The sequence below is a fragment of the Corapipo altera genome, unplaced genomic scaffold (genome assembly GCF_003945725.1).
Source record: "Corapipo altera isolate COAL_440 unplaced genomic scaffold, ASM394572v1 2b, whole genome shotgun sequence".
Lineage (NCBI taxonomy): Eukaryota > Metazoa > Chordata > Aves > Passeriformes > Pipridae > Corapipo > Corapipo altera.
This window is the reverse complement of record NW_020884874.1, coordinates 20,594,571-20,738,749: the sequence shown is the minus strand read 5'-3', so window position 1 is coordinate 20,738,749 and position 144,179 is coordinate 20,594,571. Positions and strand designations below refer to the sequence as shown.

At 36.7% G+C, this 144,179-nt stretch overlaps 1 protein-coding gene across 14 annotated transcripts; it reads left to right on the top strand.

Annotated features, from left to right (window-relative positions):
* Positions 1–40,481: 40,481 nt before the first annotated feature.
* On the top strand, positions 40,482–135,964 carry AHI1 (Abelson helper integration site 1). 14 transcript variants are annotated; one of them, XM_027633825.1, is made up of 27 exons: positions 40,837–41,324; positions 41,965–42,034; positions 43,759–43,801; positions 44,946–45,017; positions 45,399–45,520; positions 52,737–53,347; positions 53,926–54,083; positions 55,098–55,311; positions 55,947–56,139; positions 57,609–57,704; positions 59,285–59,470; positions 61,545–61,685; positions 63,807–63,939; positions 64,941–65,064; positions 67,259–67,488; positions 68,431–68,534; positions 69,133–69,251; positions 72,296–72,426; positions 76,794–76,934; positions 78,854–79,056; positions 90,373–90,490; positions 111,701–111,759; positions 117,207–117,272; positions 119,571–119,733; positions 121,145–121,245; positions 131,071–131,150; positions 134,830–135,964. In XM_027633825.1, exons 4-27 carry the CDS (start codon positions 45,008–45,010, stop codon positions 135,059–135,061), a joined length of 3,735 nt encoding a protein of 1,244 aa, XP_027489626.1. In that variant the 5' UTR covers positions 40,837–41,324; positions 41,965–42,034; positions 43,759–43,801; positions 44,946–45,007; the 3' UTR covers positions 135,062–135,964. The 14 variants fall into 14 exon arrangements, 13 of the variants coding, with proteins under 13 accessions (XP_027489634.1, XP_027489623.1, XP_027489635.1 ...); XM_027633824.1 differs by having other exon boundaries at positions 41,754–42,034; XM_027633827.1 differs by lacking the exon at positions 40,837–41,324 and adding an exon at positions 41,855–41,870.
* The last annotated feature ends 8,215 nt before the right edge of the window (positions 135,965–144,179 follow it).

The following is a 144,179-nucleotide window of genomic DNA, read 5'->3' as shown; positions in this document are numbered from 1 at the left end:
GTCATACTACATACTTGGCCCCTTTTTCTAGTCTTTATGGCTACATCTAAACTGCAGTACAAGTGAAGGTCTGGGTCCATGATCAGTTACAGGCCCTCCTGGCACATTTTTTTAGCATGAACAGCTGAGAAAACTGAGGGTTATTTCAGAGATCACCCCAAAAGTGGAAAGATCAGATTTATGCCACCCTGGCTTACAATCTGTGGATTGGGCAGGTGTGGATTGGGCAGACTTGCCATGCCAAGCCATGCCCTGCTGCCTCTCTGCATTTCGGCTGGGACACGGAGATATCATGTTGTTGTAGGGTCCCTTCTACAAGGCCTATAAGGTTTTCTATTGTGAGGGGCAAAAAGAACCCCTGGGTATCCGAAAGCAAGGCTGCTTCTGGGGTTGCACATGTCCCTGTAGCTGAACAAGGGTCAGTATAGCACACATGCTTGTTGACCACTGTAATAGCAGTGTGGGTATGGTTTATATCAGCATAGACGGTAGACAAGATATCAAGTAGATGTGACAAGAGCATAAGCAGGGAAAGTGGGAATATGGGAAAATGTTTTACTTCTCCATCATTATTGCCCAGCAACAGAAACCAGGCCTCCTACATTTCTGCCCCATGCTAGGCCTATCCCCTGCTTCTCTCTCTCTTATATTTTTTGTCTTGTTGAGGGTGGATTTGTTGATTTAGAAATATCTTCAGCCTTACTGTAGATAAGCTGAGGCTCACAGAGTACACCGAAGTATTTTGCTTGAACTCTAGACCTCACTGGGGTACATCTTCCTTTTATTGTATTACTGTCTCCTCTCTTACCATAAAAAGAATGAAAATGTACACTAACCATTTTAATTGGTTTACAGGGTTCATGATGACTTTGACAACTGATGTATGTTTGATAACTACATGGCAGTCATTTATTAATGTTTTGGTCAACATTTCTCCACATTTCATTCCAGGAAATCCTTCTATTCAATCCCAGTCTCCAGAGGTGGATGAGCTGGGTGTGGGTACAGCTTGCTGATTTTATACGGTTTTGCTTATGCTGCAAACTGATGATCTGGGAGAAAACTCTTCTAAGAATATTAAAAATATCACTCATGTTGGACTTTTTAGCTTCTTGATGTTCTTGCTTCTCTTTCTTTTTTTGGTATTTTTCTCTAAATTTCATTAAATGCAATGAAAAATATTTTCCTTTACTTTCCTCTAGTCTCTGATTAGGATTTTATTACAGGTTGTGAAAGTAGTCAATATAAAAACCTTTAAGCAGATAAAATCACTGACCAAAACCTTGTACTTCCTGTAAAAGTGCTCTAAGCAGTAACCTATAGTATGAAAGATGGGTACTACCAGTTGGGCCTCTGGCCACGTATTAAAATAAACATGAGCCCTACCCAGATGTTTTTTAAAGCAAGACTTTAGAGATCTGCTCTGAGATTTGCACCTCCACAGAATAAAGAAATCCTTTTGAAAGCCCAGAGCAGATTATGTCTGGGCTCCAGAAAGGGGAAACATTCAAGAAGGGTGTCTACTTCTAGCAGTTCCTTTTGTAGCATTTCTACCACTTTGTTGGTCTTAGTGATTGCCTGTTGATTTCAGGCAATCACATTCTCAAAGTATTGCAAGTTTTGAATTTTGTTTTGATGCACTCCATTCCCAGAAACACTGCAGAAGGAGACATGATGCTAATTCAGTGTTCTGAATCACCAAGAGAAAGGAACCAAAAAAAGATCAGGTTGCAGACAGGTGTAACCTGGGCCAGTGCAGATTCTGTATTCACCAGAGAAGGAGCTTAAAGCATGGGTGGGCCCACCTCCAGATGGTGAAGTACCTTCCTCTTCTCTAGATTCACTAATCATTTCCTGTGATTACTGCACTGAAGTATCTTCAAGACAAAGAAGTTTAACCACTGTGGCAACTAGGAGTAGCTTTCCTCAGTACGGAAAACTTTTGCCATCTGACAACTGAATTGTGATTAAGAATGATCTGTTTCACCCAAATTTGAAAATCCCAGTAACAATTGTAAATGGAAAAGGTTTTTTCCAATCTTGTAAAACTAGTGAAAAACAAAATTAAAAATTTGAGGACATGTATATATGACTTACGCTTTCTTTAAGAAAAGATCTCGAGTGGAGTTTCTAAAGTGTCTCAAATTAGCGGCAGCAGTACAATTTTGCTTCTGTTACTGATTTATTCACAGGAAATGACTTTACAGCCTAGCAACACACCACAGATAGGATAATTAGGTACTGTGTTTTGGGCTCTCACAGTAGGTTTCCCTCTAATATACTAAAAGAGGAATATTTTAAACAAAACATTTCAGAAGCCTTCAACATCTCTTAACATCCGGAATAATAAACCGTCTTGCTACCTTTGCACAATCTGTAAATCCCCAGTATCTGCAGGAAATCCACAAGAAAAACCTCACTTACGCACATATTCACCACAGCAAAATCACATGGTCAGCAAGGTGAAAATAATAACTGAAGCCTGATGCAGCTGAAATAAATATGAAATATAAAAAGACAAGACAGCCTACTCCTCAGCATTATTTTTCCTAAAGAAAGTTATATTATATTATGAATATAATCTACACACACAAACGTCATTACAATAAACAAATTTTACAATTATTTTAATGTGAATTTTAGAAATTGTTGTAATGTAAAATGTGTATGGATTGGAAGGACACAAGTGCACATTTAGTCACTCTGTGATACTATAGTCCTTTATGTCAATAGAAATCTTCTGTGCTGGTTCAAACTTGTCTACTCTGAAATTGACGCTTGACCTTTTATGTTTAAAATCAACACATAAATCAATTTATATTCAGAACTGCATATTTTACAAAGAAATGACTAGATCTCTATCAAGAAAATCAGACACCTTATTTTAATTTAATGTATACCTCACTAAGTAATATGTTTGGACAAATATTTTTAGCCAAAAAAGGAAGTTCAGTTTGTTGAGTGCCACTGTACAATACTTCTTTCTTTACAATGTAAAATACTTATATCAGAGCTTTTTAGCCAACATATGTACAAACAGCATGTAGTTAACCTCAGAAACATTAACTCCAGGCACATTAGTCCTTAATTCTGAACAAAAATATGTCACAAAACTAGGGAGGGGTGAACCACTGCTGTCCAAACAAAAGCCAAATAGGAACATTTTTGGGGCTTTGCAAAGGTTACTAAATTTGCTTGTTTGTTTTCTTTCAGTTTTATGCACTGTAGCACTTCCTAGGTTCAGGCTCAAATATCATACAATGCTAAGAGAAAAGCTCTTCCTCTGCTACTGTATTTCTGGTCTGATGAGAAACAGGAAATACCAGCAGTCTCATGAGAGTGCCTGTTCTCTGCAGCTCCCCAGCTCAAACGGGGATCATTACACAAGCCCATCTGAGTCCGAAAACTTTTGAAATTGGCCTATTTCTAAGTAGGACACAAAATATCCTGGCAGAATTCAGTAGTTTCATCCTTTGAAAACATATAAATATGAAGTGAAACAATACTGTTTATCTGACATGGCTACAACAACAATTAAGTCTTAATAAACATTGAATGGAAATATTTCCAACTCTATATACAGATATTCAAAACATGCTTTAACAAACAAATAAAGACAAGCCTTTTAAAACAGGGGTTCATGTCTTTACTTTGCAATACCTTTAAGAGACTAGGTTTTCACAGGCTGTATAGTCACCTTTTCTGATAAGCAGAATCCTTCAAATTTTACCATTAAGGATACAAAAGCCCCTCAGCCCCTCCAAACGACAGTTTTCAAATCCTTGATTAAAAGTTGCAAAACGCAAAAGGTATTGAATTCCAGTTAACAACAAGAAAATTAATGAGCAGAGTGGCTACACAGTGGTGATAAAAGTAGTGCTGACAACAGCCAACAGCAGTTCCTTGGAGTATAAAAAAGACAAACACAGTGATCTTTTCTCTAGAAAGGATTTTGGCAATCTAGTAAGGGACCTTCTGAGACAGAAGGTGTATTTGGGGCATTATGTTTACTGGCAATATAAATCTTAAATTTCATTTTGAAAACAATCATATTTTTGGCCTTAAGATCTTGGGGCTATGAGTCCAACAACTTAACTATGCATTGTGTGAAAGAGAGCTTCCTTTGTTTTCTTGTTAGAGTTCCTGTGTTACAAAGTACATAATGATTCCTTATATGCCTTCTCCATTATTTTATTATGCTTTTTCCTCTCAATTCACCTCTTGTCTTTTTCCACACCAGAGTATTTCTCCTAATCTATTAACTCCCTGTGTTCTATACTCCTTACCAGCATTTTGTACTTGGTTATCCTAATATTTACTTTTTGGAATGAGGTAACTGGGACTGCAGATAATGTTCAAGATGTGAGCATATCCTGGATTTATTTAGTGGTGTAATGACTCTGTTTATTTTACTCTCTGTTCCTTTCCTCATTCTTTTCTTGGATTTGGCTGTAATATCCAAACTGATGTTTCAGAGGCCTGCCCAAAGAGTCCATGACAATTTTCCTTCAAAGGATGCTCATTCAAAATTGATTGCTTTGCAGACATAATTAAGGATTCCCTTCAACCTGGTACATTATCGATACTAAGACTCATGCATCATCTTTTTACCCACTGCTAAGGATCACAAAGTCCTTTGGCAACTAGCCCTAGTTTTGGCCATCCTGAACAATTTTTGATTATTGGAAAATTTCTTCATATCCTTTTCCTACTGCTTTTTTTAGTCTCTTTATGAATAGCTGAACACTTTTCCTAGTACATACTCTTGTGAGACTCCAGTGGAAATCCTGCAACACCATGAGAACTTACTCATATTTTGACCACTAATTTTTCCTTGAAAGAATATATTTTCCTTTTCTCCTGCAGCAGTTTGGCCTCTTCAAAAACCATTGTAAAGAGTTGATGAAACCTTTTTTTGTAAATACAAGTATGCTTAACTCATCACCATGCTGTTGACTCTTTCTAAGAAGCATAATACATGAGCAAGAGTAGCTTCTCTCTACAAAAGCCATCTGGGGTTTGGTATTGTTTATTAGCATTGAGTATTCATTATATTCATTATTAAAATTTATAAAGATTTGGCTGGTAATAAAGCCAGACAGAGCCTGTAAGTTGCCAGAGTACTCACAGTCTTCTAAAGTTTGCTATCACATTTTCCTCGTTAATGTCCTCAGATACAGTAACTGCTACAAATAGCAGTTACACACATTTCTTATTTAACTATTTTAGTAGCTGAGCACTTTTAAAACTCCAGAGTGGCTCCAGTAAGCTCATTATTCTCATCCATCATTTTACAAAACATTTTAATTTCTTTTAAATACAGTGACAGATTGGCAAAAAATTGAAGGAATATACCCTACAGGTTTCCTATCTAATCCTATAGATATCTGTAGTATTCTCGTACAGAGCTGCATCTTCCCATGGTTTCTTGATGGCACCCACACTAGGGACTAGATTTGGTATGGATTGCTTAGTAAAACTGTTTTCTATGACTGCCAAACATGAGGATGAAAACTCTCACAAAAGCAGCTAGCCAAGGTCTTAAGAGAACTATGTATCTTTAAGAAAAAGACCAAGCTGCTCTTGAATGACTGGCAAAAGAAGCATGGGCCATGGAAAGCTGCAGTGAAGCACCAAGTACAGACAAAAGCTTCTATCCTGTCCACATCCTACTGAAAGTGGAAGAATCACTAAAGGTAGACAGCAGTACCAGATAAATACAGTTATAAAGGCAGCTCCTTACAATTCTTAAGAGCTTGGTAATTGCAGCTGATGTTCAAATAATTTGATGCAATTTTTTCAGCCCAAAAGAGGTTTTGCAGGAAGAAATTAGAACATACAAAGCACCTCACAAGGTAGGAAAGGGGATCAGACTAGAAGCTGTGATTACTATCCTTCTTGCAGTAGTGCTCAGCTGATCTGTTGCAGATTCAGAGTAAAAGATTATAGTGAAGTGTGAAAATTTCACCTCTTCTTACTTTTCTAAATCTCATCTAACTTTGTTTTTTTTCATATTGTCAGTTTATACTGTCTTGAATCCTCATTAATTCTAGACTATTCTGCCTCGTGGAAATCCATTCTATACAGTAAATTTTACTTCTGTGATTATTTTTTATCTATTTTAAATATACTATTTTAAAATGCCATTAGTATACCATGAGAGAAGATATACAAATATATAACTATCTCACTTACTGATTGAATCTAAAATGTCTTAAATCTATTAAGTTTACATGTTAAATTTCAGTCAATAATTATATATTTCATATAATTTTAATTTCACTCCAGGTTTTTTTTCAGCTCTGGTCAGAACAAGACATATCAATACAGCATGTTCTACAGCAATTTGTATTCCCCAGAAATACTAATGAATATGGATAAGTATAGATTACAAAAAAGCCTCTGAACATTTCTACCTCAGGGTTTTATAGGGTCCACTGTTTCAATATTTTTGATGAGATTTAGAAAAAAATGGAATCTGGATGATTACTTTCAAATTAGACCTTCGAAATGTTCACCTCTGTTTCTATGCACCACCTTTCCCTACTCTCTACTCTCTTACTGGTCCATTTCTTTCATTTTTCTCCTATTCATGTTCATGTTTGACATTGTTTCCACTCCACAAACACGCATTTAGCTTTTCACAGTGTAGTTTTTTCTGTCACTTTATACAACTCTTGCACAAAAATGCAACTCTAAAGACCTTTTTAAAACACTACTACAGACTGCCATTTTAACAGCATCATCTGTCATCCTAATAATGTCCCTGGTGAAAGACGGCAGACGGTAGCAGCACATATCCCACCCTGTAACAAATCCTGTCAGGCAGTCCTGATAACGTCCTTTCAGCTGCAGGCTATTCAGACTGTATTAGAAACAGTCACATTAGGCCTGCATTCTGTCAATATTCCCCTGACCCCTGTAGGCTGTAAAACTGCAGGCAGGCTTCCCCTGCCTGCTCTAGAATATTTCCTGTACATAGTTTTTCTATATGTCCCCCAGGCTAGACTTCCTAGACCTTCCAGGCAAGGGCTGACAGTACACACATCCTCCCTTCAGCCTCTGGGGACTCTGGTGTTACAATTCATCCTTCAAGAACATGTGAGATCGAACCATTATCTGCATATGCCTCCTTGTTGTATATGATTTTTAAATTAATTTTGGGCATTCTTTCAGGTGAGATCATAGGACTCTCAGGAGACAAGAATCCAGTCCAAACCCATCCTGAATACTGCCAAGAGTTTCTCCTCCATATCATGGGATATGCCTTCCATGCAGCACACTCTCCTCTTTCCTGGTTGGCTCCACAATGAGTGCCTATTATAATAAAAATATTATCTCAGTTTTTTCTGCCTTTCCTAAGCTTCCTGCCTGAACGCTTCAGTGCATAAGTCAACACAGGGTGTGACAGGCTTCTGCAATTATGGTTCTAAAATGGCACCCTCTGCAGCCCATCCAGCTACTTACACAGCTGCTTGAAGGTGGTGTCTTGGTTGGTCCAGTTCATACAGAGAGGTAGCTAACGTCCTGCTGTACCTCCGCTGCCTGGAGTATTGTATTTGAAGGTCTGCTGTCCTTAATGACCAAACATGCTGGGCTGAGGGCAACTGTCAAAAGACAGTGTAGATAAAACTTTTTAGCTGCCCCTCCACCCATCCACTGGAGCTTGCCAGCAGTTTGGTTTTTAAGCTTCTGCATTAGATTGTCATTTCTTTGTCCTCCTTTCTGGGAGATTTCCACATTCAAACCACCATCCCCAGCAGAGCTCTTGGAGAAGACTGACTTCATGAAAGATGTCACTATCTCATTGTTGTAAGTCTAGACAATTCTAGCTTCTTCATCGCTGTAGGCAAAACTAAATATAGAGGAGGCAGAGCAACTGCCCTAGGCTCCATATCCCACACCATCACCACTCTGCTAGTCCAGTGGCAACACAATCTCTCCTTACAGTTGCAAGGAGTGGAGACGAGGACTATGCAGAACAGAAATGAGCATGCATGTTACAGGGCTACCAGCACCCATTAATGTGGATTTTGCTTCAGCTGTTCAGTAAGAACCTTGTCGACGAGAACTGTTCTGCTGCTATCACCACTTTGAAGTAACAGTATTTCAAAACTGAACTACAACTCCAGACTATGAAGAGGAGAACTCCTCTCATTCATTTATTTAAGGATATGATTTGGCCACTCCTCTTAGTCTGTCTCTGCAGACACCAACTCTAGTTTGACCGTGCGTATACCCAGCCAGAGTTTCAGTGTCCTTCCATTTGCATCTGAGGGACTGGAGCTTGATAGTTCTATGCTGTCTACATCTGACATAGGAACCTGACAGCATCTGGTTGAGTCCATGTACATGAAAAAGTTCTGTTACATAATGATTTATGAGCAGTAGTTCTTCAAATTACAACAGCACTTCTTACAACAGATAAAATGTAAAATCCACTGCTAAAAGCAACAACACGGTGAGGATAATATTATTATTTTATTCAGTACATAGATGGTACTATGCTGTGTATTACTAATACTGCAATGAACTGAGCAGTAGGCAGAACATATGCTTAGGTAGAAAAGAGTAGATTTTTGAATTTAAATACATAACCTGTAAATCTGAATTTTAATCCCTGGAACCCTTTCCCAAAGCTGAACAGAGCTAATCACACCGGTTTCAAGTTTTGGTTTCTTGTAGTTTTGTTTATTGGGGATCTTTTCTGATAGTAAAACCATGAAAATTGGATGGCAGAGAAAAAATATCGGTCTCTGTCTACAGACCTTATCAACACTCCATGTTTGCCTCTAAAGATACCTATTTATCATCATCATATGTATTACATTGAGATCAAGGGATGATAATGACAGAAGACTAGAAAAATGCAGGCAATATTATCTGTAATTTATTTGGTGGATAAAAGATCATAAGAAAAAAGACATGAGGAGTTGCTGTTTCCTTATCTTTTGCATATCAACCCACTTTCTGTCAGAAGGTTAAATTTTATGAGAAGTGCATTAAAAGCAACTTTGCAAAAACAGCTAGCATTTCTTAACTAACACTGGGGACTCTTCAGTAAATTATAATACCCAGTAGAGGACATCTTTCTGTTAATAGATATAAAAAATCTATTTTTCCTAGCATGTGTGTGCCAGATATGGAAGCAATTTCCTGTTACAGCACTATCTTTTACATCGTATTTATTATCCCTTTAATAGGAACAGATCTGTAGCATGATGAGACATACATGGTCACACAGGCATTTCCCTATCAGGTGACAAACACTGTTTTTCACTGCAACTTATATGAAATAGACAGCATTTCATTCTTCAAAAGAATTTTTGGTAATGAATGTTAGCTATTTAATATATGTTTAATCTTTAAGTTTTGTAAATATTTGCCAATTATTCTCATTGGCAAACAAAGGCTAATCAATTAAACTGATATAATTTAAAACTAGAGTGTCAGTCAGAAATGGATTGCAGAGTTCTGTTTTATCTCATATTGTCATGACTTTCAATACTGTCAACCTTTACGATCAGTTTGTGTCTACTGTTTCATTTGTGACATACTCTTTAAAAGAACCCAAAAGCTGAAGATAAATAAAATAAAGTAACTTTAGAGTATTACACTTTCAGACAAAAATGCGTAGAAGAAAAAAAGCACAGCTTTCCAGGAGGGAATTTATTTAGTACAAGTCACAAGACAGTCAAAAATAATGTTATAAACATATTTAATAATGATTTATTTATACAAAATAAGGTACTTGAACAACCTTATAACAACACACAGCAGAATAAACAGTAACTATTCTGGGAAAAGTGAGGAGGTGGATAGTCCTGATCATGTCCCTCTGCACTTCTGCTGGCTTGGCTGCATCTGTCAGGTGAGGGGGTTGCAATGCTACTGGTGCACAGCACGGTTGCAGATGCAGTTACACAGACAAACCTGTACTTAGGCTGGAAGATCGTACTTACCTGAATGAAGGAGGAAAGCAGGACAAGTTGCCTCATGGAACAAAGCACTTCTACTCAAAGTGCTACTACTGTGTGAGTAGCACTCACACAGTACTACCAACACAGTACGTGGCTGCAGTAAATACACTGGCAAAGGATGACCCTGTAAATCCGAATGAGATGATGCTTGCGTTTATGAAGTAAACAGTAACAATAAAGTACTACCTATATCCTTAGAAGAAGGATACAGTTTGGAAAGAAGGAAACTGAGAGAGATATTTCTAACTGTAAAGAATATGATTTTATGCATTTAATCACTTAATAGCAAAGAGATTAAGAAAAATCTACAGGACTTCAATAAAGCACTAAGGTCTCTTCTGTGAGTATTCTTATGGATTATTAAATGGTATATTTCCTATTTTAGGAAAGCAGGTCATTGGAGTACTTCTAAAAATCAACAAACACTCTAAGTCCAGAACCCACAGTTTATCTATAAATTATTACTAGCAGGTTGCATCACATTCTTTCTCATAAACTTGCACATTACAGAGCCAATTTTAGGTTAATTGTGAAGTTTGAGGCAAATGCAAAAGCATTTCAGTTACTGAGAAATGTTTCCCTTCACTAAACAAAAAACCCAAACAACAACAACAAAAACCAAAACCAAACCAAACCAAACCAAAAAACAACAACAACCAAAAAAAAAAAAAAAAAGAAATAAAAAAGAAGGGAAGAGAAAAAAGAAGCATCTCCGGAGGTTCACTGCTAGCTAGTTTCTGGTTTGTGTCAACTTGTTTATATCAGCTGCTGATTTGCGTCACTGGCTTGGCTTTGTGGTTTTATCTGGGGCCTGATGGACACCCTGGTGCATTAAGAAATTCACCACAACAGTACAGCATGTTAAGATCAGATAGCACAACCTAATGTTATTTTTTTAAGCACATACACCACACACAACCCTACTAAGAAATTACTGCAGGCAGCTAAGACAGGCAGACTGTAGGTCTGATGCAAAACAGTCTTAAATTCAGATAGTGAGTAAAATGTCCATGTAGTACTCAAAAATTGCATACTACATATTTTTAAGGGTACCAAAAGTTGTACATATATTTTCCAAAGGGTTTGTGTTTCTAGGAATCAAAATACCTTCCATGTCTTCACTTCTAAATTTTTAGTAGAAGCATCTTGAGCCACTCACCGCATATTTACTGTGCTGGGAAATTTTTTACTTTGAGACGTAAAACATTATTTGATTTATGGCTTGAATTAGCTCATTGGAAATTAACAATTATAAATGCTGAATATTTTAGCTTGAACATCTGACCATGCAGAATATTGGTCACAACATAACTTAGATGTTCTGCCTCAAACATACATACTTTATAATGCATTTACAATATATAGGTTGCCCATACAGAAGTCAAAATTATACTTGAAGCTTCATGCCCATGTTTGGATGACACACATTCACTCATACAGAACTGTCTAATGAAAATGCCTATCTAACTGACCACTGCAGAAATGAGTAAAAGGTAGTGCATGATGCCTTCCTGTTATTCCAGATGTATATAGCTGGAAATTTTAAGTAGGGACTTCTGAGATTCTGAGGGTAGATTTCAAGAAGGCTAATAATCTTTTACTTCAGCTGACCTTCTGCTTCACATTTTCTGCTTTCCAGCAGAAAGCCTTACCATTCTTTCTAGTTTTGTGATAGGTCATAGAAGGTCTAGTGAATAAACAAATAGAATACACCTTAACAGACATATTTCATTAGACAAAATAAAATGCTTTCAAACCCATGTTTGCTTTATGCAAACTTCTTATAAAGAAACACTGAAAGTAACTCCAGAAGCCTCAAAATATTCCATGAGCATGTTCCTGAAATAAAACATGTTTTTCTGTTTAAAAATTACAAATTTTATCAAATTTGTGTTAAAATATTAAAATTACTTCCAGTATAAACATTACAGTTGAAATCTTTTGATCCGTCTGTTTTACTTCTCTTTTTCTTTCTGAGAATTTCAAAATATTTGGCTGTTGCCCAATTGGAAATGAAGTCAGATTTTGAAATCTCAAGTTCTTGAGTAAAGTAGAATGATTATCCCCTAGACTGTTCTGATAACATATCATATGTTAGATTGAGGAGTTGCAGTTCTAGAAACTACACGATGAGTCCAGGAAGTTCAGCAGTTTGCATGGCAGTTCTAGCAGACAAGGTGAACAGGAAGACCTCCTCTCCAACCTCAATGGGAGGAGCCAATAGAGGCAGATAAACAGACTCAGTATCTGGTGGAAAAGAGCACAAAAATATCCTTTCAGTCCCAGTTTTATTAGTACAGTAGTGTACTAAGCTCCTTAAGTGTTGACACACTATAGAGTTCATTCCTCTGTAACTGCTGGAGCCATGTCAAAGGCCTCCAGCCAGCCAGACCTGCTGATGGCAGACACAGCTCTCCAGGTCACAGGTTGCCAGTAGCACCTGATGCCTCCCCGTGAGGCTGGAGCTGTCAAATGGTTCTTTTGCAGAAGAGGTACTGTGGTTGAAGAGCTGTGTCATCAGGTGAGAGAGCTACAGAAGGAAGTGAACAGGCTCCATAGTATTGGAGTGAACGACCTGTTATTTTCAGAGATGCTACAGTTTAAAGACTCTTGGGAGTCCTGAACCTCCACTGTAGTGGAGAAGTAGGTGGATTCGTAACCCTCAGTCAAGGGACTGTTAATCAAGGGTCTGTTAAAGATGAAGGCTGGAAGCAGATCACTGCACATACCAGGAGGAAGGTTCCTCCTCCTTCTGAAAATTTAACAAGTTGAGAGCCTCTGGGTAAGAATCAAGGGGCAGATAAACAATGTGGATGTCATCATAGGAGTCTACTATAGACTTCCTAACCAGGACGATGATGCCGACAAATTATTCTTTGAGGAACTAAGGGACACTTCCGAGTCAACTGCTCTTGTCCTTATGGGGTACTTCAACTTGCCAGAAATTAACTGGGAGCATCACACAGCTGGTACAACCTGGGTCAGCAGATTCCTTTAAAAACCTGGATGACAACTTTATGGAACAAGTCTAAAGGGACCCAACTTGGAAAGATGCCCTCTTTGATCTGTGGCTTGTCAGCATAGAGAATCTCATGAGCAAAGTGGAGATTGGCGGCTGTCTTGGCCACAGCATACACAAAGTGATTGTGTTTAAAATCTCTGTCAACAGGAGGAAAAGTGCAAACAAAACCTCAGCTCTAGACATGAGGAAAACAGACTTCAGGCTCCTCAGGGAATTAGTAAGCAAGGCACCCCGGGAAAATGTTTTTGCAGGTGCTGGGGTCCATCAATGCTGGTCACTTTTCAAATATCACCTCCTGAGAGCACAGGAGCAGCAATTCCCAAATGCTAGAAGTAAAGCAGGAGAGGCAGAAGGCTGGCTTGGCTGAACATGGATCTTCTTTTGGAAATAAGATGGAAAAGAAAGGTGTATGACCAGTGAAAACAAGGTCAGGTGACATGGGAAGAATACAGAGTGCTGCTTGCTCCTGCAGGGAGAAAATTCATGTGGCCAAGGCTCAACTGAAGTCGAAGCAGGCCAGAAATGCAGGCCAGAGTTTTTTCAAATGTAATAATGGCAAAAAGTAGCATAGAAATAGCATTGGCCAGTTACAGGTTTAGGATGGTCACCCCACAAACAGGGACATAGACAAGGAAGAGGTGTTTAATGCAATCTTTGCCTCTGTCTTCAACATAGATAGTGAACTAAGCAAGGGGTTTTGAGTGGTCTTTGGAATATGGAGAGGTCCCAATGGGCTGAAAGCAGGCAAATGTCCTGATTTTCAAGAAGGGCAAGAAGAAGGACCCTGGAATCTACAGGCCTATCAGTCTCACTTCAGTGCCAGTAAAATCATGGAAAAGATTATTCTGGGAAGTATTGAAAAACACCTGGAGGACAATGCAATCATTGATCACAGCCAGCAAGGTTTCATGAGGGGGAAGTACTGCTTGTTGAATCTGATTTCCTTCTGCAACAGGGTAGTTGATCTGGAAGAGCCAGTAGATGTACACTTTTTGGGCTTCAGCAAAGCCAGTCCAGTATCCTTCTGGACAACATGTACACCCTAAAACTGAATAACTGTGTTACATGATGGGTGAGCGTCTGGCTCACAGGTCAGGCACAGAGAGTTATAGTGAATGGGGTAACACCAGGTTAGCAGGGTTCTGCAGGGCTCCATCTTCAGCCCAGTTCTCTTCAACATCTTCATTAACAACCTGGATGCAGGACTTGAAGGAATACTAAGTTTGCTAATGACACTAATTTGGGAGGAGCTGTCAACTCCCTCAAGGGCAGAGAGGCCCTACAGAAAGACCTCAACAAATTAGAGGGCTGGGCAATCACCAACCATATGAAGTTTAACAAAGGCGAGTACTGGATTCTGTAGCTGGGGTAGGGAAACCCTGTTTGTGTGTATAGACTGGGGAACGAGAACCTGGAGAGCAGCGCTTTGGAAAGGGGACCTAGAGGTCCTGGTTGATGGCAAGTTGAATATGAGTCAGCAGTGTCGTGGCAGACAAGGAGGGCCAACCATGTCCTGGGGGGAATAAGGCAAAGCATTGCCAGCCAGTTAAAGGAAGTGATTGACCCAATATACTCCACAGTGGTGCTGCCTCACCTTGAGTCCTATGTGAAGTTTTGGGCACCACAATATAAAAAAGACATAAAGCTATTAGAGAGCATCCAAAGGAGGGACACGAGGATGGTGAAGGGTCTGGATGAGAAGCTGTATGAGGAGCAGCTGAGGTCACTTGGTCTGTTCAGCCTGGAGAAGAGGAGACTGAGGGGAGAGCTCATTGCAGTCTACAACTTCCTCATGAGAGGAAGCGGAGGGGTAGGTACTGATCTCCTCACTCTTGTAACTAGTGACAGAATTCAAAGAAATAGCATGAAGCTGAGTCAGGGAAGGTTTAGGTTAGATATCAGGAAAAGGCTTTTCACCCCAGAGCATGGCTGAACAGTGGAAAAAGCTGTCCAGGGAAGTGGTCACAGCACCAAACCTATCTGAGTTCAAGTGTTTGAACAATGTTCTCAGGCACATGGTGTGATTCTTGGGGTGTCCTGCACAGGTCCAGGAGATGGACTCGATGATTCTGATGGGTCCCTTCCAACTCAGCATATTCTGTGAGTCTGTGAAGGCCCACCAAGCAAAAAAAACTTACAGAGAACAATAATCTAATTTTTAAGCAATGGGTCCAGGAATAATCCAGGGAAAAGCACATCCTAGTCTGTATAATCTCAAGATGGTTTTCAGAAGTATATGGTTCATTACAGCAGAATGTGGTAACAGTTTACCTGCATTTTTTTTTCTTGTCTTGGTTCTTCTCACAAGGAGAAACAGAAATGGTGCTGTTGACTGCACAGAAAATAGAAGTGAATATCACAAGAGATGCTACAGCAGCTTTACATTTCTCAAAAGATTCCACAATGCAGGAGTAACTCCTCTAGTAGTGAGTATAATTTCATGGAGAGGTGTGCAGTATTGCCCCTTCAAAGTAAAAAAGCTGACCTCCCTATCTGTCCAAACACACCTCATTTAGAGGAACTTTCCTTTTTTCTCCCTCTCCTATGTGTTATCACGAAGCACTATATTTCACCCTGATTGACAAGGTATTAATGTACAGTCATCACTTCTGATGGATACTGGGAGCTTCAAGAGGAGCTGGAACATATGGTGTCAAAGAGAAATGTATCACTTGGCAGTTTGATTTGCTGTGTTTGACCTGCATTTTGAAGTAAATAGCAGATTCTGTACAGAGTTGTTATGATTTACTCTTTCAGAAGTATAATAAAGAAGCAAATGCTAGAGACAGTTTTCATTGGGTCTTCATTAGTATCCCTGTTAAAGCACAGTTGACAAGCAAAATTTTGATTTCATTCAACAGCTTTTGTAAACATTTCCACATCTCTTGTCTATATCAGCACTCCTTAGCTCTGGAACTGGGGACTTCCAGAAACATTGTGAAGTGTTAACAGAGCTGGTGTAATCTGCCACACCAGCTGCAAGAGGCACACTGAGGATCTGGTAAGTAGGAATGAACCAGAAATTTAGCTGGAATAGCTCTGTGGTTTCAGGGCCACGGTACAGACTTTGGGCTTTAAGGCATTCTGGGATCCTTCTGGTTCCAACATAAGAGGGGTAAACCAGCTACAAAGAAACAATAAGGAGCAGAGCTTGGTGCATGAAGGCTGTGCTGAGGATACCAGCACTCCCTGGATGCCCAACGCAAATACAGCGTGGATGGGAAGAACACAGAAAGGATGAGCAGTGGTCTCTGGTGGCAATCTCACTGGATTTGTGCACCAAAGAGCACCACCACCTCGTCCACATGGGAGCTACTTCCTTTGGGGGCCCCTCTGCTCTCCACCACTACAATAATTCAGAAGTTTTACCTTCCCCGTGTTCTCAGGTCTCTTTTATTCCTCATTCAGCCATCCCAGAGAGTTCTCATGGTTCCCAGATTCTGAGGCCTCCTTAAAAATAGCAGAAGGGCCCCGAAGAATGACACTATGACAGTCAGAGAAATCTGGACAGGAGAGTTTGTAAAAATATTTACTATGTGAACACCCTTCTGCTGGTCTTCATAGGAACTGGACCAAGGGGGAAATTTGAAACCAAAGCTTCTAACTGAACCCATAATTAAATAGAAAATCAACATGCTCTGTAATGACAACTGAAAAGCCCGGTCAAAGGCAGAAGCCTTCACTGTCTTCATAGCTTTACAATTTGTTTAAGTATGCACTAATTGGATAAAAAACACAGAAAGATGCCTCTGGTGCTCTGCTGACAGCTTAAACTACCTCTGTTTAGTTCAGAGGTCTGACTAGCTACTTATTGCCAATTCTGGCTGTTAGTCACTTACTTTGATGTAGTAAAGTTGGAAAATAAGAAGTCAGTCCTTTAGTCCAACAATCCTCTCTAGTTGAGATCATAAGAATATGAAAATTTGGCTGTAATACATTTTATTTCTTCAGTCATTTCAGCATTAGGAGATAATGACTTTATTGTAGGGAAAAGATGCACGTGATTTATTTTTCTAATAGATGGGTAATCACTTTTGAAATAAACAAGTGTGAATTGAAAAGAGTAAGTTTGATTCTTTTGACTTAGTTTTTCACACTCCTTTCTAATTTTAGATAACTGACATGGTAAGAATGATATTATGGGTGAGGCAGAGTTAGTACAGTTAGATAAAGTGATAGACAAGCTACTGTGGAGCTTTACTAATCTGTGACAGAGTCTCAGCAGCGTGGGAGAAACCCAAGAAAGTCACTGCTTGGCACCAGTGAAAGTTGCTTGGATGATATGTGAAAGCCCACTTTAGTGGTTGCAGGTACATGGAATATCCATAAAAGGAACATCCAAAATTGTTCAGAAGAGACTCCCGAGGCTATCAGATGACTTCAAAGAGAACTAACAAAGTTTTCACTGAAAACAATGAATGTCACAGATTTAAGTGGTCAGATTTAAAATGTGGAGGAGAGCAAAAAATACGGAGTATTTCCTCCTTCATTCCAAAGAGTGGAAAGTGAGGAATGCAAACAAAAAATTCTCTCATGGGAAATATTTACCCACATGTACAGGGACATGTGAATGTAGATGAGAGAGCGAGATTATGAAAGAAAATGCAGTTTTTCTAACCAGCCCATCAAAGGATATTGTCCCAAAATTTCATGGTTTTAAGCCGTTGCAAATCAGAGAGAATACAGTTTTTGAGAAATATGTAAACAGGCCAGTATGACACTCATCATATGTGAATGGATAGAGTCAAAAGCGGTAACGCAGTTATTGCTCAACTTACATGTTTAATGGTGCCAGTATCACTGAATGAAAACACAGTTTAATATATTACAATATCCAACTACTGGCTTAGTGACCACTTCAGGTCAAAGATTCAATCTGCTTTCTCCTTACAATTTAATAGAACAGAGGTTTGAAGCTCAGAAAAGAAGAATTCTTTTCCTCAGCCTGCCAAGTGACCTTCAACAAATCACTTGGGTGTGCCACAATTTTCCTACAAATTAAACAGAGCACAATACATGCAATTCTTAGCAAAGTGCTTTCAAAGCAACTGACCAAATTTCTAAAAACTGTTCAAGTGCCATTAGTTATGTATGCTTATTTGTATGCAACAGTTGGTATGATAATATTATTAAGACCATTATTCCTGTGTAAACCCATACATGTTTCATGTTCTCAGTTTAATGAGTACATTCATGTAAGTTACCAGAGTTGTCTTTCTGGTACATTTCTGAAACTCATGAATGATGCAGAGTACACTGCTGTCCCTGTCACTATTTTCCAAGCAATCTCTATTTCTCAATTTAATGTTCATTTAAACTAGTTTCCTGCACACAAAGGGAAGGAGCCTAACAGAGAAATACTGATGTAGCTACAACAGGCTATTTAAGATGCTAGCCCTTTCACCTATCCCTCTCACATTTCTGCTGGAAGCCTAGCAGACTTGGTAAATTGGAAGATGCATGCACTTTTCAACTATTGCTGTGCACAGTCCATCAACTCAGAACAAATTCTCCCTCGCTTCTGTTAAAGTCAAGCCTCCAGGCTGAATCTGAACAGCTAATACTTTCTTTTTCTGTGAACTCTACAAGATGCAAAGGGAAAACTAAGGCACAACATGTAAATACTCTGGTGTTCATCAGTGAGTTTACTGGCTCATTATTTTTTATATTCATTGGATCATAGGATATTCATAATATGACAAGATATCTCAGGCTGGAATGGACCTCAGGAGATTTCTACTCCAACCTCCTGCTCAAAGCAGGATCAGCAGGATCAGACAAGATTTCTCAGAGCTTTATCTTTTCAGGCTATGGAGAAGACACAGCCCCACCAGGCAAATTGTTGCGAAGTCTTTGATTTTCCTCATGGTAAAAAACTTTTTCCTTACATCCATTCTGAACCTCTCTTGCTTCATCTTATATATTTGTGCTCCTCCATGCAGCACTGTGAAAGAGTCTGTCTCTGTTTTCTTTATAACTTGGCCATGACAAAGGCAAGGCTGCTGTTAGGTCTCCCCAAAGCTTTCTCTCTTGCAGGCTGAACAAGCCCAGTTCCATTTCTTCAGCCACTCTTTGCAAGGCAAGTATCCCAGCTTCTTGACCATCTGGGTTGCCCTCTGCTGAGCTTGCTCAAGTTTATTCATGTCTTTCGTGAAATGGAGGGGCTTTAAACTGGAAACAGCCTTCCAGATTTCATCTCCTGAGTAGAGATCTCATGAGTACTGACCAAAGGGGGCTAGTTACTTCTCTTGATTCTGTTAGCATAGCTCGAGAAGCTGTTGGTTTTCTTTATTGCCAGGGCATGCTTCTGGCTCACGTCCAGCTTGCTGTCTGACAATAATCCTTTTCTGTAGAGCCCTTTTGCCATCTCTGTCTAGCAGTTCCTACTGTCCAAAATGAGTCATGCTCATAAAAGCCAAAGTCCTATCAATGATGTCAACTGTACAACCAGACATTGACCCATGAAACCTGTCTGCTCCTCTCCAAACCTTTCCTCTGCACTGGCAGGACTCAATATAACACCACCTGGGTCTCCATACCCCATTCCCATAGCTGTCCTGTCACTCCTGATATGTTCAAGGTTCCTGCTCCAGATGTATCAGTGCTGCCAATATAATTAAGTAGCAAGAGAAACAGTGCACGTCAGACAAGCCCTGGCAGTTTCTTTGTAGCATGCTGTATCTGAGTTCCCAGCAAGTACCAGACTTCCTAGACAGAAAGTTGGGTCAGCATATTGGGCCTTCTGTACCTGTAGAAGTGAGTCCTATGCTACTGTCAGTCATGGCTTCCCCTTGGTGCTAATGCATGGCTCACCGGGAGGCTGGGTTGTTTCTCCAGGGATGGCTTTCTCTACCTTGCCTGCTACCAGCACACTGAGACAGTTTTGCAACAGATCTGCCATCCTCCCCTGCCTTTATACCAAGAGGAGTCACAAGATACCTGTGTTTCCCAGACTGGGATTCTCCATTTCTCCATTTAACCCCCACAACTGACTGCTGTCTCTGGCTGCTCTCCCTCTGTGCAGTTACAGATTCAGGTTTTAGTATCTGCAGGATCTCTATGAAGATGCCATCAAGATCTTTCTTATGCTCCTTGATGCTGCGCAGTTTGTCCCCTTGCTTCTACAGCTTCTTGGCAAAATATTTCCCTATTTAGCGCACACCTTGTGTGGGCAAGGACACGGTTTTCTCCTGCTCCAGGCTTTGGGAGACACACCAGCTATGCTCTGCAGTCTGAGATCTGGAGAGTTTTATGCTCCCACCGGAGCTGTGACTTGAATAGAGGCCTCTGCTGTACCACGGGTAGTTGCTCTATTTGGTGCTGGGAACTGTGTCCTGTGGTGTAACATGGCTGATGATGAGTCCCACATGGCCTTCTGCAGATTTCTGGCCCTCTTCCATGTGCCTTTCTGAGCAAACTGCTTCTTCTGAAAGCTGTGCCCTGGGACCTGTGTTTATGACAGATTTATATTTTCTACTTTCCAATAGCAGCTGGTTTTAAAGAGATTATACGGTATTGTTAGCAGGTGTTTCATTCTTAATTGCCTAAGACCTTTTGAGTGGAAAGTGAGTATAAGGGTCTAGATATTGATAATTTTTAATAATTATTATGTTATTTAAATAAAAAGTAGACAGAAAGTTCCTTAAAACATCACTTTCCCTTTCTCTAGACTTAAAAAATATCTCAGCTACCCAAACAAGAAACTGTTATAAAAGCAGGTAGGTTTTATATATATAAGGTCATGCCGAGTCCTTCAGTATGCACATACTGCTCCCACTTCAATGAAAATGTTGCATGCACTCTGATGGGTTAAAAGACTGATACCCCATTTAGACTAAAACAGATATCATCAAAAGTGATAGGGTAAAAATGTGACCAAATATTTTTTTTTTGTCTTTTTACAGTGTTCATGTAATTCTCTGGGTAAATGGGTAAAAAAAAACATAAAACTCAATGTTTCAAAGCTCTGCTAATAAAATAAAATAAATGCCAAAACTCCTAAATTGTAACAAACTACTATGAGATGGAGAAAATACTGTAAGAAAATATTTCTAATCCAGAATTCCAAATAGACTCTCATAGATGACAAGGAGGAAAAAAGATTTTAAACACAAGAATCTTCTTTAAGATAAAGTATAATAAAATGAAAAAATAATAACAAAGCAAGTAAGGTCTAAGATTAACTAAACTATGCCACGTGAAAGGTTATGAAAAGACTGTGAAAGAGGAACAGAGTTTGACAGGGACATGTGCAGTTCTCATTGCTACTGATAGAATTTGTACATATATCAGAGGCAATGTGGTTCATTGTATATAGCAGAATTCATAAATAGTGAGGAACACTCCAGAAAAATGAAGAGCAATGATTTACCATTACCACATCTTCAGCCCTCTGACTTCACTGGTAGGCATTGCCTTCTCCAGTTTACATGGGACTGAATATCTGTGTGATGGGACTGAGCTCATATTCTTTGTATACCATCAAGAGGCACGTCTGGAGTCATGAATTGCCCACGACAGATAAAACCACTGCCACAGCATTCTCTCAGGTTTCAGAATTAATGGAAGCTTCAATTTGCACTCAATTTCATTTGATTTCAGCTTGCATGAAAACTACTTTCTCTAAAACAGGGGGAGTTGCCCCAGACAATAGAAGCAGTGAGTATCTGCTATATACTTCTTGCAACTAAAGGATTAAAAACTTGAATTTAAACATCCAACAGTTTTGAATTTACAATTCTGACATATTGTGTCCAAAGCAAAGTATTTGAGGATTTTGGTGGGAGTTTAGTTCTTCACATCTGAGCACCATCTTGACATTTTGTCCCAACATGCGATGAAAAATATTTCCAAATCTTGAAATTTTTCATGGAACTGAAATCAGATTTGCCAGCTTGCACTAGTTAGCACAAAAGCCATTTCAAAAGAAAATGCAACTATTTGATATAAGTAGTGACAAGAACACATATTTTAGAACACAAAGGACTAAAGTAAACTTCAGTTGTTGATTTTAACAACAAACAAATATTTCTGTAGTCACAGGGAGTGAGCCCAAGAGGCCTGGACACTGTTTGCACGTACTGAGCTCAGAAGTGCATTGGGATGCAGTGCTTGGAATTGCTCTTGCTTGTTCAGTACACAGGGGAAGGAAGAAAAGAAGAAAGAAGGTCTGTGAAGGCCAATGATATCTTACATCTCCAAAATCACCATCATATAAAGTGAAAACCTTTGCTCCACAGCTTATAAGAAGTTTCTCAAATTCCAAGTGTGTAAAAGATACTTTTCTATGGAAGCTGAGCTGTTTGTTGAATTTAAGTAGATTCTTGGCACAATGCTGCACACAACTGAACTGTTGGAAACACTTCTACTTCACAACCACATTGGCTGTTAGCCTGTCAGCACCACAGCAGTTATATATTTTCTGCCTTCTGCAGCACACCTTGATTCAGCTAGCTCACACACTAACACAGAGCTTTAAGCTCAGAAGAATGAGGTGATGCCTTTGCCAGGACCCTAAATATTCTAATAGGGCTTAATGGCCTTGATCAACCTCACCTGAGGATTTCACACATCTCCTCTGCCCATTGGCTCAGGAGCCCCATCTAAGTTCAGGCTGTGCCAGGTGACCTGGGCTGGCTCTGGCTGATTGATTCCTTTTTCTCTTCCCTCCCTGAAGTTGTCAGGGTAAGTGTTTTTAACCTCATGGTCCCCTTGTATTCTGCATATACCTGAAGGGATTCACTGTAAAACGTGAAAATGGAAGTCTTGTAATATGTCACACTCTCAGCCTTTTAGGGTGATTTTTGTCAAAAAGCATGTTATGTGTGTAATGACGTATTTGTGGTGATAAAGGTCAGTATGTTAAGAGCAACATTAATTGAGTAACACAGCACCATGAGGTTTTGTTGCAATTCATGACGTTTTCTTAGCTTGTGAGCTGTGAAGTTGCTTAGTAAGTCAGAGAATTAATATTATTACTATAAGTGGTCATTTGATATTGCTATGGTGTCTGGTTAAGGTACATTATAAAATATTAATGACCAGCTTTTTCATTCATCTAGTGAAATTTATTGCATGCAGCACTACTTAAATGATGAAGAAAACTTTTTTTTTTAAAACAACCTTAGTAAATGGTTTTAAGGTTACTCTTTCTGTCTGAGATCCTGAGAATGGAGCAAAACAGCTTACCTGCAGAAGAAAAAATATGAAGCAAAATACATGATCCTTTCAATTTCCTCCCCAAAATCACTGAAAATAAGTAGTAATAATTAAAAATCACAAAGTATTATTGTACCTGTTTCTTTTTCAGTTTCTAGGTTGCAATCGTATAATTACTATGGACAGAAAGAAATTACTTATCTTGTGGTTTTTAAACTCTATTTGCAAGTACGAGTGGGTATAAAAAGATGACCTTCTACTTTTCTTCCACATCAGTTATTTTCCCCATTAGCAACTCAGAGTAAGCTATATAGCTTCAAGCTATAAAATCTAGTTCTTGGTGTACACAGCTAAAATTTAGCACCCACTTGCCAAATTTGAGAATGAAATTTTGCAGATAAGCAACTTGGTAACGTACGACAATAAAACATGGGGTAAGCATTAACAGCATGTACCCTCTGCTGTTTCTGTTTATTTTAAATGGGCAACACTAGAGTTCAGTTAACACAAATGTGCTCCAGATAACCTATGGTGGTAGGAAATAATTCTGTTTTACTAGCAGTATTTGTGAGAGCTCTATTGCATTATGGAAATGTGAAGAGTTAGTCTAACTTTGCTTACCAAAATCAGTACACAGTTCCTCGAGAACAAAGAATCCCAAACACTACATGAAATTTTCTCTAAAAATCAGATTTAGGATATAGCTGGAGACATTCTTCCCAGTGAAGCACAGGACTGAAAAGTTAAGCTTGCTGCTAGAGCCTAGAAGACCAGGAAAGCTGGGCAAGAGGCTGGAGCTGTTAAGTGGGCTTTGGCTCACAGTTCATCTGGCATGGTGTATGGGTTGCTGGCCTGCACTTAAGGCTGGGGTTCAGGTTTGATTGTGTCAAGTTTTGAATTGATGACAGTAGGGACTGAAGACCTATGTTTATCCTGGAAATTGCAAGGAATCTGGTGCTGGTGCAGGAGCAGCAATGAAAGATTCATGGCAGATTATTGGGTATCTGGTGGTCACTAGGCTGTAGATAGCTACGAGTGTTATGCTTAGGATTTAAGGCAGCAGAACTCTTTTTGCTTGCTTTGTTGCACTATGTGAGGTTTAAATCTCTGTAGCAGTTTTCCAATTTCCTTTTAATAAAATATTTGTGATTTGGACTTTCATCTTTCACTTATAGGAATGCAAAGTAGTCCAAATATGAAGACCAAATATGGGAGCAAATACATCACTAATGCATCTTCGGAGACAGCTAAGGAGAAATCTTCATAAACTTGTTTATGAAGATTTTGTAAAATCAAACAATGGATGAACTTGCACCTGTAATCTCTTTCTGATATGAAAAATTTAACAAGTAACAACAGTGGCAAGATAGCATTGAATTGATTCACCACTGTCTCCAGTATCAATGAAGACCTAGTCTCACCTCATGCTCAAAGTGGGCAGAAGAAAAGTAATTATGACTATTTTTAAGCTGAAAATATTTGATCTGTGTATTAACTCTACAATGCTTTCCCTCCTCATGGTGCTAGTTTGCCTTGGGCTGCCCCAGGACAAGAAAGGAGGGGGAAAGAAATCAACTCAATCCCAACCTAAAACACAGGAAAATCAGCCAATTTTAATCACTTTGTAGACTCTCTGCAAGCTACTCTCTATAGCATACTGTAGAAGTCTAGAAAAGAACAAAGTTCCACTTAAACTTTTATTCAGCTTTTCTATTTGGTGCATTTTGAAAGTAGTAAGTGGAAATTATTATGATAATCATGATAAAATGGGACACAAATGGGAACTCACTAAAGTGATCAACACACTTTTGTTCAGAAAATAATAATGTAGCACTTGAGGAGAAGGGTTGGCACTTAAACAAAAGCCGATGCATATGTTTTAAATTTGTAAAAAGGTGGTAATCCTTTGCTTGATTGCCACACACAGAAGTTGGAAATGAATTGCCTTTATAAACAAAAAGGTATTGTATTTTTTAATTATTGCTGATACAAAACTCTAAGTACACAAGAGAAGCAATGTTATTTTCTTAACTTAGACTACTACCTACTTCTTCTGAATAGGATCATTACTTTTATGATTTTTAGCTTCCATTCAGATTATAACATTTCAATAAAATCTATTTGCTTTTATTTCAATACATTAAAAAGATTACATTACAAAGAATACATTACTACATTTGGAGAAAAACTCAAAGGGAAATGTCAAAAATAGTGTCCTTTGGATGCTCTGTTTAGAGCATCTGATTAGTTGGCAGAACCAAGATTTGAAACCAATGGAAAATTTCTTCCATGATAGTAATTGTAACCCAGTTGTTGAAAAAGCTGCACTCCCAGGCACAGCCTTCCTAAGTAAGAACTACTAACTGGAGTAGGAGTAAGAAAACCCACCTCAGTGTAAATATATCCTTGTATATTTCCTGTAATCTTTAATCTTGGCAGTTATTTTAATAGAGATGAATTTCAACTTCTCTGCTAATGTAATGCACTTTGTTGTCTAAAAGGCAGCTGGATAGTTCTAGACAGATTTAATACTTCATTTATCAACAAACACATGCTTACACTGGCTTTTCTGTGTAAATGAGCATGACAGGTAAGTTTTTAGAACTTTTGCACACAAGCTCATTTCACCACATAATTTTTCTGTATTATATACATTTAAGGACTAGTTATTGTATAATAATTCCATGGTAATTAAGAATGCACTTTTCTATTGGCTCTTTGTAACAATTACATGTGATCATGAATGAGAAAATGATGGAGGTAAGGGTATGCTTGTGTTAAGTGCATCTGAATCACAGCTAGTCTTATTCCAAGCATGACGCCTTAGCAAAAAAGAAAATTTTACCTTCTGCTAAAAGAGTTTGTGATTCTGTACATGTCAAATATACGGGCCTCAAACCAAACCTGGCCCCAGGTTCATTCTGCTCTTCTCTGTCTCACCTTGACTTTTGCTAAGCTATCATGTAGAGCATTTCCATTTTCTACACCACAAAGAAAAAGAAAGATGAAGAAAATCATTCTATCAGTCACAGGTTAAGGAAAAAAAGCAAAATTCCCTCAGGCAGCTGGATTCTTTTACTTTTCCCTTTCTGGCTTTGAGACCAATCCAGGCTCCTGAAGTGGTAAGGAGAGAGTATGGCCTGTCTTTCAAGGCAGCACTGTCACCACAAAGATGTCCAGCAGAAGCCTGGCCTGGGGCTAAGGATGCTCTTTCAAGCAGCTTGGAGGAGACACTGAACAGGCACCACAGTTCATCTGAAAGCCATCAATTCATTGAAACATTGTGACAGTCAGCAGTGCAGATCCTCATCCTCATGGCTAGGCTTCGTGAACAAAGATTTGGGAAGGCACTATCCACATTTGCTACAGGCACGCTGGTGGCTTATGAGGCAAATACGTGACAGACATATCCGATTGCAAAAGGCACAGCAGAAAGACTCCTTAGATGGTGTATTCTGCAAGGTACGGTTCTTTCTGCGTTGCCTTTTTTCCTCGAGAGTGATCCTGTGTGTGTTCTCGAAGGAGACAGCTGCGTTATAGATGGTGTGTCTCCAGGCCTCCCGATTGGAGGCCAGAGTAGACCAGTTATGTTGACCAATATGGCCAAGGCTGAGATGTTGTTTCAGGGAGTCCTTGTATCTTTTCTTCGGGGCTCCTCTCATGCGGCAGCCAGTGGCAAGTTCACCACAGAGCAGGATCTTAGGGAGGCGGTGGTCCTTCATCCTTGAGACGTGCCCGGCCCATCGCAGCTGCATTCTCAGTAACATGGCCTCAATACTTGTGACAGCAGCTTGTTCTAGTACAGATGTATTGGTCACATAATCTGACCAGCGGATGTTAAGGATTGTACGGAGGCAGCGTTGATGGAAGCGTTCTAGGAGACGCAGGTGGTGGCGGTAGATGACCCATGATTCGGAACCGTATAAGAGAGTAGACAACACTATGGCTTTGTAAACACTGATCTTGGTGTTTTTCTTCAAGTGTTTATTATGCCATACTCTTTTGTGGAGTTTTCCAAAAGCACTATATGCCTTAGCTAACCTGTTGTCTATCTCTCTGTCGATCTTACCATCTGAGGAGATGAGGTTACCAAGGTAATTAAACTGTTGGACTGATTTGAGCTCTGATTGGCCAATGGTGATGTGGGGATGATGGGGGACTTCCTGAGGTGCAGGTTGATGGAGGACCTCTGTCTTCTTTAAGCTGACTTCCAGCCCAAAGAGCTCAGCAGCATCTGCAAAGCAGGATGTTAAACGCTGCAGGGCTGCTTCTGTGTGGGCAACAAGGGCGGCGTCATCAGCATAAAGCAGCTCCCGGACAAGGTAGTTTAATGTCTTGGTGTGGGCCTTCAGTCGCCTTAGATTGAATAGACTTCCATCAGTACGGTATCAAATGTAGATACCGTCCTGATCATCGAGGTCTGCTGTGGCCCTGTGGAGCATCATGCTAAAGAAGACGGTGAATAGGGTAGGAGCGAGAACGCAGCCTTGTTTCACACCATTCTGAGCAGTGCAGATAACAGCAGGTTAAACTGTTATCCCTTATTGGTCTTGGACCAGCATGAGGCTTGTATGATTGAGCACAAAACCTATGAGATGTCTGACAAAGTGTGAGAATATTACCAGCTAAACCAGTTTGACACAAGGGCTCAAGACATCAATGTCTCTGTCTTCCAAGTTGCCTTGTCTTAGCTGAGTAAAACAGGTGGGGAAAAAAATAAGAAAAATAGAAATTCTTTCAAGTCCTTTAACTGAAAAGAGATAATTATGTAAAGATACAACTAAAGTAGTTTAAGGGAACAGGGTGTTTTTCAGTGAACAACCCCTCCCCCCCCTTTATTTCTAATACATTTTTATATCTCTGTGTTACCGAAAAAATAATAAGCAGCGCATTTATTGGAAAAGTCTGACCTTTTTCACAGAGAGAAACTTAAGTTTGAAGCAAGCAAACGCTGTCAGCTGCAAACCACTTAATAATCATTTAAGTTCCACAGCATGTCTGGGTCGCCGGAACAATGGTATGTACTAGGGGATAATTTAGTCCTCCTTTAGATCTAAGAAACATGGTGATATTTCGTCCCAGTCTTTTTTTTTTTTTTTTTTTTTTTTTTTTAAGAGCAAAGAGGACTGTGAAATTGAATTATCTTATCTTCAGCCATTTGGGGTCTACAGCTAATTCACTAAAAAGATAAAAAATTCAACACATTTTTCCATTTTTACATAAGTTATCTGACAAATTTTCCTTTCAAGGTGCCTCCAAAAGAGATGAAGCCAACTCTCTTCTGCCACAAAGAAGGCCTTGTGTAGCTGCAGTGCAGTGGTTACAAGAAGGCAAAGTATGCTTTTGGAGTTCTTTTTCCAGCAATTATTAGACAATCAAACAGTAGAAATTAGAATAATATTCAACTCCTTCAAAAATATCTCAGCATTCAGACTTGGTGTAAGAGAAATAGTGTAGTTTAATATTACAATTAACTTAAGTCTATAATTGTGATTCAGCTATATGTAAAAATTGATACTTTTTAAGAAGGTAACATGTAAAAGACTAATTCTGTAAAACAAGAAAGAAAGTCAGTTTACTTGAACCAGCAGAATTTGACCCAAATTATTATTTGCTTCTAACGTGGATCTTGTGTTGTGAAGTGTATGAAAAGAATTTCCAAATCAGCAACCCACAACTATAATTTGCCAGTATGTGGCTTCATATCAGAGGCTGCAATGAAGTGTTTGTTTTTATTCTGTGAAATACGGATGTCTCCCACAAAACACAGAACTGCACATGAATATAAACTTGGAGTAAAATAATCACTTGTTAGTGCCAGAAAATTAAGCAAAATAGAAAATCAGAAGAAATTTTCTTAGATTATTCTTAAACTTCATAACATTTAAGAGTTCAAAGGACCATTAAATCATCTAATCTGATCTTACCTATAGAGGTAAGGGGCCTTTAGATTTTACCCAGGTATCTGTACATATCTCTGTACATAAAACATTTCCATTCTCAGGTGATTAAGCTGTCCCAAGCAAAGACAAGGGGTTGACTCTCAGTAGTGAAAGATGCTAGCTAAGCCAAGATGAATGGTATCAGCAGGCAAACCATACCAGTAGCTGCTAAAGGAAGCAAAAGTTCTTGTCAACCCAAGTGAGAGACAAAACTCTTTCCCATTTCCAAAGGTAAGTATTAGTATGAGCCTAGTAAACACCTCAGCCTTGAAAGTAGTTTAGCACACATACCTCATCAAAACTTTCTTTCTAATAAACAGAATTAGTTCTCCTTGTAACTCTTCTGCAGTTCTGTTTTTGTGATCCTTCTCTGAACTGTCTCTAGGAACTTCCAATGCTGGGCAAGGACAAATATAAAAGCTTAGGGGAAAGATTAAAAGCGTTGTTTGGAAATTACCTAATCATCAGTTTAGCAGGAGCTCCCATTAAAAAAAAATAAAAATCATGGAATGAGAAATCAAACTACATGTCAGCATGACTGACGTAACACTCATCATAGTTGTGTTGAAAACAAATTGGATTAGATCATAGTTTCTGTGAAAGAGTAACATGCTTTGAAAGGATAACACTTTTGTGCATAAGGAAGAGACAACAGATATCATACACTCACCTTTTGTAGAGTTTTTAATACTTTTTCACATCTCTGCTTATGCAAGTATTGCCTACTCCAGAGAAAATATGCACATTGAAGGTATAAAACTGGTGGAAAACCTATTTAGAAGTAGCTATTGTTAATTCACTATCATTTATCAATAAGAAAGGCTGTATCAATGTGACTTTAGCAGGAGTCTGTCCTGGAGCTGATACTATTTGATGCATTAGTTCTTGAACTGGGTTGTAAAGCAAAGAGGAAGCTTTTTAAACTGGCAGTTACACCACTCTGTGAGGAACTGCAAGTGTTTTGGGCAGAAGGGCTATAATTCAAAGAGATCTTGACAAACAGGAAATAAATCTGAAAAAGGAGGCTGCAATTCAGTAAGGATGAGTGCAAGATGTAGATGCATAGCAATAAGAATGCATACAAGTTGGGAAATGTTTAGCTCACAGCTGTGCTGAAAAGGATCTGAAACTACAGGGTTGACAAGCTGTATGTGAGTCAACAGTATCAATGCCATTGGTAAAAAGCACGCATGAATATCATGCAGAAGACTGGTAAGGCTATTATTTTACCTTTTTCAATTTTAAGCCCTTACTTGAAATACTGTGTTTAATTCAGGTACATTTTAAAAGAGATTTGGACCAACTCTGGAGTCTAACAAGGAGCAACAGGCATGGCTGAAAATCTCTAACACACCATCTATGTATGAGGAAAGACCAAAAGCACTGAGATTGTTCAGGCTGGAGAAAAGATTCAGGGAAAAAATTGTTTTACTGTTCAAATGCTGAAGAATGTTCCTCTTGACTGATGCAAAGAGGAAGGCAATAATCTACTCTCTTTGCAGAGAATAGGGGTAATATGGATGGAAGCAATAGAGGCCTTATTAGCAGAGATAGACATGTGAATGTCCCACTCTACTCAGTGCTTGCCAGGCTGCACCTGCAGTACAGTTCTGGTCCCCACAATTCAAAAAAGATGTGGACAGCCTAGAGAGATTCCAAAAGGGGCCACAAAGATGATCAAAGACTGAAGGAGTTAGATCTTTTTCCCTGGAGAAGAGACGGCTCAGAAGGAACTCATCACTGTATTCCAGTACTTAAAGGGTGGCTACACAGAGGCCAGAGGTTCTCTCTTCACAAGAAGCCACATGGAGAAGAGAAAGGGCAATGGGCACAGGTTGTACTGGGAGAGGTTTAATCTCTGTGTAAGACAGAAATCATGAAAGCAGTCAATCACTGGAACAGCCTCCCCAGAGACATAGTAGAAGCTCCATCAGTGGGGATTTTCAAGATGTAACTGGACAGCGTGGTAGACATGCCCATCTAAGTAGACTCCCTTTCACATGAAAAGTTGGACCAGATTATCTTTTGAGATATTTTCTGACATTTTTTCTTCTTTGAACTTTTTCAGACCACAGGTAACAACATAGCAGGACACAGTGAGTGAAGTAGCTGTGGAAACTCCAGCTTTGGAAGATTTTTATTAACAGTCTATAATGATATATGTTATGGTTTGCCTTATATTAAAAAGGCAAAAGAGACTGCAGGTCACTTCAGAGTCCTGTGTTCTATGAACTGGGGCAAGCACACCAAAATAGACTTTTCTTTCCACAGCTCATTTGATTAGTGCAAGTTGCTGCAACTACTAAAAGTGATAAGCAGAATTAATTCAATGAGTTAGCTTAAAAAAGGCAAGTTCTATCATCTTACTAAAAAAAAAAGTTTGGGCACTGTAAACAAAAGATGAGAGCTATGAAACATCAGAATTACACAGTAATGCAAAGTACGCTAGGAAAAGTACACTAAAAAGAATAGTGAGAAATTAATTTCATAACCATTCACTAGTAACTGGACTTATATATGCATGCACTCCAGCTTTATCTAATAATGAAGAGAAGTGAGCTGCAACAGGAAAATGAAAAACAAAAACCATTTAGATTGGAGATGATTCAATAAACACTATATGAAAGCTTCAGAGAGTTAGGGTAATACAAAAGTAATCTTCTAATCATGTAAGGATCTACAGGTCCAAGTAAGAGAAATAATCAAGAGACCAGAGACATGTAAAAGTAGAATAATTGAACTAAGAGCTGAAATGCTAAAAGGGACAATAATAGAAAACCACTGTATCTGATAAGCAGAAACAGACTATGATCTTAGGAAAAGCCTGCTAGTAACATAATGACCATAGGCACGAAACAGTTTGCAAAATCGTAAAACACCTTGCAAGAAACCTTGCCTATCAAAATACCAAAGAGATGAGATAAGTAAAAGTATCTAGTAAATATTTCAGGAGTAAATCAAGTAACCCTGATCCTGTTATTTTCCAATACATTGGTATTATGAAATAGATTTTCCATTTGACTGATGGATTTATTTACCTGCATCTGAGATCTTTGTCCCTGATGTGGTCAGGTTGCTGTGTCCTTGCTTTAAAAGGCCTTTTTACAGTCACAAGAAGCCAGTAGCAAAACACGTAGGTTTTAAGTTCTGCATCCTGAAGCAAAAAACTTATCTCTATTCTCTTGCAGCAACAAGAAAGAGTTGCTGGCTTCAGATTACCTAGCTTAGCAGCAAGAGGATACAGAAAGACCATAAGAAGCAGCTGAACCAAGAAAGAAAAAAAAATATTACAAACACAGAAAAAGGAGGTAATACTATATTAAGTACAAATTCTGTGTTCTTATAGTAGACAGAGAAAGCCTGACAGAAAAACAGAGTGCAGAAGGAAAAGAAGAAGGATCAAGCACAATTCCTAGACTTCTGGTTTCAGAAACAAAAGAACTTAGTATAATGAAATGAGAAACAAGGAAAAAAAAAAAACCTTTTGCCAAAAATTTATTTCTAAATGATGTCATGCCTGTACCTCAGGCAGGTAACAGAATCAAGACAGGTATGTAAGTAGGAGTTAGAAAATGTAGACTTGATAAAAAGGACAGAGAAACAATGGCTAAAATAGATGCTCATTATGCATCATGACAGGAAAAAGATATATAAAAAAGACCTGTCAAGACAGGATTCTTAAAGATCCCTAGAGACGGCAATAAAAGGTTATAGAGCTAGTCAACACTGAAAACTGAATGGTAGAAAAGTATCTTCAGTCTATTCCTGCTTTCTTTCTCAACAGAAAAGGCAGAATGGAGACTTAGATCTTGTCCTTATTGAATATTTGAATTGCAGGTTTTTTTTTAAACTACAAGTAATTTGTAATTACTGTGCACAGTAAGGAGGAACGTTTTATGAAAAATAGTGTTCTGTTCATTTTTCTCTCAAACATCAAACCATTTAGATGCTTAATTAGTAATCTTCTTCACTAAGTTTAATTTTGAGTTTGTTTTATACAGAAATTAATCTGAACATCAACTAACACTGACTTCTAAAGCATCTTTATAAACCTCATATATGACTTTGACAGAATGGTGCATTTAAGTAAGACAAATTAAAGCTGAATTTTTTTATTTTTGCTGGGCAGATACCAAAACTGACTACAGCACAGTACCAGCACACCACCCTAACAGAGGCAAAATCACCAAATAACTCAGTGCCCGTCACTGCAGAAATAAACTGCACATTAGGTTGCATGCAGAATTTCAGAACAAAACAGATTTCTCATGCTATTTAGGTCCAGATTGTTTCATGACAAAATGACACTCAGTCAAAAGTTATTCATCTTTCTTAGAGTTCAAATAAATTTTAAGACTCACTGCAAGTTATCTCAACTTTGACTGATATTTATACAGCTCAAACACAATGTCCTCTCTACAAAAACCAGCTCTTCCTATGCATTGGCCAAGTGTAACATATTCAACTGGATCACCTAGAGTCCACCTAGAAAGGCAGACTCTTGGACTTCAGTACAAATCCAAAGTTGTGTTATCCCTTGGCTAATCACAAAAGGATGAAAAATTTTAATGGCTTTGATATAAAAAAATAAATTTCACAAAACTAATGTTTTTGATAAATATGGCCTGATAATTTGTCATGAAGACAAACTCACATTGTTTCATTTACCTCTCAGATACCTTCAGAGAAGATCTAGCAATACTCCACAACAAATCGATTAGAAACAAATAACAGCAAGGATGCACAGTAGAATATTTGCAATGAAACTATTAAAGTATTCCCCAAGTAAAAAAAATGGCAGCTTTTTTGCTGAAAATAGTACTGATTCTTACTCAAGAAACCAGTGGGAACATGGAAAGAAAGGAACCTTAATACAATACTAAATAAAATATCCCAGTGAGATAAACAATAATATTTTAAAAGATAGGCTTGAAGGCTTTGAAAAAAAAAAAAGAGCTATGAGAACCTAGCAAAGGACTATGAACTAAAATCTTCAAACTGACCTGATAAAAACCCCAACCATTTAAAAGAAAGAAAAGATATCAGATGAAGAACATCAACAATTACATTCTAAAACAAAACAAGTGTATTTTAAAGAATAAATTACTTTTCTGAAAAACATTGTGGCAACTAGTCTACAAATAATATACTCTTAATCATAGGATACAATAGGGATATTCAGGAGATTCATTACTCTTTATTAAAGCTTATTGCATAGCTAATAACACAAAAGGGAAACAATTTCTTTAAAACTTATGCAAAGATGCACTAGACATACAAGCAGAACAATGGTGTTTTGAAAAGTCAAAAAGCAACAATGCTGCACTTAGTTACAGACAAATTCTAGTTCCAATACCCAATGTTTCCAGAACACTTCAGAAAAATTAAACTTGATGCGCTATTACACTGCCATCCTGTGGCAAGGTATCAAGTTTTCTGCGAACACTTTCCAAATGATAATCCACTTTCAAAAAGACCGAATTCTTGTTCTGAAGACAGGAGAACATCAGCAGAGATTCAGCTATACCTCAGAGGATGTTGTGCAAAAACTACTAACTCTACTGAAAACACAATAAAACTTTCCTTCAGAGGGTTCATGACTCATTGTCTGGAAAGACAATTTGAATCTATGGTTTCTGAAACATAGTTTTCTGGCAGTTAAACAAAAACAGTTTATCTTACTCTTTTCCTCATGTTGTATAAATATAAAAAAATATTATAAATAGATAATCTAGTATGCTGAACATATTGGTACACAATCTGAGATACGAGGGAGTATTGATGTGACTCTCCTATTAACTTCCACCCATTTAAAATGAAAAATAAAATTACTTATTACATTTCCTGTTAATACGAGATCCTAGGATTGTGCCAATTCATAGGTCCAGCCTTGCTCCAAGTCTCTGCATTAAGATGACAATTAAGGCTTGATTTTCTTAAAACATTTCAAAGTCCTAAACTGTAAACATGTTCAAATAGAGGGAAAAAAAGTAGGTTTCTTTAAATATTTTACTGAATTTTAATGGAAGAATTTTTTTTGCTCTTGCCTAGAAATAAAAAATGTACTAGACTGTGAAATAAGTTTTCTGCATTACAGAATTTTAGTTTAGGAAGAGCTATAACTCACAAGAAGGCAATAGAACACAAGAAAATCCATACTCCAGAAAACACTTTGAGATGGTGACTATGACTCAATAAAGTCAATGAGGATAAACACATGCAAAAGTTCTCTTCTAAGAAAGGACTGTTTATGTATCTACCTGAATTAAGGGTGCTCACTTCAGGATTAGAAGATAAATCAAGGATTGAACTAACATGGAAATCTTTTCAGCTCAAAGAGTTTCAGGTCTCTGAAAAGCAGCCACAGAAAGGCAGACTGCCAAATAAACACATACAGACGTCTATGCTGCCATATATAAAATCCACATATCTGGGGAACACCAGCTTTCCAGCATAGTCAGACCTTATGACTTCCTTTCAAAGCACTAGAAAATGAGCATGCAAGATGCAATAATCTCAGGATGCAAAACATCTTGCACAATTGGTCTCTAAGTTTTTTTAAGAAATAGGTGATTGACTTAGCTTTTGTGACACTTCTTTTTCCTATCAATATCATATAACTAAAATTCTTGTTTCAGTTGCCTCATAAATTACTCAAGCTTCAACTTATGTCAAACAATCAGACTGTTTGCTTTGAATACCCAATACCAGAAACTCAATTACTTTTTGCTATCAAGAGAAAAATAACGCACTGATCAGTTAAACAATTAACTTCTGCCAAATACCACTGTATCTTTAGAGCTGTTACCAACTGCAAATCTTGTTTCTATTTTGTACACTGAAGTGACACCTAGAGGTTGTCCCTGCATGTGACAGATTCTACCCTTTTGCTGAAAGTTAGGCTCTGATAAGAACCTTGATCCATTCTTCATCATTCTGAAATTTCTGCAAGATTTTCAGAATATATCTGATATCAACAAACTTTCTATCTGTACACTACAGTATGCCATCATTTCTATTTCCTACAGTGACCAAATGTAAGATAATGGGAAGCATTTTTCTATGCAAGCCCCCTGCAACTGAAAAATCAGGTGAACACAGTGAGCACACGCTTTTTAATCCATTGAAAAACTCCATGCATCCATAATTGCTGTTCTAACTTTTTCTAAAGCCTTGCTCTCCTCCTTCTAGCAGAATAGGAATTGCACACTTGTCTATGCTTTTGGGCAGGATGTGTTGTGTTTGGAGTGTGCTTTCTTTTCTTTGGTCTGTTCCACAGGCTGTGAAAGTACAGACAAAACTCATTCTATTATTCTGGGTGCTGTACAGGTTCTCAGGCTGGATTTCTTAGGTACTGCTACTGACTTCTATTCCCTTTGTAATAATGAGTGAAGTTCAAATATTGCAAAAAAATTTTCACTATCAGAAAATGGAAAAAAAATAGATCCATGACACTGACATTGGAATACATATTGCAACATCTTCAGCTGTAATGAAAGTGTTATTAGCAACATCAAGAACTGCTTAATATCAGCAGATCAGGTTATGCACTACGTAAAGTAGATCAGAAGAACTGATGACATAGGACCTCATAAGAAGTAGCATGGGGAGAAAAGTCTTGTTTAGATCAGCACATCAAACCTTGGCTTACAGTAGCTTTCTATATGGAACATTCTTAACTCCAGAACAGTGATTTTTAACTGTCCCAGGATGAAGGTACCAAATTTAACATAGACTTATTTGTTTTATCACAGAATCTATTCTTTATGAATAAGAGCTGCAGTGTTTTCATCTGCCTATAGCCCAAAGAATCCAGCCAACTAAACAAGTCAGCTGAAGAGGTGAGATGTATTCTCCTTTGACATGGAAAATGGGCCTGACCACTACTTGCTTATAGAACTTAGAGTGCACAAATACCTTGTGTTTTTCATAGGTGTAGTAGCCACAGAACTCTTTAAGACATTCTCATGAAACAAGTGTTCCTGGAAACTTGACATCAGTTTGTACTAGTAATAGGAAAACCTGTTGATGTCTAGTGCCAAGTTTATTTAGAAGGCTTTGTAGCCCATTACTACTGCTGACAGATCAAATATCAGACATCAAATCTGCTTTCTATGTCAGTGATTAAAAATGACTGGTTTTTTAACCATAACTGAGCCTCCCAGCTGCCATAGGCCACTGCCGTGGTTAGGAATGGTACTCCTCAGTTTACTGTTCCCACTGAAAGTGCAAAACCACACAAAGCTCAGTCAATCATAGAATCATAGAATCGATTGGGTTGGAAAAGACCTCCGAGATCACTGAGTCCAATCCTTCCCTTCCTTTTCCCTCCTCCTCCCTGCTGCAGCAGATTGGAGAACTGGAGGCACAAAAGGCAAAGATCACAGGCTGAGGTATGAAAAATTTACTGGAAACAGCAATGAGATAATAAAATGAACAGTAACAGCAATAATATGAATAACAAAAGTGTACAAAAGAGAGAGTGCAGAGCTTGACCCGACCACAGCCACTCCACCCTCACTGCTCCCTCTGGCTTGGGATCAACATTAACCCACCATTATGTCCACCCTGGCCTTGCTTGGCCAGAAGGGACCCCTTCTCCCTGAAAGAAGAGTCCCTTTTCCCCCTCCCCCAGCAATGATGTGAGGTGGTACAGAATAACCTCCACGTCCTAGCCATGTCCCCTCCCACCTACTGCAAAAACTACCCCTGTCCTAGCCTGAGCGAGGACAGCCACTCACTCTGCCAGGCTCAGTATCTATCCAAACACTGGAGAGTTCTGGGATCTTACATTTTAACAGATTTGAAAAAGTAGGATCTTTCTTCAGTCTTCCTCTCAGAAAAGCCATCTAGCAATAGCCTCAACATTTACCATCTAAGAATCACAACCCTACATACCCTGAGGCTTTATATGGTGGACACCAATCCACATCTTCATCCTTCTTATTTAACTCCAATCCTAATCCTCAGAGGAAGCATAATTTCAAGGATGATAGCACTCTTCAGAATTTACCATGAGTCACTTTTCATTTCAACCTGCCTTGCTTTCCACATTGGTTTGCCATACCCAGCAATATATTCTACTGCTGTGCCTGCTGTCCCAACTTTAATCATGATGAAGAGTTCATTGAGACAGCACTGGAGACTGTGCTAGAATATCTGTGTACATGCACAGTATGTAGGTTTGTGTTTGCTGGGGAGGAACAGTGCTTATGCATATTATACCAGTGTTGCAACCCATCCCAGAAAGATGGGGGGAGGGGGGGGGCAGGGCTTTGCTGGGTGAGCTGCTGCTTCTTTTCAGTTTTCAAAAGTCTTTTGGTGATCTCAGAATGTGTAAATCATTAACTGTCCCTTACAACGACATAACTTACAAAACTGTGCAAGGGAGCTCTCAGGTTACTGTGCAAGCTAGTGTATTGAAAGCTTTCTGGAGTCTGTCTTCACAGTCACTGCCCTGTAACAGATTCTCAAGAAAATGTCTAGTTTTTAGTACAGCTTGTCAGATCGTGGCTGACAAGTTAGGTATAAACCTTATCTGTTTCTTGACTGTTCACTTAAGAGTTGTACCCGATGATTCTTGTGGGTTCATTCCAGCTCAGAAGATTCTGTGATTCTGTGATTGACTGTACTGGTGTTGTCAGGATTGGTACTGATGTTTACAAACGAAAACATTGAAGAGGCAGCTTTTCTGCTGCATCCTAAACAATCTGTGGATGTAACATAAGGCTTATCAAACAGAGGTAACATATCACAATAATCAATAAATTAGTATTCTCTTGGGGAACCATTTTGTCATTTTGTCTACACTGGAAGTTTGGGCTAGGATTTGGATTAGAATTTTTCTGAACCTGCTAGGTTACAGACATACAGTGTGGCCTTTGATTAGGATGTTTAATTTATGACTAACCCTGAGACCCTTTGAAGTGTCTTGGCTACTGTGAAAACTAGCACTAGAACTGTCATCTAATTATACATCAAATATAGACATAACAAACAATGTCACAACCATACAACTTAGGAAGTAACATCTGGATTTCTGGTCCTGTTCAATATAAGGCCAACCTTAAAGTGAAATCAGGTTGTTCAAAGCCATTATTTAATGCAGTTTGGGGTACTACCAAGGATGGAGACATATAAGAATGCAAATATACCAAGGACAAAAAAGAAGCACAAGAAATTCTGAGGAGCTGGGTTTTGTTTGTATTACGCCAAGGCAACCCAGGACACCTGCCATATGAAAAAAGAAATACCCCTACCTATCACATGAAGGCATGCAAGCATTTGAGAAAGCAAAGGACAAGTAAGTACCAGAAAGAGATAGCAGCACCCATCACTAGTAACACCTGAGAAACAAGGAAGTAAGGTTTCAGAATGTGCATTCTTTTGGCAGCCAGTGTAAATTCATTCACAGAATCTGAAAGACACTATGGGAACTGTGTCACAACCATAGAATCACAAGCAATAGCTCACCTCTAGGTGGTAAAAATTGCTCACTGTCAACCAAAGGCTAATTTTACCCAACTTTGCTTCTGAAAAGATCTGACCACATTCATTCAAAACCTTTAATTAATTTCTCAAACTCTCTAGTGCACGAAGGAATGATCTAGTTTTAATCAGATTTTACACAGAAGAAATTAACACAGATTTCTTTCATTCTAGTAATGAGTTATTACTCCTAAGAGGAAAAAAAAAAACCCAACCAACCCAACACTGCTTAAGTTAGCTACTAAAGCAGACAAAACCAAAAGTTTCTCCAGTATCTGCATAGCTTAAGGACATTCACTCGTGCTGCCGTTTGCAGAAAGCTGATATCCATTTCAAACGCTAGACAGACGCCCTCCTGACTCCAATAGAGCTCGTTACCCTGAGACTTCACTCTTCCGCAAGCAACTTCTGTTAGTGTGAACTCAGGAGTGCTATTATGGACTTCCGACTCATTTTTCCAATGGACCATAAAGTATACCCGAGACGGTTCCCGGTTCTAATGCTTTTCACAGTCTCTCTCGCTTTTTTTTTTGTTTTGTTTTTAAATTAAATTCCAACCTCGCGTTTCCAGAAAGGTTTTCGTAACGAACTCATGACGCATGAGAGGCAAACACCACTGTGAACAGATCCGGAACTCAGAAGACGGTACCGCTCAGCCAAGCACCGCGATTTTGTTGAGTAAAACACAACAAAACAACCCTAACCACCCTCAACAGCCCCGTCTCCTACGCGCTGCCCTCCGCGGCCCCAAGCGACCCGGCCACTGGCCCGCCCGCTCCTCCTGGCCCCGCTTCCCTCCGCGCCTGCGCCGTTTCCTTGGAAGCTGGGGTTGTTTTGGGCAGAACCACCCGCGCGGGGCTGCGGAGGGGGGACCGGGAGTGAGCTCACTGGCGGGGCGGGGGGGGGGAAGGCGGGGCACCCGCAGCTGCCGCCTCGGGAGCGGATGGGACCGACGTGAGTGATGCCGGCGGGGGCAGCGGGGCCGCGCCCCAGCCAAGGGGAGGCTGCGCGCGGCCGGGGTCCCGCCGGGCGCGTGCCGCCGCTCGCCCCGGTGCGCGCCCCCCAAGGCGGGTGGGGCTGGGTCCCGCCTCCCCTCCGCTGTGCCCTCCCCCGGCTCCTCTGCCCGCCGCGGGGCGGGGGGCTCAGCCACAGGGAGCCGTGGCGGGGAGGTTGGCGCGGGCGGGGAGCAGGAGCCGGGAGCGGGAGCGGGTTGGGCGGCAGCCAGCGCGGGCCGGTAGCGCGGGGATGCGTGGGAGGCCTCGGCGCGCTTCGGGAAGCAGTGGGAGCGCGTCCCGCTCCTTCGGACGGCGTGGTTGCTCAGGGTAACCCCGCGGGGCAGGCGGCCTAGGGAGACCTGTTGCCTGCCGGTCTCGGCGCTGCGTGGTGGCACGAAGCAGTGCCGCGGGAAGCTGTAATCCCTTGAGCCGTATTATTTCCCCCTCCCCCCCGTCTTTCCAAGCTTTGTAGTTCACTCGGGTAACATTGCGTGGTTAGTTTATATCCCGCGGCACGTGAACACACAGTGCTGCTCCGTCCGTGCCTGGCACGTTGAGCTCCAAAGCGGGGATGCCTCCCTCCCATGAGGAATGTGCATCTTCACATCCCGTGCTCATTAAATAACTCCATTGGTTAGTCCAGTAGCGGTGTGTGTTGTGAATTTTCATTTATAGCTGTTTTATCTACCACTGTTCTTCTAGGCAAAGCAAAATGCCGCATTGGAAATTAAAATACTTGGTGAGAAAGCATTTTCATGATTATCAGATAAGGCAGAGACTTTAATAAACAGTAGAAGTCAGATGTATTTCCTTACATAGAACTGAAGTCCATAGTTTTGTTATCAGAGCAGACCGAGTCTGTTTGCAACTTTCTCTTGACTAAAGCTGCCAAATTTCTGGGGGAAAAAAACCCATCCCAACACTTTCTCTGAAGCTGAAGCTTTTTGATACTACTAGAAAACTGAGAGTAGCACCAGCTTTTTAAAACATCTTTTTAAACTAGTTTGAACACAAGGTTTTTACAGGCACATCTAAACTGGAAGAAGGCTACTGCACTTCTGGTAGTAGTGTTTATTGATCTGCAAGTACATAGGTGTTTACATTATAATAATAAAGCTGTCTATCAGCTTTCTGGACTTAAATACTAAATTTTCTTTAATAAAACCAGGTTGTTTTTTGATGTCACATTTATCAATGGTGAAGAGAAACAGATTCAGTTCAGTGTTATTTTGCTCTATAATTCTGAGTTGAAGTTCTTTCGGATTCAAGGTAGTGATACGTACAGGTAGCAGCATTAGAAACCTACTAGTAAAACCTAAGATTTCTAATTATGATCTAAAAGATAAGTAAACAAGGTCTGATGTTCTACTTGTTTTCAGCCACTGAAGTTTGCACTCACTTTCTGTGACAAAAGAAAAGTTGAGGATTTTAGTTTAGGAAAATCCTGAGGTGTGCAATTATATTTTGTCAACTTGGTTTCCTAAATGGTCCTAAATGGGTAGGAAGTTTGTCACTTAGCAATATGTAGTACAGATTCTATATGTTCTGCTCATTATAGTATAGGTTTGATTTATATCTTTTTTTATTGACCAATAAAAGTGGGTTTTGTGAACGGTGGCCTTTTGGGCATGTTTAGCACAGAGAATTCCTATATTACAGGTGTAGAACAGAGGAACTCAGTATTGCACAATATTGTGAAAAGAGCAAGAATTTAATGCGCAATCACTTTTATAAATACATTCTGTATGCATTTTTAGATATATATGTATATATGTACATGTAATATTAGAAAAGAGCAAACTAGGTGATTTTTGGGAAAGTGTATAATAATTCTTGAAAGTCTGGACTTCATTAGTTTGTTTCTCGTGGTGGCTGGAATATGCCACTGTTCCAGGTATGTATTTTTGTCATTCCTGAATTGTCTTATGTTTTCTAACATGGAAGAGATCCAATCTAATCCGGCAAAAATGCATTTTACAAAATTGATGATAACTGAATTTATTCAGATTGGGGCACTGTGGTTGCTGAACTTTGATATACCATTAAATCTCTCCTATTTCAAGGTGAGATTACACTAAGTAAACAGCCTTGATCTTACTTACCCCTGCTGATTAATGATCTATATTTACGCAAGTCTAATAGTTGCTTTAATACACTATGTAAAATGTCATGAAACTCTAAATTGGAAACGTATATTAAATAATAGCACTATCAGGAAGACTTTATCTCTTAATTTTGTTGCCGCAAGAGGATAGACAATTACTGAATAAATAGGCAGAATGATGGTAGCCGTGAGGTGAACCTGGCCTTTGGAAAGGTGTTTGTTTCATTGTAAGCGAATGTATCTGCAAAATTAACTTACTTATAGGTTGAGTTTTGGGGGGTTTTCTGTGATCTGATTTATTTAACCTTTGACCATAAAATTATTTCTATACTTGGAACAGGTATATACTTTACTCATTTTGCTTTTGTGTTCTATATTATCTCTCATTTTTTGTTTTAAGAGCCCTTTAGCATTTCATTTGTTCGTAATTAGTTTTCAAGGGCTGATTGTAATCACTCAACTAATCATAAGAGACTTTTCCATGTTCCTGTGGTCCTCAGTGAATGATTAAAGTGATAGAATCTGCTGTATTTATAAACATGTCTAGTTTTCTACTTTTCTAAATTATAGGAGTTTTCTAGACAATTGGGAATTGACTACTTGAAAAGCAGCACTTAATAACTGTAGTACTTTTAAAATGCCCACTTGATGTTACTAAGTATAAATTGCAAAAGCAGTTTTATTTTCCAGTGGTGTTTTCTGGTACCATTTCTTGTAATAAGTGTTGCTTTTAATTGTTACTGGTTTAGTTGTGACAGTAAAGCTTTGCTTTGCGAGTCAAAACATGTTTCAGTGAGTGAAAATATTGCAACCTCATGAGTGTCCTGGTGAAACATATAACAGAACTAAACTTTTTTTTGCTTTCAATAAAGTCCCTTCTGGGACCACCACACCATCCTTACTCATTTCAAACATCCTTAGAATGCTGGATACTTAATGTAAATGCTTTGCTGAAGATATAAAGTAATGACACCTTACTTTACTGACTAATCAGCACTTCTAGAATCCCAAAGCAACCTGAACACTTCTTGCTTTTTTTTTCTTAATTTGGTTTGGTTTGGCTATCCAGCAGGCCACAGCACTCTAAGTAGCAAGTGTTGAATGACCTGAAGGTATGTAGCCTGTGCAAGTAACGCTATGAAATAAAGGTGAGAGGGATCTGAGGGTACGGTGGTGCAGATTCTTGGGGACCCAATATAGCCTCAGCTCTTGCCTGTGCTGGTATGAGATGTGTGTGCCCAGGAGTGCATGTTGAGGCCCTGTGGTATGTTTGGCTCACTTTACTGCTATTAAACTCTCTCAGCCTCAAGTCAGAGTGGCTACATGCGAACCACCTATTAATAATAATCCATAATAACTCCTAACCCCTATATAGGTGAGTGTTAGGTGACTTGGACCAAAGTGGTGCAAGAGTAATGCAACCATATCCTGGCAGTATTTAATGCTATGTCTTAATTTGTTAGGATTGATGTAGTCTGGGTGTCTATTCAATTTGAGTTCCTGGTGTTTAACAGGACATGTTGCCTAGGGAGAACTTGGAGCTGTTGCTGGATGGGGTGTCAGGGAAATAGGTACAATAGTTTGTTGTATGGAAGGCTAAGGGGAATATAACACCTTCAGAAATCTAGGTTTCATTAGTTCTGCTGTTTACAAAACAGCTTTTTGTATTAAAGTTTTTTGTAAAACATTCTGAATTTTCTTGATGAAAAGATAAAGCTGTGTAATATTTTTTCTTGCCTTCAAGCTTTGTTTGGATTGCATTTGTAGGCTTTTCTCCACAACCAGTAGGGCCTAACATTTTTCTGTTTAGAGAAATGAGTTTCATGTAATTGCTTGTCTGCTTTAAGAAAAATACAAATGCTTTGTGTAAACATAAATATTTAGAGATTTGTAGTAAAGTTAGATTTGCTGGCAGATACTAATCTTTGCTTTGGAAGTTATGAGCTGACTACAATGTGACTTCCTCAATGATGCTGTCAGGATAGGAACCTGATTAGAAAGGCTTCAAAATAAATGGCTTTGTGGGTCATTATTATTTAAATAAACTGTTGGGTTTTTTAGAAGATTGTAGGACTATAGTGCTGAATTATTTGGCTATTGCCAGTTGTAGTGTTGTTGTTTATTTACTCTCAAATAATAAGTATCAGATGCTGAGAATCCTGAGCTGTACTCAATATTAATCAGCACACATTCAATTGTTAGCTTCAAGTCTGTGGACCAGTTATGTTAATGAAAATTGTTAATTACTTTAAACAGAACGGTGAATTCTGAGGAAAAGGCAGCTGGTGTTTTGAGCCACTTCTAACTGAGGACTGAAAATGCCAGCAGGTAAGAATACCTTGTGTTTGATTTCCAGTACATATTTTATAGTTAGAACTGGATGCAAATGGTAGAAGTTACTTCTGTCTTTTATAAATCTTTAATGCTGCATTGGCTTGTTTTTGAATGCATGATTATAGTTGATTTTTGAAGTGTTTTTTTTTTTATTTTAAACTTGGGGACTGTTGTAAAAATTGTAATGGCAATGATAAATATACTGTAGCTGAGGATTCAATAGTCTTTTTCTTAACTGAATACTAAGTGAATTTTTTGGTAAACTTTCCCTGATAAATAATTCTCATCCTTTGCAATTTTAAATCATGATTATGCACTTTTTTAGCAATGGTGATTATTGAGATAGTGAATCATACTCTAGATTTCTTTTTACAGTTGAAAGTGAGGCAAAGGCAAAAACCAAAGTCCGCTTTGAGGAAATCTTCAGACGCCATGCAGGCCTAACAGATGCAAAGAAATCAAAGAAAAAGAAGTTTGACTCTCCAGAGAGTATTGTGGTGAGTTAGAACACATGTAAGTTTTGTTTGATTGCCTTCCATAATGGAAAAAAGATCAGGAAAATGTACTGTAGAAAGGAACTGTAAACATTAAAAAAAAATTAAGTATAAATTATGTTTCTGCACGTATCCCTTGTTTTTGATGTGGCTTTTATTTGTTGTTTGTGTACCAGCAATGCATCCTTGTAATTTGGAGATATAGACCATAATACTTGTAAAAAGAAAGTGGCACATGCAGGCATACATTTACCTAATGCCTACCAGTACTTTGTTTTCAATTCACATTTTTTCTAAAATTTTTAAGATTTTCAAATTCAGTATTGACTTTACTTGGAGTTAATTAGATGTTTGAGGGCTAGTAGAATTATGGCCTTAAAAGTATTTGATTTTGAGAGTACTACATCTGTGTAATACAAGTATGTCCATCTAATACAGCTGTGAATTGAAAACTGATGAGAAATTGTAATAATATTAGAGATAATAATTAACTTTATTCAATTTTCTACTTTTTTCTTTTGAATTTGATGTCAGTGATCAGAATATTTCTGCATGTGCTGAGCTTTGTGTCTAAGTGGTCCTGTGTTCACACGTCCACTTTTTTTAAAGATTTTGACCTTAGCTTGTGACTTGCCTATTAGGAAGGATTTTATCACCCTGACTTTATGGTTAAATGACATTTTCATTTGTGGCATATCTGTCATTAAAATAGCCTCAGAAATTCCTCTGAATTATGGTTCAGATTCTAGTCTTTTTTCTGAACAGGAGAATAAATGTCTAATATGAGTCATATATATACTTGATTATTGACTTAGAAGATTTGGAATTTAAAAAGAAAGCAATTTGCTTAAGAGACAAATGTTCTGTTTTTCTACTTTCCTCCTGTTAGGTTTTATGTTTTCAGTATTTTTTCTTGCAATATCCTTATCAGGTGCTGGAAATGAATGTTCCTTCTTTAATATTCATTTAAGACAAAGAAGTGGTATTTTGTGTAATATCAAAATGTTACCTGTATTTGTTATATATATTAAATATATTCAGAATAGTTATATTAAACTTAGTATTGCTATTTTGCCTTATATTGGCAATTTGAAGTTTAATTTTGTGTGGATTTTTTTATTTATGTTCCTTGAAGTATATTGTATTTAGTCAATAGTCTATACAAAGAATTAACATGATGTCTAAAATATATCACAGAGAGTTCAAGGGTAGTTTTTTTCCTTTTTTGCTGGCATTTGTCTAAATACAAGACTAAATTCTTCCTCAGGTTAACCTTCCTTATGAAATATGAATTTTTAATTGTTATTTTTAAGTACATAATTATGTGTTCATATGCAAATAGATATTACTCATAAATATTTTACACTTACTTTGGTTTTAAATTTGGTTTCCATTCCAGAAGTCTCTGATATAAAACACTAGTGTTTTGGAGTTACCTAGAAACACTTAAAATCACAATGACCTGAATCAAAATTAGGAAGCATTTTTAGGATCAGTGTGAAACCTAACTTTATGGCTTTGTTGAAACTAGATTTTTACCAATCAAAGCAATTAAAAACCAAGAACTTTCCTTAAAGTGTGGCAAAGTTACAAGAGCTCAGGCTGGTATTTTCCATGCTGGTTGCTTTTAAGTGGAAGTTTCTGTAAAAGCTTCAGCAAATAAACAGTCATTTCTCTGTAAGAAATAAATGTGTGTGGGAGTGGAGGGAGGAGGAGGTAGATGGAGGAGGTTTGCTGGTTTTGTTCCTGTTTTCTTCAGTTCATATGATTTAACTATATAGAGTTTCACATATCTTGAAATAATGTGAAATTTGTCAGTGATGGTTGTCTTTGTGTCACGCACTTGCCATAAATGGTATCCTAGGTTTGATCAGAAACTGGTCTTGGTTGAGAGCATATTTCAACTGGAAATGTACCAGTCTGCTTCCTTCCTTTGTCTTTGCTCTAGCCTTTCTTAGATTAATAAAACCTTTTCCCTCATAGTCCACTGTTTCTTTGAAATCTGAGTTCTGGAGCTGCAGGAGGTTGCTGTGGTTTTAAATGACAGAATTGAGGATAAGGAGATTGCCTGCCCGCTTGCCTGTGCTGCTCTGTGTGCCCATTGCCTGGAGACCCTGCCTGGGGAGAAGGGAAACAGCCTGGCTGGAAGAGGAAAGGTTGATATCTGTAGGGCAGGATGAGTTTGAAGTCACAACTAATAGGAATGAGGGGCTTGTAATGGAGATGGAAATAGGCATCAGCTGTGTTTGAAGTCACAACTAATAGGAGTGAGGGGCTTGTAATGGAGATGAAAATAGGCATCAGCTGTGGCCAGTGCAAGCTCTGTTTTGCTTTTCAGTAGCCACAGGGGCAGTGGTGTGAAGCCTAAAGGCATGGCTGCAGATACAAGCAATTGAGACACACTCAGAAAGTGAATTTGCTAGTATCTTTTCTAGGGCAAACAGTCACCATAATTTTTTTTACCAGTTGTTCCTCCTCTTACAAGTTGTTAGAATGAGGCAAACTTCAGTTCAGGCAATGTGCAGGTTATTTTGCCCAGCTATTTTAATCTGTCTAAGGTTAGCAGAAAAATTAAGTTTATTTGGTTCAATCTAAATTTTATGGTAGAAAAGAGCATGTTTAGCTCTGAAAACGTAAGTGAATTTTTCTACCAGATGAAAAGCAAGATCCCATAATGGAGGCAAAAATTTCTTTCCTAGACTGATCAGATTACAAATTGGGGTGGGTGTACATTGGTACTAAGGTTTTATATTCAAGGCAGGACTGCAACGGATTTACCTGTTTGAAGCTTTATATTTCCTGCTTCACTGAACCTGCTCCTTCTCTTTCTTCATAAGGCCCTGAATGACAGGCTGGAGTCTGGAATTTCATGTGGGTACAGATAGTAGGAGTCCATCTTCAGGCTTGACAATTATTGTATTCTTTTGGGTAAGATGGTGGTTTTTCAGGTTTCTTCTGACCAATTCAGTACTTTAGCATCTGTCTCAGATGTAAAACCTGCAGAGCTTTAAGGTTGTAGAATTTTCCCAAGTTCTGTTTTTTTTGGGTATGCTGACAGACACTGAATAATTATGGAGATTTCTGCTGGGTTTTATCCATTTGTTTCTTGTGTTTCTTGTTTGTTTCTGCTTTGTTTCCTATGTTTCTTTATTTCTTATGTTTAAAATAATAGAACTGCTAATAGTTGACTGTATAATGTACCTACACGTTTTCTCAATGTTTTTTGTTAGAATTTGATGAAACTTGTCCAAGCCCATCTTATCTGTAAATTAAGGGTCTTCTAGCTTAGTGTGTCTACATTTTATAGTCTTATATGAGCAATGGCAATAAAATTGGTTTCCTAGCACATGAAGATTTTCTTAACAAATCAGCATCACAAGTACATTCATTACCAATTCAGTTTTAAGTAAATGGTCTTTTACAAGTGGTACATGTCAGTGCTTCAATGGGCTGGCAGTGTCCACCCCTAATTTTTCAAGGTTTGCCTGTGTTAGGGGAAGAAGTTCAGGTACCTTTGTAAATCTGGTTATGTGAGTTTCCAGATACTCGTGACAAACTCACTTGATATGTTGCCAGCTTCCACTCATGCATATTTGAGAAGCCTTTTTAAGAAGGCGTAAGATTATTAGGTGTTGTCCCTTCTGTCAGCTCTGGGACACAAACGGCGAGTTATGTGACCTGAGGTTGGCTCACTGTGATATGAGCCTTGAGTGTTAGCCCACCTGCTTGCATCTTGGCTGGCACCCATCTTTCCTATCAAGCCAGTAGTGCAAACAAGTCTGTTTTCAGGAAAGAGTGTTTCCTCTGCCCTGGTGTTGTAATGTAGCTATGGAGCTGTTTTGAAAAAAAGCCTTCTTATTTGTTCCAGATTTTAAGCTGAAGTCATGTTCAGGTCAGAGGCCTGTCTCTGGAGTTACTCCAGAGGGTCGATTCTCTGAGCTGCTTTTCCAGCCTAACTGCTTTCTCTAACTCAGTTCAAGTGTGTTTATGTATTGACAATTTCTCTTAGTTGGTATTTCTCAGTCCTGCATTTCAGTCAGAGAATCTATACCAGTATCCCTGCCTTTGCCTGAGTCCTAATCTAATGGCTTTTACTTTATTGTTTTGTGACTCCTTTGCATCTTTCCTCTCTATTTAATTACATCATATAACTACAACATGTGGAAAAAGTGGCCTGAATTAAGATCATACAGGCTGTGTATCTGAGGAATTTGCGTTTGAACTGTGGAAGCAGCTTTGTGCTGCCTGCAGTATCTATAAATGTGCTAGGAATTTACTGTAGTTTGAGATTGTGGGTTTTTTTCATTATAGGGATAATCTGTGGTGGTTTTTTTTTTTCCTATAAGTAAATTTGCTATAATTGTGTGCTTACTAGTTGTGACACATATTTGTGTATGTATGTTTTGTTCCTTTTCACTACAAGAAACACATTGAGGGGCTGGAGTGTTTCCAGAGAAGGGCAGTGACACTGGTGAAGAGTCTGGAGGACCTGTCGTATGAGGAACAGTTGAGGGAGCTGGAGTTGTTTAACCTGGTGAAAAGAAGGCTTGGGGGGGACCTTATCACTCTCTACACTACCTGAAAGGAGGTAGATTGAATATGAGGAAAAGCTTCTTCACTGAAAGAGTGGTCAGTCATTGGAACAGGCTGTCCAGGGAAGTGGTTGAGTCACCATTCCTGGAAGTGTTCAAAAGGCGTGTGGATGTGGCACTTGGGGACATGGTTTAATGGTGAACACAGTGGTACTGGATTAACAGTTGAACTCGATCTTAGTGGTTTTTTCCAACCTATGGTTTTTGTTTGTAGGCATAATAAATAACAAGTTCTAGTAAATATTTCAAGCCAGTTTTTTCTAGATTTCTTTAAGGATATGATTTCTTTAAAGAAATGATTCTTGAATGTCACAGTTGTTTTAGAAACTCTTGAACAGGTCAAAGATGAGGACTGTTTGTTTAGGATTCCTTTAGGAATTCTACTTCTTGGGCTTAATGGATTAATGTTCTGTCTAAGGCAAAGCATGACCTCAGCTATTGGCCACTGTTGGGTCTTAATTGTTGGTGTGTTTTAATCTTCATTCATCATACTCTGCAGTTAAAGCCATTTATAGAAACAAAGGTAAGGAAGTAAACTATTGGAAGTTTTTGTTTCTGGTTTGTTTGGGTTTTTTTTTAGTTTATACCAAGCTTGATGCTTTAATTGTTTTCTTTCCCTTACTCTGTTCTGTATTTCAAGTTACCTATATGTGATTTTCCACATCTTCTTGAAACACTGAGTTATGAATAAATATGATGTTACTACTTTGTTTAATCAAGTATAAGATGAAGATACAAGGACAGTTTTTTCATTATTTGGTGTTTAAACTATTTTTAGACATATGAGCTAAAAATAAAGATACCTAATGAAAAGATATATGAATGGCTTTAGATTTTATGATGTCTTAGATAAGCATACTAGCATGACATTCTAGGTGCTTTTTTTGCTAAATTTATGCTTTATTTGTGGAGTGTTGTTTAATAATTAACATTAATAAATCTAGTTATTGCATTTTTAGGTCTCTAGTTGTCTATAGTTTTAGACATCAGCTTTTACTTATGTGTTAAATTTTGTCTTTGTGTATTTTTCTTGTCGCACTGATTTTATTTGTTGATTTTCTCATACAAATACTAAACTTCCTTGGTTTTTTTTTCTTGTGCTTTTACTCATATACTTCAAATTTGCCTTTCTTTTTCCTTCATTCTCTTTCTTCAGTTCTTGTAATATTTTCCTTGCTCACCAGGTTCTCTCTTCAAGTGTCAGATGTGAATAAAACAAGACAGTGAGGAAGGTTTGCAGGCTCACATAATTAAGAGCCTAGAATATGAAGGTAGATGATTTGCACATTGGGTATTCTTTCTAGTCACAGAATACTGTTCTCACAGGTGGGCATTTTTAAGTCAGGATCTATCCTCCAAAGCATGATTGCCATTGCAACTTCATTCTCTCTGTTTTCTTCTTATATGCTTGTATGTTTTGGTGATCACTTAGTATACATATTGTCCCTCTTTACAAATATTTGAGGCAAACATGATTCTGTAACTGGGAGAAGTATCCCAGCTAGAAAGGGACAGTGTCTGTGTTTATTGAGGAAGAGTCTTGGCAAATAAAAGATTGTATGCATATACATATATTTTCTCCAAACTTTTTTATTTTTAATTTGCTTTCATTGGTTTTTAAAGTCCTTTCTGATGTTTCATGATGAGTCTCTAAGGGATTTTTCTGGAAGACAACAGAGTAAATGAACCTCAGCAACTTCATAGAAGTTTTGTCGAGGATCAGAGTGTGCTGACCTCCTTACAGAATTAGACAGTTACTTGCTGTGTTCTTTGGTGATATCACAGAATCATAGTTTGGATTGAAAGGGACTTTTAAAGGTCATCTAGTCCAAGCCTTCTACCGTGATCAGGAACATTTTCAGCTATATCAGGTTGCTTAGATCTCCTTCACATCCAAGGGAGGTAGCATTATGACCTTTAGTAACCTGGAATAGAAACTTGAAGGGAAGAGGAAAGTTTACAATATGTTTTCTATAACACCTCCAAGAATTAGAAGTGGTGCACAGGCAAATGCATTAGCTGAAATTCATCTTTGCTGTTTTTACAAGGCTGTTCTCTAGATTAACTCTCTGCCATTCCACTAAGAATAATGTGGGGTGGGTTTTTGTTGTTTGTTTTTTTTTTTCCAACTTATATTGGTTTGGGCTTTTTTAGAAGTCTTAATGGAAGTCTGTTTTTCTGTTTTAGCCCTTCTTAATATGATTTCATTGATAAATTTTGAGAAGCAAAACATCTGAGCTAGAAGTCTGTCTCTTAACTTGCATTTTCAATGGATAAAAATATTTGGTTTTGTGCTGCATGTAGTCTTCAAGTCTTCCATAGTGTAAACATTGGCATCTGTTTATGGAGTAGACTTGATTTCTTTTTTTACTGGGTATACATAAAAGTTATTTAAAAACATATGAAACATTGAGGATCAGGTGGCCAAACACCAAATGTTTTTTTCCAGTGTGAATTTTCTGTTGACTTTCAATCTGTCACTTGTAAAATCAAAACAAGAAAATAACTAAATCTTTGATTTCGTTTTACTTTGTGTAAGATTGCTGAAGGAATAACATGAAGTGCTACGTTTATCTTTAGGACATGATTTTTAGTTCAAATGTGTTTTATGTTCTTTTCATTTATAGCTTGATACCTTTAGAAATAAAATTGATCTATCTAAGGAAAGCGTGAATGATGAAGCAATTATAAACAACACATATAATCCTGAAGAACAGAGTCCACGATTTACAAAAAATAAATTGAGAGAGAAAGCATCAATTGCAGAGAAAATAAACAATGATATTGTTAGTGGAGAGAAGAAAAAGCAACCAAAGTCAAACAGGAAGAAAAAGAAATCACTGTTACAAGAACAATTTAATGAGGAGGAAGATTTATATGAAGCTAAATTGGAGAGTTTTGAAAAACAGACTAATGATTTTCCAAAGAAGAAAACACGAAGTAAATCACAAACAGATGTACTTCCTCAAGAAGCAGATAGAAAGATTAAAAATTCCTTGACTGAAGTGAGAAATGTAACTGAATTAGAAGAGGAAGAGCAGCTAATTCAAGCCTATCAGCTGCATGTGGCTGAGGATGAGGCAAATGCAATTAAAAAGAAAATGAGAAAGAAACTTAAAGAACAGATGTCTGAATCTACCTCCGCTGTTCAAAGCCATGAAGTTGCATTGAACAATGAAGTGGGCAAAAAGAAAAAAAAGAAGAAAGAAATAGCAGTTTTAAGTGAAGCTGAAACAAGGTATAATAAACTGTACGCTGTGTGTCTGTGAACTTAAGCAAAATGTTTCATTTTGTTTTAAGATAGACAGAAGCTTTCTGATAAATTGTTCATATTTCCTAAGTGATTAATTGGATGAATCTGTCATGGAAAATTATTACCAAATACTTTTTCAAAATTCTGTCGTGATTAATGTTTAGCTCACAGATTGTTTTTAACTTTTTTTTTTTTTTTTAATATCCTCCATTGCTATTTGATCTGTGTTTTCTGTGGAACTCACTCTTAAGTAACTGAACATAATTTTATGCATGATTTTATTTTTTTTTGTGGTAAGTGATGGCCCTGATCCAGCAGAATAGCATTAGCTTAGCTCTAGTCACATAAGCAGTTCTGCAATTGTCTGGAAATTAGGGGGAGGTGAAGGAGGGAGAGCAGTGAGAAAGGCAAGACACTAACGTGGGTGGTTAGGAGTGTTGCATTTTCAGCATAGACAGATGATAAGTTACAGAATTCCAAGTGGATTGGTAATGGTAATGAGTAATTGTATCAGTATATGCAGTGGAGTGCAATTGCCCTGACAGTAATTCATTACTTTGCAGTGCAATGTCCATTTCTGAGCTGCAGCATCATCTGGAAAAAGATGGCAATGAAAGTCAGTCACCTGAAAGACTATTTACATCAGAAGGACAGGCACTAAAGGAAAGCATGGATAAACAGAAACCTAAAGCCAGGAAGGTTAAAAAGAAAACCAGAAAAGGTCTGCCAGCAAAATATTATAACAGTGTATACTTTGCTACCTAGTTTTTTTGTGCTGCTACAGAAATATTTATCCCTAGTGGTAACACAGTAGTTGCTTGTTTCTTTAGTTGCTTAACTGTACTTTTGTTCTTCCAATTCTGAGGCATATTTGTGAGGAAGTTTGATGTATCAATCTAAAATCTAGAAAGTTCATTTACTATAAATAGTTTTGAGACATAGTTTTAAAAATTGGGAGTTTTTAAGCATAATATAAAAATGCATATACACCACCTTTACAGTGTATTATTAAGATGCATATTCTGATTTTTTAATTATTATTTTATTATTTTTTTTACTTTATGCTGGAAAATGGTTCATCGCCACTGTTTTGACCTGATGGCTCAATTCAAATGTGAGAAATACTGTTTCATGCAATGCGTAGTAAAATTGGAGAACTTGATTCCTCAAATATTGTGGAGGCCAAAGTAAGAAATAGATTTTAAAAAAAGGAAATTACTGATACTGAGGCATAGGTATCTTGATATCTATCAAGTATTGTAGTCTCCTCGTAACTTGTAAATGAGGAGTTTCTGAAAACAGTGTTTGGTATATTCAGGGTAAAATACACATGGAGAAAGCATCAGTTTCTGCTTGCCTTATTTTTTGTCTGTTTTTCTAAAACAAACCAAACAAAACCAACTGCAGGCTATAGTCTAGAGTAGGCTGTTGAACTGTATGGATTTTAAGTCATTGTGGCACGGAAGAACCTCAATCAAGAGGAAGACCTGTGATTTTTAAATGAAAATATTTGTTAATAGGAATAGATTATATTAATTAATACGTACTTCTGTGTATGTTCATACATGTTAAAGATGCTGCAAATTCGATAATTTTATTTTAACCTATTACATAAAGAACACTTTTAATATTATTGCTTTACTATTGTTTGCTAAGACAATACAGAACATTTTTACTGCTTTGAGGTTATTATGTTCCACTGGTGACAGTTTATTTACTTTGTTCCTATTTCTAGAAGAAACCACAGAAGTTGCTGCAGAAAATGATGAGGAAAGGAAGAATTCAGAAATGTCAACTCAGTCTAAATTTGGTTTTGCTGATGATCTGATTTTGGGAGTTTATATCCATCGATCTGACCGACTTAAAACTGATCTCCTAGTATCTCATCCTGTAGTTAAAATCCATGTTGTTGATCAGAGAAGTGGCTTATATGTCAAGAAGGATCACAGGTGACTTTTAATAAACTGTTTCTATTATCGATGTTTACAATAAATAGGTATACTCTTTCCTATTACCTACAATAAATGATGGTGGTATTTATCTTTTCCTTTTGGCACTTTTAAATGCTCTGCACTGCTGTATTGCTCTCGAGGTCCCCATATTTGCAATGCAGTTAATTCTATATTCTTTCCAGAGAGAAAATTTCCTAAGTCCTCAAAATATATAAAAGCCAAGGTTAGAATAAGTAAGCAAAATTCTTGCAGTAGAAATAACGCCTACCTTTTCTTTTTTATTAAAGAACTTCTAAAATCCTGAAATAAAGTTTAGTTCTTCGTATTTCTAATTGCTTGAGTTACTTGTTTCCACTGTCATTATGCATGATTTTCCTGAAACCCAAATTTTAACTGTGTTTAAGCAGTAGGCTCTACCATGACCATTATGCATAAATTTGCTAACGGTAACTTAATGGTTAGGATTTTGAACTTTAGCTTGCAACATTTCTATATACATTGCAAATTGTTTTAAATTTTGGATGAGTTTTTTTCTAGAATCAAACAAAATAGTTTGCTTTCAGTAATTGAAAATACTGTTTTGCTTGAGGTTTTTAAGTGCTCTAACAATTGTAACTCTGGAAATTTTCAAACAGCAAGAGGGAAGTTTCATCTTATGAACAAGAAGAAATAGAGCACATTCTTCCTATTATGACTCAACCATATGACTTTAGACAGTCTAAATCAACAGTTCCAGAGTGGGAAGAACAAGTAATATTTAATGAGCGTTTTACTTATTTTACCCAAAACACTGAAGAAAACCCTCAGGTTATCCTGTTTTTTGAGGTAAGGTTAAATATTTTGCATCCAGTTTATGCATATTCTAATTTTTGGTTTGTTTCTTCAGCAGTATATATTTGATTGATTCAGATGTTTTGTTTTAGTTAGAATGGGTTAATAGCATAGCCTTAAGATACAGAATTAAGTGGAGATACCAAAAATGTTTTTTCATAAAATAAAAACAACCCTTGTTTTGATAAAAATAATAAAGTAATAAAGAGTACAAAACTTATTAAATCAACTGTCAAACTTCTGGGAAAGGCTGGTAAGATATGAAGGATATCACTTTTTTCTTTTCACACTCTTGAAAGAATTACCAGAAACTGAAAGGCAGAATTTGTCTGCTTGTAGCAACAGCTCATTGTACCAATGAGTAAGCTATTGCATTTTACATATCTACTACTTCTGGCCCCATCTTCATAAAGTAGTTATTAATTTGTCCTCTATATTGTAAATTATATATTCAACATAATTTTGAGCTTAAGTATTTCAATATTTGTACAGAGAGATTCTGTAGTACTAACCTCAAAATGGTACCCTAATACAATAAATATTTTTTCATTCCTTGTTTTTTTTCTGTTTCAAATAGATTGAATATAATACATTACTATGTGTTTCTTTATGTTTTGTGATGCTTATAAATGAACATATTTATAGAATTAAGAGTCCTTAGTTGCTTGACACAAAACTCATTATATTTGTAAAGATTCTTCATGGAAATCAAACTGATGTTAGGACCAAAAGTATGATTACACTGCAAGTATGCTGTTTGACTTCAACGTGGTTTATCAATTGAAAAGTCAGTTGAAGAAAGTATGATTCTAAGGGGAGTTTTTTTTGTATACCGAGATAAACTTCCAGAAGTAGCTAAATATGAGAAAATTCTGGTTCGTGACAGAAAAATGAAGACTCTTATGGGCATCCCTTGAAGTATTCAAGGCCAGGTTGGATGGGGCTTTGAGCAACCTGATCTAATGAAAGATGTCCCAGCCCATGAGACAGGACTCTATAGTCTTTGAAGATTCCTTCGAGCCCAAACCATTCTGTGACTGATTCTATGACAAAAGTGATAAATTTAGGAAAGGAAAATTAAATTTGTGACTACCATTTTCCATCTGGATTAGTATGCACCTAGCTGTCAGATTTGTGATCTCTATGACTTCTGAAGTGTATAGGATTTAAGAAAATTACATGTTGTTGTTTCCTCTTTTGCTGAGACAGAAGGGAAGCGAAAATAGGTTTTTTTAAGACCAGACATTCTTTTTAATACAGGTCATAAATAACCATCAGGTAAATGCATAAGGATCTGTCATTTCTAATTGTACCCTTGGATGGGAAAAATACTGGTTTTGTAATTTCTTAAAATTGAAATCTGTTTAATTTAGTGAATTGCACCTAGCATATTTTCAGCAATTATTTTTTAATTACCATGAAGTTCATTAGAAATACATTTATATTCCCGCTGATACTTCTAGGTCCTTGATTGTATAAGTATGGATGAAGTGAGAGCCATCTCCAATGTACAAATTCAGGAAGGTCATTATCGAAAAATTTGTTGGGCGTTTCTAAAGGTATTGTAAATATTTAATTAAAGAAGCAAAATTTATAAATATTTTTATCTGAAAATCTCTAACTGTACTTAATAGGGAAACTTTTTTTTTAATATTTCCAACAACAGAGATGGGGAAAAAAATCCTTGCTTGGCTGTTCTCTCCTTTCCCTCTTCTTTCACCCCATAAAATCAACACATTAGCAAGCTTGACAATAAAAAATATGTGGTTTTTAAGAAAGTATAGAACGTGTAAGTTTTTTTTGTTGTTGTTTATAAAGTACAGAAAAAGGTTTTCTCTTAGGGTTTTCTGTGTGGTTGTGTGATTTTGAAGAAAATGACAAATCCACTAATTTCTGTACCTCAACTGTTCTGTATTCTAGTGGCATTTTTAGTTGTCCAATCTTTGAAAAGACTCCCTAGCCCAATTATAAGTTTCCTCTCATTTTTAGTTGTGGCATTGGGAATGCTGTGACAATTGATATACAAATGAGGCAAATGTGAGATACTGGTAGTTTAGCCAGCACATGTGTACCTTTTTACCCTTTTAGGAGAGACTTGAATGTGTGAGTTTGTTCTTTAAGAGCTGGCAAGCTTTAGTTTCCTTGAGGATTGTTTATTTACACCTACCCGTGTGGATGATAATCACTGACCAGTCTACAGCATGAGAAATACAGGAGAAGATAATGGACTGCAAGTTTAGGTGAAGGGAGAAGGACCTTCATATCAGTTGAATATGGAGATTCTTCTTAGCTCTGCCCAAGGTGAATCTACTGGAAACAGAAGTGTGGTATAGCATATCTGGGTGTATAGCTGTGTATCCAGGCATTCAGGACAGCCTACTCCTGAACGGAGGGAAGGGTGAATTTTTAGCATAACTATGAATAAAATGGTGGCCTGTTCTTCGTTCTTACTTGTCTGTCTGCATTATCCTTTCATCTGTAGCAGTCGAAGTAATGTCCTGATAAACACTGACCAGTGTTAATGGCACTAGGTACGCTTGTTCTTTAGTTCAGTAGAGAGAACTCTGTCTCCTCTGAAGCTGGAGATGCTACGGCTTTGCTGTATCTTCTGCTCTGAACCAAAGCCTTAGCAATGCCCTTTGTTGCAACAATCAAAGGAAACAAATTTGGAAGAGGCTTTTTGTGGATTGGCAGTCCTTTGAGATTTGGTTGATTTTAGCAAGTAGTAATAAAAAAACCCCAAAGCCAAAAAACCCACTAATCCAAAACCAACAACAACAAACAACCAAACCAACCAACCAACCAAACAAAACAAAAAGCCAAAAAAAACAAAACAAAAAAAAAAAAAGAAAAACAAACCTGAAGTGGTACTACAGAAGTCTTCCCACTTTCGTGGTACTACTGCTGTGAAACATCTTTCAAAACTAGGCTGCTATCTAAGCTTTAATCTTAGTGATTTGATCTTGGGGCATTTAATAATGTTAAATTCATTACCACTTCTAGGATTAGTATATTTCTGCAATGGGTAGTGGATTTCAAGAGTTTATACTGTAGCTAAAATACTAGAAATTATCAATTACTTTTATTTCTTTTATGTTAACTTTTTCTTCCTCTTTCCTCTAATTAATCACCCTTCCAGCTTGTAGGTGCAAATGGAGTTCTAAACATTGGTGGAAAACTTCGTCTGCAATTATATTACCCACCTTCAAGGACCAAGTCACGTTCAAATGTTGTTGAGGTTTATGACTGGTGGGCAAAATGTCCTAGAAATCGTTACCCATCAACTTTATATGTAACTGTAAGAGGCATAAAACTGCCAGATCATGTAAGTTAAATATATAATATATAAATATATTTACAAATATGCAGACTTTTCTGCAAGAACTAGTAACTAGTTGCATGTGCAACTAGATGCATGTGCATCTGTGTTCGTATGCATGGATATAAAAGCTGTGCTTGTATGCAGTATATAAAATACATTATAACAACATTGCATCTGAAGATACGTTTCAAACTCAGCCCTTCCTAGTTATCTTTGAAAAATAGGCTTACTTTCCCATCTACAACTTTGAATATCTTGTCACTGACAGAAAACTTTTAGTTTAATTTCTTGAAGATTAAGGTTCCTTCTTATTAGGGGAAATGCCATTTTAAGTCGCTGGACTCGTACAGGTGTGTAAATTCTATGAGAGAAGATGTAAGTCACTTAACTCTATTCCCTGCACCCTAAGCTATAATGAGCTGTATTTTTTTTCTCAGATGAAAACTCCTTTAAAGATAGGCTTACGTTGGTGTGGGCTGAGATGCACATTCAAGATAAATACAGCATTTCCTTTTCTAGTATGCAAGTACAGTATTGTTCTATTATGTAATTTTCTGTTTGTATTTAGAACTGTAATAAGTCTTTCTTATGCTCACTGTTCGTGCAGTCAAGGGTGATGTGGAAGGCTGGTGAGATGTGCCTGGACAAAAACCGAGCTAATCTGTGGGATTAGTTCACAGGGTTTGGGACACTCTAATTTGTGTACTGGAATGACACCTGCAGATCTCCTGCTCAGTCAGCTGCTGAGGTTGTTAGGAATCCTGTGCACTTTGCTTGAGCAGCTGTGCTTCTTTTTTTCTGGAAGTCCTCTGAGCCTGTCTTTACCATGGTCTGATGGTTTTCCTGGTAGGTTTAGGTACTGTCACTGGTTTACAGCTGTCCCTGCTTTACAGTCCTCTGTGAAATTCAGCTGATGTGGTGAATTTGTAGGCTTTCTGACTTGTGCCTGACTGGATTCATTGATTACTGGTATTATTTCATTCTTGTTCTCATAAATGCCAGATTTGCTAAGGCTGGGATTGAGCTCCAGATAAGAGCCATGGCATGACAGTTTTCTATGCATAGATTTCTGCTTCCATTTACGATCTTTACAAATTCTGCCTAGTCTGCTTCTCCAGAAGGGTCCAGATCTCACATACCTCTGCATGGGCTAGTAGATGTGAAAATAGATGTGTCAGATAAAACACGGCATTTGCATAGAAGTTGCCAAACAATTTAAACTCCTAAATTGATTTCTGCTTGCATAGTAGGTGTCCAACCTTCTGTTTTAGTCACAGGAACCTAGACAGTGAATACCTAACTACTGTAAGCCTGGAAGAAAAAAGTAATTTTTCGTGGTATTCTGGTGTGTTCTAAAGAGACTTAGTAAAACAGATCAGAACTGCATGTATGGCCTCTGTGCCTCTCAGAGGGGCTGCTGGACTGTTGCCTAGTGTTGAGGCTTCCTGTGTGTTCAAGCTTGGTGTAACTTGTAGGTGAAGTTCAGTGAGTGTACTTACAGAAGTCTGGAAAGTATATATGCTTTACCTACTATTAAAATCATAAATGTTGTCAGTCCTCCTTTCTTTGCAACTATTGAACGTACACAATGCTGGTAATATCTTTTGATATCGAGAGTGAACAACACTGGTAATATGTTTTGATATCAAGAATGGAGTTTGTTACTGAAGCAGTATTTTAATTGCAAGGTAGTAGGTTAATGTCACTACAACTATTTACATGCTGGAATGCTTTTTTTTATTTTTTTATGCAACACCCCTGCTGTAGTACAATACAATACAAGAGCATTACTAATTTTCACTGACCTGGATAGTTACTAAAAATAGAAAAGTATCAGTTATTTGATAAATCTGTGATATCATCTGATTGACACAACTTTAGAAGCTTGGATTACTTTCTGACTTCCTGGTTACTTTAAATGAAGTTTTTGCAATGCAGTTTTTATGTATTAAACCTTTTCCAAATGCCGTGTTTGAGATGTAAAAATGCAATACATTTAAAGTTAAAATCTTTTCAGAAATTACATTGTTCACTTCAAAAATATTTTTCCTTGATACTTAGTTTTGTTTGCCTTAAGGTTGCTCCTTCTTTTCGCTCTATGATAGCTGTTCAGCAGGAACAAAGTAATACAGCACTGTCTGAGCTCCAGAGAGAGGGGTACGAACCTTTTCCAGAGGAGAAAAAGGAGCCATTTAAATGGTCAAGATTGCCTGGACAGGTAAAGTGTTTTTCTTTTGCTTTTAAAGGAAAATAATTCAAATAGCTACTTTATTTTTCTAACTGTTTTTATGGTATAAGTATTATGAAGCAAGTAATTAATTAAAATTAAGAAAAATATTAAACAAAACATGAAAAAAGTCTCATAGATAGCAGAGGATGCCTAATCTTAGCAAATATGGTTGATTTAACCTTTTTTTTTTTTCGAGAACAGTCAGGTATTTTCATCTCCAGAGTTCTCTAAGAATTTGAAAGAGTAGGGTTATTCGGGTAATGGAAGTAAGACAGGAAACCTGTTCTCAGATTTCAGCTTGATTGTAAATATATTTTCTTGAGATTGTTTGTTTGTTTGTTTGTTAAAGTTATTTTCACAGTATAACAGAAAAAACTTATATTGAAGAACCTTCCTAAGAAGGTTTTTGCTGACTTCATCCTAACCCCTAGATCACTGTAGCTAATGAAAATTAGCAGTCATAAAATGGGAATATTTTTGCAACTATATATAGAATGTCCATGCAATAATTTCATATAATTTTGTAGAACGACATTAGCATGGGTTCATGACTCTATACAAATTCAAAGCATAACATAAAGATTTGTTAAGAAAGAGTGATTATTTTTATTTTGGTTCCCTACTGTAATTCTTGTACGGATACTTTTGAAAGAACACTTAAATATACATGGACTTAATTTCTAGCACTGTTTGCTAATAATAATAAAATAGTAGGGAATAGATTAGGGTTTTTGCAATGGGAATTTTCTAACCAAAAATGGCAGGATACCTGAAAGTTGTATTTAGGTTAAGTATGTTACTTTATTAGCTCATTTATGCTTAGACTAGTCCATGGGCATATTGAAAAATGGTAGCAATGGTGATGCATTTTGTGATGTGCTGTCTTGTGAAAAAGTTTCAGTAAGGTTAGCATGATGTGACATGTCTGTTTGCTAAAAAATATTTGAAATATGCACTTGTTTAAAATTTAATAATGGATCAAAATTATTATTTCCTTTTTATACATTTAAATTACTGTTTTGCAATTAAAGCTATCTTTGTAAAGATAAACAGTATGTCTGTATCTGTCTCTATAGATAGATATGTTATTTTTCAAAAATGTTCTCTAGAATTATGACTCATTTGATACATGAATTAAATATTAAATTTATTTTATATGTGAATTATAGCGACATGAGCTGGAAATTAAATAAGTTTTTCTGAGCTGAATTACTGATTCAACATAATAATGTTTTATTTTAAAGTAAGTTTAAAAAGCATAAGAAGCCTTAATTACATATATTGTTTTTAACAAGATTAATAGTGCATATACAATTATTTCATGAGTAGATCTATTTGTTTGTAACAAATGTGGATAGAGCCTTTCCCAAATCTTCGTTCGTGAAGCCTAGCCATGGTGATGAGATCTATTTCTATACTTTTAAATGAATATAAATCTGTTCACACTCATTTTTCATTCCTAGAGGTAAATCAGGTTTAGGTTAAATAATCACATAGCTATTGTGGATATTTTACTTCACCTTAAACTTTGAATTTAGTGTTGAAGAAAAAGCCCTTGGGTGAAAAAAGAGGAAATATTTTGAGAGAAAGGAAAAGGGACTAAAATGCCTGTGCAGTGTTTTGAAATGTTTCATCTCTGGTTGTGTCTTTAAAAGTCAGAAATTTAAATACAGATGAGGAATGCTAAAAGTGATTTGGTAGACCCAAGGTTTAAGTGCCTGTGGTTAGACTTTTGAGTTCATTAAGTCACTGAAAGTTGTGCTTAGACTCCTTAAACAAGCTTGACTTACAGTCTAACTGCACAGTTTGCATCATTGATGATAGACATTATTAAGCACTTCTTAAAATTAAGGAAATTATTTTAATTTTAAATTTTCTTAGATTTTTAAAACTTACTAGTGTTTTCTAATAACGGGGCAGAAACAAACATACAAACTAGATGTAACCTGAGTTATGCTGCAGAACCATCTCTGTATATAAGGTTGAATTTTTCTTTTAAATTCCATTAAGATGTTACTAGCTTTTTAAAACTTACGGATGTCAGTAGCTAAGAATGTGTTTTCAGCGTTGGATAGTTAATATTCATACCATTCTTCCCTGAAAAGCTAGGCTTGCCGCATACCAAACAAACACCTGTTTTCACTGCGAGGTGGAGATATGGGCTGTTTCTGTGTTCGTTTCTCTCATGATGGGAAAATGCTGGCAGCAGCGTGTGCAGGAAGGAATGGCTATCCCATTGTTTGTAAGTTTAAATACGTTCCGTGTTTTTCTTATGATTGATGTAGTTTGCAACTAAAGGTTAAAAGATGTATTTTTAAATTGTGCTTTTTTTAGAGGTTCTGTTTTATTATTGTGTTTTGCACGTTCTTATGTGCATTAAAGAGCATTGAGGAAAATGCTCTTTCTGTGTTGATAGGGCTGGAACTGGCTTTTCATGCTTGGTTATATGTATACAGTTTAATGACATGAAATGACACTTTCAGCCTGGAGGTCTAATGGAAATACAAAATCAGTTTGCAGAAGGAACATATTTTTTGATAACAATGTTTTAAGTGAAATAACTTTTTCAGCTCCTACCTCACAAAATTTTCATGTAAGTTTTTCTCCTAACCTGTCTCGAAGGTTAGATGCCCGAATGTTGTCATCATCTCCAGACAGACTACTGGATGCTGCTGTCTTCCATGGTCCAGTTCAGTCGAAATACAAATATTCCTTATTACTCAAATTTGGGACTGCTTCATCACAATATCTTCAATTGCATAGTTCTTAAGCCTTCCAGAAGAATTTGGAGATTTAGAGAGGACAGTATTTTAGGTTTACACAAAATACATGTTTAAATGCAAGGAACAGTAAATCTAAATTCCTTTATTACACAGCCCCAGAAAGTGATCTCAGTGTTAAAATATATCAAAGATTGGTCAAATAGCTGTCAAAATTTTTAAAAAAAAATGTATGTATCTAATCCTAATCTGGTTCTAATAATTTAAAGCAAGTAAACTATTTCTTAAGGGTTAAGACACTGTGACATTCATGAACCACTAGATGGAAGCAGATGCTTGCTGTCCATGCATATCTAGCAGCTATTTGATCTTGTTCTCTCAAAATGAGAAGATAAAGAAAATGAGTTGATTTATGCTAGCAGAAAATCAGCCTAAGATTAGACTAAACTTTGCTCTAGTAGCTACATATATTTGACTGTAAATACTTAACAAAACTTTTATTTTTCTGTTTAAACTTCACTAGTGTATGAAATTCCTTCTGGACAGTTCCTGAGAGAGTTTTATGGTCACCTTAACATAGTGTATGATCTTTGTTGGTCAAAAGACAATCAATACCTTCTTACTGCATCCTCTGATGGCACTGTCAGGTCAGTATGATGATGATATTCTGGCAGATAGCATCAGAAGCAGAAAAGAAAGTGGTCCAATTCAATGTCTTACTACAAACTGTATTGTAGTGTTTTAGTTAAAGATTTAATTATGGTATGACTACAATAATATAAAAATTGTGATTGGGTTAGACACTGACACTGTATTTACTATATTGGTTTCTAATGTATATGTATGTGAGACCAAACCTTTTTAGAAAACTGTAGTGTTTAAATCTGCAATGTAGTGAAAAGCCTAAAGGTTTTTCAATATTTCAAGAAGACACTGATACAGTTGTGATATTTGGTCCCTGGAGAAATTGCCATGCTATGAATGCAGTATTAAGTTTGCAAATTTGAACATGAAGCAATAAATTGAAAATGTAAGATTTAGGTTATGTCTATAAATTGGCCACACTGCATATGTGTATGTTGGTGGGGTTTTCTTGTTTTTGTAAACTTATTTAAATAATTCCACTTAAATTGCTGAAAATAAAATTTGATATTGTTATTTCTTAAATTGAACATATACACATTTTCCTCTACAAATAAAGTGTTCTTCAGTGCAGTGTTAATATCAAAATACTAATCTGTTCAAGTTTTAAAAGCCAAAACCCTCAAAACTGTAGAAATACATGAAAATATGGCTGTGACACTGTACAATTTTATGATGAGCAACTTCATTGGTTTTCATGGAGCTTTTTTTTTTTTTAGCTCCTCAGATTCCTATGTGTTGTTTCTGTTATGCAACTCAGTAATGCTACAGGCAGTTGCATAATTGAAATGCCAGAAGAATTGTTAAAGGATATATCGTATATGTGGAACTGTTCTAGGTTTTTTTTGTTGCTTGTATGTAGGCATAAAAAGACTGTTTTGAGAACACCGCACAATTTTTTTTTAATTTGGGAGTGGATTAAATTTTTTATATTGAGGTAAATATTAATTCGTCATTTATGTTGCCTATAAGGAGGACCAGCTGTTCCTCAATTCTTGAATTTGTGGCAGCAAGTTGAAACTGTAGAGGTCTGCCTCCTTTTCTGTGTGCTACGCATGGTCACTGTATGAGTTATTAGTTCCTGTATTTATTGTCCGTTGCCTTAAGCTCCTTAAAAAGTTTCAGCACCCCATTGCTTTAAATTCATTATGAGATTATTACTTAGACCATCTCTTCTGAATTCTAGGGCAACTTGAAGGGAAATTTGGGAACTTCTGTGAATTCTTCCTTGTGTACTCTTTTATATTATCCTCAAGCCTTTGCAAGGTTTAGTCCCACATAATTTGTGAGCAATAAATTAATTTTTATGTTGTTAGAGCAAAACCATTCTAAAAGATAGGTAGATTCCTTGTGACATTTCTGCATTAAGTTGCAAATTAATTGTACTCTAAAGGGTTGCAGGTGACTCTGAGGTCACCTCAGAGTAAGCTTAGAATTCATCAATAGCCACCAGAAGTGGTCACCTCACCTGGAAGGGTGTCACTAAAGCAATTCAATTCCATATTGTAACTGAGCACTCTGTTTAATGTGCTGCCCAACTGTATTTAATGATTCAGGTACTGTTCTATTCTTTGTGGACTTATCTTCAGGGAAGGCTGGGTGATAAAACGTATACCCTCAAATAAAAAACACTGAGAAAAATCTGATCTTACAACAATGGCTGTCAAAGGATAGGAAATAGATAAATAGTAAGAAGTGAATTTATGTGATGCAAACATCCTTGAGATCATGATTGCTGTTTGGTTTATAATTACTATTGTAAAATTTTCTGGGGTTTTATTTATATTTAGTGACCCTAAATGTTCCTTTGTGGGTTTTTTGTTCTAACATTTTTTTAAATTAGTGATATCCAATAAGGTCTTAAATTGGTTATAATCCTGAAAGAAAGAAACGGATCCGTTCCATGAAATTCTTTATGTGTATTTTAAAATGTGTAATATATCCGTTAAATGAGTAAGTAGTCATGAGTTTACTTTGAAGACAAAGTACTGTATAAAGCAGTAAATGTTTCTTAATTCTTATTACAAACTACTGTATTAAAGGATTAGATATAGGTGAAACAAATTGGTAGGATAAGTGGGTGTTGTTAGGTGTTTGCAAGTATTTACCTCTAGAACCACTAGCACAAAATATGGCATCAGTTATATCTGTGTGTGATTGCTTTATACAGTAGATATCCTAACTTTATTTCCTTTTAAGAATGTGGAAAATAGAAATGCAGGCGGCATCTGCAGTGAGAGTTTTCCCTCATCCTTCGTTTGTTTACACTGCAAAGTACCACCCAATTGCTGACTCATTGGTTGTGACAGGATGTTATGACTCAGTGATTAGAATCTGGAATGCAAATGTGAAAGAAATCCATGGGCAACTGCTACAGGAGCTTGATAGTCATAAAAGTTTCATCAACACACTTTGTTTTGATGCAGAAGGTATGTAGTTAGTATTACTTTTTGAAGTAGTTGTCTTTTTTGTCAAAGGCCAACTTGACTGTTACTAATTTGCTTTATGTCATAGAGGCAATGTATTCTTCTTAGGAAGAGATTATTTACTGTGAGGGTAGTGGGACACTGGAACGGGTTGCCCAGAAAAATTGCAGATGTGCCATCCCTGCAAGTGTTCAAGGCCAGGTTGGCTGGGGCTTTGGTCTAGTGGAAGGTGTCCCTACTCAAGTCAGGGAGGTCAGAGGTAGATGATCTTCCAACTCAAACCATTCTATAATTCTTTGGTAAAGAAAATGAGGTAGTATAGTTAGATTGTGAGAATTTTAACACTAGACTGCAGAAGTGAGAAGGTGATGAACTTTTTGACATTGACAGAAATAGGAAACACTGAGAGGAAAGGACAGAGATTTGACCATTGTGAGTCATGTTAACTGGTAGATTAACCGCTGAAAGTCAGTGATGTACTGATGTGTACTAGTGAAGGAAGAGTTGAAGATGAATAATTAAAGGTACTTGGATGTGTTTGACTTTTTCTGGTATTAGTGATATCATTAGTTATCAGGCAGTTCATTTTTGGAGGTAGTCACTGAAGTACATACTATGGAGAGGAAAGCTGCATTTTTATAAAGAATAAATATTTGTGCTTAAAGAACAAGTATTGGATAACGGTATTCTTGTTCCAATTAAAAGTAATTCTATATCTGATTATATGGTAAATCCAAATTTATGGTATCATCTTATATCATGCAGTATGAGCAAAATGCATTTGCAAGTATAGTATATTATAGCAAAAGAGATGGAAGAACTACCTGTTCACAAAAATGATAGAATGAAATGATAGAAAAAAAAGGTGGTTTCTTGTTCATACATTGTTTTCTGTATTATTTTTTTGGTGTGGTGGTATTTCACTTGTAAGACATTGTTTCACAGGACAGCACATGTTCTCAGGAGATAGTTCAGGATTGATAATAGTTTGGGATACACCTGTCAAAGGAAGTTCTCAACACCTCTTTCAACACTGGAGGATCAATAAGGTATACAGGTTTCTTAAACTAGCATTGTAATTTTTATGTGAACTGTTCTAAATTTAATAATTTGTTTTGAATTCGAATTTTTTTATAAATTATCTTTTGTTTAGCTGCAAAGGTGTATTTTCTGTAAAAACCAGTACAAAAGAACTGAAACAATGTGCTGTGATTCAATGACCTAATTTTTTTTAATTGTTTTGCAACTTAATTGGGTTGGGCACTGGAACAAGCTCCACAGGGAAGTGGTCACAGCACCAAGCTTGACAAAGTTCAAGAAGTGTTTGGACTCTCGGGCACATGGTAATAAAACAGACCATAGCCTTTACAAATCACCTTTGTTCATACCTTAGAGGCCTAATGTTCAACTGGCATTTCTGTCGTCAGCTGAATTTTTTTAAATTCAGTCACAACAGAATCTGCCTTGTGGTTGAGAATACTTGATGTCTAAGATGTAATGCCTTAATATAGGAACAGACTTTTTAATCAAATAGAATGAATTCAGAAAAAAAGGGTAATGCAAGAGAAAAATTAATAATAATGTGTAGAAAAATGAGTTTTATAACACAAGGTTATATATTTTTCTTTATTTTCCTTCTTTCATTAGGAAATAAAAGAAAATGATATTAAAGGGACACCAATAAATCATTTGGAGGTGCATCCGAATGGAAGACGTTTATTGATCCATGCCAAAGACAGTATCTTGAGAATTATAGATCTCAGAATGTTAGTATTTTTGGTGACAAATATGTATTTCCTTTTTGTTTTAAAATTTACTTGGGGAAATAAAATACCATAGATGTATTAGGTGTGTAGTTGGGGAGGAGAAAGATGTCCTAATAATCAAGGATAGCAATATTAGGGTTAGGAAATAGTTTCAAAACACCACTGTATTACAGACCTTTTGTGTGATATTGGGTAAGTCTTTTAGAATAGAATATCCATAAATTACTCGATTACATGGGAGCATAAGGTGGCATGAAGAAGACAATGTTCATCTTCTAAAGATTGAAATCCCTTTTCAAATGCAATCTAGGTGTGAAAATAACTTTGAAATGATAACGTTTATTTGTGTGTTAGTTTCTCATTGTTAAGACTCTGGGAAGGGTATTTTGATAATGAAACAGAATATGATTGTCATCATAAATACTGAAAAATGCAATGATGTATGTATTATGGTGTATTAAGCAGGCTGTGAGATATTTTTACATAGTTTTTTGATGATTATCTCATTCTTAATAGTTATGAACATGATTCTTTAGTAATAAACTACAATGAAAAGCAAGGGGATTACAGACTCACTTGGGTCTTTGTTGTTGGAGAGTGACCAGTTCAACCCAATAATCAAATCACAAACAGCTTGTTACTCAGAGCTTTATACAGTTGGGTTTTTAATATCTTGAAGGGTCTTTAATATCTTGGAGATTTTACAGCTTCTGACAGCAACATGTTCTAGTGTTCATTCACCCTCCAAGTAAAAGAATTTTTTTCCTAATTTTAAGCAGAGCTTCCTCTATTTCAGTTTATGTCCATTCCCTCATGTCCTTTCATTGGGTGAAAGTTAGAAGGGTCTCACTCTAATCACTTAAATACATTGTTAAGATGTACCTGAACATTCTGTTCTGGAAAGTCACGTTAAAAATACGAACATGCTTTCTAAATGTTTTATCCTTAGTTTCAAAAGTGTCTTTCCTCCCCTCACTATACAGAAAATCATCTTTGGAGATATTTAAAAGATACGTAGGTGTGGCACTTAGGTACACAGCTTAGTGCTGGACTTGGCAGTGCTGGATTAGCTGTTGGACTTAATGTTCTTGAAGGTCTTTTCCAAACTAAACTGTTCTGTTATTCTATTGGATTGAATGTTTGAACTAGCTGAAGACTTTACAGTATTATAGTGCACTTTTCCTCTTACTGTAAACAGTACATTATAATGACTATGCAAGAAGCCTAAACTGTCCACTCAATCAAGGCTTGAAATCAGTGGATTGACAGAGCAAACCTGTAGCTTTTGAGGCAGATAGTGTTCTATCTGCGCTCTACGCTTTCTAAAAAGGACAGAATTTTAGTTTGAGAGGGGAAAATGGACATGCATATTACTCTTTAGGAAAGGGTTGATATGGGGTGCAATTTCACAATTATTTTAAGTAAGTTTATCCATAGGACACACCATTTCCTTGGGTCTGCCACAGCTTTGGCCATGTATTCCTAGCATTTCCTTTTTATCATCTCTAGAGGTCTTTTGATGCAGGGTAAGTCAGATCAGTGTGCTGATCCGACTGAAAATCAGCCTAAAAATACAAATTATTAATTTTCATTTTAATCAACTGTCTTATCAAACTTGTCTGATAGCTGCCCAAACACTAGAGAAGAAATGAGGGAGAGCCTGGGAAAACAAGGGTGGAGAGGACAGCAGCAGGACTGCTACTTTGACCACAGCCCACAGTTACATTGGCTTAAGTCTATCAATAAACCACAGGGTCAGATACCCAGCAGTGATAATTTTACACGTCAGCATTAACTGTTCATTCCCTGCATGAGAAAAGAGGGGGCGGAGGTCACAGATCTTCACAATTCACTTTGATTGATAGCTTGTTGCTCTTAACTTTCCTCTTTTAACTTGCTTTTTTGATCTTTTTGGTTAATACTGCTGTCTTGTCACTAAGGTATGTGATCAGAGATTTGTTTCAGTCCTCTCCTTAGGGTTTCATATGCAGGTTAGTTTTACATCTTGCAGAGCTCTTCTGTTGACATCTCAGAGATACTATCTCTTTTTATTCACATAGCTAAAACTCCTTTTTGGGCTAATACAGTCTTGCACTGTGATCATTAAGGAATCCTTTTCTCTTACTTGCCAAATAGAATTGCATATGGAGTATGTTTATTCAGAATATTGTTTAAAATAATCTTCCTGTCATATGAAATGCGCTGCATTTCTCCCAGCATACCTCCATTATTTCTTCAGTAACACATTTGAAAAATTATGGTCTTCTGTCTTTGAGGGATGTGGTGGACTATTGCCATTCTTCTTGCCTCAAATTCTCTGTCATAGTATTGCTGCTGTGTTAGTCTCCATGTTGAACTTTCATATTGTTTTCTAGGCTATGCCACATGTTTGAAATAGACTCTTAAAAGCTGACTTATGCTTCTTTCCATCCTTTTGTAGATTCACTCCCACTTGATGCCTGAAAACTGTTTGACAGTAGATCATGATTACTAAGCTGACCAGTAGTGTTTCACTGGAAAAAGGAATAGGATACCTATGCTGCGAAATAATATTAAAAATATTAATAGTAAATTAACATTTATGTCTTGAAATTTGTTGATTCTTCTGCTGGTTTTCTAACCAAGGAGATATTAGTCTGAAGAGCTGAAGAGAGCTGCTAGATAAATTTAAGCACTCAAGCTCAAGAAGCATAATGAAAACTTTTTTGGCAAAGCTTGGAGTAATAGTGCCAATTTCCCCATTTTTTGCAAAGCCCAGGATCAAGACAATGCAAATTACTACATCTGTATCCATTCTCTAGATCTGAGGATTTTGTTTTTCTACTGAAAGACAAGGATGTATGCTTTCATCTGTAATGTCAGGTGCATTATGAAAGTCAGGGAAAATAAAGGGTAAACACTGCATTCTGCAGAAGGTGCATACCTATTTGGGATGCAAGGTGTATTGGTTTTTCTGAGGAATAGAGGGGGGAACTGATGCATAAAAAGTTAGATTGTTTATTCTGAAAGTATCTGCTACATTTGTAAACTTTCTTTTTCTTTAGCTTTGCTACGAAGAAATACATAGGTGCCACAAATTACAGAGAAAAGATTCACAGCACCTTAACACCATGTGGTACGTTCCTGTTTTCAGGAAGTGAAGATGGAAAGGCTTATGTTTGGAATCCAGAAACAGGTAACTAATTATTTTATGGTCTTAAGGCAGATTTTCAAGGCTGAGGGGGAAATGATTTTTTAAGCTTTATTGAAACACTTTTGATACAGAGTAAAAGTTATGTAAGATGTACTTAAATCCTGAGGCTTTAGCTCCACCTTTTAAATAGCTGTTATTAATCTCTGAGATTTTATTCTCTAGAGGGAATTAATAGAGGTAGCATTTGTAATATCCAGCAGGATTGGAGCACTTGAAGCTCAGCTTTTTGTATACTGCAATTCTTTACATGAAGGTCTTAAAATGGAATGCACAAAAAATGTTTTAAGTCAGATCAGTTTTTCTGTTGTGCGGTTTAGATTTGGGAATCAGGCTTTTGTTGAGAACCACTTTATCTGTTTCCCAAGGGTGGTCAGAGACTCAGTATTTTTTGCCTGTGGAATATAAGGTTTCTTTGTAAATTAGTCCCCAAGCCAAGTAGTTTCAAAATAACTACCAAAATCTTTCTGAAAAAATGTCAAGCAAATGTAAAATAAAGTGTTTGCTATCTTCTTGTGCAGGAGGTAAAAGAGACAAAAATGACAGTAGAAAGTAGTAGAATACCATTTTGGTTTTGATGACATAATGTTCTGTCTCTGATTATGATCTAATTAATTTTTTAAAAGGAAAAAGTAAATATTTTAAAACTGGCAGATAACTAAGAGTTTTGTTTTGAATTTCTCTCCATGTTTCCAACTACATTAGCTTATATCTATGCCACTACATAATTTGCCTGAAAACTTTAAAAAGAAAATAAAAGGAGGAAGAATCATAGAATCAACTGGGTTGGAAAAGACCTCCAAGATCATCCAGTCCAACCCTTGATCCAACACTGCCGTGGTTACCAGACTATGGCACTATGGCATCTAGTCTCATCTTAAAAACCTCCAGGGATGGTGAATCCACCACCTCCCTGGGGAGCCCATTCCAATGTCTGATTTTTCCTAATTTCTTCCTAATAACCAACCTAAACCTCCCCTGGCAGAGCTTAAGATCATACTCTCTTGTCCTGCTTCAGGTTGCCTGGGAGAAGAGAGCCTGGGAGAAGAGCCCACCTGGCTACAACCTCCTTTCAGGTAGTTGTAGAGAGTGATGAGGTCGCCCCTGAGCCTCCTCTTCTCCAGGCTAAGCAACCCCAGCTCCCTCAGCCTCTCCTCATAGGGCTTGTGCTCAAGTCCCTTCACCAGCCTCGGTGCTCTTTTCTGGACCTGCTCCAGCACCTCAATATCCTTCCTGAACTGAGGGGCCCAGAACTGGACACAGTACTCCAGGTGTGGCCTCACCAACACTGAGTACAAGGGAAGAATCACTTCCCTGGACCTGCTGGCCATACTGTTCCTGATACAGGCCAGGATGACAGTGGCCTTCTTGGCCACCTGGGCACACTGCTGGCTCATGTTCAGCTTCCTGTCAATCCAAACTCCAGGTCCCTTTCTGCCTGGCTGCTCTCCAGCCACTCTGTCCCCAGCCTGTAGTGCTGCAGGGGGTTGTTGTGACCAAAGTGCAGGACCTGGCATCCCGTTGGAATCAGCCCAACTCTCCAGTCTGTCCAGGTCTCTCTGCAGAGCCCTCCTGCCTTCCAGCAGATCAACGCTACCCCACAACTTAGTGTCATCTGCAAATTTGCTGATGATACACTCAATCCCCTCATCCAGATCATCAGTAAAGATATTAAACAGGACTGGGCCAAACACTGATCCCTGGGGGACACCACTAGTGACTGGCCACCAACTGGATGCAGCTCCGTTCACCACCACTCTCTGGGCCCGGCCCTCCAGCCACTTCCTATCCCAGCACAGAGTGCCCCTGTCCAAGCCGTGAGCTGCCAGCTTTTTCAGGAGTATGCTATGGGAGATGGTGTCAAAGGCTTTGCTGAAGTCCAGATAGACCACATCCACAGCCTTCCCCTCATCCACCAGGTGGGTCACCTGGTCATAAAAGGAGATCAGGTTGGTCAGACAGGACCTACCCTTCCTAAACCCATGCTGGCTGGGTCTGATCCCTTGTCCACCCTGTAGGTGAGCTAGGACTGTTGGTAAATGATGGAGAGTGGCTTGGCGAGCTCTTCCACCAGCTCCCTCATCACCCTAGAATGGATCCCCTCTGTTTCCAAGACCTGTGAGGATCCAGGTGGCTCAGCAGGTTGCTAACTGTTTCCTCCTGGATTACAGGGGGGCTGTTCAGCTTCCTGTCTCTGTCTACCAGCTCTGGAGGCCAGTTGTCCTGAGGGCAACCTGAGGGCAAAGAAGGTGTTAAGTGCCTCAGCCTTTTCCTCATCTTCGGTGACTATATTCCCCTCCATGTCCAACAAAGAATGAAGGTTTTCCTTACCTCTTCTTTTGCTATTGATGTATTTGTAGAAGCACTTCTTGTTATACCTAACAGAAGAGACAAGACTGAGTTCAAATTGTACCTTCGTCTCTCTAATTTTCTTTCTACGTGACCTAACTATATTCCTAAACTCTTCATGAGTAACCAGCCCTTTTTTCCATAGTCGGTAAGGTCTCTTTTTTTCCCCTAATTTCCTTCAAAATCTCCCTGTTCAGCCAGGCTGACCATCTTCCCTGCTGGCTCACCTTTCAGCACACTGAGACAGCCTGCTCCTGTGCATTAAGGACTTCCTTCTTGAAGCATGTCCATCCCTCCTTTACCCCTTTGTTTTCAAGGGCTGTTTGCCGAGGTACCCTCTGAACCAGTCTTCTGAGTAGGCAAAAATCTGCCCTGTGGAAGTCCAGGGTAGAATTTTTATTGATGGCCCTCTTTGCATGCCTGAGTTTTGAAAACTCTGTTATTTCACGGTCACTGTGCCCCAGGTGGCCTCTGACCACCACATCTCCCACCAGCCCCTTTCTGTATGCGAACTGAAGGTCTAACAGGGCCCCACCCCGGTAGGCTCATTTACCAGCTGAAGCAGGAAATTGCGCTCTAGGAATCTCCTAGGCTGCCTCTTCTCTGCTCTGTTGAGCTCCCAGCAGACATCCAGAAGGTTAAAGTTTCCCACAAGAACAAGGGCTGGCAAGTTTAAGACATCCACTAGCTGCTTGCAGAATAATTCATCACCCTCATCATCCTGGTTGGGTCGTCTATAACAGACTCCTACCAGGATGTCAGCCTTGTTGGCCTTCCCCCTGATTCTGATCCACAACCACTCAACCTTATCGTTACTTACTTCAAGTTCCACAGAGTCAAGAGACCCTCTAACATACAGAGCCACCCCTCCACCTCTCCTACCTTGCCTATCCCTTCTGGAGAGCTTGTAGCCATCCACGGCAGAACTCCAGTCATGTGAGTCATCCCACCACGTTTCTGTGATGGCAAATGCATCATAACTTTCCTGCTGCACGATGGCTTCCAGCTCCTCTTGTTTGTTACCCACACTGCGTGCGTTGCTGTACATGCACTTCAGCTGGGCTGCTGATTTCACTTCTGACTCAGGCTTTCCACCCTTAGGCTCATCTCTGGAGAGCCTGGTTTCAACTCCTTCCCCCTTCAAACCTAGTTTAAAGCCCTCCTGATCAGCCTCGACAACTTATGGGCTAGAGTCCTTTTGCCCTTGCTAGATAATGAAGCCCATTTGCCTCTAGCAGGCTGGGTACTGTAGAATTTGCCCCATGGTCGAAAAAACCAAAATTCTGCCCGTGGCACCAATCCTTTAGCAACCTGTTGTTGAGATGGGTTTTCCTACTCCTCGTTCATCTCTGCTACTGCAGGAACTAAGGTGAACACCACCTGTGCTCCTGTCCCATTAACTAATCAACCCAGGACCCTGAAGTAATTTTTAATTAGCCTGGTACCTTTTTCATTAATGTCATCACTGCCAGCCAGGACTTTGTTATTAGTATGTTTTCATTGGATTTTGACTCATTTACACACTGTACTGGCATTCATAGTGCCGTCATCTGAAGAGCTAATTTTATTTATATTTTTATATTTATTTATATTTTTAATAATTCTGTGCTTCAACTTTCACTCCTGTTGTCAGTATTATATAGTTGAAATCTGCAGCTAAGATGGCTATCTCTGGTACAGTGCAAGCACAAACAAATACTGTGGAACGCCACCTTTCCAGAACTTGCTTATCAGAACAAGAGAACTCAGCTAACGTAGTGTGTCCTCTGGGGTTTCCTGCAGCTACTGCAACTTTTATGACTTATTGAATTACTTAAAAGCATGCAATATTTTTTTGTCTTATGCCAAATCCTTTTCAATAAGGAAATTGACTGAAGAATATTTATTTACAGTGTCAGGCACTGTACTGTAATAATATAAGCTTTAACCAACTGTTATTTTGTTGTATCCAGTGTGTTTCAAATACATTTCTGTGGTATTAATAAACATATTTAATTCTGTAGGAGATCAGGTGGCCATATATTCTGAACTCTCCTTCACGTCTTCGCTTCGTGATGTTGCCTTTCATCCACATGAACACATGGTGTCATTTTGTGCCTTTGGTCAAAATCAGCCAATACTTATATATATTTATGATTATAAAGGTACAGTACAAATTTTCTTGATACACATCTGTAAATATTTTATTTTTAGAAGCAATTTTTTAGTATTTGTACTTCTTTTGAGGGAAAAAGAAAGCAGTCATTTGATGACAATATATACCTTTTTTCTGGGAGATTGCAAAACAGAATTGAACATGATCCCACACAACCTGCTCTAGGTGCTGCTGCTTTAAGCAAGGGTTTTGGCCTAGGCAGTCACCAGAGGTCCTGTATAACCTCAAGTTTACCTGTGCTATTGTATCTCATACTTTGTGATTTTTGCAGCACTTTGTCATATATAGGCAGTGTCATACAAATATTTAAAAGCCCCTTTTCAGTATCAAGGTGGATTATGGAGCCAGAAAGTACAATCATTCAGAAAATTAATGAATAGTGTAATCGGAAGCTCAGTATTTTTTGCTGGCTATGTTACAAAATAATATTGAGGAGCTGTATAGAATTGAATCAGACAGGGTAGACTTTTAAAAAACAAGTGTTAAATCTGTGGTGCAATCGTATGAGAGATAGCTTTATTCCCTATGTTATATTAAAGAGAAGAAGACAGTGATAAATGCTCATCTTGAATTTTTGGTATACAAAATAAAGTTCAGATTGTCCTTTGAAGGCTTTTCTGATAGTTGTGTTTAATTAAGGACATTTGCATCTAGACAGTAGATAATGTTAATATGAATTATGCAGGAATTCTTTTGTTTGAATTATGTTTGCAGGGAACATAGATCTGTAAAGCTAATCCTGTCTTTATACACTGGCTTTTTAAGTACCGTAGTAATGAGATTACTCCTATCAAACCTTGGAGTCTAGGTTATTTTTCTGTTGAATTGGTTGACTTTTACAGGAACATTAAGTGAAATGACTTTACAATCAATATTCAGCGCTGAACTTCAATCCATTAAGATATCTGCATTTTAGAGAGCAATGGAATTTTTGGGGGCTGAAGGATTTCTTTAAAATTTTTTGACTGTTCGGCAGACAATGAGTCTTAAAAAAAATCTAATACTGTAGTTTAAAATATATATATATATGTGTACTTATATATTAGAGATCACACAGATATCATCACACTGGTAGTTGTTTGTGTCATCTGACTGCTTAACTAAGTCACTGGTGACAGTAAGATTTTGCATAGGTTGTGGTCATTTTTACATTGCCTGTTACTATCTTTTTGTTCCATTTTTGGTTAAAAGCACCCACTTTACTTTCAAAAAGTAATCTTAGTACCTTAGTATTGAATGAGTTAATCATGTAGTAATACTAATTTTAGTCACCGACACACTTTTTAAGACTCTAAGAGTATCTTTTAGATACACCAACAGTTTTATTAATATCCTGCACAGAACTTTCGTGAAGAATTCTTTTAACCTATATTGGCTTGAGACCACAGTACAAAATATTGCAAAAGTCAGTTAATACCTTCTGTGCCTGTATAATATGTCTGATAATTTCTGAAATATTGCTCAACTATAATAAACTCACTTGAACTAGGCTAGAAAAAATGTGAAATGTACCTAGACTTGAACTTGGTACAAGCTTTATACCTTTCTTGACTTTGAAAAATTTTTATCTTCCTGTCCCCTTGCTCTCCCCTCTTCCACTGCCAGTATTTCTGCATGAGGAACACTGTGGCTCATAAGCAATACAAAAATATCAGTTCTGTGTGAGAGATTACTGAACACAGATAGCAGAAGTGAGAATTGTGAACAGAAGAGTTAAGGGAAAATGGGGTAGTATGGAGAAAATTTCATGTCATTTTCAGGTTTTCCCTGTAGCACTTTTAATACAGATTGTGATGGTGTTTGACTGAAGATATGGCTGGCAAAATGGCAGCAATCATTCAGTTTTGGTTTTTTTCCCATTGCAATGTAAGGCTTCACCTGACACATTAATATTGGTTATTTCTACAGTTGCACAACAGGAAGCTGAACTCATAAAAGATCTCAGTTCATCACTTACCACAGCTGCACCAAGAGGGCCACAGTTCTTAAGCAGTTTTTCTGAAATTCCTGTGCAAAAAAGCTTAGTGATGTCTCCGGCAGATCAGTTTGTCAGTGTTGCAAGAGCATCAATGAGAATGCAGAAGGTGAAACAAAAACTTGATTCTGTTTTGGTAAGTCAAATTTAATTAATTTGCAGAACTATATAATCTTCTCAGCCAAAGTTCATATTCTGGGACTGGTATATGTAACAAAACATATATATGTTGTCATAAGATCTGATCTTCAGAAGTTGATATGTCTCTTGCTAATATTAATGCACCCATAAGCAGCTCTTTAGAAAAGAGTAATCATATAAAACTTTTGTTTATCAAGTATTGATGACAAGGGATGTTTTTTGCTAGTGCCATTGCCATTCAGACAATTCAGAAATATGATTTATTTCATAGATCATTATGGCCGAGCTTCCGAATGTTCTCTCTCTTTTGTTTGTTTGGGGTTTTTTTCCCTATTCACCTTTAAATTTGTATGTGGCATAAATGGCAGGGGTTTTATAGTGTAGAGGGCTGCAGGGTTGACCTCTGTGGGAGATCGTGGTCTTTTGTGTCCTGGGCACAGCTGTTTCAAGCCAGCTCTGCAAAGGACTGTACAGAGCCACTGCACAACTGAAAATGGAGCAAAACAAAACAGCATATGGGACCTCCAAGAAAACATACTGAAGAGAGGTCTGTATCTAGTGGGGACAGGAGAGACCACAGCAGAGGAGAAACACAAAGGAAAACATGTCAGAAGGCACAAGTGGAGATACAGGAAGAGAGATAGGAGGCATGAAAGAAGACACAGCAGGGGTCACGAAGGTGATGCAAGAGACACAAAATGATGCAGAAATGGAGATACAGGGGAGACAACAACGTAGGCGTGAAGGGAAACACGGGAGATACATGAGAACACCCAAAAGAAAACACAGGAGATGATACATCTCTGGAAGAATCTGTGCTGGACAGGTACAATCCCCAAGAGTATTTTATCTGGTGGAGGATCCATACTAAAGCATTTGAAAAGAGTAAGAAACAAGAAGAGTCAGAAAGAGCAAACCACTATACACTTAAGACCACTCTCCTGCAGCACCATACCAAAGGGACTGAGGGTAACCTAGTGGCAAATGCAAGGAACCTGGGGGCTAGAAATGAGGAAAAAGAGGTGCCTAAAGCGAAACTAGGACAGACAAAAAGGGATAAAAAGTTTTTTCTTTGGGTGGGTGCTTTACTATTTGTCTTGTTTCTCAATACCTGCATTAGTAATTAAAGTCTTTGTAATTGGCAATAAATTTCATTGATATTCCCCAACTCGAGACAATTTTGCATGCAGCAAGAGTTTATAATGGACCTGAGTAGCACTATGAAGTTATAATTACTTTTCACAATGACATGAACTGCCTTTGTGTTTGCATTTATTATTTTTTGGTTTTAAGTACTTTTGAATACGTCTAGATTTTTTCATGTAGTTTTAGGTTTTGTCTTTATTAATAAGTGAATCACAAAAGAAGCAGGTGAGTAGAGGAAAGCAGTTGTTGCTGAGTTTGCTGTAGCTACTCTTATCATGCTTTAGGGGTTTTGCTTTGGATTAGATCTAGTCTTGTTCCCTGGATTTGACATCCCATTAGGCCTGAGCTTTGAAACTGTCCAGAAGAAAGCTATCTCACAGTCCTTTGATTTTTGGACTGTGAACTCCCAGTGGACTCCTTTCTAAACCCCACGTTGTAGTCCACGTGGATAACAGTAGCAGGTTGCTTCTGCCTTTGAATTAAACAAGGTCTCAGACAAGGAAGGAAGCCTTGTTTCTGATTTCTGCTTATTTTGTTCCTACTCATCTACAAAGTGAACACTGGTGCCTTCAAGTTGTTTATCAGAGAAGGGCACAATATGGAGAGAATGGACCATGTGTCTAGGACAAGTGTTTCTGGAAGATACTCCAGAAGAAATTTTAATCTTCTGGATGTCTCATGAGGAAAAAGATGGGGCTAATGAATTTATGAGAGTCTTCGTCATTGCATCTCTTTAGTCTCAGATTAGCCAGGGGTTCTGGACTGTGGGAAACAAATCTGGTTTAGCAGAGCCACATAGATGTTCCATGGAACCATGTAGCTAGATGAAATAGATATGCCTACAGTTGTATTTGAGAGAATAACTTTCATCCACTGGAGTTTTGTAACCCTAGATTTCCATTGCACAATGACCAGTTTGGGATGAGTAAGTTCATTGTGGGCAGAGTCATGATCAACATTTTTGACGGCATCCTCCAAATCCTCTCCTATGTGGAAGATGTTAAAAAGGTCATCTGAGTCTTCTCACCATGTGGGTTTCCAAACAGTAGAGGATGGCGATTGAAAGAGTCCGCATGCATTTTGATACCTGTCACATGGAGTGGTGATTATAAACACTGTGAGAGTGCTTCCTGGCAGAGCTTTATGAACCACTGAGACATCTGGGAGGAGATTTCTTTGAAAGGACTCTTCATACTAATCTTTTCAGTGATCCAACATAAGATTCAGGAGACGGTGATAACGACTTTTCAAGCAGGGATAGGAACATTTCTTGCGTGTGGATGCAGTCTTGCCTGCCTGCATTATCATGTTCTGGACACACCAGAGTAAAATATAGCAACACTAAAACTTAAAATTTCTACTGATTTGTAATTGGGAATTACAATTTTGGATGTCTGTGCAATTCACTTTTTCATGTGAAAAATGGTGCATGTACGTCAGTGCAGGCTTTGCTGGGAGGCTTATTAGAAAGCACAGTTGCATAAATAGTTTGCTAAAGTGTTTGTCAAAGTAAATAAAAATTGCAACACAGCTACATGCATGGGAATGTGCTTATATTTCTGGGAACAGACAAGTAAAAATAAAAAAGGAGACTTTATGAAGCCACACATAGGGTGGCTAGCTGCCCTGTGGTAGGGTTGGAAAATGAAAATCCAGACGAGAACACCTTGTATGTATTTGTCTGATGGGAAAAACAGTAGGGAACTGGAAACTATGTAGGCTTTGTACTGGTCTTGAGTTCATGTTTGCATACCAAAAGCTTGTCATAGATATGTAGGAAATACCATGTTGGGGAAAGCATGGTGGCAGCGTACCTTGTAGACAGTAAACCTGGCCTAAGGTCATGCCTGGAGTCACATTTTATGAGACAAAGGTGCCAGAACACCCGAACAGCAAATCTGCCTACACAGGGATCTCTGATTTTAACATGTGAACTTAAAAGTTACTTGCATAGCTGTTAAGTGCAAACTTTGGAGTTCTGTGAGTTAGGTATTACATTTGAAAATGTAATGTCAATACATTAAAATTTGGTTTAAGCTAGATAGAAATAGAGAATACTCTGATCCTGTATGAGCTTGGGTTTTTTGTGTTGTGACCAGTGCCTCTTTTCCAGGTACCTTTAGAACCAATCTTTGGGGTTTTTTTCTGTTTTTCTTCTTTGCTACCTGAACAGGAACTTTAATGAATGATAGATGAAGTTTCTTTTCTTTTCCTCTGCAACATTACCATTCTTGTTAGACCAGAAAATGTGTAATTAGAAGCAAGAGTTGACTATTGTGTTTAAGCTTTAACAATTCACAAAAGCTGAGACATTTTGTTACAAAAGGTAAAAATTAATTTCTGCATGAAACCAAAATGCAGAATTGGCTTCTTTACCACAGAGAGAAATTACAGTGTAGTGAATCTTGGCAGCAATTATTATTTATCTCTGCCTCAAGGAATGTATGATTCTATTCACAGAAATTTTTGATAGGAAAGCACTTATCTCTGGTTCTTGAAAGAACTCATAAGTGCTTTTCATTCAGTGTTACTATTTATGTTTTTAAAATTTCACTTCCATCTAGCAGTGAAAATACCTGTTTATAACTTTGCATAACAAGATATATGTTATCTAGGTATGGGGAGAAGGGCTTTCTTTAAAGGTTAGTATTCTACCTCTGAAATTGTGATTTTTAGATGCCTAACTCCTTTTTAGCACTTACGAATAGCATCTATATATACTCTGTAGTACTAATCTTGGAATCAATTAAATGTTGGCTGCCTCATCTCTCAACATGTGAATACTTGTAAATTAAAGTATGATGAGCTTTTCTAGTCTTTACTTCATGCTATATTTATGAAAAGTGTTATTAAAAGGTTATCAAAGTGGTTACCAAAATTCTGATATTTGGAGTGTATTAAGTATAACATGAGACAAGTAGAATGTGAAAGTATTCTTTCCTGTATACAGAAATACTTAAAACTGGTGGGATTTTTTTTGTCCTTTGAGTATATTTATTACTATGGCATAATTCATAAAAGGAGTAGCTACTGTGAGAGAATCCAGAAGCTTCTGCCTCGGTTTCCATCAAATGTACTGAACATTCATCATTAAGCTATATGACTACAAAGTAGGCTCATAAATGGTGCTTTGGTGTAGTATACATCAGATAGTATACTTTGTAGTCCTTTCAGATGGTCTTCTTTAAGAATTTAATTGAGATGCAAAATATATCTTTTTGCGTTAGAATAGAATTTAAAGCCGCTACTTTTCAGAAAAAAAATGTGCAACCTTTTTGGTGAACACATAACCATGATATTGATAGTGTCTAAACCATCAGGTGGAAGAAGACAGAAACTTGTGCTTTTGTCTGCGACAAGGACCTAGACACAGAGCTAGACGCCCAAGTGGTGTTGTTTTGGGTTTTTTTGCAGTCTTGTGAGGATCTGTCCTCTGGTTCATCTTGATTTTGGTAGATTCTGAAATACCGTGCTTGACTTGTGGGCTTTAGTGCAAATCTGGAGTTCTGTAGTAACTTACTACGGCTTCTACCTGAAGATGGAAAACTGGAGAGTCATAATATACTAAGTACTGAGGACTCTTTTGAAAGCACTGACAGTTCTGTGAATGTTTTTTGCCAAGTACCGGACAATGCTGCAGGCTGAAATAACTCGATCATGTGTGCAATACAAATTTTTTATCTACAAACTCTCAGGGGAGGTACTGATATTCTGTATTCTTATCATATATATAAGAAATTTGCAGTTTGTTTAAAACCTTTTGTTTACTTTCTTATATTAGTGGAGAACGTGATCCTGTAACACAGGCCATCGTTTTCCTGATGACCTGCACAATACATCTCACTGGAATGAGGGCTTTTAAATTAAATAGATGTTTTTTAATAGCGATGTGTACTTTTTCCTATTCCTATATTCCTCTTCAGAATGCTAGGAAATACTCTTCTTACTCTAGGAAATTCTTTTACAATTATTACTTTACACATACCTACTCCCAGCTGCAGACTGGTAAGGATGTATTTTATAAGCCATGATGGATCTGAAATCCTACAACCGTTTCATTTACTATGTAACGATAATTTTTATAAGCCTCTTCTTCATTTGCCAAGCAGAATGTTAAATCATTGTGATTGCGTAAACTGATGGCTGATATGAAATGGCTGAACTATTACTAGAAGCTTTATATAGGTAAAATACTTAATAGCTTATGAAAGTTTTGCCAGAATTTTACTTTGTATGTTTTTAAGAAATATTTTATTATAAAATAAGGTTTTAGAAATTGTGATGAATTTTCCTTGTCAATTCATTAACTTTACCAGTTTTAACCAAGTTGCCTGTGTAAGAAAAAGTTGAACAAATAGAAGGTTTTTTCTGTGATTTGTTTTTTGTTTGATTCATTCCCCCCTGCCCTCTGACAATCTTACAAAGCAGGTCAGGTTCTTAAAATCTGTCATATTTTCCTGTGTTAGAAGATTCTTTGCTTAGAAAGAATTTTTTATGCATTCCTCACTTTAAGCAGGTAAATTTTAAACCAACATACTCAAAATAGATGTATGTCCTGGTTTTGTCTGGGATAGATTTAAGCAATGACGTTTTTCATCATTTTATGTCTCTCAGGGGCTTACGTTTTATATAAAAGGTATGCCAGACAGTCCTGAAAGGAGGTTGTAGCAAGGTGGGGTTGGGCTTTGCTCTCAGGCAACAAGTGACCGGACAAGAGGAAGTGGCCTTAAACTGCACCAGGAGCAGTTCAGGTTGGACATCAGGAAGAATTTCTTCACTTGAAAGGGTGGTTAAGCATTGCAACGGGCTGCCCAGGAGGTAGTCGAGTCACCATTCCTGGAAATGTTCAAGGAATGACTGGACGTGGCATTCAGTGCTGTGGTTTAGTTGACAAGGTTTGGTCAAAGGCTGGACTCCATGATCTTGGAGGTCTTTTCCAACCTAAATGACTTTATGTTGGGTGCAGAAAGGAACACTGATCATGGCTCAAATATTAAGATACTATAAATTGAGAGTTAAGGATATACAAGATTAAACCTTTAAGAATTTCGTTATAAGGTTTCACAGATTCCTTTTATTTTTTGTTAGTTGTGGAATTTTTTCATTCACATAAAAGATATGGAAAACAACTGTTTTGTTTTTTTTCTTAGTGTCCAAAAGCGCTGCTTATTGTTGCAAAATCTAATCAGAATTTGTTTGGTTTTTTCTTACCTTTCTGTGTTTATGGTTACATTACAGTTAATCTCTGGAATAATCGAATGAAGGCTTGTCAACATAACAAATTAGTTTACATGTCTTGTTTAAGTGCATAATTATAAAAACAATTTAGTGAAGTGCAAGTCTGATTATTTTTATTTTTTAAAAAATAATATGAATAATAATTACATTTTCACAGAATACATCTTTTTTAACATCTCTGTGGGAAAAAAAAAATCTACCAAAAAGGTATTTTATATATGATAGGAAAACCCTAAAGTATAACCAAATACGTGGGCAGTGGGGGGATAGGTGGGGTGGGGTTACAAACTTCTGAGTGGTTACCTGAAGCTGTATAGTGTATTTATAGTCATGTCCTAATGTCTTTTACCAGCAGGTACAAAGGGATAGGTTTGTATATATATATATATTTGAGAAGAAGTGAGTCAGAAAAATTTCTGGTGTCTATTTTCTGTAATAGGAAGAGAAATAAAATCATAAGACAAGTATCTTTGGGTGTGTTTTTTATGTGGAACAGGTTACATCTGTTTTTCATTTGCACGAAAAAGAAGACATCTTAAAAATTAACTACAAAAGTAATGGATTTTTTTTTTTCCCCAATCACGTGTTTTTTGATAGCATGAATCATAACATGAGGTCACAGTTTACATAGTAACCTACTTGCCTCTTAATAAACAAGACAAATCTACTTTTTACTGTCATTGGTGGTACTTTACCCACTTCTGCTAAGATGTATATATCTAGGCATGTTCTTAAGTTGAAATGCTGTTTTTATCCAATCCAGGAAAGGTTGTTCTCTTTGTGTTTAATGGCTGAGTGAGTCTACAGTTCCTGTGTATGACTGAGCCTGTATTTAACTGTTTTGTGTCCTGTACAAAGAAGTTGGTATGCCTTGTGGCTAAATGAAAGAAGCATACTATTCCAAATGTTTATAGAAATCTTAATTTCTTCTTAATATTTTTTTAAGACAAAAGAAAAAAAAAAGGAAGAAAGCTTTTGAAGTAACCTGTAATTGAAATGCCAGAACTTTCTGACAGAACTAAGGAACTGAGTATACATAATTACTGTGTGATGAGACAGCATCTGTAGACAATGACTAAACAGTAGGATCAAGCACCTCTTAGTGTCAATTTTCATTTGTATGCCTTGGTCACCTCTGGGCTTCTATGGGGAAAAACATTCATGCACTTAAGTTATGAGGAACCTATATTGCCGTTTAGATGAGATCCTGATCAGAATAAGAGGACTGTAGGAAGCATCAGGGGAACGTACTTGATTCAGACAAGTAAATCTGTCTAAGTTTTGCCTGTCTTTGGAATAATACCTTATTTTAGCTGTGGGGTTTTTTTTTACACTTAGTCTAAAAGTACATAAGACCAAAATAGTTTAGTCTCCAAGTGATTGCAGGACACCTAATATAATAGAATCCCAGTGTTCACTGGAGTCCTTCTAGCCCTACTGTCATAGAAATTGCACTTTTATATAGATGTAAACTTGACTCAAACTTACATTACAAATTTAAAAGCTGTATTGCTGTATTCCTACTTTAAGCATTATTGCTTATATATTTTCTTCTAATGTGGAGAAAAATATCAGAATTTGTATTTTGGTTTTGTTTCACATTCAGCTTTTAAATTCTGCAGAATCATGGTTTTAATAATGCTTTTAAACTGTCTTTAAAAGTGTCCTCGAGACCTAAAGTTTCAGAAGGGAAACCTGAAACTAAAAGATTGAGAAGTAATATAGAGCTGACCAACATGATTTGGCTTGCAACTATATATGGAAATGTTGATTTTATTGATTGCAAAGGTCATAAAATTTCATTCTTAGGAAAAAGAGAAATAGCTTTTGTCAGCTTGTCAAATCTTAGAGCATTCTGTTTTCTGTCTCATCTAACTCACTTTTAATGTCAAAAAGAGTTCCACTGAAAATGTGTATTTGTGTAATTTGCATAAAGCTGCCCTAACAAAAAAGAAAATGCAAAACAGCTTTGTTTAAACTTGGCAAAAATTATGTAGGTATCTTTTTTGCTACAAAAAGTGACATGAATGTTATAAGTCTTAGTTTTACTCAATTCAGGGCAGTAGTAAACTGTATCTTTGGTAAAGCTGTGGTTTGTGCATGAAGCAAGCAGAGCCTGTTGTGAAAAATAACTAAATTGATGGTTGGCTATCTTAGCCAACTTCGCTCGTTGTAAAGGTATTTAGCAATGCCTTCCCACAGCATGCATTTCAAAAAAAAGATTGCTTCACTCTGTTCCATAAGGTAGTCTTATGTCTGCCTGTTGTAGGAGAATTAGTTATTTTTCATAGGATAGTGCACTTCACCTGGAAGCAGTTGTGCTTGAATCATTAGTCCTCATTTATTAGCTGAGTGGTTCCCATTTCTGTTGTAATGTGGCATGTTTTTTTCCTCTTTGGGCCTCTTAGAGGTTTAAATAACACTTATGAGATAGTGGCAGAAAGGTCATTAAAATTCTGATTTTGTCTGTACTTTGGAGGGGCAGACTTTTATAGCTCACCTTCATTCAGCTTCATTGCCATTAAGGGGAGGAATGAATCACTCCTTTGATTTAAAACTTTATTTTTAGTATCTCTTTTATTAAAAAGGTTTTTATCTTGTTTTTAAGGCCCTGGAGAGGAAGGAAGAATTGTAAGAGAATTTATGCTGCATTTTAGAATGGGTGATTTTCTTAACTCTTCGGTACTGTACACAATCTTCTGTTGTGTGTTTCTGTTGCATTTGATTGCAAAGCATGGCTGTTTGTCCTGTATAATGAGACTATTTGTGTGATACAGCAGGAAAATAAAGAGAAGTGAATTATATGTTGTACAGGAATAATTTACATAGTGTTTCATATCTTCTATGTAAATCATTCAAACACCACAATCAAGACAAGTCTGTTTTCATAATTTTTCCTTCCAGGATGAACTGGGGTTCATCTGTTAAGTGCTAGTTTTCAATAATTTGCTCTGCCATGTTTAGTTTGATTTCCAAAGACCGATATATTCAACCTATCTTCATTCCCTGGTATTGTCTGAAACCTACTTTATGATAGCAAATTTGAAAGAGAATTCCATGAGGATATTTGGCTGAAAAATATACGTTTGTATGATGGCGTAGTGTCCACTCAGCAACAAATTCATGCAAAGGGGAGTCTTCTCATTTGTCTAGAGAGAGACTCTCTAGAGCCTACAGTGGATTAAAGAAGATGCAACACTGGGAAACTGAGCTCAAAACATATGCAGAACAGATTATTTTTCTGTATTTGAATAAATACATAAGCTAGTGGCTTTCTACCATATTTTTTGTATCAGAGAAAACTTTATGTCAACAAAACTTACTCACTTGCATATGTAAACGTAAGAAAAGCAGGTTGATTTTGTTGTAGTTGTTGTTCAGACAAACAGGCCTCCGCTCTGCTTATGTTTCACAACTACTGTTTACTAACATTCATTTAAATTTGTACATTACAGTAAAATCTAGCAGGTTTAATGCTTTTTTTAAATCATGTTCAGTGATTAATCTGATTTCCTATTAATCTGATTTTCTATCTTGTTTTCTTTCTGTCAGTTTTGGAGTACAGTCCTTACAATTGTGCGCAGTTGCTACAAGAGTTCTTGGCTAATCAGAGGTGGATACATTAAGACAGAGGTCTAGTATAGTGGTATAGAGGAGATGGTTGCAGATGTCCTCCATAGCCCAGTCAAGTCATTCAACACACATTTTTAGTGCTATATTACCTGCATTCCAATACAACTGCCAGTGCCCGAATATTACACATTCTTGAATTGATTAATATTTATTAAATTACAGAAGTAATAGTTGTATAAAATATATAATTTCTGAAATGATCCACCAATTCACTTTCTTTTAGCCGTCTCCGTTCTTTAAACAAAATTGACAAGCCAGTAGATGAAAATTTGCAATCACTGACCCACAAGTGAAGTTTAAGGTTCTGATCTAGAGTTTACTGAGGCTGAAGGAAATACTCCACTGAGTATGGGCTTCTAGTTGGATTAAGCGATCATATGCATTTTATCTATATGATGAAATAGGCTGAAATTTTGAAAGGATCAAGAATTATGTTGCCTTATGTAAAAAACTCAAGAATTCTAGCACATGAATCTCTTTTGCTTGAAGAAAGTTACAAATATTTTATTTAAGGCCTGGTTTTTGTCTCTTTCTGTTGTATTATTAAGACAACCAATGAACATATATTTAACAAACCATAAAATTCTCAATTGGATCAAGTGAAAACCTGAGATTGTTCATTTTTTTCATAGTGTTGTATTGGATAATATGTCAAGAGTAAAATTCGGGGAAGGACTTTTGCATTTTAATAGTTGTATGTATATCAAGAAACTCCATAGGAAAACAAACTTTCATTACGTTATCTTTGTTACTGTGGAAATTAGGATTGGAGATATTTTTTGTGTAACTTACATGTAGGAAGTGTCTGGGGTTTTGGAATAAAGTATGCTTTATTGATTTGCAGAAATTGGTTTTATGTTAGGTCTGGGTTAAGATTTTTTTTTTCTAATAGTGAGTAATCTCTTCAGAAATACAGTGTAGTTAGGATACTCAAAAATGAGAATTTATACGTTTATGACCATTTATAAATGTCTTTTTATATACAAAGATGCAGCAAGATGGTGGTTGAAAGAATTCTGTTTCATTGTTTGCATTCCTTGAGAGGTAGTGTCCATATATAAACACACAGTTCAGCTTATAGCTGTGCCAGTAATTTTTCCAAGTCTGTACCTCCAAATATTGAAAAAAAAAAAAAATTGAAATTGCTAGTCATTGTCAACTTGAGTCTTTTTTTTTTTTTTTTAATGATACATAATAGTTATTTAAAGTAAGCAAATATTTCTCTTCTAGCTATTGCATCAGTAAATGACCCAGGAAATTACACTTCACTTTCTGATTTGTCTTCCTATTACAGGCGAGCTCAAATCTCTTGCTTCCTGCGCCCTCATCACTGTCACCACACTCCAAGCTAAGACTACCAGGCACTCTCAGCGCTCCACTGAATCCTCTGTATTCTTTCACTACTGAAAGTGGTAGGTTTCTTTATTTCTTCACTCTTTGTAGGGACTGGGTAATAACTTTACGAGGATGTTTTTTCTGCCTTTTTAAATTTTGTTGTGCAGCTCTTTCAGGAAGTGTCCTGGTTTTGTTATATGTGATATTATTTATAAAGTGCAGTGTGATACAGTCCAATACTGATGCATTATCCCTTGTAATGCTTTTTTTTTCTTAAACTGTAAACTTATTTCATTGTGATATCAGTTCCTAAAAGACTATGAGATGGCCAGATTTTCTTAATTTAATATTTTAGTAATATTTTAATGCTTACTAAATGATCTTAAATATGTACACTCAAAAATAATAGAATTTAAAAGCATATATACTTTTATAAGAACCATAGCTTTTGGTAGTTCATTTGCAGTTATATTTAATTACTTTTAGAGGTTTTTATTCTAAAGACATTTTGTATTGAAAGAATTTGAGAAAAAGGCAAGTAGTGCAAATATGCACATTTGTGATGCTTACTTTGCTAATAATATCTGTTTCACTGCTAATCACAGTATTTAATAATAAAATTTATGATTTCATGTCTTTCTCTTTTTTTTGGGCACTTGTAAAATAAGACAGAAAATTGGTACCTTAATTTTGAAGTGTTTTTGTTTTGTATCCTTGAGAAGGGTAAAAAGAATTCCAGGGGGAGGGTGGAATATATAATGAACTAAAAACAAGTAATAGAGATTTAAAATTTAGATAGTAAAGATAGGAATAATCTCTATAATTATATAGAATTATATCCTAAAGGCAGGCAATTTTTTTTGCAAATCAAGTTATGATTACCTTTTCTGAGCAGCCAGGGAAAGGGTCCTTAGCATGGTCTAAGAGATTGACCATTAGTCTCAAAATTACTCTTAGTCACTAATTCACAATGCAAATGGCCGTACACCAATTGACTTCTGAATTTCCATTTTCTACCTTAACAGAAGAGCTTAGAGCCTAATACTGTTCATCTTTTGCTCAACAGATGCATGTTATTTCCAGAGTGTGTAAATCTTACAGAAACTGTAGAATATGTGTTCTACCTTACATACTGTGAATATTTAAAATAAGTGGACTAACCCTTCAAAGAACATTAACATATACTTAAAGTTGTTCTAAATGGCTATTCCTAATATTGCTCAAACTGAGTAATTCTGTTTTCTTGAATTTTACTTTATGCAGAAGCACAGCTAAATGTGTTGATAGAGGCTTCCTAGATAGCATGAGCAAATATAGATGTTATATACGTTATAGCTGTTCACATATGCTCCCACCATAGTTGTGTCCAAAACTGACTAATACTTCAAGATGATCCACTGGTACAGAATATTATTTACACAAGGAAAGTATAGTAAAAAGAAAGTAAAAAAAGGAAATATAGTAAAGAAGAAGCCACGAGAACATCAAGATTTTTAAGCTAAGGCAACCATAAAAATACTAGTGGGTCACAATTGAAATAGACTTTTCTGTAAGAAAATATTTTAAAATTGTAAATTACTTCTTGTCATTTTGGGGGCCTCCAAGTTGTTCTGCTGTGGTAGAGTTGTTTTCAAACATGTGAGGAAGATTTACTCATCTCTTTCATCTTTCCCCTTTGGTTATAAACTATAAGGTAAGTACTTGTGTTCATAGCTCCTAACTGCCAGTTAAATTTTGCTTTTGAATAATAGAAAATCTGTACTTAAACAGATTTATTAATTAGGGATTGTGGTGGAAGGACAGAACTTTTCTTTCCTGTATTGATTTTATATACACAATATATATGCTTTTTATACTTACTGGGATATTGCATTTTTAGCCGTTGCCTGTACTAGAGATCCTTCATTTTTGTCCAGCAGATGGTTACATATTCCTGAGGGTTATGTTGACAGTTCAGTCCTGTCACCTTTTGCTGTATATTTAGTGCTTCTTAAAGCAAAATGCAAAATTCCCCTTTATATGTGTAAGCCTCTCTTAGCAAGCAATGTTTCTCACTGTGTAACTGGTGTATGTGAGTGCTTTAGTAATTTGGTAAGGTGGTAGCTGATGTCTTGTAATACAGACAGTGCAGCCTGAATATATGCAGCCCTTTCTTTTTAAGACAGTTTAATTGTCTAGGTCTTGCGTTAGGTAGGAAACAGTGGGGAAACGGTGAAGCCATCTTTGTGATTTATGGACACTAACAGTAATACAGCAGATCTTCCCTGACTTTTAAATCTGTGTCCAGATACATTTGTAGAATTAGCTGCATGTGCAATATTCACTACTATTTCTTTTAAATGTCTCTTTGTTTTGACAAATGGGTTCTGTAGACTCTCAAACATACAGCGTGTTTTGGCTTTTCTTCAGGTGCATACTTTCACTGGTTTATAGGCTTTTATGAAGACCCAGTCCTTGTTCTGCTGTTTACCTTCCCATTTTCTTCAAGATCAGTTATCTCAAGGATGCTGAGACAGAGGACCGCCTTTGTTTCCAACTAGACTGCTCTAAATTGAATAATTCATTGTTTAATCATCTAATAGAGAGCTTCAGCATCTTTCTCAAGGACAGAATATTTTTTATATGAGTTGAGTTGAGACAAGATCATTGACCATGTAGCCTAACCCTCCTGATCAAAGCAGATTCACCTAGAATTCAGGACTGTGTCCATTTGGGTTTTTAATAGTTCTAAGGAAGAAAACTCCAAAACATCTCTGGACAACCTATTACAATGTTTGCCTGTTCTCACAGTAAAGGGTTTTTTATTATCTTTAAATGATATTTTGTGTATTTCAGTCTGCATTGGTGCATGGGATTATTCCTCCCTTAGTGCAGGACTTTGCATTTCCCCTTGTTCAACTTCAAGAGGTTGTTGTTGGCCCATTTGTACAGCCTGTCAAGGTGCCTCTGAGTGGGAGTGTGTCCCTCTGCTGTATCAGCCCCTCCTCCCAATTTTTCATCATATGCAAATTTGCTGAGGGTGTACTTAGTCCCATCATACAGGTCATTAACGGAGAAGTTAAAGTGTGGACATTGGTATCAACCGCTGGAGTGCACCACCGGTGACTGGTCTCCAGTTACATTTCACGAGAGTGGTTACAAACTTCTGATCTCTTCAGCTCAGCCAGCTTTCAGTCTGCTGCACTGTCTGTTTACACTTGAGATGTTTGTGGGAGTGTTGTGGGGGACAGTGTTGAAAGCCTTGCTAAGTTCAAGGTTAACAACATCTGCTGCTTTCCCATTGATGCTAGAGAGTGCTGTGCAAGAGATAAAGTTTTGTCAAGAGTATGTCTAGAATTTCTAGAAAAAAAGTAATGAATTTTGTCAAATAGTAATGAGTAAAGTAGGAACCACAGAGCAAATACAAGACATGGATGAACTTATTTATATGTGTTATGTTTACACATTTCATTAGAGAGATTTCATAAGCTTTAACAAAATAAATTTAAATTTAAGAAAATGTATGTTTTGTGGCTTCCTCTCAAAAATATTATGTTAAATTTGAGAGGAAGGCATGGAACTTAGGTTTTCTTACTGTCCATTGTGATGGGCTGTCAGATGAAATTTGTCATTGAGACTTTGACTCATTTTACCATATCAGGGTAAGTTTTGTGTCTGCCTCGGTAAAGCTGCAGCTGTGCTGATAGCTATTTCATTAATTTGAAAAGTTTGCTAGATGTTTGTCTTTGGAGAAAGTTAGTTTTATATTTGTAATTTAGCTTCACAAAGTCTTATGGCTGGTCCTGGTTTTTATTCTACTTAAATTTCTCTTGTTTTATATGTAGCAGAATTACTTTATTCTTACTTGATTATTGTTTAGTACTCTTTAAGGACTCTGTCCCTGAAGGTATGTAAAATTTAAGCTTGCTGAACTACTTCTTTCTTTAATTTTCTTTTTTTTTCTTGGTCATAAAATTTAAGACCTGTCTTTGATAGTCAGAATTGAGCTTTTAGCTTCCTTTTGCTGCATAGTTCTATCATATCCATCCTGTAGTGTTATTCTGCAACACTGCACTATAGCATTATGCAGGGCTTTGTCTTAGACATTCCTATCTTTTCCTCGTACCTTCTTCCAGGATAACACATTTCCTAGTTGTTATTTTTCAAACAAATAAGGGAGTAGCAAAAGCTCCAGATTTCAATTACCGATTCTCTGACAGACATCAAAATCCCATATGGTCTTGTTTGCCTTTCCTCCTTAAGACTGTGAGCATCTTTGCACAGTGAAATCACTTTCTATGAGGCAGTTTTGCAGGTCCATGGCATGCCATGAAAGAAATGGCCAGTGTTTTTAGCGTTTATTGAACAGTGACTCTTCAGTAACTCCCACTATGTTCAAGACATGCTTTCTAAAATAAGTTTGAGATCTCAAGTTAGCAGTGACCCTAATTGTTACTTATATGGGAGATTGAAGCTTGACTATAAATACTGCACAGATCTTTTCACTAAAGTTTGGACTTCAATACAACCAGTTAATTAAACTTGCTCTTAAAAATTAATTACGTTATGCGCTAATAACGTGATGGTTCTTGTATCTTTAAAGAAAATCTCAAAAACAAAAAACACAACACTTTGGCAGGGTTGAGAACAATTAGAAGGTTTCTCTCCATTAACACAACTGACAGTCAAAGGTGTTTTCCACCTACATAAAGTGAAAGCTTCAAAGCACTCTTTCTCACTCTCTGAAGATATTAGCAAAACTGACTTTGCATTTAAGTCCTCCGTTATATTTTATAGACTATTTAAAACTTCTTTTTTCAGTCTCAAGCAAACAGTGAAAAATAGATCTCTACATCAAAGATATAAAGAATATTTATGCATCAATTAAATGTTCTTAAAATACTGTTTTTATTCTTGGAGGGTTGTTAGAATCAGAAAAGGGTACATCAAGTAGCAAAATTCAAATTTTTGCAGAGATACTACAGAAACACTATCAAAAGTTGCATTCTCATGCTTATGTTACTGGCATCCAGTCCATGCAGGCAAATTGAATGGCACACAGATCACTGAATACATAGGTTTTTTTTTTTATTCTAGCATATTACTGTAAATACTGTCTTTTATCAAACTTTAACATAGGAGTGAAATCTCTTCCTATTCGCTTTTCAAGAGAAATATCTTGATTGTGTGTAAAACATGTCTTGCTAAGAATATAAACATTAGAAAAAAATTCAATTTGGTTTTGAAAGAATCAGGATATATCTGTTCCCTGTTAAACTGTAATGTGTGCTGCCTCATTAGCTCACCAACAGCTTCATTTAGATTTACCGTGATGGTGAACGCAATTAAGCCTGCAGGGCAGCACAGATCAGAGCTATGGAAATGAGGTAGCAATTTGCCATGTCTAAGTAGCATTGAGATTTTTCTTTTTAACCCCACATTTTCTTAAAATTGGGGCAGGAGCATGTTGTGGTAAAGAGTAGCAAATACATACCTAAAAGTGGTTCAGTATCCACACTATTAGTTCAAAGTAGTTTGAGTGTAATACAAGCTGCTAAGAGGAATAGGTAATGATGGAAACTAATTTTCCTTTATTTTATATTTTCTCAATTCCATTGGCATTGATGAATCTGCTGGGCTTTTTTGTGATATTGATTAAACAAATAATGAAGTGATACTATGAGGCCTGTGCAAAAGGATTGTGGTAGTCTTTTCCGTAGTGGCCTGATACATTTATCTTTTCCATTTTTTCTTATGACTATGGAGGGAGAAATGCAAGTTTCCTGTTCACTAAGGGATAGTTACAATGGCCTCAGGATGATCAGGCAATCCAGCGAGGGAAGTATCTTTGCTTAGTAGTCTTCTACCAATTGGTTTTAAGTCTAGAACTGGATAGAAATACAGAACAATATTAGTATATCCTATAGAGATGCTGTCAACATAGGAAGTGATACATAAGAATAAATGCTTGCAGGCTTCCTGCAAGCTACAATCTGCTCCTAGTAGATTATGTCATGTGTTTGAAAAGGGTGCCTAATACTTGTCTCTTACTCCTCAGTTATTTTTCTATATTTTTGTGCAGTATGTATTTGAAGAACTGATCCTGCCTGACACATTTTTTCAGAAATTTAAAGTTTAAAAAAAGTTCTGAGAGAATTCTTCTAATATTTTTTATGGGGGTGGATTTTTTTTTACATTTGGCCTTTTCATTTAATTATTCTAATGGGACAGTAGTGCCAAAAAGTAGAAAATTTTACCTATTATTTTCTTTTGCATTCCTAAATGTAGAAATGTGAATTGCTTTCTGTTATTATAACAAGTATTGAATTGCAACTTCGCAGAATTCTCACATTTTCTGTATTTTGTAGGACATAACTTCTTCTAACATTGTGGTTGGATCAAGTACCTATGTTTTCTTTCTTTTGGAAACTGATTTACTGAAACACCCCCACCACCCCATGCCCTGGATAACAATAATGTTTTAAAACTCTTAGGAGAAAGTGCAGAATACTAACACTTTTTAAGTGAGTAAACTTGACTTATTTTAGTCCCTAGTTTTTTGAGTGTATTATTCTGTTCTGGGTTTTTTTCCTCCTATTAACCAAAGATAGAAATATCTTTACAGTCATTACAAGGCTTTGTTTTAACTAAAAAGCACTGCATAGTCACAGAGAATTTATTATAATGATTAAGTTTTAGATCTAATTAGAAGAATTTCTTTTTATTTTAAAAAAAATGGTGAGAGAACTCAGTAGAGAGAAATTACCAGCTCAACACCACGTATCAGCTCTCAGCAAGTGTCAGCTGATGTAACTACACTGAAGTTAGGTACAAGTATTTTTACCATAAGCAGAAGAGCATTAAGTCTAAAGTGCTTTTTTTATATGTCTGTATGTTAATTTGAATTGGAACTTCCCAGGGGAATGTGATCATTCATTTTAAGATAGTCATATCTCTCACTTTGACTTAGGGTAAAAGTGTAAGAGAGAAGGGAGAAAGAAAATAAAACTTTTTTTTTTATTATTTGCTTACAGCACAATGGAAGAACTGAAAAACTTTTTTCAACTTACAAATATTTTTCTCAAAGTTAATTTTCTTATAAAAAAAAATCTATCACAAGATTTTTTAGATAATTTTTTATACCTGATTCTTTTAGAAGTTATTGTGCTCTACCATTTACTTTTTGAAGTAGCAAATAGGTTACAAAGGCTCATGATGTTCCAGCTTACAGCTGACTTCGGCAGCAAATAAAAATTAAGAGTGCAAGGACACACCTGTGCCCTCGTCATGGCTTACAGGCATCTCAGGCAATTCTGCAAGGGAAAGAACTTCCTCAGAGCTCTGTGACCCTGCTGTCCTGCCCACATCACTGGACAACATCAGAGTTTTGGCTTATGGCACAAATACAGGATGTTGTATTAAGGTGGAAGAGCTGAATGTTTATATTTATAAAATGAATAGTAAAAATTATTTTTTGCTTTCAAAACATAAGTTGTATAAATAAATACATCTAACCACAAAAATGTTCCAACAGAGTAGTAAAGACACAGAGACATATCCATTAACAATAATGACAGTCTACTCTTCTAAAAGGTTGCTTATCCAGTTTCTTCTGTCTGATTGATAAGATGTTATAAATGTCAGAAGAGTTTGTATTTTCTAGTTAAACTTGCTAGAATTGTTTATACTGAGATCAAAGATACACATGTTCCTTTATTAGATGTTCATGTTTCTTCTTTTTCATGTTTCTTCTAGGCAAGTTAATTAAAATATTTCACTAAAAATTACACTAAATACAGAGCACAATAACAGCAATCTTTGAAGATTCCAAAAACTTTATCAAAAGAACACCATTTATATTTACTTGAAATTGGTGTATGTTAGGGTAATTACTGAGCCTTCAGGCTAAAGGAAGTACTCTCAGCCAAATTATACAAGGGTGTGGATTAAATGAAGCATTACTCTCTGTTTGGCAGCAGTGGATATAGATTGCAAAATCAGGGTGTGACGTAGTACTGTGGAAAGTCTCTGCCAAAAGTGATTTGGCCTAAGTGTGCCCTTACTTTCTCAATTATGTGGATCCTAAAACAACTGAATCTAATTAATTCCTAAGTAGAGAGGTCCTGTTAACTGTTTTCACTCTGAACTTGTCTATAATTTTGAGCTATTGAGCCATGAGACAGCATGCTTAAATGCAATTTTAGCTGGTCGCAGAGGTGGAAACAGTCCTTTTGCCAAGGACTGTGCAGTAAAGTATCAGTTCTCTTGTCCAGCAGAAAACCCAGATCAGCAAGAATGCTGTCTGTACAGCAATAAGCATGAGTGAATAAGATGAGGAAATTGATCCCTCCCTGTAGTGCTTCAATCCTTCTGTTTCTGTGATTTCCAGAGGAGTTGGGAGGTGCAAAAAACCCAGTAGCAGCCATGGTGCACAGGAGGGAGAGGTCTCCTTCTCCCAAGAGGAAACCTAGGTACTTTGACTTCAGTGGTGGTTTTGACAAGTTAACAGAACCCAAGTATGTTAAAAAAAAATAAAAGAATCCAGGTTTTAAACAAACATTATCCATCCCAATTTGGTGTACATGCAAACTTTTTCAAGTGTTTTAAAAAGCCTTTGCTAATTTTGTTAATAGATTTTTATGCGTGAAACAACTGAGCTTTCATGGATTCATATGCAACTTGTTATCCTGGTTGCTGAAGCACCAATTTCAGTGAGAGCAAGCTTCCCTCACAATTCATTCTACTGATATAACAGCTTTTAAGTAAATTTTGGGGGTGTGTGGTATACATTATGCTCCGCAATAGTCTGTGGTACCAATGTAGTCTGATCATTGTAGTTTGATACTGATCATGTTGGTTCTGTAGAAACTAATGATAGAGGATGGTGGCTTGGGAAAGCATTAAGAAAGCAGAAGGCACGTACAGAGAAGTGAAGGCCTCTGTGGGTTTGTAACTCAGACGTTGCTGTTGTCACACCACCGAGTAGCTTGAGGTTATTTACAGAGCTGGCCTAAATGTGCTGGCTTGATCCAGATGAAATGAGAGCTTCGCAGTGAGCTTTCTTGCTCACTGGAGGTTGTAAGGAAAAGTGACTCATTGCTTGTTGGCTTCAAATGGCATATTAGAATTCTTTTAAAACTCTACTTCTGAAAACTTGTATTTGGGAGTTTTCTGCAACCTTAAAGCACACAGTGAAGGAACAGATTGCAGAGGTTCCTTTCTCATGTTTTCCGCTCACAATTAGGGCTCAGTTTCTTCAGTTTTTACTTCCTCAGTCAGAGAAAAAAGATAGAAGTGACAAAAAGGCAGATTCAAAAAACCTCTTTAGAGTCTCCCATGCTCACTTGACCCCAGGCTTTGTTGTGGCATGCCAGACAGTCTTTTGGCAGAAGACTCTGTATATATATGTGACTGTATAACAGATAATATTTGAAACTCTGTATCTCATCTAAAGATTCATTCCATCATACTGCATCCCCATATGCATCACATCCGCTTTTCCTATCCTCTACTCCAGCTGTAGTCTAGCTGCTGGTGCCTCATTGATCAGTTTTTTTTACAGAGTAACTGAAGGATGTTGCAGTGGCATATGTTGATACAGGTCTTTCTGGAATCCATTCAGAGCCTGTCTGGTCAAATGAAGCAGACTGCTGCAGTTAATATGCCAAATAATAAAATACAGAAAATTACAGCTTCCTTCAAAAGATATACTGAGCATATTTTGCTGTGATAAATTACCTAGTAGCAGAAAATGTTTTGAGAATTCAGTCACCAAACTTCAGGTTGTCACTATGCACCTGTAGAGCATGAGAAACAATTCCTCTAACCTCTTTTTTTTTTTTCCTAGCAGTGGCTGTAACTCTAAGATTCGCTTTGTAAGATTTTCAGGTGAAGACTCTAAATAGGCTGTTATCCTACTCCTTGCTTCTTTGAATTTTTCCTATGGATAATCACATTTAAACAGAGCTCACCTCTCTACTAAAAAAGGATGATCCTGTCCTTGAAATAGATTTTTTTGAGACTTTATCAGTTTAGAGGAGGTTAGGTGTGTCACCTCCTCTACTTGTTCGGGAGAATGTTGTAACGGAGTTCTGCATGTTGCTAGTTGAAGCACTTCTCTTGTGAGCCAGGTACTAGCTAAAACCAAGTTAGTATTTATCTCCTACAAGGACTCCAAGCGCATTCTTGGAATTTTTCATTTTAGAAATAGTTCAAAACACAAATTCTGAATATGTATCTAGATTAATTGTTGGTAACTTTGTGTCCAGCAGTTCAATCTACCGTAGGGTATCTTCTACCCAATTATATTTCCCTCAGATTTGGCTACTTCTGCATAAAAAGTAGCACCAAGAGAGGAAAGGCTATTGTTCTATTGTTATTTGCAAAATCTGGAGTCCAGTGCCTACTTAATGTACATCTATAGTATACCACATCGTGTGTACCTTGATAGCAGTATTTATTGGAAATTTGTTTTCCTTCTAGTAAAAAACATGAAGGAAATTTCCATCTTTTTTTTCTATTCACATGTGTAAAGGATCTTCAGCAGTTGAAACTGTGGTTTGAATTAAGAATCTTCCTGCAAATCAGCTTTTCTTACCAAAACAATGATTTTCAGAGTAAGTTCCAAGAATCACTTAAAGAGAACAAGGTGTGTCCAGGATTGTCTGTATCACCAGCTCTTGAGTTAATAATTGGCACATAAGTGTGTGCAAAACCCATCTAGGAAGGTTTAGTGAACAAGGTTATTAAGACATAATGTTTGAGACTTCCAAAGTTAGAGTTCTTACTTGATAATTTTCTGTGGTTTTCAGTTGTTTGGTCCTTTCGATGAAACAAATATTTGTAGCACTTGGCAATTAAGTCAGTTTTAAAGAAACTGAGATATCATTCTCAATGTCTAATGTATAGAAAGGGGTGGTTATTTTCAGAATGAGGTTTGGAGAAGAATTTCCTTTCCTTGAATATTCAGACTTTAAGAATCCCCTTCCTCTTATTGATGATTGTGAGAACTTAACATTTTTTGCTTTCATGAGGATTTTGGGTTATTGGAGATGCTGTATGAGTCAGTAGTGATTTTAGCTGTTAATGATAGTCAAACCAGAGAGGACTGGTTATATAATTAAGCTTATATGTTTAAGTACTGCAATTTCTAGCAGTTTGGCACTACCTGTGTGATGATGTAGAAAAAGCTATTATGTTATTATATTAAGTACTTAATCAAATTGTTTTTCATGATACTATAGAAAATATTTAGTCAAATGGTATTTCTTTATTCATTCTGAATTTAATTTTCATTAATATTTTTTGTTTACACCTTTGGACCTGCTGTGCAAATAATCTTGCTTGCAAAATTTCTATAAAAACAAGATAAAAATTCACTGGATAGGATTGTAACTTCTACTGTCTGGCTTGACACTGAGATACTGTAAAGTCTTTCTGTCTTCTAATACCAGCTGCAGTGATTTGTGTTGCTGTTTGAACCTTGGAGAGAAGTCTGTTCTCTCCAGGATATCCAGAATTTTAGAAATGTGGTCTTAGCCCAAAGCTGAGCACAGCCCTTCTTTATGAACCTACCTGTCTTTATTCTCTTTCTTTTATCTCTCCTCAGATCAGGTACCGCTTTGTAAATGAAATGTAGTATTGCCTCTTAATTCTGTTCTTTGCAAACAGTTTCCTTTCCATGCTTTTTTTTTTATGCATCTTCCACCTAAGACCCAAGGAAAAATCTGTGTAGAAAAAATTGCTTTTCAGCTCTTTGCCAAGCGATAATTCAAGCTTTCTATCAGTAGTAGAACATGGCCTTTAATGGCGAAGTCATCTGTTTTTACTTTCAGCAAAGTAGCATTTGGTATCCACATATTTGTATAACCAGCGTAACTTCTGCTAGAGTAGTTGCATCGTGGCTGAAGACTGAGAGTACAGAAGTGGTGATACTTTCTAAGAAGGCATTCTAAAAATCCACTGTTGTAAAAGCAGTAGCAGGTTGTTGGTGCATTTTAGAAAACTTCGCAGACCTTGTAGATGAAGGAAACTGAAAAATCATTATCATTGAAATCTGTGCCCAACTGGAACTGCAATATGTTGCTTTAATGTCGGACTTAGCATTTCAGTATATTTTCCTCTGATGATACCAATATTAGTCTCAAGCACTTTGTCATGTGTTATTCACAAGGAAATATATTCAGATTTTATTACTAAAGTTGCTACAGGCCATTATTTTATTTCCCTATACAATTGGAAACTAATAAGAAAGGACTTAGTTATTCATACATGTTCTAATCACTGATATGTAGAAAAACTCCTTCTTAGAGTAGTTCGTTCATAAATAATCTGAAAATTCAAAAGTGTGGATATGGAAAAATTCTCATGTGTAGATTGGTTTCACCACACATATTTTCATGAATTATGTGACCAATCTAGTTTCTGAACTACAAAATGGAAAATAAACTCGGGAATGTATTTTAAAGACATGGCCTTCTATTTCGGAAAGAAGCATGTCTGCTGTGAACTTTTTTCCTTACTCTTTTGATTTGATACCATATTAAAAATCTTATATAGTTGTTTCCTGATTTAGTGTCTGCCAATGGTCTTAAATTTTTCAGGTTTAATAATGTATCAATTGTTCGGCAATTTCTTGGAATTTTCTGGTAGTATTTTGTCAAAATTAATATTCAGTACTGGCTGAAAGTGTTAATGTACTACAAAAAGTAGTAGTTATTCTGGTCATGATAAAGACCTGAAATATCAAGCTGAATCCAGCATATTTCATATGGTGTTGCTGATACTATTTTTCCTTGAATACAAGTATTAGGAAAATGCTACATAAGTTCTTCAAGCAGTTACAAGATTTTAATTTTTTTTTTAGGGGTTTTTTTTCAGTCAAGACTTGATTTGACATTGTGAGGCTTACTGGGTAATGTAGGAACTCAGTAGTTTATGCGGTAACTGGCTGTTTTTACTTAGCTGACAAGACTTTGCATTGCAAAAATATTAATGGCTGATTTTGAAAAGTATCTGTGGTATTCTAAGCATATTTTCTTACAGCTTTCCATTTGTAGAACAGCAGACTAATTTAGTTTAAGTAACTGTGAATAACTAGCCATTACTGAATTTCTGTTGTGGGAGGAACCATGTGAAGTTTTCCTTCCTTGCATAATTTTCATTATTTTTCTTTTATCTATAGGCAACTATGTTTTTTTTAAAGACAGGAGTAGACTCTTGAGGTCAGTAGAGACTTGACTTTGATGGTTGCAGATAGAGTTAAATTCTATTTAAGTGTATTACATGTAAGTTAACTGTATTAATAAATAAAATTTAACCCTACTACGTATTTTTAGGAAACAGATGAGCATAAAACCTGCCATAAGAGCTCCATTTCCTCTGATTGAAGGAGGGAAAGTAAATGCAGAAGCAAAAAAATTACTAAACCAAAAAGTGAAGGTTGCTACTTCAGTGTTGGGCATCCACAGCTCTAAGGGACTGCAGTTTCTGTATTTCATGATGTATTTTTTCATAGGGTAACACTGCAAGCTATATTTAATAAAATACAAAATAAGTTTGTTTTCAAATTTACTTTAGCTTGTTTGCTTTTAAGTAGTCCAGGGGAGCTTAGCAAAATTAATAATGACTTTCTCAGGATATCTGCAGCACTAGAAGAAAAATAATTCTTATTAATACAAAGTATGCGTCAGAGTCTGCATTTTCCTTACATCTTTTTTATCTGCTATCTAGAACGTGTAAATAATACTGCCAATCTGATTTAAGAATGCTGATGGTATCTGTGCAGGCTTATTGATGTTTGCTGTAGAATCATTTTCTGTTCTCTACATTGTAGAAAGAAACAACTGGATACTATAGTCTCTGCTTATTTTCAGTGGTATCTACTGCCATTGTGATGTAATGTTCGAAGTTGTCATAAATTAGCACATTCCTGATTAGCATGAATTCAATAAATGTTCTTTACTTCAAAAGAATGCTTGAGACATGTGCTACTACTTGCATTGTTTATATATGGTACTGTAGAAACTTAACATTTGCAAGAAAAATGTAAGATGATGGTTTGATAAGATTACTCAGAAATAATTAGGTGGGTGTGTAGGCTGCTAATGTATTTGATTTTAATCTCTAATTAAAAAGTTGGATTTTTTAATTGTTTTTGTGATGCAATAGTTTTTACTTCATTATGCTTTTTGTAAATAGGGGCCAAATTCTGCTGTTCATTGTGCCTAAGTACAGATTAAATGTTTTCAAATGAAACTGTATTCTCCTCAAATCCAGTGACAATCTCCATAGTTCCTCCTGGAGAATTATTCTCAGAACAAATACTTGTTTGTGCCCTTGTACACCTTGAACCAGGAACGAAAATGATGGCTAAGCTTGAATGAGTCTCTGTGCATTCTTTTGGCTGATGAGAGATATAATTATGTTGTGGGATCTGGCACTGCCAGAAGCATAGTGTTTTCATGTTAGTGCTGTCTAATTCTGAGGTCTCTTATATGAGGATTGGAATTAGTTGGTGTTACAGGAAAGGTATCTCTCTGTGGATCTCCAGGTGTGAATTTAAGCCTTGCTCTACTCCGCTGGTCCAGCAATCACCTCACTGTGCTGCCAGGACACACTACTTGGTCATTTGGGCTGGGGAATCAGAGACTGCCAGATGCAGTAACTTGACCTAACTGCATCAGTCCTTCGATAAGGAAGTTACTGTGTTAAAGCACACTAGCTAGACCAGTTGTCTTTCTTAGTTTAGGACAACTGTGACTCACTGAGAATATAAGGTTCTCCTAATACCTGGAGTTGGGGCATCTACTGGAAAATCACATTCTCTATAAAAGAAACTGCAGCAATGTGTATGAAACTGCATGGTCCTGAATTCTCTCCCTAGAGTTACTTTACTAGATAACTGTTTTTAATACCAGTATTTAGTAAATGGTTAAAAAGGTAAATATTGCTTACTTTTTTATTGAAAGCTTATCCTTCTGTGCAGATTTTTCTATATAGTATAGTATTTCGAACAGCAACCAAAGCCTGATCTATTGACATAATTTCCCAAGTTTATTTTGTTAGTTTGCAAGTTTTCATTGTATTAATGGGGATGGGGAAGGGAAACAAAAATGCTATGCTTTTCTACCTATCAGTACAGTTCTGTTTTGGCTTAACTGGGAGGGGCTAGGGTGGTGTGGGTTTGGTATTTTGTTAAGTTGTGGGGTTTTTGTCATTGCCATCTAGATCGATCTGCACTAATTGGAGGAGAGACATCTGGCAGCAGAAGACCTAAGGTTTTTCTCTCTTTTTTTTTAAGTGTATATAGCATGCAAACAGCTCTCATATCCAACTGACTAAAGAAATTAACAGAATTTTATTACTATAAAAAGTGAGACAGTAAACAGAGAGGGATTCCATTTGTCCTGTAGATTTGGGGTTTTCGTTTTAAGTGGATAGGTTTAGGTTAATAAATTGCAACCCCACTTGGAAAATGAGAACAACGTTGAGAAGATAGTTCAGTCTTTTCCAGATGCTCTGATCAAAGAAAAAAGTGGGGAAAAGACAAGGAGAATGCTGGTAGTGGCTGACAGTGAATAGACTTCTATCAGTGCAGCACACACTACTAGAATTCTATGGGTGTTTGTAGAAGACCTTTGCATTTGATAATGTTGCAATCACAGCACTTTTGTATATACACTTAAATATGACATGTGAGAACTGCCTATTTTGAGTATATACATTTTAAGTGGTTTCCAAGTTCACAGAATCACAGCATAATTTTTGTTGGAAAATACCTCCAAGATCATCAAGTCCTACCTTTGGCCAATCACGATCGTGTCAATTAGATCATGTCACTAAGTGCCACATCCAATGGTTTCTTGAACCACCTCCAGGGATGGTGACTCCACTACCTTCCCAGACAGTCCATTTCAATGCTTTAACAACCCTTTCTTTCCATGAAGAAATTCTTCCTAATGTCCAATGTGAACCTCCTGTGGCGCAGCTTGAGACTGCGTCCTCTTGTCCTGTCACTAGTTGCCTCGGAGAAGAGGCCAACCTCCACCTGGCTACATCCTTCTTTCAGGCAGTTGCAGAGTAATAAGGTCACCCCTGAACCTTCCCTTCTCCAGGCTAAACAACCCCAGCTCCCTCAGACGTTTGTCATAGGAGCTCCACACCCTTCGCCAGCTCCACTGCCCTTCTTGGTACAGGCTCTCAAGAGAATTAACGATTTCATTTGGCGTCATATTAGTTACAAGGAGTATGCTGTTTTAGAAAGAATGCTAAAAATACTCTGTTGCTTGTCTCACTTGTATTTGCTTTTGAATGTAGTTTTTTTAATCTACTTTCAGCCAAATGCGTCTAAAGTAGTTTTAAAAGCTATGATACAGTTTTCAATTTACTTTGATCCTGTCAATTCTCCTGTTCAGTGTAGAATATCTTCAAAATCATAGGTGCTAGACTAAGTTATGTAGAGCAGAATTGGAAGTGGGTTTTCACCTGCAGCAAGGGATATTAGCAAAACATCTATTTAGTTGGTAAAACAAAAGGTGTTTTTGTTAAGTGGATGCATCCTTTCCTTTCATTTTATGTGAACTGCATCTGAAAATGTCTGTGGTGGGTTTCTTAAGTATTTGTGTTTTAAAAAAGGAAAATAGGTTCTCATCCAATATATAAACAATCTTTTTATTTAATGAATTCTGTTTGATCTATTAAAGCATAATTGGTTTGAGGATTAAGCCTTTGAGAGAAGGTTATCATATATTTAGAACATTACAAAATTATCATATTTCTCTTATATTATACCTAACTTGAATAATGAAAATGCTGAAAACTTTTACTTAAAAAAAACAAACAAAAAACCTAAACCAAAAAAAAAAAAAAAAAAAAGAAAACCCACCTTGGAACTTTCCTTTAAAACCTTTGAAAGCTAAAGTAGAGATTATACTGCATACTAAAAGACACTTTGGTCACAAAGGTCATACTTTTGAATTAGTGGCTGTGCTGAAAATAATTCTGTTTGCTGAAAAATAGTTTTAAAGCCACAGAAGATGAGTAGGAAAATGACTGAGCTGATATACACAAATTCATCTCATATTTAAGTTGACTTTTTCCCCACTTCTTGTTGTTTACTTGGCTGTATTATGTTGCAAGAGGCCACGATATAATGTCTGCAATAAGAAATACCTTTTCCTAGAGGCGTTGTTTTCATGTCTTTCAGGACTTGTTTGTGGGTTTTTAGACATTAGCAATTAGTATAAACTTAAAGTAAAACTCAATTAAAAACAGAATAATGCGGAATTGGAGTAGGTAAGATTTTTTTTTTCTCTCTACATGCTTTACAGTCATTCATCACAGAAATGTCTGAATATTAACTTTTTTCAGTTTTATTAGATATGTCTTTTTTCTTTGATGTTCTGTGATTTTATGAGAATTTTCCAGGATGAAATTTTGGATAATTTCATTAACTGTAGATTCCATGTGACTGGAATCTTTAGGGATTTATGATGCTAAAATACCTTTAGTAATTAAAAAAATAATTTATCAAGAACATTTCAGAAAGCGAGAAAAAAACATCTTTTGAAAAGTCAATTAAAACATGAATTCTGTAATGAATGTTCTCTCAGCGTCTCTTAGAAGAGCATTTTTTCACATAAACATTTAACATTGGGTGGTTGTAGACAACCCAGTAGGATAATAGTGGATTTATGTGACTTCCTAGAAGGAATTTTTTTCCCTATTCTGGCTCTTATGCTGTTAATTTAAAATAAATAAAATAGCTAAAGATCCTGTTATTTAAAGGGAAGTTTTCTTAGTAATTACAAGTACTACTTTGGGGGGCACCATTGCTGTTATCATACCAACTCATCTACTTTGTGCATTTCAGTCCAACTATTTAGAATTTGATGACTTCATGCTAATGTGCTTGTCTAGAGCAGAGGGTAGTTTTTCAGTGAAAGTATACCATAAAACTGGGATCGTAGTAGTATAGGTGTGTTTTGGACAGGACAACTACTTGGTTTCTGTCTTCCTTTTTCTTTAGTTGCTGTTTTACTGGCAGAGAATATATTGCCTGCAGTGAGCTGGGAGGAACTGAGGATAGACTTTCAGTTCACTGTTCAAATTATGCAGGAAACTAACATGGTTTCAGACTCCTCTCAAGGCAGACAGCTACACTGTTTTTCAAAAGATACCAGTTCTTTGGTAGTCCTTTCCCAAAAGCCAGTACATGCTTGGACTCACAAGATAATTGTAACAGTAGGATTATGTGGACCCTAAAGAGGAACTGTCTTGCTGTTAAATTGTGTTGATATGAAAATTCTGGTCATTTGAGAAAAAGCATTAGCATCTATCATTTTGAGACATCTAATGTTTCATTTAGACATTAGCAGTAAGTTTTTCTAGAAATAATCTATTCTTCTCATGTAAAATTCCATAGAAAGGAAACCACTGAAAAATCAATGTAGAGTAATAAGAAATGCAGTAATTCAAATGTTGATACTTTAATAGGGAAAATTAGCTTCTCAAGATGTACATGATTTTGAAGGTGAAGGCAGATGATGCTGTTAAGAAAGAAGATTATTGAAGAGTTCAAGTAAACCCTCTCTATCAATAGAAATGCTTTTCCATTACTGCTTATGAAGCATCCTTAAGATAGGACAATCTACATTAACCTGACGGTGTTGGGGTTTTTTTCAGGCTCAACTGTACAAGGGATTTAATGACCTTTCTATTAACTCAGACTAAGTGAGAGTCCCAACAGGTCAGGGTGTCCTGTAAACTTCATTTTCAAGTTAAGTGGAAATGTCGTTCTGCAGTCTTGACCTCAGTTTCAGTACCTCACTATACTAGTTGAAAAGTGTGCAGCCTGGATCAGAGATAACCAAAGAAAGCACTGCTGAGGCTGTTAGTCACACCTGCTTGATGTCATTTACATGCTTCATCAAGCATGGAACCATATCAAGCCAGTAGCTGTATAACATTGCTTTAAAATTCTTCTGCATCATTTGAGAAAGAAGGGATGGATATTCCCTTGCTTACTGAACGGACCTTGTTTTGGAAATGATGAAGCTTTGGACAGGGTTTTTTGTTGGTTTTGTTTTGTTTACTTGAGTTTTGTTAATATGACTGTTCTGAATGTAGGGGCTACTAAAGGAATACTTAATAACTAATGAATAATGCTAAAAACTAGTTTGGGGTAACCAATAGCCATGATCATGGAGTATTTGGATCCAAGTGTGCTGTGCTTTACACCTGAAGCAAAGTAGTGAGAATTTTCTGTTTGTTATGGCTCTAGTCATGGAAAATGCTGTATAAACCAGTGCCAGCTTCTAGAATTCAGTCCAGCACACTGCCTGTATCTTTTAAGTTACACATCTGTCTCTATCCTATGCTTGCAGCATAACGGATCTGCACTGCTCTATTGAATCTTAATTGGGAATATCAGACTAACCATAAAGTTTTCACTTGACAAGCAGCTAAATAGACAGACTGCACAAGAGTACTCACATGCATAAACATACAGTCCAGAGGTAATGCATATTTTCCTTAGAAAAACAAGAAAGTCAATTATATTACTGATAAAAATACAGATTAATTTTGTTTTTAATTAAAACTTGATTTTTCCAAACAAACAATTTTTTATCAAATATTTTATATATCTTGTATCTTAGTATGCGTTTGTGTGAATTGGCACAACACTGCAATGCTCAAATTCATTATTCTATGGTAGAATACTTAGCTGTCTAAAGAAAAATTTATTTTTTATCATGCAGACATTTTATTGGTTCTGAGTTCGGGGTTTTTTATTCAAAGAGTTGATGTGACACTTGTATACAACAGTATATCCAATATGTAGTATCACCTCTGTAGCATCTGGGTTTGTATGAGTATGTAGATAATAATATCAGTAGAAGTAATATCCCCAGTGATTTTTGGTGTTAGTGCTGAACAAATGTTTTAGCAAATAGCTTGTTTGAAAAAAGGTTAGCTTCAGGTCTACCGTCTTGAGCATGGGTTAAATTCAGAAAATGGTTTCTATTCTCTTCTCTTTCTTCTTCTTAAAAGAGATGGGGTAAAGTAATAAGAAGCAAAGCCTTTCAAAATAAAGTATTTCAGAATTTATACAAGCTTTTTTGAAGTTATTAAGATCAGAAATCTTTTAATTCGTACGCAAAGTTGAATGTATTATTGCACGTTTAGGATTTTTCACAAGTACAAAATTAGTCATATGCCGAAGATCTGCAGGAGCATGGTTTAACTATGACTATTTGATCTTGCAGCTTTTATTCTAGCTAGAAATATATAAATATCTTAATGATTAAGCATTTATGAGTAAATCTCCTGTGAAAGTCAAAACCACTAGGCTTTAGAAAGGATACTGTAGGTGAAGTTGTGCAAGCTTCCTTGTGGAGTTGTGCCAGTGCATGGGAATCTGAATCTGAAAAGTACTCTTTATTCAGATACTGGACAGCAGGCTTTTGGTGTGGCAAATGAAAATGAGTTTTCAGAATTTATTCCTCTTTGAAAACAAAACTTGTTTGAAAGCTAGTGTCTCACAGAGAAAATCCAGTGAGCTTAACTCTGTGTTGCCTGGCATTTCTGTGCTTGAGAAACGATTCTCCAGTGAAGCAGTAGCATATTTCACTGTCATGTTCAACGATTTTCAGATTTTTTTGTATCTTTTCTTTTTAAGATGTTTTCTTAAGTATATAGCTGAGGAGACCAATAACAAAAAGATAAATCCATAGATGATGAAAGGATTTTCTTGAGCTTAGTAGTTAACATAATAGTTTGAAAAGAATTTACAAGTACTTGTTCAAGTGTGCTCTGTAGAGAGTGAATAAAATAAACAGCAAGATGTGTTGTGATAGGAACTCAGATGATCAAAAGGAACTACTGAATAGACATAGTTATTCTTTCAGATAAAATAAGGAAGTAATTCCTTTGTGAGTTTTTGTGATCATTTCTGTTGGAAAACTTTGTATGCATTACTCAGAAATTCAATGAAGAGTAAAGCAATACAGCCTAGATAATAGTGTCAGCTTTGAGCATGAGATGGCATGTGGACATAGCTTGAGCTACTTCTCCAAATCATTTGAATGGAAATATTGGATTAGTTAACCTTGTGTCAGGTCTGTTAGTTAAATAAATCCTCCAACTGTTCCTGACTGAAGGTTGCATAGTTGTGACTGAAAGATGCTGCTGCTTTTCATTAGAATTTTGTCAAACATATCCTGCTAACATAATGATTTTAAAATAAAATGGTTTATTCGATGGAAAAGGATAACAAGCAGAAAATTCACAGCCTTTTCTTTTCACAGGGTGTTTCAGCCCAGTAGGAAATCCTCTTAGCCGAACACTATTGGGTAGACTGCAGATGGTATGGAATTCTCTTTTTGCATTTTTTTTAAATTGATGTTTAACTATAAAATGTCATTATTCACAATTTCTCATTGTAGAGAGGTGGTTTTTTTTATCCTGTCTTTATTAAAAAAAGAGGTATCTTCAAGCCAGTTGTCTACATAGGCAAATTAGCTTATGCTGCAGCCAGCTGGTAGGAAGATCAGATATCAGAAAATCAAAAGCTTTATATTTTTTTCATTATTTACTTTTTGTTGTTTAGAAATAAATAAGCTAAAATCACACTCGAGTTTTTTATTGTTGCTGAGAAAGAAGGCATTCATAAACAGCAAAAGAAAGCTGAGACAGTTACTGGGAATGAAATTCTATTTGTAGCACCATGTTTTTGTTGTTTACTGTTTCATACTTCATCTTTTTGTAACAAGTGAAATCACAGATATTCTCTTGCTTATTTAACTGCTTATCTATTAAATATTGATTGTAAACTTCTACTGATTATATTTGTTCCTTTGTTTATTTCTGGTTTCCTGATCACCATAATAAAAATTCAACAGAATCTGTAAATGCCATTAATTCCAACTTTACATTTGATAAACCTGTATTAAACACAAAATGTATGGAGGAACTAGTGACAGAAGAACAAGTGGTGCTTCTGAATACTGAATGCATTTGTATCTCTATGAAGCTGAGCCTCTTGTACTAGAGATGTTAATCCTCCTGCACTCATGAACAGAATGCCATGGTTTATTATTCCGTTGTAATTGCGCTACTTGTAATTTTTGAGAGAAATATTATAAATGGACACAATTTAACTTTGATCATGTATAGCTGTTTTACAATTTGGATTGGTTTAGGATTTTTTTGATCCTACCTTATTTAACAGAATCTGTTAATACAGTTGTGGAAGGCTTGTAAACTAAGTAGGATTCACCAAGGAATTTGAAAGTGTGGTTTTACGTTGCTGTTTTGTTAGTGGTTAAATAGTTCTTGTTTTCACACTTTAAATTTTTTGCCATCAATATATATATTTTTAGGGAAAATTATAAATTGTTCAACCAGTACATTAGTGCTCTCCACCACAGCAAGCTTGATAAACATTTACAGGATCAGCTCTTTTGTGAGGTGCTAAATAGCAGCTAATTTAAAATAGTTTTTTCTGAGAGGGCTAAATTAGGGGTTATATTTGAACATTGAATATTGAATATATTTGTTGTTTCTCCTATTATAAATGCAGTAATATATATGTAAGTGCAGGTTAACCGAGTAATTAATACCAAAAAAGTAGCATATTTAGAAATGGTGAAATAGTTGAAGAGGTTTTAAATAATTTCAGGAGCTGGAGTATTTCACATGCTTCTGAACTGATCTTTTCTTCCTTTTCCTTTTTTCTTTTTTTATCCCTGTAGGCTTTACTGCAGCAGCTGTGTTTGCGTTTCTTATTTCTGTTTGTATGTTGCAGGTTTCAATAAAGTGCAGTCTGCTGCAGGTTCTTTTTTCCTCAAGGCAGATTATAGATTCCCATGCTTATTAAATATTAAAACACTGTGATCAAATCAGGACTGTAGTCATCTGAAGTGTAAGGAAGTAACTTTAAAGTTTCTATGGACAGATTAATTACTACCGAAGAAGAATATATAATTCTTAGCAATTGATACTTTTGGAAAAATTTTTATTTACCAGAAGTACAAATACTTGTACTTCTGTTTCCCATAGACTAAATTTGTAGTTAGGTGTCACTAATGGGAAAAAGAATGCATTGGACCAAAGAACAAGAACAGAAATATGATAGTGCTGACAGTATTCGTCTGTTTTCTTCTAAGTCTCAGCTTATTTAGCATTTAATTTAAAACTTCAATTACTGCAGTAAAGAGATTACATGGCATTTTTAGGAGAGGAGATAGAATTTTACTTAATTAACTCTTTGAATTTCTAACCCTTCTTAAGAAAAAAGGAAGACAATGTAGCAACAGTAAAACCTCAGGACTATTCTGTAAGATTTTTAAATGTTTTAAATATTATCTTTTAAGGTAACCAAGAGTTTTCAATCAAGCTGTGTAAGTTAATTTCTCATTTTGTCTTCTTTAAAAAAAAAAAACAAATGAAGAAGCCACCATAAACCAAAAGCAGCAACAAAAAAACCTGGAAAGGTAACAGTCTTAGAACCTGGACTATTACACACTGAGGCACAGATTTACTGAATAGGCAAGAGAAGCTGTAACACACATTCTTTGTGTGTTTACTGGACTATTTGTATAAGTAATATTCCCAGTTTCTCTTCCATTCTGGCAGATGGCGGGTATAGGGAGGTGGAGTGAAGTAGTGGTGCTGTGCAACATTCAGGAAATAGATGTTTGTCCTTCTTCACGTCACTGAGTCTGTCACTAATGGGAAAAGGAGAGAGGGTGGCTTTGGCCCTGTATGCATAAACGTTAGGGTTCCCATTGGTATGTGTAGTGTCGCCTAAAATTAGTCTTAGAAAAGCTTATTTTTGAAGTGTTGTTATTAAGAGGTAATGACTAACTCTTAGAAGTGGTACTTAATCTATATGTTTATTCTTTTACAATGAAGAATATGTTTTACCTATAAGGTAAAAACATGGAAACATCATTACACTTTACATGTTTCCATATTTTTTCTTTAAACTTTGATAATGTGGTAATTGAAATATATTGGTTCAGTAGGACAAATGAAATGCTGAGACTTTTACTGAAAAGACAGTAACAACTGATCACTTGTTCTTACTCAGTGCTCCTTCTCCTAAGAAGATGAGGGATACCTAATGCCCAAATCCTGTTGGCTGCTATACATCTGCCTCAAGAAAGCAAAACCTCCATTAGCACAATCACTGAAACTGCCCAATTAAAAAGAAGCCATAAACATTTTAATTAGTGTATTATCAGGAATTGGTAACACTTGATAGAACAGTGCAATGTTCTCTTTTGTATTAGTGTCTTTAAACATTTTTGTTTGGTTTTGAGTTAGAAATTACAAGGGTATCTAAGTGGGTTAGTCATGGATAACCAGTGTGATACTCCATGGTCTAGAACTCTGCATGAATGACTGGATCTATTTATCTTCCTCTGAGGATGTTCCTTTAATGCTGAAAGCTCCTAACAGCTTTGTTCAATCAAAATCAGTATGGCATGGCAGACTTTTTCAGCAAGGATTTAGTTTCTGTTTCTCACAGATGTCTGCCTCCCAAAAAGACCAACTCCTTGGAAGATGGCTATAGCCCCACATCTGTTCCAATGCAAAAAAAGGATTATCTAGTTTCCATCCTGCATGAAAAAAAAAGGAGACATTAATATGTCTCTGTTAAGAATTATGTATTCATACATTACAGTATGTCTGTTGCTTTTTTGGAATCCTGAAAATGTGCCTTAATCTTGTGACACAACATGTAAAAAATTATGTTTCTAAGCTGAAAGGCCAGTAGTTTTAGCTGGGTGTTTCTTGCAGTGTAACTGGTAGTTGGCACTATTTGAGGAATGGCATGGCATGGAAGAGGCAGCTCTTCTGCCTTGTAGTAGCTACATTTATGGTAGGCAGCTGAAAAGGGGTCATGTAATGATAATTGAGTTTGATTTCTTTGAATCCCAGCTGTGGCAGTTGACAGGTAGAGGTAGAGCTGTGTGTAGCCAGTGACATACTCAGAGTATCTATCTCTTTAAGAGGCACCTCTATGGATTGTTGTTGCTTAAAAGTTTAAGGCAGTGTCTGAGAATATTCAACGTCATCACAGGGTGACTCATGGATTTTAGCTTGTTATTTCCAAACAGCTCACTCTCTTCAAGCTCTTCTTGAGTTGAGTGTTTGAGAGCCACATAAATACTTTATTAAAAAGAGAGAAAGAGAGAGACACAGATTGAGACACAATAATGGGGCAATATGAATACCTGAACTAGATATCTAAATAATACTGCTAATAATTCTGATGAATCATTTTTGAGCAACAGGAGGCACTCCCATCCCACAGGCTAAGCACATTGCCTGTACAGTTCTCTTAACCTTGAGAATGGAAAATGAGAATTAGCTGAAACCTGTACAGCAGTGCTAACTACCAGTAGACCACTGAACAAGCCACATACTCTGAACTGCAGCTCCACCAGTCTTTGTTCAAAATTTGTTTATCAAATCAGGCAGTTACACTTTTTTTTCTTCCTTCTGTGCATGTACATAATTACTCAGAACTCTTTAGGTGGTAGGTTTAGATGATGAGAATTGAGTACAACTGTTCACTTTTACACTGTGTTCATCTGTATATACTGTATGTGTCTGTAACTACTGTGGCAGCTCTGAAGCAATCTGGAGACTGGGTGGAACCTCAGGATAGTCAGTGATTTATTTTCCATATAGGATAAACCTAACTAAGTTATGAAGACAACATTGAGGGTACGGATCTCTGTTCTTGAGAATACCATTTATTCTACTGAGGATTTTCAGTGATTTTCTTTGTAATATGTAATGACATTCCTTGAACCATGCTGATAAAAAATAAAAAACCCTACTGAAAATAAAAGGACCACTATATTTTAGATACATTTTTTTAAAAAGCAAGAGAAGAGAAAGAAGTTCATGTAAAAGTTAGTTTAAGGAGTGGCTGTAAAATATGAAAAAGGTGAAGTATAGTGGATAAAAGTTTTCAAATTTAAGTGTTTATAAAGCGGTATAACTGTTAGAGGTAGAAATGTTTACTTCACAAATCTCACATTTGATTTTTCTCTTCTAAAATGTCTTTAATTGCTCTGTAATATTTCTATTCTGTACTGTAGTGTATATCCTTTGAGACATACAAAATCTAGGGGAAACTGGCTTCCCCTTTGTGAAGATCGACCACTGAAAAAAATTAATACCAGCAAAGGACTACCGGCTCTTCCTTTTTTTTCTAGTTTGTTGTTACTCTGCTAATTTTCTTAATTTTTCTATAATATATCTCCTTTCAACTGAAACATTCTGTTGTTTGACAGAAATAAAATTTTTTGGTACAGGCATATCCTGATTATTGCATTATATATCTACTATTCTTTTGAATTTGTTGGAAGTCTGAAGAGTGAGTGGTAAAGACAGAACAACTAGAATTAAATGGAAAGTTTTGGTTATTAAGACCAACCTGAAATTTCCATTATATAGAAGTGACATCTTTTACGTACTGGTTCACAGGTAAAGTTCACTGCAACAACTTCTTAAATATCTACTGTATTTGCAATGCAAACAAGATGGGACTGCATAGTCACCAGTCCAGTTGTCTTTAGTGCAGTTTACATACTTGAAAAACTTGGTATCTTTTTAAATATCTACCAACCAATTGCCAATATTACTCAGTGTTGCTTAACATCACTTCTGCTTTTACTTTTTTAAAAAGAGCATTTTATTACAGATAATTCTTATCATCTTAGTAGACATGAAAATACTCATAGTTTAGCGAGATACTTCATATTAAAGTTTCAACATAATTTATTCTTCTAGAATGATGACAACCTGACAGCATTGGGAGTGGGAGGAGGAGGCAGTTGTCCACTCGTGCAAGAGACAGTAAGTATTATGTAATTTTTTGCAGTGTTTTCTATACCTGTTATACTGTATCTGTGCTTTTGAAAGCATGTTCCCTTTTTTGTAGCATGAAATCCCAAGGATTTTTTTTGCTCCCATAGATTTTGTAATTCTTACAAAGATGTTCATAACTGGCATAACTACATTAATGCTGGGTTTATATCACTCTTGAAGAACAATCTTGTAAAATTTTGTTGAACATAGAATTTTTTATTTTTCACTTGGACTCGGACACAGGCAGAACTTGACAAATGTTTGAATGTCACACTAGAAGAAAGTCCAATGCTTTAGGCATAATTGTAAGTAGTTTACATTCTTCTTTGGTTCTGAGGTGCATTTCCTTTATCCCGTCATGGTCATTTTTCTGATCACATGTCTCCAGAGAATATAATGGCAATTTCCACATTTCATTTATATTGTCAGCCTACTAAACCATTTGTATTACAGGACACGTTGGTTTATTAATTTCTTATTTCTGAGAGACAAACAGTGGGACTTGCTTGATTGGTTTGAACTGTTTGTAGCAGTGAATTTTTGTAATATTTTCAAAAAAAACATAACATTTACACCAGAACTATCTTAAAAAAGTCACTACAAGATGAAGTAATTGTAGCTCTGCCTTTCATTGTTTTTCATGCTACCAAGTAATTAGTGTTACATTCCTATGTTCCTTTTTGGGTTTGGTTTTTGGTGTTTGGTTTTTTTTTTACCTTAAGTGACCTCATGGTTTTCATGAGGTCGTCACTTAACTGAAGTGGGCACTATTAGAGCACCTCTTACTGGACATGATCACGGTGCTCATTAGTGTGGTTTAGTTTGCTTCTGTGCTACAGTTCATATTTCTATATTGTCAAGACCACCTATAATTACTGTATGCAGGGAGGAGAGTTATGGTAAGGGTTATTTCATTGTTTAACTTCTTTATGTAAGTTCAGGACATTTGAATTCATATTTAGATAAATTTCCTGTTTAGTGAGAACTATGCTGATACTAATTTCTGATACTCACCAGCTCAAAAATTGCCACATAAAATTTAAAATGGTATAATGGAATCAGTGGAATCATTTCCATCTTTTCCCATTTATAACTGATATGATCTGTTTAATTGATGACATGGAATTATGAAAATACAAGTGACATTGTCTATATTTTTACACATATAACTCACAGGTGATCTTACTCTAAGTAGAAATACAAATATAAAAGCATTGTGCAGTTCAGCAGTCTTAATATTTAAATGCATGCATGAGTAATAAAGAGGGTCTTTTTCCTTCAAATCCGTATCGTCATACTTTGCTATCTCCTTCAGTCCCCTTAAACCTCCTATTGCTCCTAACAATCCCCGTCTTTGACCTCTTTACTTACAATTTTTTAGAGGAATCTGAGATGAAAATTATAGGTAGGGAAGCAGCATTCTGTGTCTAAAATAGGTCATAATTTTGCTCCTCACTTATGATGAGGAAAGTGAGCAATTCCCTTATTGTTTCGGTTCATTTGTTTTCTTTTCAAGCTTTTCTGCTTGGAGTTCACCAGGACAGATTTTTGTTCATAGGGTATAGGAAATAAATCAGAAATTGTACTTGATATTTTCATATTCAGGGTAGAAAGCAGGCTTCTGGTAATGTATTTTATGTAGTATGCATGATGCTGATGACTATTAGTATTCTTTTTCATAAAAGTATAGGTGCACTGTATGTCAAATGGATTTATTATGTGAAATGGAATTTAAATGTATTTTTAAAATATTTAAAAGATATTTGTGTATCCAAACCCTTATTTTTAAGCAAAACAAAGAAAAAAAGAAAGAAAAAAAAATTGAGTGATCAAAGCAAAACTTTGCAATCTCTTTTTGTATTAAATTTTTCCTTCGATAAAACTATCATACTGTTGAAGTATTTATTCAAACACATATGCTTCATGAGCACACAGAGAATGGGATCTGAAGGTGGTGTAACAATTCTGAGAAACTGAATGTATGAAGTTTTTTTTCCTTTTGCTTCACAAGCAAATTGCTTATAAAACTAACAGCTGCTGTTTTGAAGCTAATCTTAGTGAATTGAATGTTCTTAACCATTTCTGCAATCCCACAGTCCTTTATCTTGCCTCTCCTGCTGCTTTCCCACCACCCCTGATCCCATTAGCAAAACTTGAGGCAGCCTCAGCTTTTACCAAAGTGCAGCTTTGGTTTCAGCTGCTTTTCTGCAAGAGGAAGTGAATGTTGCGCTTTTTTCTCTGTGGCATGGTTGTGATAAAGCTGTGGTGCTCTTATCTCTCTTTTAGGTAGTGGCTCTTTATGACTACACAGCGCATCGATCAGATGAGCTAACCATCCATCGCAGTGACATTATCCAAGTGTTATACAAAGATAATGATAACTGGTGGTTTGGCAGCCTAGCAAATGGACAGCAAGGCTATTTTCCAGCTAATTATGTGGCTGGTGAAAGTAAGTTTACTGCTGTCTTCCTGGTATACCGGTGTGGGTTTAACTGATGGTCCAAGATTTTACTGTGCTGTACTGCTATTGTTCTGAAGATAGGAATTCGTGTAGTACACACATGGCATAATGATGACTTACTGTGGTGCAAAAACTGTATAGCTAACCACTTAGCAAGTTGACATACCTGACTTAGGAAGGTATGCTCTTGGTTAAACATTCCAGCTAATACAGTACTGACTTAATTATCTGTCAGCTGGATTGATTCCTTGTCTCTTCTTACATATAGCAGCCTGGTTCATGCCCTACCTTGTTAATGATTTAGGACACATCAAAGCATTCTACAAACATCTTAGTTTTTTCTTAGGCAATCTCCACTAGATCTAGCTTTTGTAAAACCTCTTAGTTTTCCCCCTTCCGTACTGGAGAATGTTCAGTTCCCAAATAAGTGGATTTCAGTATGAAGTTTTAAAAGAACAGTCATGGTTAAATCTCATATCTGAGCATTGAACTTGCAGCCAGGTACTTGTTATTAAAACAGTTTTGACTAAACTGATACAGACAAACCTAAATGAATCTGAACAAATAATATAGGAAGCATCCTACTTAGTCAACTGCTCTAAAGATGCTCAGTGTGTTGATAGTTGTTAGTATTCAGCTTGTGGACACAGCATGTGGTTGCATAGTACAAGAAATTCATTTGCCATCCTAAACTATCAAACTATCAGTTATGCTGGTGTTTAGAAATCCTTTGACTCAACATTTCTCAAGATGTTTTCCCCCATTTTCTAGTTCCTCCCTCTGTCTTTTAAGTGAAATTTAAGCCTCTTTCCTAAAAAAGACTTGGATATAACACTATGCTCACTTGAGGATAATTAGAATTACTTCTGCCCTTTCCCTTTGTACTCTCCTTGCACATCTTGTGGATTTTCTCCAGCCTTTCTTCCTTGCAAAATAACCCAGAGAGAAGTCTGTAGGAAGAGTCTTCAGTGATCGCCTTAAGAATATGTTGTTAAAAAAAAAACAAACCAAAATTTTGGAGGCAGTTGTCTAGCTGTGCAAAAAAATCTCTGGTAGATGTGTTATTTCAGTTGGTGATCGAATCATCTTATTATTGAATCAAAAGAAATGCATATGATACATTTATTAAGTGTCAGCTGCATTGCTGTCAGTATGGACTTGGTTCTTAGGTAAATGTTTGAATGCTTTTATTTTATAGAATAACCATTTAAATCTAAGCTTACTAATATGAATAGAAGTTTATGGGAAAAATTTAATAAATTCTCATACAATGTTTGGCTTCAAACATTTTTTACCTGTTTCAGTTCACATCTGTTTTTGACTAGATCGTAATGTCATGGTGGTTCACATAAATTCTTTCATGTCTCTCATAATGGCGAATTATGGTTCCTCTTTTCAGAAGAGTATGAAGAACAACCTTCAGAATTAGTATCAGATTCTGCTCCTCTCCTACCAGAAGGACCAACAGAAGCAGAGGAAGGTTCTCTGACATTAGATAAGGTAACAATTTGAGAAGGAAATATTCTGTAAGTAGTGTTATATTGTATCTCTTGTGTACACATGGACTGTATTAATTTTTTATCTTTTTTGTAAGAATTTCTTATGTGTAGACCTCGTTCCAGGCAAGCAGGTAGATTTTCAGCAGCAGTCTAATGTTCGTCTTGTGTGGAATCAGCTGTTCTGTCATTTGGCAATTAAATATTCTGCTTACTTACACCATTGTAATGAGGGGCAAATCTCCATTGACTCCAAGGTTTACAGAAGTATCTCTTACAGCTACCTGATGTAAATCATGGTTGAGGAAACAATATGGATTTGTCAAAACCTGACATAATTTCAGGTGCTTGACTGTCATTCTTGGAATATGCATTGCCCACATATTCTTCAGATTTTCAACCATGAAATTTCCTTATCTGTGGGGTTGCTTAGGAAAGAGCTGGGATGTTTTTCTCTTGGGAGTTTTCCAGTTCTTGTAATATCCTAATTAAAGATACGCAATGTGATCATGAAACCTTTATACCATATGAGGAGATATACTGCATCTAAATGTGCTTACTTGTCGGTGGCTCTTTCTGTTTAAAAGCTGCTGATGGGTCTCTGATATGAGTGGCTGCACCTATCCTGTATGTTGCTTAGGAGGGTGAACTATAGAGACTTCGTAGTTTGGAGGAGCAAATGTAATAAAGGCTTTTGCCTCGACACTATCTACTATCTCTCCACTTCCCCCATATACTTATACTGGGTTGCGATTGCATATGGCATTATGTTGTTGGTTACATACCACACACTATACTGTGTGCATAAGCATTCCTGTTTCTGTGATTTTAGTTAAAATACAATATGTGCAGAAGAACAAAGAAGCAGGACCTGGTTTTTAGTCCAAGAAAAATTGAGCATTTGATTTTTATTAGGGTTTTCTTTTCTGAGCTTTAGAGATTCCACTATGTGCAAAGCAGGCCAGTTGATTCTCACTTCACTAGAAGGAGATTAGAAACTTTGCATAGCTTGTATCCCTTTTGTGAAATAAGACTGATGTTTGTTTTACAACATGGGATAATTTGTAAGAAAAAAAAAAAGATAAAAATTAGGTCAATAACTCTTAAAATTTAAGGAATTTTAATTTCAAAATGTTTGTATCCTTAATAAGTGTAGTTTTCACAACTATTCATTTATTCGTGTTACTAACATAACTACTTAAAAGTGAGTTTTGTTCAGATTTCTTTCAGATTATTTGACTTTTCCACGTACTTTTCTAAAATTGAATCTAATATTTTATGTCTGATTTGCAAGACTCAAAACTACTCTGTGTTACTTTGTTACAATTTTGGGGATTTTTTTTTTCCAGATGATCTATCTAAGTATGGGACTGTTTAGGTTGGAAAAGACATTGCAATGTTCAAGGTTAAAATACTCAATGCAGTTTCTATTAACCTTTTTTGTGTAGCTTCTGTTTTTAGTAGGTGAATAGAGAGAGTTAGCATTTAATAAATTATTGAGTACAGATTACTCATTTGGCAGTTTTCTGGAAGCCAACTGCTATAAATCGAATTACTAAGTGTTTTGTCTCTAACTTTACTTGAAAAATGGAATTAATCACTGCACCGAGTAGTAATAATTTATCTGAAGTATCTTTTACGTCGTTATAGCTGAGAAACTCATAGCCAAACCATTGTCCAGGAGAGACAAGGGTGCATTATTTCCAGGTACTGACAGTAAAGGCAGACTCTGACAAATATGGGAAAAATTATGTTACTGAAGATTTCTTTCATTTGTTGTCTATGTTGCTAGAGGCAAGGAAGGTATTCCAGAGGGAATATGTTGCTGTAATCATCCAGTTTCACTTGTACTCAGATTAGAAAAAAGTGCTAAGACACCTGTTGTTATTAGACTTGATCATTGTTATCCACATCTTTTTTTCTGTTTTTATCTAGTAGAAATCTAGTCAATTTACCGCATAAAAATACTTTTATGTGCACTAATGTTACTAACATTTGCAACTAGTACTTGTTATTCAGCTTTGTGAGAAGCAATGTTTGATTAGTTCTGATTGCTTATAATTTTTCAAGTGTCTGTGGTTGACATTTTTCTAACACTAGTTTTTGTATTACTAGAGTACTTTTTTACTAACACTTGGTTTTAATAATATTTAATTGAAATACTCTTGACTTGGATTCTACTTGTACTTTGAGTTAAATTGACTACATATTTAATAATTAGTTGGAATTTTGTAGTAGTCTATATAGTACACATAGAAATTCAAAAGATACAATGAGGCAAATGTACAATGACTGTCCAAAACAAAGCAGATACGTTGCTTTTTATCTTGTGCAGCAGCTGAGGGCACTACAAAATCGTGAAGAGCCCAGAGGAAAGTTATGAAACATTTACAAGTCCTGGAAAAAATTATATAAGAGGATATACTTACAAGTGGAGAGAGTATATAAAGTAGTACCTGATGTGAATTGGATACACTCTTCTTTCTTTTATTTTTCTTTTCCTTCTGCTGTTAAAAAAGATCAGGGAACGTTAATCTGGAATGGAGCACATCTAATTACTAGAAGGAAATTTTTGTTTATGCCGTGTGTAGTTACCTTGATAAACCTACTACAAGACACTATTTAAATGTGTGTGCTCAGAGATTAATTGCTTTAATAACGCATTTTAGGCTGAGGTAAAGGCTGAAATTCCAAAAAGCATCTGAATGAATGGGAAATGCAAATCTGACTGATTTTTAAATTTCAAGTCACATCAACACCAAATAAATCATCAAAAAGATAAGACAGTTGAATCAAATTATGAATCTAACCTCTGTAAAATTTGTGATGCCTTGAAGGTGTAGTGGGTTTACAAAAGCAACAGTTCTGCTTAGAAGAAACAAATTGTCATAAATGTTTGTCAGCATGAATGAAAGTTCTACAGTGCTTTGGCTTTAGGCAATACTGGATACTTCTGAGACAAAGCTGCTAAGGTGACCACTGAGGGGGCTGATCAGTTATGGCAGTTCCTGTCTTGCAGTAGTGACACAGCAACTTTTCTTCCTATTCCTTACATTTTTTTTCAGTATAAAACCTGATAAAAGGAAATACCAATTTCTTTTACATGGGAAATAAGAAAAATCATTACTTTGTAATACCTATGTGTTTTGTTTGGTTGGGGTTTTTTGTTTCTTTTTTAATCCAAATATATTTTAATTAATAATTAAGTTTTTGTTTAAGTTGTTACCACAAGCAGGAAAATATAATTCATTCTTTGGTTGTGTTTTGTTTTTGTCCACAAGCATGTTTTCCCTAATATTTAGTTATACCTAGGTCTGCTATATTATTCTTTCTGGGTTTTTTGAAGGATTGCTCAAATATTTAGCTCTGTTAAGCCTGCAAAACAGTTACTGTGAAAATCATTATAGAAATTACCTGTAAGATTTTACTACCACAGAAGATTAAATAGGGCACTTAAAATGTTGAATATGACTATGGTTTTAATTACTGAGAATACCAGATAGTCTAATTAAAAATAGTTTTCCAACTGCAGATATAACAAATGCATATCTAGCTAATCATCAGAGCTTTATGAGTGAATAAAGTGGAATTATTAACATTAGAAGAGGGTGTAATACTCAAGATCCAATATTAGTCTTTGCAAATAATTAAAAAAAAGGCTGTAGTTCAAAGGACTTGCTTTCAAAATTCTTTCTACCATCAGCTTTGCATTCGTAACATAATAATTTTATGCAAACCTTGTTTTCCTGCCTTATGAGTTACTTAACTCCTGTGCCACAAAATTAGGTCATAATCATCTTTAATTGCAACATACCTCTAAACTGCCAATAGAAATTTCATGGAGTGAAGGTGTCGCTGCACTGATGAAGAATTCCAAGAAATAAAGACAGACTTATCATCTGACTGCTCCAGTAAATGTACTGTTTCCAGGTTCCTTAAGATGAAAGTGGAAAGGACAGGAATTCACATAGGGTTCTATTAGAAACAAGAATGTGGGTTTTGCAAAATTTTGGCAAATTAGAAGCATTTCAAAGTTGATAGTATAGGGGGTTTTTAACTAGAAATTTTCTGTTGTCTATAAAATCTTGGGAACATGTTTCATAATTTTAAGGTGGCCTACCACTCACTACATAAAATGCATTCTAAATATTAAGTATGCAATTCCACATTATATGAAAATAGTAGGAAGTAGTAATAGACAAAAACAAAATTTAATTTAATTTAAAATTTACTTTAAAAGTGTAAGAAAATAGTCTTTCTAGTATAATTATCTTTGAAAAATGATACCAAGATGTAAAATAATGGTCATAAGCATCAAAAGGGTTGCTGTCAAAAACCACATTATTGCACGATTTGGATAATCTGCCCAAAGATCATCACAACTTGATTCCATGTATATTTAAATAAAGTTTGGGATTATCACTGTTCACATAAATAGTTCATGCTCTCACTCTTCTTCCCCTAGAGAAGGTTGTTGTCGCACTTTGTGAATATTTAGCCCACTATGTCTGAAACTAACTTGCCAAGCTACTGACGGTTTTCCCCTGGGCTTGAGCTCCTTCTGTATGTATGTTTTTGTGGGCTCAAAATTTTTTTTATTAAATCTAAAACTTTAAAAAGCATAGAAAATTTGCTCTTCCTTTCCAAAAATAGTAGCTAGAAATTTTTCTATTAGCGTAATCAAAAACTTTTATTTTAGAGTTTGTGCGGTTTCTATTTTCTATAATGATGCCTTTCTTCAGTTTATTGGGAAACACTTCAGTGACTGATTATCTTTTAGGAAGAGGAGGAGGGAATAGGAAGATGTGATTATGGTAATGAGGGAAACACTGAGAAATTAATACAATGAAACTCTTTCAGTGAATAGAGCTGAAGACTTTCGACACATCGCGAAGTGTGTTCATTTTCAAGGTTCAGAGAGGTTGCAGCTATTAAAAAAGCGATATTCAATTGAATTAGAATGTATTATAGTGAGGTTTGTAAGTCTGGGCTTCATTCATTGCTAATATGATTACAGATCTCTCTTTCTGAAAGTATTGATGTCTAGGCTGAAAGAAACTATGCTTTTCTAGAATTGGTCTGCAAAGCTGCTGTGTAGTCTTCCACATAAATTGTTGAATGGCATTATGAAATAGATATATCTTTACAAATCCTACTTTCAAAGTAGTAATGACTTTGATTATTCTTTAAGAAATCCTTCTTTTGAAGGAAATGTTACTGTGGCACTATCTTATGAGGAATGGGCCATTTTTCTGAAAGGTTACCCAACATTAACATATTTCAGCTTTTGAGTTCTGCAGTTTCCTATTTCTTGGTGTTCTGTTTTCCCTTTAAATTGCAGTTTTTACTGTTCAAATTAGAGTTATAGAATCATAGAATGCTAAGGGGTTGGAATAGAGCAGAGTAGAGGGGGAGAATCATCTCTTTGAACCTGCTGGCTGTGTTCCTTTTGATGCAGCCCAGGACACGGTTGGCTTTCTGGGCTGTGAGCACACACTGCCAGCTCATGTTGAGTTTTTCATCAACCATCACCCCCAAGTCTTTCTCTACAGGGCTACTCTCAACTCAATCCACTTCTCCACTCAACATATAGGTGTGTCGAGGATTTGCCATGACCTGTTTATAGAACCTAGACTTCTCTTTGTTGAACTTCATGAGGTTTACATCAGCCCACCTCTTAAGGTCCCTCTGGATGTCATCCCTTCCCTCCAGTGTGTTGGCTGCACCTGCAAGATGAATTTCGCTTTCTTAAGCATGTGTGTTACTACTTTGTTTGTAAGCTGGTAGCTATGTGTTGTGTCTCAAAAAATGTTTATGCCTCTGTCTATAGTATTTAAGAAAGAGAAGGTATCTGGTTTATAAGCAAATAATTATCTGTTAGGGGGAAAAAAAGAAGATATTAAATAGTCATTTACTGTAAGTGCCCAGTCTGTTTAAACGTAGGAAGAATCAGGCTGAGCCACTGAACTGGTCAAACAGAATCAAAAGTACTGTTGAGGGACGCATATTACTAAGATAGCTCTCACTAGCAAGCTAACTTCTCTCTTCCCCACATTTTCTCCTTGGGTCCTCATAGCCTCTTTCTGAAGAGAATTAAACTATTTTTATGCAAATCTTAGGCAAAGCTGTGACCACAGATAAATTCCCAAAGGCCAAGACTTCAAGACTGAAAACAACTGCTCTAAACCATACTGCTTCAGTCTGAAGTATCTTGTCTCCACCCTTCCTCCTCCTTCTTTTGTTGTCCCTCAAATACTCATCTTGTGGATTTGATTTCTGACATACAGTATTCGTCAAGCCATGTTTACAGTTTTCACCCACCAGATTTTTCCTTTTGTGCAGAAGATAGAAATCCATGCCAATGTCTGTGGTATACAGAGCCATTGTTCCACTAGATGATCACAACTAAGTTAATACTGTTAGACATAAGGGTTAGAACACGGTCAATCTGATTTAGATAGAATTGTTCTTAAAAATGCTAGAAAGGGGAAAAAAGCAATTATAAGTTAATTGCATTTTAAATAGGAAAGTCTTGGCAAAAGAAATATATGTAATTCTGCTAGCAAAGATCCCTACCAGTTGTTCATTTAATCGGGAAGTGTGTGGACGGGTGCGGAATAGCAAGAAAGAAAATTATGAGTGTGGTGCCACCACATCTCTCTCAAACTTGACTTGTTACAACAGTTTTGTCAGGAGGCATCAACAGAGTTCTGAGGAGTTAAACACACAACTATGAGTCTTTTATCCATGGACTGTGTAATAGAAAACAAAATAAAAACTGAATACTGAGTCTGAAAGACTAGTCTGAAAAGGCAGAGAGACATGTTCTTTCTTGCCATCTCTGATCCAGTGAATCTTTTATTAGATCAAGTTCTGTAGAAACAGCTTTTATGGGAGAGTTCCTCTCTGCACAGTAGGCTATATAGAGCAAGCTCATTTGCTGTCATGGCTTGGATCACCTGAATAGATCTTCTGCACCACTCCATTCTGTCCATCTACCTCTTAGTCTGTCAGAGAACCTCTGCAGACCATCAGTCTTAGTGACAGCTCTGCACAGCCTAAAGTACTGCCAAAGATGTAAACTTGGGATGAGACTTTGTCACTGGTATTTCCTTTAGATGTCCTCTGCTGCAGGTTCTGCTAGGAAGTATGTTCTGATATATCTGATTGTTTCCATGCGTTGCACAGGGAGGGTTTAGTGCTTGACTTACTGGTGTGGATTCTACAGCAGGGTTTAGGAACTTGATATACTTTTGTGTATTTTGCCTTTACTTGTATTACCTTGGTTGCTTCTTGTGTGGCATCACAGAGAATAGTAAGTATAAAAAGAAAATGTGCTGTAAAGCAAGCAAGCCTTTTAGAAAAGGAAAATACGTATTGTGTTACAATTTTTATGATCATAAACAAAGCAAAGGAAACTTCAGAAAATCCAAGCTTCTACAGTTGATATGAACTGATGTTCTCTTCTCCTTCTGGTGGATTGTATCTCTCAAAGTATAGAGAATTAGAACATGGCAACAAAATAGAACACCATTAGTGGCACTCTACAAAGGAGCTAATTTTTTGTACTATGTTTAGTATTTGTTCTTGCGAACAGAAAAATATGCATAAGTATCAAATATTAGGGTGTTTCTCTTTAAAACAAACACTGCCCTAATAATTCTGTATTAATATTTAAGATCTGCAATTTGGATGAATGTAATAACTAATACCATATCTGGTCCAATGCTAGGTTTACTGAATCTTAGTACAGACATAGTGACAATAGTGCAGAGCTGTTTGGAGCTTCCTTGGAGATCTGCCTGTGTATAACAAGTGGTCGAGAGGTTTCAAAATGGACAAAGATGAGATCAACAGCCTCTTCAGCTCCTCCAAACTCTAGCCTTCTCTGGCTTGCTGCTTACGTTGATATGTCCTCAGTGAATTCTCAGCATGTAAATGTTACCACCACCTCCTGAGCCAAATACCTCCTGCCTATTTTTCCAGCCTCCATTTACGCTGCTGTGCTCCTCTTGCTGTTTCATCCCCTTGTTTCACCAGCTCCTGCACCAGCTCCTTGGATCTGCTGCTGATCCCTCTTGTTCCTTCAGTAGTTACTTCTTACATCCCTAGGATGGGAAAAGTAGTTCAAGGAATAGGTTAAGAGGGACACAAAAGTATGTGGTGTAGACAAAAGAAGGTAGCAGCAGTGAGATCTGCTTCAAAAAGATCTAGTACCTAGTTCCTGCTTCATTACATGCTTTAAAGTTTGTAGGAATGAGGTAAGAAACCTATCATACTCAAACACTACTGTGGAGAATTGGGAGTCATTCTCTACAGACCCTAGGAATTCTCATCAGTTGCCATGTGTGGAGAACATAGCTAGTGGAATGTCTCCAGTTGTATGCTTTTCTTTCCTTGATACTTATACTAAAGAGCTGTGCTTTAATATGTAAAGCCTATGTGATGAGGTTTTTTTGATCGTAAGAATTTTCACTTAGGTACATTAATTTAGTGGATACTTTAATCTTCTAACTGTAAAACAGGTATAATTTTCTGTGTTTATGTGTCTGAAAGTGTTAAAAACCTTAGTCTAGTTTTATAAGAGGTCAGTCTTCTATAGTAGCGCTTCAGAGAATTCTACCTCACTGTTCTTTGGAAAGGTTTATATTTGATTATAGTATTAGTACAGTGAGGAGATTCTGTAATATTTACTCAAAAAAGAGGGTTAAAAGATGGTCCAACATCATTCACACAGGATTTTCAGAAAAAGATTTTGTTTTGACTGCAAGCTAAGTGAATTCACAATTGTGTATGGCAGGGAACCACAAGGCTGTAAGTGCTGAAGGAAGTATTAATTACTTGGAGTCATTCCCTTTACAACACTCCTTTGTATTTTCATATCAGTGGCATTATATTTCCTTCTTTTGTGTTTACTTTTACCATTGACTTAGTCTCAAGTTTATTACTGTATTAACAAGGATTGTGTGTGTGAAGTACATGATTTTTCTTCCTAGCTCAGCTAGTTATTGTATTCTAATAGACTGACTTTTGTCTAAACTATTCCAGCAATCTGTGTTTTTTCAGCAGACTAATTCTAATGACTAACCTTTGAACATGGTTGTTGTGGGCAGTGTGCTTATATGAATTCAGTAAGTCAATGAGAGCTTGATTCTGTTTATTCCCAGTCAGCAGAAAAATATTAAACCAATAAAATAATCTGTCCCTGAAGACTCAGGAAGGGCACTCGCATTTCCTTATGGGAATTCTTGCAGTAACTGTGAGACCTGTTAGACTTAGAAGAGCTTTGTTTGTAGAGGGAGTAAGCTGTATAGAGACCCACTAATTAGGGTGGAAATGAGAGAATTCACTTAAACTTTTCCAGATTTGGGGGGTCTTCCTAGCCCTGAATTATAAAGTAACCTGGAGTGATTTCAACTGCTTTTGAGTTAAACTTGCAGGCTTAAAAAACCCACAGGTTTATCTTGTTAAAACTCTGCAATAAGGTGTCCTTTTAGCATTGTGCTTTTAATCTTGTAGGAGCAGAAATAACTTCATTCTTTACAGACCATGTGTATTTTAAGCCGATTTCAAGCAGATTCATAACCATCTGTTTCTACACATACCTGAAGACTGTCTTTTATTTGCAAGTAGCTTTTTTTTATAGCAGGGTACTGTTTCCTTGTTTGTAACCACATAGGAGTTAACATTTTATGGCTGATAGACATTCTTTTTCAAACGAGGTATATTCTCTCCTTATTCAGGAAGCTGGTGGGTTTTCTATGCACATGTGTTGGCCCTCTTGTCTGTCTTCTTTTTACCTTCCTGCCTTTTTTTTTTTCTTTCACAGATGTCACCAGTCATCAGTAAGTCAGGGGACCTAAAATTTGTCTCCAAGCGTGACACAGATAGAGACTCACCTGCAACACAGTAAGCAAGAAATAACTTAAAACAATTTGCAGTGTTTTTTCTACAACTGCTGTTTGAAAACTATGAAAACGTTGGAAGGCTTATTTTGTTTTATCAAGCAAAACAAGAATTAGCTTTAGGATTATCAGTGAGAGCGTGCTTCACACTCGAAATGTGAAATAAGTTACAGTTCATGTATATCTGCACACACAGATGTGCATACACACTCTATCCCCAAAAGAGCAAGGGCTATAATGTATATGGCAATCAAAACTCAGGGATATGACTCAGGATATGGGGCTATCCGCTGGCATGCCTTAGCTATGTATTAGGATTTATTGCTACAAACTTTAAACTATTTTTGCACCTTCTAAAAATTAATTAATGTGAATTGCGAGAGATTGTCACATTCTAAGAAGGTGCAAACCAACGTCTTTGATGGTGACACTTGTATTTTTTAAAAATCATATCTGTTCATTGCATGAAAGCTGTAAGCAGATAAGATCTCAGTGTTTTAAATAAGAGCTTCCACAATATCTTTAGCTATTATAACCATTTGTACTTCCAAAAGTGTATTTGAAAATACTTCCTGTGTTTTTCCATTATATCTGTCACCTAAGAAAAGTTATTTCACTCATTGTTTTCCAGACTGGTCCCCTCCCCATATAAATAATCTGTGCATATATGCTGTAGATGCAGATACATATCTGATTTTAGCCTGCTTTTAAATTTTAATTTTATATCTCTGTCTGTATCTAGGTTTGAAAATAAGGTATGAGTGGAAAGTTTAACCCTCATGTATGATGAGGAATGGGCTGTATAACTACACATTGACAGAATTTAGTGTTGAATTTTGGGCATAACTATTCTGATAGTATATACATTAAGGAAGGAAATGCCTTAAAAGCATAGTTACTGTGATGGTTAATACAGTCTGTTAGAAGTCAGTATCAAAAATTTGGTATGACTCAACTCCGTAGTAGAACTTCAGGAAACAACTATTTTGAGTGAACTTTCCAGGGCATCCACTGAAAAATGTGCCATTGCAGATTAATCATAGAATCATAGAATCAGCTGGGTTGGAAGGGACCTCTGAGATCATCAAGTCCAACCCTTGATCCACTACCACCGTGGTTGCTAAATTAAAATGTGGAATCACAAATAATTTAAGCAAATTCAAGAATTTTGAGTCAAGAATTTTGAGTCAATGTGAAATGTTCATTTTAGTGGAAACTAAGACTGTCCTGACAAAGAGGTCACACTGAAGAAATAGAGCCCCAAAACCACTTCAGTTACATTTAGGAAAGATGAGAGAAGACACCTACATGCCTCAGTCACTGAAATGTGCTCCTCCTCCTGAACTACAGTCTGAATTCATGCATGCTCCATGTCATAGTACTTCATAGCAGTGACTGTGTGTACCAAGTTTCTTTCAGAAAAGACTACAAGCTTTTGCCTTATTTTGAGAGCTAAAAGAGAGAAGGATCCTCTGACATTGCTGGTGCTACTAGTTTGACAGATCTCACATGTTTCTGTTTATACAGGACAGATCCGATAATAAAACATCTCAGAAACATGGCTGCCTATTTTTCATGAAAACTCTCACTTCATTGTTATCAAAAACATGGCCTGCAGGGGCTGTGACAGAGCTGTAGTTTTCTTGCTTACTGCAGTTGATGTGTCTGAAATATTCTTAAAAAAACACATGCGTGCTAGTATTGCCATCTTAACTGGAAAAGTTTTCTATTTTAGCATCTAACAGCAGTATCAACATGACTTGAGGTCCAGTCCAACCTGTATTTAAATAGTTGCTCCACCTAAAACGTAGTTATTCTTCTGTTTTCTGTGAAAATACCTTAATATCCATGTCACATCTATGTATATGATAGGAATTATATAGTAAATAAACTTCATAAGAATCAAGTGAGATGTAATTGCCTAGTACATGCTTTCAATATGGAGAAGTGAAACTGTAAACACCTGCACAACTCAGTATGCCAAATGAATGATTGTTGTTTTGCCTTATTAGAACAGTATTCATTTTGGCCACGATACCTGCTGTAAAAGAAAATGAATGGAAAGTGCTTAAGACATGTCTGTCTTTGAGAATTTCTGGATGGGAATTAAGGTTTTGCAATAGGAAAGCTAAATTTTATACAAGATGGTAGTAGACTTTTATCTTAGCCAAGCAGTTAACCTATCTTCTGCAGACTCTGGAAGATACAGAGAAACGTCCATATAATAGATGCTCAGTGGTTTCAATCTAAGTGTCTTGTTTTGATACATCATTGTATCTGATGTTCAAATAATAAAAAGATGAAAACTGCTTCTCAAAATTAGAGTACCTTTACATTGGAAACCAGCATAGTAACCTCACCCTTTGAATATTTATGATTAGATACTACTTGTCAATACAGACATTATCTCCTTAGATATATTCCTATTATACAGTTCTGTTGAACTGCACAGTTTTGTAGTACTCTCTGCATGAATTTACACAAGACCCAGCTGAACACTCAGTTTGGTACACTGGTATTTATATTACTGAAAAATTATGATTTTTATTCCGCAGTTTCCTTATGCTGCAGTACTTCTCCAGTTATTCTAGAAATCGTAACACAGAAGGTCTTAAACTCCAGAACCTTTTCTTTAAGATGTTCCAGTACTAGAGCTGCACCAATCCACTTATTCATAAATATACAATTTAGTTTTTAAAAAAATTCAAACTATAGGCAGATAGTCATCAGTTCATTAGCAAGGCTGATGTGTAAACATTTTCATGTATAAAATCTGATTACATTAGGACAGTAACACCAACAGTAGAGCACTTGCAGCACCCTTTTTGGGGAAACAGCACACATTACATTCCTCAGTCTTGATTCATCCATTTTCTTATGTGTTTCAGAAGCATTCAACATAACAGTTGTCTGTTGCTAGACACAATACAGATTTTGAACAAAGACAGTACCTGCCTTTGAAAGGTTATAGTTGAAGTATTGTTATGTATTTACAGCTAAATAAAGTTACAACTTCTGCCAAGAGTGGAAATTCATGGTAGAAGTGGTGTGACATTGCAAAATCCCTGGCATCATGCACAAGACTAGTTAAAGGCATTAACTGGGAAAGATGCAGGAGCTTGGTTGATGCTTTTGGCATTGTATGAAGTCTGATAAGCATAAATAGACATTCAAGTTATTTTTGATTCTGTAAATCTGTCCTCATTCAAGTAAATTAAAATGCAAAAAACTAATCTTATGCACTTTGCCTGCCTGTCTTATTCTTGTTGAATAAATAAGCCAGGAATCTCTCTTTAATTACAAGTATTTTGATGTCTGAGCTTAGGAAAGTAAAAAAAAAAAAAACTCCAATTGCTTTTATGAGAGGAGGAGACTAGTAATTTGTATTTTTTAATTACATCTGTTTACTGTTGATCAAGGCAAGCTGATTTTTAAGATCATGGGGAGTTCTTTTCAAGGCAATGCTATGATAAAGTAGACTGGTGGAGTGCTCTCGTATTTTGTCTTCATGGTTTTTCTTTCTTTGTTCTGCTGTGGAACAGTAGTTTTTGTAGTTGTTTCAGCATTGTGTTCAAGGGGACAGGCAGACAATTGCTCTAACACATCAGCTGTGGATGGAAAAAGCTCTAAATTTGGGCTAACTTTGTGTTTCTTTTACTCTTTTTATATCCACCTTCCTCTAGAGGTACAAAGAAAAAGAAGAAAAGGATACAGAGGAATGAGAGGGAAAATCAGCACAACTTAATGAGTCTCGATACTCCTCTATCATCAGTTACAGCTAATGGTGTTGAAAATGAACCTACATCCCATGGGGTGGAATTGAAGAAGAAGAAGAAAAAGGCAGTGAGAGGCTCAAACTTAAGCACAAATGGAAAGACAAATACTGCCTTTGAGCCTGAATGCCAGGATGTATAGTCATAATTTATTTCTGAATACTGTGTGTATTTCATTACACACATTGAAGGCTCCAATTACGGTCTCTCTTCTAGGATTAACAACAAACAAAGAAATTAAAATACTTAAATATGCAAAATGCCACCTGTTGTGACTTACTGATGGTGTTAACCTGCTTTGGGTGACTTTTGTCCTTGAAATCAACAGTGAGGTTCAGCTCCTCACTGGACTGGAAAAAAACTGAAACTGTCAAATACAACATTTCCTAATTTAATATCTGATGAAACTTTCACTTAGGCATTTCTGTAGGCTGTAGGTCAATCCACTGTGAGCAGAGAATCAAGTGAAAAAGTGTGATCTAGAGCAAAACAAGCTCAACCACTACATATGTTATTAAATTAGCATTCTAAAATGCGTTGTAAGTAAAATAGAAGAGTGTTCAGAGTGGTAAAATTCCAAAGAAGTGCTGACATTATGTACTTGAAAACGTAAGCTTTTTAAAAATATTTTTCTGACATCAAATACTCACTTGGACTGCATTTTGCAGCTCTGAAGGGAATTAACCTATGTAACTACACTGTCTTCAGTAGGACTACTCATTCTTATCAAAGTAAATAAGTGTTGCAAATTCCAGGCAGTTACAGTTTTCAGATGAGGTTTTCTGCACATAGTGAAGATTCATTGGAGTTTTGTCAGAGTTCCTGACTGCTTTGGCAGCAGTCTTGCCAAAGATACTTTGTTTTTGTCTGAATGAAATATTTCATATCCAGCTATGCTGTTTGTTTTACTAGTAGTCCTTATTCACTTGTCATTAATCTATTTTTTTACTTGAGTATTATTTTGTGAACTTTTACTGATGACTTCACTAATTATCTATGGTATTAAATAATTTATGTTTTATATTAAATGAAATACTTTCTAGCAGTTAGTCTTGGTATTTTTTTCTGGCTGATGATGTCCAGTTTATTTTTACTCTGCTAGGAAATTCTTCCTCCTCTCTCTCTGAAGCAATAAATAACATAAAATTAGAAAGTCCTTATTTAGTAGACAGGGCACTTGATTCCATTAAAAAAAGAAGTGAGAATAACAATGTTGGGCACTGATGTGTGAAATGCACCCAGATGCAGAGGACTAGTTGCTGTATATTGTAATAACTTTCTTGCACATTTGAAAGCCAGAAAAATCTATAAACTTTATTCTTTCAAGTAAAGCACAGCAGCAAATACTCTTTTTTCTCCCCACTAGTAGCTGATATTTGCTAGCAATCCTAACTTTGCTTTGCCTACCGTATGTGTATGGAGTCCACTCCTAAATGGAGCTTGCTTATATGGTACTGGAAACTTAGTAATGTCTCTTTCCTCAGTCAGAGATAGTGTAAAATTATGTTAATCCTGGGACTGCCTGATTCTAGCAGGGCTCTTTGCCTCTTATCTCTCAGCCTTTGCAATGTATTTCAACTCACCATCCTGTGTGATGTGTGGGATTTAAAGATTTTATAAAGGAGAAAAATCTCAACATTTTACATTTCTTAAAATGTCCTGGGTCACGTTTAAAATAAGGGCAGAGTGACATCAGGCTCCACGTCAGGGAGAGCTGAGCAGCAGCCAAGATCTGGGAGCTCATTGGAAAGCATTGTAAAATGTTAATTTGGCATTGTCAACACTGAAGACAGAAATAACACTTCAGATAAACACCACAGAGAAATGGTAGTTCTAATCAAAGGCACAGCACCTCCTTTCATGCTTGCGAACTAGGGCTCCAATTATGTTCACTGCTCTGAAGCTGAATAGAGCTGCTTTGCCACACTTTCCAAATTGAGAGGAGAAGCAGCAGTAGTGCCTTCCAAGGCACAGTTCCAAATAACAATTAAGCAGAAGGAATCAGATAAGAGCCAAACATGAAAATGCAAGAGTTGAAAATAAACTTTTCATGATGTTTACTTGTAATTGCAATAGCTTTTGTTTTGCTTTTATAATTTTTTTTCCTCCCTACCACATGGTTGGTTAGGGACTTCTATTCCTTTTTACCATGTCACTGTGGTGTTACTCTTCTGCATTCATTTAACAGAAAAGGAACAAAAATATCTGAAATTTTGAAAAAGTCTATGATTCTTCAGTATTAAAATTAGAACCTTCAGCCTAAAATCTAACAAATTATTAGCATGGCACAATGGCAAAGGCAGCTTTTAACTTTCATTCAGAAATATGGCTGATACATTCACTTTAAGAAAAACTGCTTTCTGATGTTAGTAGATTCTTTATTCTTCAGACATTGCTATTGGGATTTTAAACTCACAAAAGAGGATACAATTTTTAAAAATTTTGTATTAGGGTAGTGGTTTAAAAATAGATTTTTAATTTAAAAACTTTATATAATGCTTCTTGTTTCTGTGTTAATGCAGTCTACATATTTCTTAAAATCACTTTACAGTTAATATCATGTACATATGTTGAATATTGTCCAAGTATTTAAAGGACTTAAATTTCAGTGAAGAAAAGAATTCCAGAGGGGTTTAGATTGCCTACTGAAAATTTTCCTTTTTTTTTAGATGAAGAACTGTATGAGTGCCCTGTAAAATTGTTCCCTCAGCCATGATGTGTGAATTAAAATACAAGAGTTCTAAAAGTCTCTGTGATGCATTCTTAGAGGGTTACCCAAGTTCATTACTGGAGCAAAACAGATAATATGTTCTTTAAAAAAGGCTAAATATTAGATATTTTTAACTGTCTAGTAGGTCTTTCATTGTTGTGGTGTTTCTAGGTTTTGTGTGTGTGGTTACAACATACAGTTGCTGTTACATTTTTATGATATGGCAGAGACATTGAGAACAACGCATAAATCAGCAAAACAGAAGCAAATGGAGGACACATTTTTCCTGTGTTTCCCAATAGCCATCAAATTGCATTTAGTTTTTTCCTTAAAATAATTTGAGGAACAGACATCATAAAACACAATAAGTGTATTTGTAGCATCACTTAATTCAGAAGGCAGTAGGGGATGGATCACAGTCAAACAAGGGCTAATGAGAACACAGAGAAACATGACAACCGAAAGTCTCTGTTGACTAGTGAACTAAATCTGCCGGCTGGACGCGATTGTCTGATGGAGAATTGAATGTCAGGATCATTTAGGGTTAACAATGGCCCATTACAAGCAAAAGCAGACAGCTATGAAAAATAGCCGGCATGGTAGCCATTCTGCAGAGACTGTGGATACAAACTTGATAATGAGGCACTTCATTCACTACATCCTTCTGCTCTAATTACTCAGGTGAATAGGAAATACTTTGTTTAAGGCGGGAACAGACTAAAGCAAAAACACTTGTTTGGTAAACACAAAGACTGGTGGGGTTTTTTAATGATCTTTTTCTAGCACGTATGAAATTAGTATGTATGCAGTGCAACCTATTTTATGGATGTGGAGATTGGGAGGGGATAGAAGTATTTTATGAATAGTGGAGGGAGGCCAGGAAGATTTATGTCCAGAGGCTGGTACTCTGGAGTTTTTCCCTTAGTATTTTGTCCAATGGCCAAAGAGAATATTTTTTACAAATTATTTTGTGGATGTACACCTACACTTCTAAAACTATGCTGTGTTAGTTCCAGGAGTTTTATTGCTTGGAGTTTAGAATACGTGCATTAGGAACAAAACTGCTATGCATAGGGAGTAGAAACAGGAGGAGTTCTGAGAGAGGGGAAATAAGCAATTTGAGAAGAAAGGTGCTGCCTGAGGAAGACTTGCAAAAATGTAGCAATTAGAAATTGGAACTCAAGAAGAAGGAACAGAAGATAATGTATAGGTGCATTATAGCAGAGCTTGGGTTGCTTCAGTCATGGTTTTTAGACTTTAGAAATTAGAATATTTAACCACTTCACTTTTTTAAACACTTGTTTTGTACCATTAACAGAAGCTTTTTGGATGAACTCTCAGAACCCATGAGGAATATTCTGTGTCTCTCCGGTAACTCTTACCTCAGTAGTGTTTTAACTCTGAGCTACAGCCCAAAAGGTCCATATAGTCTATGGCTTGAAGAGCTGTTGGGATAGATGAAGCTTTCATTCCCTAACTTCTGGCATAGGTCTTCAGAGGGCACCTTTTTAGTTGTTGTCTGTTGCAATAGGCACCTCTGCCTTGATTCAGACCTCTCCAGCTTTTTCATCTGGTGCAGAACAGCTAGAGCAGAGATTGGAACTTCACACCGAGCATCAAGCTGCTGTTTTAACATTAAATATCGTACAATCCTTTTGTTAAGTGTGGAAGTATTCTGCTCACAGTGTTTTTGGCAAAAGTTTTGTCTTTTGTTGAGTCTGTTGTATGCTTATCACTTGCTGCCTTCCTCTTCAGAAGGGTCTGTTTTTCAGCAGTGTGATGTATATGTTGAGTCCCACTCCTGCAAGCTGCTCAGGGTAGATGGATCCCTATACTAAAAGCTCCAGCAATGTCAGCAAGGATTAGGCTTTGAGTCGCAACATCGTAGCTGCAATTTATACATTAGTTTACACTAACTTTAAAGGCTGGAAAAATATTTTCTATCTTCCACCCATAGGGGAAAATGTTAACTCTGCATTTCAGGTAAAACTACGTGCATCTCATTTATTTTTTTTTTTGAGAACTTTGTCAAGCCAAATGAATTTGCACTGTGGAAAACAAGTTTACAAGTCCTGTGTAATGCTCAAATGCAAGTAATCAACACAAACTGCAGATGTCACTTTTAGCGGAAAAATGTTTCCACACCGGTAAAACAATATCAGTAAAATCTATGCTCTGAGCAGACATCAAATTTTTATTGCACTTACATAGCCTGCAAAGGCAGGGAGTATAATAAACTTGTGTGTAGCAGCTGTAAATTTTCTGAGGATTTATCTAACCACAAATACATCGAAATGGGGAAATAGGTCTATATTAAACTGTGCAAGATGCTGCTGGAACTCAGCCACTTCTGCAACATCCTGTATTTAATTTATTATGACAGGTCTGGCAAACTGAAACACCCAATACACTTGCGACAGACTGTTATGATATAGCTGTTTGAAAACTCTGTAGTCACATAAAATGCAGGCATTAAAAAAAAAAAAAAAAAGAAAAAAGAAAAGGTAGGCAGATATTACCATTATTTCTCTATTATCTAGAAATTTTTCACCAGACTTATGCTCACCAGCATCCTGGAGTGTACATGGCAGAGTCAGTGCAGGCAGAGGTACTAGCTGGAAAGGAAATTGTTGCAGAATATATTGGCTTAGATCCTACTGTTCTGGGATCAGGAGAGTTAATGAAGTTCTGTGGACATGTTCAACTGAGGAACCTCTTTTCACACGTTTTGTGAGTCAGTGCAGGCCCTAGTCATGCGTTTTGGTGATGAAGTTAATAAGTGGAGCTGAGGCACTCAGTGCCAGTTTAACTTTCTTCTTGGTTGGTCCATATTTTTGTTTCTCTGCCCATGTTAAAGACACTCAGTTTTGTTTAGTAATAGTGAAAGAGTTCCAATGAAATTGTCTGTGAGTCAAAAAGAGAATTAGTACAAATTTCTCACAAATCAGTTTTTTAATGTCTCTTACTGCTCTCATTCTTACAAAGGTGACTAGCAAAGGCTGTCCTTGCATTCAGCTACTTTTCCTAAGTTCAGTGCCTCAGCTCTCAATTAAAATGAAGAAGTACTGAATTTCATCTTTTTCTGGGTATATCTTCAGTATTGAATACCCTGCTATTAATCCACAGCTAAACATAGCTAATTCAGCACTGCACAACTGTATAATTTGAAGGAAACCCTCTTTCTTCCCTCACAAATTTTTGATAAGTAGAATATGTTGTTTTGCTGCTTTGCTTGCACTGTGTGTCTTTATGTGCATGAGTTAAGCCTTTGCATATCCATTGCTGCAGGTGAGCTGCGCAGAGTAAATGAAAGTAGTTTTCCTCACCAAGTGTTACTCACTTGGCAGGGCCTTTTTATTATGGACTGTAATTATTCCCTTAGTTCCACCTCAACATTTTTATTTTGCCATTGCATAATCAGCCAGGGTTTTTTCTCTGTATGTCATCAGGATTTTGACACCTTTGTATAGACACTGTATAAGGTAACTTAATATTACATTCTGCGTTCATTTTAGTGCTTAATGGGGATATACAGTCATGGGTGTAATAGTGACATCAGCTCATTAAAATAAATGCCATCCAAAGCCAAGCTCTAGCAGCCTGCATAAGCCTATAATAAGCTTATACGGGGGTGGTTAATCCTCATTGTGATTTGGTATAATGTCATAATAAAAAAGTGACATCAGGGAAAAGGCAGAAGGGACAATAAATGTGCTCTGCAAGTGTGGCCAAAGGCCCCTGCCATCCCTCCTCCTCAACCAACAGCAGGACCAGAGCTGAGCAGGTTCAGGTTACAACTGAGGGCAACTGAAAAGGGCTTTTCTGTTAACTGAGGCAGAACACTGCAGAGCAATAAATATCTTGGGGTGGCTTTCCTTGGTGATGCATCATGGACATGCACAGACAGACAGAAGGTGTGGAGCAACATGTGGCCATCCACTGGCTTACTTCTCAGTGGAGTGTATGGCCTTACAGGTCCTGTTCACCAAAGGAAACATCCCAAAATCAGGATTCCCAGTTTAGACCCCAAAGTTCCTAATTTGTTGCCTGTGTGCAAGGGTTTGGGTGAGAAGCAAGTGGGCTGCCCCCAGCATCATCAGGCAGCAGGGCACCCTCACTCCCCAGAGAGGGGGTCACAGGTAGGTACTGAGCAGGGCCAGGGCTCAGGATTCCTTATCCCCAGAGTGGTGTGCCAGTCACTGAGCCAGCATAAGGAAGGAGGGTGGAAGCTCTAGACGGCGCTTTTGCCTCACACTTGGTTGAAGTGGTAACTATAGTTGGTTTTTCTTGGTGTTCTTTCAGTCGGGGTTAGGTTTCCTCTGAAAGCAGAAAAAGCCCTCAATGGTAGCTCTTTGAGTTCATTGTCTTTGGCATTTTGCCTTTTATGCTCTTCAGCAACACAATAGTATGGGTTTTGCAAGTCACATTTGGAAACCTGGGTACCTGGCTCTTGCTGAGACTTACTTGAGGCAGTGTTTTTGACAACAGGTTCATAGGACAAGGGGTGCAGACTTGGCTGCCTCCAGTTAAATCCCTGACTAGCCTGAATTCATAGGGATAAAGATGTCTGGTAATTCTCAGGTTCTGATTTTTGTTCAGGTTCTGTGTTGAAGGACAGAGACTTGTGTAGATGTGGTCTAAGATATGATTTCTTGGTGGTTTGTGCTATCTAGCAACAGCTTGATTCAGTTTGCTTCATCAGGGGAGCTAATATTTTTGACAATACTTAGCCTTCATTGATATTTTTTCATGCCAGTGAAACAGGAAGCAGTACAGGACTAGTAATGCTGACAGCCACTACCAATACCACTACCAACAAAGATTTCTCCTGAGCCATGAAAAACTAGGAACAGAAAGCTGTTAAGACACAAATCTCTTTCAGCCTAAATGTACTTATGGGGCCTGCCACCAAAGATGATGAACCTAATATTTAGCTCAAGTTGCTTGTTCTAAGAACACATTTTGTAAGGAGAGGAAAGAGTGGCTAGTTCGGCACATTAGGGCTGACACACTGGTCAAACACTGTCAAGGTTCAGTCTTTTTGTAGGCTGAGGTTGCTTTACCAAGTTATTTGAACTCTACCAGTTTCCCACACTAAGATCAGTGCTGTAACATCTGTGAATGTTTTGGAGTATCTTTTTTTTTTCTGGCTTTGTTTTTTTTTTTTAATGTGTGGTATTGCATATTGGAAATTTATCTCTGTATCGTTGAAGAAACCTGTTTCCAATCCATTTGAACTGTTGGTGTATTTTTCTGGAGCGCTGCCATCTTTTCCTAGAACTAGAATCAGCTAAATTTAGATATCTGCTTTCTTAGGACCTAGCAATGGACTACCGCAGCTTCCAAATTTGAAGATGCATGTGTTTGTTCCTGAAACCATAGCTGAATGCTGGTTAAACTCACTTGCAGAGTTCTTGTGTGAATGGGAGTTTCTTGCCGTGAATACATTTTACAGGGTCAGGTTGAATCCTGCGAGTTGAGTAAGAACTCAGTCAGAAAGAGAAAAGGAGAATTTGCTTGTGATTTGAACCTGTGCAATACCAGCAGAGAAGTGCAATACTGCTTGAGCAGTGCGCTGGTCAAGTGTCTCTGCATAGTGCAGCAGTGTGGAAAACAGGCCTGGTTATACGCGGATTGTAAGCAGTGGCACATGTCACATGGGATTAAGGACTCCTGGAAGGACACACAATTTGTGGTGCTGCTCCCATTCTCCCTCCCAGCCACCCTCAGTTCCCTGCTGGCCTCCTGCCTCCTCTGTAAAACTCCAGCTGAAATGGAGAAATGGGATGGGTGGCAGCATGCCAGATGCCCGGGCATCAAACACCGCTTATATCTCTGATGGACACCCTGCCGTCCATCCCTGGGGTGACTCACTTCTTCATGCCTCATGTAGCTCAAAGAACTTATTCACTCCTGGACAAATTTGTGCAAATATTGATATAGCTGCCTTGTTTTGCATTGACCCTTTTGAAGGTTGGCTTTTTTGTTTAGGTTGGCTGGCTGGTGATTTGCCACTACCATTATAACTTTCTTTGACTAGAAAGGTGTAAGTAGAACTGGTTTTTGCTACTTCTGACCTAAGAAAAGCATGTGGAAATGCTTTGGAAAGTTAAATTGAAAGTTGTGATCTGGAAACTTAGTGCTCTCTGAAAACCAAGAAAATGCTTTGTCAAAAGATGTTGAAATTATTATTTACTTCCACTTTGTTGGGTTTAATTTACAGCTGGTTTTGTGACTTTCAACTGAAAGCAGGTTAGTTAACTTTAATCTGAAACTGTTGTCTAAATACTCAATGACCTAATTCATTAGCCTGAGCTATGTTTTATCAGTATTTACTAAAAAATACCAGCAGTGATTTTACAATAATTTTGAAAAAAGTAGAACTACATTGTCAGTGGAAATGTTGACAGTACTGACAGTTTTTCACAAAGAACTTCTGTGCTTATTTAAAGACCATTTTTTTTGAAAAATATTTATATGAAAAATACTGATGTTGAATACTTGAATGAATTTGCTTCTTTGATGGTAAAACTGGTGTAAGTGAATGAGA

Coding starts and splice junctions, on each gene's coding strand:
- AHI1 (XM_027633822.1), top strand. Junction 54,084..55,097: donor TAAAAAGAAAACCAGAAAAG/GTCTGCCAGCAA, acceptor TCCTATTTCTAG/AAGAAACCACAGAAGTTGCT. Junction 68,535..69,132: donor AACACTGGAGGATCAATAAG/GTATACAGGTTT, acceptor TTCTTTCATTAG/GAAATAAAAGAAAATGATAT.